General features: G+C 50.3%; 3 protein-coding genes across 7 annotated transcripts; all 3 read right to left on the reverse strand.

The window, feature by feature from the left end:
- Nucleotides 1-397: 397 nt before the first annotated feature.
- On the reverse strand, nucleotides 398-31,615 carry DAGLB (diacylglycerol lipase beta). Of its 2 annotated transcripts, XM_004774987.3 has the most exons (15): nucleotides 31,407-31,615; nucleotides 29,403-29,554; nucleotides 23,426-23,597; nucleotides 22,078-22,336; nucleotides 20,321-20,443; nucleotides 19,530-19,657; nucleotides 18,444-18,570; nucleotides 18,129-18,212; nucleotides 15,493-15,570; nucleotides 12,592-12,672; nucleotides 12,377-12,504; nucleotides 2,667-2,735; nucleotides 2,511-2,583; nucleotides 1,332-1,582; nucleotides 398-1,219 (listed from the first exon to the last, which is right to left on the reverse strand). In XM_004774987.3, exons 1-15 carry the CDS (start codon nucleotides 31,499-31,501, stop codon nucleotides 1,024-1,026), a joined length of 2,016 nt encoding a protein of 671 aa, XP_004775044.1. In that variant the 5' UTR covers nucleotides 31,502-31,615; the 3' UTR covers nucleotides 398-1,023. The 2 variants fall into 2 exon arrangements, with proteins under 2 accessions (XP_004775044.1, XP_012902527.1); XM_013047073.2 differs by lacking the exon at nucleotides 23,426-23,597.
- A 4,211-nt stretch (nucleotides 31,616-35,826) lies between these two features.
- KDELR2 (KDEL endoplasmic reticulum protein retention receptor 2) lies at nucleotides 35,827-54,362 on the reverse strand. Of its 2 annotated transcripts, XM_045075130.1 has the most exons (5): nucleotides 54,122-54,357; nucleotides 44,314-44,414; nucleotides 40,565-40,723; nucleotides 39,311-39,563; nucleotides 35,827-37,917 (listed from the first exon to the last, which is right to left on the reverse strand). In XM_045075130.1, exons 1-5 carry the CDS (start codon nucleotides 54,210-54,212, stop codon nucleotides 37,883-37,885), a joined length of 639 nt encoding a protein of 212 aa, XP_044931065.1. In that variant the 5' UTR covers nucleotides 54,213-54,357; the 3' UTR covers nucleotides 35,827-37,882. The 2 variants fall into 2 exon arrangements, with proteins under 2 accessions (XP_044931065.1, XP_044931066.1); XM_045075131.1 differs by lacking the exon at nucleotides 39,311-39,563 and having other exon boundaries at nucleotides 54,122-54,362.
- Nucleotides 54,363-64,289: 9,927 nt separating this feature from the next.
- LOC101694110 (Grid2 interacting protein) lies at nucleotides 64,290-100,055 on the reverse strand. 3 transcript variants are annotated; one of them, XM_045075134.1, is made up of 22 exons: nucleotides 99,642-100,055; nucleotides 91,524-91,678; nucleotides 83,480-83,728; nucleotides 83,155-83,240; nucleotides 80,540-80,609; nucleotides 79,807-79,901; nucleotides 79,351-79,534; nucleotides 76,272-76,426; nucleotides 75,253-75,399; nucleotides 74,895-74,992; nucleotides 74,615-74,732; nucleotides 73,511-73,866; nucleotides 72,713-73,129; nucleotides 72,081-72,168; nucleotides 71,205-71,282; nucleotides 70,451-70,647; nucleotides 69,973-70,128; nucleotides 69,741-69,827; nucleotides 68,708-68,837; nucleotides 68,511-68,629; nucleotides 67,701-67,865; nucleotides 64,290-67,458 (listed from the first exon to the last, which is right to left on the reverse strand). In XM_045075134.1, the coding sequence occupies exons 1-22, from the start codon at nucleotides 100,053-100,055 to the stop codon at nucleotides 67,387-67,389; spliced, it is 3,636 nt and encodes a 1,211-aa protein (XP_044931069.1). In that variant the 3' UTR covers nucleotides 64,290-67,386. The 3 variants fall into 3 exon arrangements, with proteins under 3 accessions (XP_044931069.1, XP_044931068.1, XP_044931067.1); XM_045075133.1 differs by lacking the exons at nucleotides 91,524-91,678; nucleotides 99,642-100,055 and adding an exon at nucleotides 86,311-86,439 and having other exon boundaries at nucleotides 74,895-74,950; XM_045075132.1 differs by lacking the exons at nucleotides 91,524-91,678; nucleotides 99,642-100,055 and adding an exon at nucleotides 86,311-86,439.
- Between the last annotated feature and the right edge of the window lie 20,487 nt (nucleotides 100,056-120,542).

The raw sequence follows: 120,542 nt of genomic DNA on the forward strand, positions 1-120,542 counted from the left end.
TATCCGGGCCCCTCCCCCAGAGCAAACCAAGGGCCGGACTTCCTGATTCCCTGCTGCGCTTTGGGTGGGGGGGGGCCAGAGTTGTAAGCCAGGGTAGCTGGGCCCTTAGTCTGTTTACCTCTAGTCAACCCACGTTCCTTTTCTTCTTTCCCCATCCTTACGGATTTTTGCTTTTTAAGAGATCCATTTAGTGTCATTTTCTGGCACTTCGGTAGGGTTAAATCAGACGCCTGTGTGATCTTCACCCTTTAGCCCAGAGCTCCAAGAAAGCTTAAGGCTTCATTTTTGTTGTTTACAGTAGACAAAACTTATAAACAGGATTGCTACACAACCAGCCAGTAAAACAGACCTTTTTGGAAACATCCAGTGGATGAGTACATAACTGTCCAGACACGAATGACACATGTAAGTGCTTTATTAACTCCCTCTGAATCCACTGGCTGACCTCCAAAAGCCAGTATATCCTGTGCAAATGAAGCAGTCAGCTTGATGTGGAGACTGGCGCGCTCAGGGGCAGGGGTCCTAATTCCCAGCCCGACCTCGGGGCCACCCGGGAGAAAGCCTGTGTGCGCCGTGACAATGGAGTACACAGGTGTGTGCAGCCAGGAAAATCCCGTCTGCAACGTAAACTGCACATCTGTATCCTTGGTTCAGACTCCTCTCAACAGTGCTAAGACCCTGAAGACCCCATCAGTGAAAAGGTGGCAGCAGAGGTGGGAACACATCTGAACCTCGTCTTGGATTCCCACCCTTTCCTGGGACAGTTCTCAGATCACTAAGGAAAAGCCCTGGAGGTTCCCGAAGCTTCCCGTGTGAGTCCCATCCTCTCCGTACTCTCCTGACAACTGGCTCTGCTAATACTGGGATCAGAACGACTTCCCAAATGAGCCCGTGGTTTAGAGGACCATCCAGTTCCTACCAGTGGACATCCGAGGTTCCGGCATCATGGGAATCTCTCTGATTTTGTCGGTCAAGAACAGAAGCGGGAGTCTGTCGTCATTCAGCAGCTTGCGTGAGGCCCGGTTACACCACATCCACGTTCGAGCCGCCTCCAGGGGGGCAGAAAGCGTAGCCGGCCTGGCCCGACACCACGCTGTCCAAGGCTTTCATCAGGATGTCCGGCATGTGGTCTGTCAGCATCTTGGGGCCGATGAGTATTTTGCTGAACTGTGATTCATGGGACCACCTCGCGCTATACCGAGCAGCGGAACGGCAAAACCTGGGAAAGACAGAGGTGAACGAGCCGGGCGGCCCTTTAGGCTGAAACCTGTGTGATTCCGACCTGCGTGGACCGAGCCCCGGCAGCTCCTGGCCGCGCTGCCCGCACTCACCTCCCTGCCGTGCCCTCCTCCTCCAGGTGGATGATTCTGCCGGGAGGGTAGAGAGGGGGGTACTTGGTGGGGGACTCCAAGGGGGAGTCGCTGGAGAAGCTGTAGGTCGGGGACCCGTGCGACAGGAGGCTCTGCTCCCCCAGAAGCGGCTGCGTCAGGTCTCCCTGGGTGCCCCCGTCCAGCTCCGTGGGAAAGTTCTCCGGGCTTCCTCCGAACAGCTCATACCAGCACCCGTGCAGCAGGATCTGGTACTGGCGGACAGACCCGAGAAGGCAGCCTGCTGGTCACTCGGACCTCGGCCCCTCAAGCTCGTGCTGGGGGACAGTGACCCTCAGAGCTCAGACCGGCCATCTCTAAATCGTGGATCTTACGGGCGGGAATGTCAGGGGCCTCAACTCCTGTGTCTCCTGGGCCGTGAAGCCACATCAGACAGGAAGCAGTACGAGAAACCAAACCCTGCCGACTCTGAGGAAAATCACCCTCATTCTTCTCAGACAGTCCTGCCAACCAGCTTTACTCTTTCCCTTAATGACACTCATTAATTTTTTTAAGAACTCTGAGCGGGGAACAGTTGGTAAGGAGAAGCTTATTTTAAATAAATTTTTTTGAGGAGCAACAACCAAAAATGTCAGAAAACCGGTTAAAAAGTGAAAATCCCTTCTAAAAACTTCATATCCACTGCCTTAGGGGATATATCCTCGCAGAATCATTTTTAAATCTGCCCTTTAAAAAACCTTTCACTACGCCATGGCTGTCTTTCTCTAGTGGTAAACACAACCTCCGGCCACCACTGTTAACGACTGCAACAGCCCCCGGTACACCTGTACTTGGATTTCTTAAACTGTTTGGCAGATCTGTTTTCTCAGCGTTGGGACCAAAAGCATCAAAATACTGTTGGTCACAAGACAGGCTAACAAAGTACGACAGATAGCAAGTCCCCTCGCTAGGACAGGGAAGGTTCTACTGGAGGCTTCTCACTGTGGCATCCCGTGACCGACCGAGCGCGTGCCGCCTTCGGCATCGCCTATGGGACGCCAGGCCCAAGTCCGCACAGAGGGCGAAGCGCTCCAGGCAACAGCATCCAAGGCCCTGGGCGAAGAGGCTCGGGAGCTGGAAGCACCTCCCCGTGGCCCGTCCAGCCTCAGACCCCCCAGATGCGCTCCCAGGCCCCCCACTTACCTTGGGCTTGTTGCAGTGAGCGATCACTCGCAAAATTCTCTTCTTCAGGTCTTCCAGGTTAGTCACACTTAACCTGTTCGGCAAAAGACCAGATGGAGGCTCAGTACTCGGTGTCTCGGCCGCCCCGAGCCCAGACAAAGCATCCAGCGGACTCACCGGGGAATGACATCCTTGCCGAGGACGAGTGACACGATGAAGGTCTTAGAGTATTCGTAAAGGGATTTGCTGAAATTTCAGAAAAATAGAAATTAGGGAGGTTTTAGGATTATACTGCCCCACAAAGAACTCCAAAGAGAAATCAAGTTACTCTGCCAGGTCAGTGAGGAAAGTTTCCAGAGAATAAAACTGTTCTCTTCCCTTTAAAAGGGATGAGAAGTAAAACAGACATACTCTGATCAGAGAAACTTATCTGCCAGATTCTAGGAAAGCCACAACCTCCACAGTCAGATCAAGACGGCAGATCACGCCTGTGCTCGTGTCCTGTGACCCAAAAGCCCCTCTCGGGGGACTCGCAGAGACGCGCTGGGCCGGCGGTAGAATGAGGCAAAAGGCTCTTCACCGCAGCTCTCACTGCTCGTCACAGCAGAGGCTGGGAGCGCGAAGGGCTGTTTGTGGAGAGCAGTTCAGGGCACAAACCACGGCCCGCCCGCAGAGCACCGAGTCCTTCACGGCTGCCCTGTGCCCTGTGGGGCGACCTCGGGATGTGTGGCCAAGTCAGAAGAGCCCAACACACACGGGGTCAGGCAGACGCTGCCTTTACCCAGGAGGCGGAGGGATGCACAGGTACAGACACACTTGCTCTCACATAGAACTAAGTGAGGATAATGGAAAGCTAAGTCAAAACCTAATGCCTGCTTGAGGGAAGGACAGAGAAAGGGAGATTACTTATTTATTTATTTTTTTTTAAGATTTATTTGTCAGAGAGGGAGAGGGAGAGAGAGTGAGCACAGGCAGACAGAATGGCAGGCAGAGGGGGAAGCAGGCTCCCTGCCGAGCAAGGAGCCCGAGGTGGGACTCGATCCCAGGACGCGGGGATCATGGCCTGAGCCCAAGGCGGCCGCTTAGCCATCTGAGCCACGCCCCGAGAAAGGGAGATTTCTGAGTGTACCTTGTTTAAAGAGTTGTCTGTGGAAACATGTCATTGTTTTACAGAACTGAAAATGAAAACAAAAGCAATTCCTAAAATCAAAAGCCAAATGAAACAAGCCCAACAGTGCTACTACCAGAAGAATTACGTCAAGTGACGACAGCAACAGAAACGTGGCTGCACGTCCCTAGCGGGGCTATCACATAAGAACTAAAGCAGCTCCAAAAAGACCCCGCACTGCCTGCAGCAGTCACCGTGAAACGGACCCCCAGTTCGTGCACACGTGTGCACACGCGTGGCTGGGTGGGCAGATTAAACACCAAGTATGTAATCATGTAATTTCAGTAAAAACCCTGATCTTTAAGTTGAAAGTGTCAACGTGAACTAAAGACACATTTTCTCTTTGAAGTAAGAACCGTTTCCGACCTCAACCCGCAGGAAAGGCCTAGAAACCGTGACCTGCCTGGTGGTGAGGAGACACCTGGTATCTGGCTTATGGTCTCTAAATACCACTTCCCACTTGGAACAGCCGACACCGTGTGGAGAAACGGTGGAGTCTGTGTACCGGCACAGCCGACCGTCAGACCCCCAGCCTTGTGTCAGGGTGAGAAGCCTAGTTGGAAGGGATTCCCGCAGGCCAAAGACAAGACAGTGTGAACACGAAAGCGAAACTGCAAGGGACTGAGATAGTTGAAAATTCCTGTCGCCTCTGGAAGCTGCTGGAACACCAATCCACTACTCAGAACGCAGCTAAAGAAAGGGAAAGACTCACGCATTCATGTGTCTCCAGCTTACGTGGTGAGAAATAACAGACCAGAGTGACCGACTACTTGGAAGAAAAGTACTTTCTGATCTTCAGCTACTGAATGCAGAAAGAATGACAGACTATCAGCATTTTGCAGCCTCTACTAGAACACGTATCTTTCAATTAGTACTGCCGACGACGTCACAGAGACCAGCAGACGTGCCTCCCTACACGGTGCGGCAGGAACCACACACCGTGGCCACCACATACTGTTGTCAAAAAATTGACCCTGAGGGGCGCCTGGGTGGCGGGTTGTTAAGCATCTGCCTCCGGCTCTGGTCATAATCCCAGGGTCCTGGGATCGAGCCCTGCATTAGGCTCCCTGCTTGGTGGGAAGCCTGCTTCTCCCTCTCCCACACCCCCTGCTTGTGTTCCCTCTCTCGCTGTCTCTCTGTCAGAGAAATAAAATCTTAAAAAAACAAACCAACCTGAATCGACCAAATCCCTAGACATGATTACCATTTTCTAGGACACCAGCCAACAGTACAGAGGAACATGTTAAATGACACAGTGACTATCCAATCCAGAATGTGGATTCTCCAGAACTAACCTGGTTTCAGAAATAAAGAGGGAACTGAACTATCTATACATTAGAGGAGAATTACAGAACTTCCATATCTATGGATCCCCTGTACACATGCCATTAAATTTGATTTAAAAACAAAAATACAGTTCCAAGACAAATGCACTATATCCAATCCGAGAACCCTGTCTGGAATTTAAAGAAATCTACTGTAAAACATAAGATATTTGGGAGAACATACTGGAATCAAATTTTAAGTGCTCTATGCTTTACACACATATTAGGATAGCTACAGATGAAATGACAGGTCTCATTTGCTTCAGAGCACTCCGGCCATGGGGATCTACGGGGTGGGTACAGTGGGGTACGTGAAGATTGGTCAAGTTAACAAAATGACTGAAGCTGATGAAATGGTGGCTTATTACACTATTCTCTTTACTTCGGTTCGAATTTCTAATTTTTGTATAGGAAAATTCCACCATAAGGCAACAGTTTTAACATCATCATAAGCACGAAGAATCAGTTAACTAGTAAACACATCTAAAGAACTATCCAAATTCTAGCACGAAAAGCAGAGACATAGAGGTATGAATGAGAGGTTGGAGATGCAAAATGAGAACAAGGGGGCCCGATGCTGACGGGAGGCTCTGAAAGTGGGAGCGCAGAGGCAGTCACATGTGACGAGGCCCTCACAGATCTGAGACTCTGAAGCTTGCTTGAGCAAGATATACCGACACTGAAGATCATACACTTACGAATGAAGCAAGCATCCTCGTAACCTGGATGCATCTTAGTGAGTAAAAGAAAATGCAACACAATCCTGTATATCGTAGGATTCCATGTATAGGACATTCTGAGAAAGGCAAAACTATAGTGACAAAAAAGGTCCTTGTGCACTTGGGGATGGGTGGAAGGGACCAACTGCAAAGGGACACAGGACATCTTTTCTTAAAAATTAATTAATTTGTCAGAGAGAGAGCGAGCACAAGCAGGCAGAGGCAGAGAAGCAGGCTCCCTGCTGAGCAAGGAGTCCAATGCGGGACTCGATCCCAGGACCCTGGGATCATGACCCAAGCTAATGTAGCGGCTTAACCGACTGAGCCACCCAGGTGTCCCTGGACACAGGACATCTTAATGGTGATCCTATCAGCCCCAAAAGGCCAAAGACAAAGCTGTGATACATGAAATTAGTTTACACAGTAAAGAAAAAAAAAAAATCACTGTGGATGAATTATAATAAACAAGTCTACAAGGCTATTGGCTATAAGATCAAAACACAAATTTCTAGGGGCGCCTGGGTGGCTCAGTGGGTTAAGCCGCTGACTTCGGCTCAGGTCATGATCTCAAGGTCCTGGGATTGAGTCCCGCATCGGGCTCTCTGCTCAGCAGGGAGCCTGCTTCCTCCTCTCTCTCTCTGCCTGCCTCTCTGCCTACTTGTAATCTCTCTCTGTCGAATAAATAAATAAAATCTTATTTAAAAAAAAAAAAAACACAAATTTCTATGAGATTGATATATGTCAGCAAAAGATGTGTAAGACTGGAGAAAATCATAAAACTTAAGTGAAAAGATACTAAAATTAAAGAGGCCCTGAATATCTGAAAACTGATTTCATGTTTAAAGGTGAAAAAAACAGCATCTGTCAGTTACCTCCAAACTGAACTAGGAAATAAAGGCAGCTGGAAGAATTCTAATCTGTTTATGGAACTTGCAAAATTGATTCTAAAATTGGCATGGAGGTGTGAAGGGCTAAGAGCCAACATGGTCTTTCAAAAGTAAAAGGCACAGGGATTTGCACTACTAGATGCCAATACTTCGCCTTAGCAGTAGGGAAAGGGCTAAGATAATGGGCGGTGTTGGGGGTGGGGGATGAAACTGGATCCCTGCCTCACACCACACAAAAACACAAAAGGATTACAGACCTACATAAAGTTGAAAGGGCAGACTAACAGCTGTTAGAATAAAGGAAACAAGCTCCATATCCTTAGAATATAGAAAGGTTTTTGTTTGTTTTAAAGTCAGCACAATCAGGGGAAGCAGCAGGCTCCCCAGTGAACAGGAAGGCTGGTGCAGGGCTCAGTCCCAGGACCCTGGGATCAGACCTGAGCTGAAGGCTGACGCTCAACTGACTGAGCCTCCCAGGTGCCGCATAGAAAGATTTCTTAAATAAGAAACAAAAATCCAGGGGCGCCTGGGTGGCTCAGTGGTTAAGCCGCTGCCTTCAGCTTGGGTCATGATCTCAGGGTTCTGGGATCGAGCCCCGCATCGGGCTCTCTGCTCAGCAGGGAGCCTGCTTCCTCCTCTCTCTCTGCCTGCCTCTCTGCCTACTTGTGATTTCTGTCAAATAAATAAATAAAATCTTAAAAAAAAAAAAAAAAAAAAAGAAACAAAAATCCAAAAATCATAAATGAGAAGACTGACAAATTAGTGTTAAAATTAAGAAATGGTGACCTGAAGACAGGACTCAAGGAAAATACAAAACGCATCAAGGAATGGGAGAGCATATTCGTGACACATCCTTGGAGCCACAAAAGACTCGATTACAGAACACACGTGTTCAGAAACCAGTGACCCAACAGAAAAATGGCCAAAAAGAACAAAAGCGGAAATACAGCCAATAATACGTGGAAAGAGGCCCGACTTCATTAGCAATCATGGACATGCAAATTAAACCACAATGAAACATCACCACACACCAGTCGGACCAGCAAAAATCTCTTATATCTGAGCAACTGTTGGTGAGAATGTGGAGCGTGGTGGACTCACATACACTGTGGGCGAGCATACACTCGCACAGCCGCTCTGGAGAGGGAGCACGTGCACACGCCGTGACCTACACCCGGAGAGGGTCCACACAACCGCCGTGATCGCCAGTGACGCAGACCATTTGTGATCGATACAGGACGGAATATAACCAGAATGGACAGAACCACGTCCTATAGGCATCGAACATAATGTGGACGAAAAAAGGGAAGTCACAAAATAACAATTAAGTACTATTCTAGCTCTATAAACTTCAAAAAAATAGAAATAAAATTTCAAAGCCATACAAATCCAAACTATTCTGTGGAGACCTGCGTATAGGAGGTACAACTACTTTTTAAAGCAAAGGAGGAGCCTGCACACCGATCAGGGCGGTGACAATCCGCGGACAGGAGAGGATGCGTGGGGAATTTCGCAGGCACTGACTCTCTCTCCACGTGGGTACAGAGCTGTGTGTGTATTTTCAAACGAGCCTCATTAGGTATACGTGGCAAAACCTCCCACTCTAAGTGGACGATGGGTTCTGACAAAGGCACAGAACTCCCAGCACCACCCCCAAGAAGAAGGGCATGTCTATCGCCCCCAGGAAGCTCCCTGTGTCCCGTGCCCATCAATCCCACTCCAAGCCCAGACCACCACTGGTATGCTTTGTCATCATATGCCTCTGTTTTCTGGAAGGACATATAAACGGAATCATACAATAGGTCTTTGGTGCAGGGCTTTTTTCAGACAGCAAAATGCATCCAAGCTGTATGGATGTTTGCTGGTTAGTCTCAAAAATACGTTCTATGTTAATTGTTCCACAATTTATAAATTCAGTTATTTTTTTAAGAGTTACTCATGTCTTTTCACATGTACAAGTATGTATTTTAATATAAAAAGAACTTAGTGGTGCCTGGGGGGCTCAGTCTGTTAAGTGTCTGCCTTTAGCTTAGGTCATGATCCTGGGGTACTAGGACTGAGCCCCACATAGGACTCCCAGCTTAGGGGGGAGCCTGCTTCTCCCTCCCCATGCCATACTCTCTCTTGAGCACATGTGCTCTAACAAATAAATCTTTAAAAAAAAAAAATCTTAAAATTTTAAAGGTACACCAGTATTTATATGTAACTGACTTGTGATAATGAGAAAAATTAATGTAAATATCCATCAGTAGACTAAAAATGCCAATCAGATGATAGAATACTAATAAGCAACTCTATAAAAACACGTTCTCAAACATATTTAAGGATATAATGTATACAGAATATTATGTTAATTTATAAAACACACACATGGGGGCGCCTGGGTGGCTCAGTCATTCAGCGCCTGCCTTCGGCTCAGGTCGTGATCCCAGGGTCCTAGGATGGAGCCCCACATCGGGCTCCCTGCTCAGTGGGAAGGAAGCCTGCGTCTCCCTCTCCAACTCCTCCTGCTTGTGTTCCCTCTCTCGCTGTCTCTGTCAAATAAAATCTTAAACACACACACATGCAGCAGGAAGTAAAAAAACCTAAATAGTTACACTGGTGAATTCCAGGTAGAAGAGTTTCGCTCTTTCCACTTTTCTATATTTTCCAAAATTTGTATGATGGATATGAATTTCTTTTTTCCTTTTTTAATTATAGCACAAAGTTCTTTTATAATCAGGGCAAAAGATTATATAGGATTGAGTAGGAAAAAAAATGTACCTTTCAAACTTAAAAAAAAATCAGTAAACAAATTCAGTAAATTTGTGTAGGGCACAACTCAAGAGACATCACTTGCAGGTTCAGTTTCAGACTGCTGCAGTCAAGCAAAGCGCACAGCGGGGAAACTGAACTGTTTGCTTTCCCAGTGTGTATAGGGTATGTTTACAACACAAGGCCGGCCGTCCACTAAGTGTGCAGTAACGTGTCTAAAAAGCCAATGTACAGCTTTCAGCAAGTCATGATCACGGATCCCAGATCAATATAATAAAATACGAAATAATGAAAAAATTTAAAATGTTGCCAAGAACTATTAAATGTGACAGAGACAAAAAGTGAGCAAATACTGTTGGAAAAATGGCCCCGAGAGACTTGCTTTTAAGGCAGAGATGCCACAAATCTTCAATTTACTTAAAAAAAAAAAAAAAAGCAAGCAAGCATTACCTGCAAAACACAATGAAACAAGGTATGCCTGTGCAGAAATCTGTTCCTTTTATAAACTAATAATGAGCTATCAGAAAGAAAAAGAAGAACGCAATCCCAGTTGCAACTGCCTTGAAAAAATACAACGGAAGAAATCTAACCAAGGAGGTAGAGACCTGTACCCTATGAACAGGAAACCATGATGAAAGAAACAGAAGACACAGATGAACGGGAAGATGTTCTGCGCTCACGGGTCGGCCGAATTGATACCGTCGCAGTGTCCACAACAGCCAGAGCCACCTGGAGTCCGGGCAAACCCTATCAAACTTCCAATGGCATTTTCTCAAGAAATAGACCAAATAATCCTAAAATTTCTGTGGAACCACAAAAAGCTCTAACTAGCCAAAGTCATCTCTCTTTTTTTAAAAGATTTTATTTATTTGGCAGAGAGAGAATGAGCAGGGGAGGGAGCAGAGGCAGAGGGAGAAGCAGACTCCCCACTGAGCAGGGAGCCTGCTGTGGGACTTGATCCTGGGACTCCGGGATCATGACCTGAGCTGAAGGCAGACGCTTCACCAAGTGAGCCACCCGGGCACCCCAGCAAAGACATCTTTAGGGGCAAAACAAGGCGGGCAGCCTCGTGCTCCCGGACTTTGAACTATGTTACAAAGCCACGGTAATCACAGCTGTATGGTCCTGGCATAAAGACAGACACGGAGCCCAGAAACACACCCAAGTCTCTAACAGAGGAGCCAAGAACCCGCGGAGGGGAAAGAACAGTCTCTTCGACTGACAGTGATGGGAAAACGGAAGCCCCGTGCAGCAGCATGAAGCCAGACCCCCCACCTCACATCACACGCGCAGAAAGAACTAATGACGGGTTAGAGACCTGAACCCAGAAAACTCCAAGAAGAAAACAAACAGGCAGTAGGCTCCTTGACACTGGTCCTGGTGACAGTTTTTTGGATTTGACCCCAAAAGCAAAGGTGACAAAAACAAACATAACCAAGAGGGGCTGCATCCAACTGAAAAGCTTCTGCACAGCAAAGGAAACCCCCAACGAAATGAACAGGAGGGAACGTGTGCCTACCCCGACACAGGGCTGATACCCAGAATACAGAGAGAACTCACACAAGCCAACAGCAAAAACCAGTAAGACTCAAAAACGGGCAGAGGATCGGACAGACATTTTCCGCACAAAGACCCGCACACGACCCACGGGCATGAAAAGGCACGTGACATCACTACTTGGCAGGCAATGCAAATGAAAACCACAGTAAGGGGCACCCGGGTGGCTCAGTTGGTTGGGCGTCTGCCTTCAGCTTGGGTCATGATTCCAGGGTCCTGGGATCGAGCCCCGCATCGGGCTCCCTGCTCAGCTGAGAGCCTGCTTCTCTCTCTCCCCCTCTCCCTGCCGCTCTGCTTACTTGTGCTCTCTCTCTAGCTCTCTGTCAAATAAACAAATAAAATATTTAAGAAAAAAAAACAACACACAGTAAGATCTCCCCCCCAACCCGTCAGCACAGGTAGTATCAAACACAAGAACAAAAAAGCCCCGCAAACCAAGAAACGTCCAGTGTGGGTGAGGACCTGGACAACAGGGAACCCTCGTGCGCTGCTGGGGGAAGGTAACTCGGCGCAGCCACTGGGAAACAGTACGGACGTTCCTCAAAAAGAGGGACGTACAACTACCGTATCATCTGGCGATTCCACTTCTGGACACGGATCCAAAGGGAACAACTCTCCTGACCTAAACAGCCGCCCGTACCCGGCGTTCACCGAAGCACCATCTCCAGTAGCCGGGACCGCAGCCCAAGTGTCAGCTGGCACTAAATGTGGATGTGCACATACATACACAACGGCCATCAAATCACGGAAACAGGCCAACGCAGAATAAAGCAAAGGAAATCCTGCCATCTGCAGCTACACAGATGGACCCAGAGGGCATTATGCTACGCAGAATAAGACAGACTTATCTTTACAAATACTGGAAGACCGCACTTACACGTGAAATCTTAAAAAAAAAACAAAAAACAAAAAACAAAAAACCCAAAACCAGAAAACGAAGCTCGCAGATCTAGAGAATGTGGGTTGGTGGTTGCAGAGGTAGGGCTTGTGGGACAGGAGAAGGGAGTCCAAGGGCACAAACTCCTGGTTATTAGTAAGTCACGGACACCGACAGGGACAGAACACACAGCACGGCAGCCACAGTTCACCTGCTGGGCTGCGCGCCTCGAAGTTGCTAAGAGAATAAATCTTCAAGGCTCTTACCACCAGAGGAAAAGAAACCTCCGTAACCAGATACAGTGGCAGATGTTCGCTTCTCGGTTTCTTGTAATCACTGCACAATCTGTACAAATACCAAATGACTGCCTGTGCCCCCGACACGAACACCAAGCGCATCTCCGTTTACAGAAAGATCTCAGCCCCGCACCGTCTAGGGAAGCAGAGCTCCGCTCAGGGACCTGCGAGGGCCTCTTCGGTCTGTCGCAAACCCAACCGCGCTGGAAACAAACGGAGGCTGTGGAGGAGAGAGCGCGACGGAAGCCCAGGGGCGAGCAGTGCGGGGACTGGCATTCGCCCGCGGTGCCCCGACGGCACGCACCTCAGCAGCCCCCTGGGCGGGGAGAAGGCGTAGCAGCGGACCTGCGGGTAGGAGCTCCGGAGCATGAGGGCCAGCAGCGCCGCGGCGCCCGCCCCCAGGCTGTGGCCCACCACCACCAGCCGGTACTCCTGCAGAGAGAGAGGAGCGGCAGCGTTAGCGGAACACAGCGACCCGCAGCTGGAAGACACACAATCAATGAAAAGTCAGAATCTCACGGGAGCGATGCTGAACGCTTGGCTCAAAATCCCATCATTGACGAGGCGCTGGTAAACGTATCTGGCGGCTTGAGAAATCCCCTAGAAACACAGATAAGAGAAGGCGGCCATTGGTCGTCGGACAGGACTAGGGCATGCGTGCTTCTGTGTGTCCCCAGAGCCGAGGTGAGCATCAGGGATCAGCAGCCGTGGGTACTGCGCCCCGCCGTGTTCCCGGTCCCCAGCGCAGGGCCGGGCATGGAGCGGGTGCTCCATGACTGGTTCCGGGGACGGAGGAAGGGATGACATCCACAACACCTTTCCCGGCCAGTGGATCTTTCTACGGCTTTTCTGTAGCTACACGGTATCCTGCCGTATGCGCTGACCACACTTCTGCCGAGTCCCGATGGCCGGTCCGACCTAGCTGATAGAGGATTGATCTTTCAACGTGATGTCAAAACAAAAAAGCTCTGAATTGGTAATAACTGATTAAGCGTCCAGTTCCCACAGACACAAAACTAAGACCATGGAAGCAGAGTTCTAGGAAGGCTAGGTTTTAGTTTAATTTCAAAAAATATATAAAACAGGGGACACCTGGGTAGCTCAATGGGTTAAGTCTCTGCCTTCAGCTCAGGTTATGGTCCCAGGGTCCTGGGATCAAGCCCCACATCCTGCTCAGCAGGAACCTGCTTCCCCCCTCTCTCCGTGCCTACTCATGATCTCTGTCAAATAAATAAATAAAATCTTAAAAACAAACAAACAAACATAAACCCTAATAAATACAGCCGTCCTAAGAGACAGGCTTCCTGAAAATGAAGCCATCTCCACGGACGAGAGCGCCCTCCGTGATGAGACAGGCCTGCCTTCTCTCCCGGCACAGACTGGGAGAGATCCTGTGCTGAGACAGGACACACGGGACTGCCTCGAAAGCTCCTGCAAATTCCCGAGTCGGTGACTACCGAGTTCGGTGTGAGAAGGCCGAGTCTGGCTGCATACAAGAGAAGCTAAGAGGAGGTTCGATGGGTTTCCATCTGCACGGAGCACCTCCTGACGGACCAGCAGGCTTCCCCAGCCTTCCCTCCGGCCAGCAGTGCAGCCGCCTCCCACCCCCACAGGGACCTACTCCGGGACAGGTGGAGCCAAAGGTGACCTGGATACAGCAGCGCCGGCAGGAGGCCCTGCGTGCGTCACACACGGGGAAGGCCAAGACTGCGTTCAGTGGCACCACTTTGAACTCACGCCCTCAGGCCTGACCGGGGCTGCAGAAGGCCAGGCCCAGAGCGCACAAAGCCTTGACCTGCGGGCGGATTCTAAGAACAAGGCCACAGCCCAGCCCACGGGATCCTGACGCGAACGTGCAGCCGGCTACTAACTGTGTCTGTGAGAAAGTAAGACATTTCTTTGTTTTTCTACACACATGCCCTGTAGTGACACAGGGCTATTCTGTGACGTGAGGCTCATCAACAGAGTTAAGGGTTGATGGGAAAGTTCACATGCCCGGGACCGTCCCGTGGCTAACCGGTGGCAGAAGGAACATACTGAAACTGCCCAGCGGGACACGGGGGCTCTATCGGCTACAGTCTGGTTCTGACACATACTTTTGCAAAGATTCGGCATTTTACTTAAAAAATGATCATCACACAAAACACACACTGTGTATAGAGCAGCAGCGCCCCCGCCTACACCCCAACATCCCTCCCTCTCCCCGGAAGGAGCTGCTGTAACTTCCAGGGCTGGTCCTTCCCTCGCACGTGCAAGCACTCTGCTCTGCCCGGCCACCGTGGGACACTGCCCGGTGCCCAGCAGGACAACCGGAAGCATCAAAAGCCAGCAAGGAAGCAGCGGCGAGCGCGCGGAGAACAAGGCCGGACTGTGCGACCACAGCCGGGGCCTCCGTGACTCGTCCCAGGCGCCACCAGCACACATGGGGACTCCGCTCCCGGGCAGCGTCCCCGGAGCATGGAGGCAGGGACCCAAACGGCTGTTCCCAGCCACAGCCCGGACATGGCCCCCGCGTCCATCTGCGTGGTCTTGGCACACGGTGGGGCGTCCAGCAGCCAGCAGGGGAAGGGGACTCTGACACATGCTACTGCCTTGGCTCGACCTCGAGGGAATGGCTGGTGAGAGGACAGGTGACACCTGACTCCGGTTCTGGGAGGGCCCAGAACAGGCACACTGGGGGGTACTGGAATGGCGGGTCCCAGGGGCTGGGGGGCGGGCGGGGAGGAGCGATCGAGGAGGCTCTGACTGCAGATGGTGGTCGTGGGGACACAGCTTTCTGCATGTCTCTGCTGTCACAGAGTCATATACTTAAAAAGGGTTATGATAATCAACATCATGTTATGTAATTAAAATCCTATTAAAAAACAACTCTGCCCCTGACTGGCCATTTCTGTCCCTGGAAGAGACTTGAACCCCGCGGCAGGCACAGGAAAAGCGAAAGGAGAACTTGCGTGCTGTGACACCGGCAGAGGGAACCCACCAGGCGACAGGGAAGTGCCTGGGGTGCCTGCCACTCTAGAGGCGGGAGGGTCTGGGGGGGTCTCCTGGGCGGGGGGGCCCCGTGCTAAGCTGCAGCTTCTCTTCTCCATGACCACAAACGACTCCCATCAAGGGGAGAAGAGCGTTCAACCCGGGTTCAAGTGCCAACGGACACATTCCAATTATCTGTGGCCTCTGGCAAGTCCCCTGATGGCTCTCAACCTGCTCCTTCCTCTTAAGAAACCAGAGCAACCTCGTGAGGCTGCCATGAGGATTTCTACGGAGAGAAGGAAAAGCCTTACTGTGCACAGCACCGGGCAGCTGGTCGCTACCTGCCGTGTGGTTAGCACCCCCGGGAGACCGTCAGACTTGGAAAAATCCTGACCCCCTTGAGGTTTTCCCTAATGGAACATTCCTGAACACACACCCCAGGGCTTGTACCTTGTGTGCCGAACAGTCTTGCACCCCACACTCTAAGTTGAGGGTCTCACTCTCCGCTGACAGGTCCGTGAGGATGTCCTACAAAGAGTGCATTGGAAGAGGCTGTTGGGACGAGCTGTGCACAGAGACCGGCGGGGCAGGTTCCTCTGAGGGACCATGGAGCACTACGGTCTCCTGGGTCAGACCACTGAGGACTGAACCAGACACCTGACCTCAGGAGGGAAACCCAGGCAGCCAGGAAACTCCTGAGGGACCCACCATAAGCAGCGGGTGTGTGACGCGGCTAAGGCACACCTTCTGCCTTTCCTCACTGCACACCTCTTCTGAGTACTCAAGAAGCACAGAGCCCTGTACCTGGGTTTTGAACAAAGTATGGTTCCTATCCTCGAGGGACTATCAAGAGCTCACAGAAACCTAAGGGAGGGTAAGAGATTCATGGGCGTGGGGGGGTGCACTACAGAGCTGGGGTGGGGGTAGACTTCCTGGAGGAGGTAGCATCTGAGCAGAAGATTTAAGGAAAATCTTGCTTTCAGGGAACAGGGACAGCAACCCCACCCAAGGGGCCAGGAAGACCCAAGGCAGAGAGCATCTGAGCACAGGAAGCAGACAGAAGGGCAGACACATGGGTGCTCAGAGGGGCCACTGGCAGAGCCCAAGAGGCAGGTGTCCCCCCAGGACCCAGAGCAGCTAACCCACTGGGGAGTGGACCCCATAACTATACCCTGCAAAGCTTGGGGGGACTCTGGCATACTGCAGAACCACTGGCAGGCTGAGCTCGGGGTAGAAACCAGAAAGGCAGGCTGGGGTGAGGTCACAAAGCACCAACAGAGCTGTGATAAGACACATGAATTTTCTATTAAAAAGTAATGGGGTGGGTGCCTCGGTTGCTCAGTTGCTTAAGCATCCGCCTCTTGATTTTGGCTCAGGTCATATCTCAGGGTCGTGAGAGTGAGCCCAGTGTCGAGCTCTGTGCTGAGTGCATAGCCTGCTTAAGATTCTCTCTCTCTTCTCCTTCTGCCCCGCCCTCCCCCACTCACAAGCTTGCTTTCTCTAAATCAATCAACCAACCAATCAATCTTGGGGCACCTGGGTTGCTTAGTTGTTAAATGTCTGCCTTAGGCTCAGCTTAGGGTCCTGGGATTGAGTCCTGCATTAGGCTCCTTGCTCCGCGGGAAGCCTGCTTCTCTCCCTCTCCCACTCCCCCTGCTTGTTTCCCTTCTGTCACTGTCTCTCCTCTCTGTAAAATAAATACAATCTTTAAAAAATATTAAAAAAAAAAAAGTAACAGGGTGGGGTGCGCCCAAGAGTGGTTTTTAAGAAGCAGTGGTAACATCTGACCCATGGTCTAGACAGAAAGACCCATCTGTGGACGGAACAAGGACTGACTGAGCAGATAAGAGACCAGAGACAGGGGGCGCCTGGGTGGCTCAGTGGGTTAAAGCCTCTACCTTCGGCTCAGGTCATGATCCCAGGGTCCTGGGATCGAGCCTCATGTCGGGCTCTCTGCTCTGCAGGGAGCCTGCTTCCTCCTCCTCTCTCTCTGCCTGCCTCTCTGCCTACTTGTGATCTCTGTCAAATAAATAAATAAAATCTTAAAAAAAAAAAAAAAAAAAAAAAGGGACGCCTGGGTGGCTCAGTTGGTTAAGCAGCTGCCTTCGGCTCAGGTCATGATCCCAGCGTCCTGGGATGGAGTCCCATATCGGGCTCCTTGCTCCGCAGGGAGCCTGCTTCTCCGTCTGACTCTGCCTTCCACTCTGTCTGCCTGTGCTCGCTCTTGCTCGCTCTCTCTGACAAATAAATAAAATCTTAAAAAAAAAAAAAAAAAGAGACCAGAGACAGGAACCAAGGCAGTAAACTGCTTCCCAGGCGTGTGGGGGTGGGGGAAGTGGTGCCGCAGGCGGGGCCACAATGAGGGCCACGGGGCTGCGAATGGGGAGACAGCCAGAGAGATCCGGGCAGGAAGCCAGGAGAAAAAGCAAGAATAAGTCCATGCTTCCTTCCGGGGCCAGCTGGGGGAGGCTGCAGAATCACGAGAAGTGGGGGCCGGGGGAGGTGAGGCATCTGCTTTCCTCGGTGCCTCTGGCAGAGCCCTGGGCAGGTGCGGGGTCCTGGCCAACACCCAGAGTGGTCACCAGGTGGCCACCTGGCCGCAGGAGGCCAAGAGCTCCTACTGTGGCGTCTCACTACACTTTCTGGGTCATCAGGGAAGTGAGGATCAGGAAACGAGACTGAGGAATGGCCAAGAACAGACCAGAGAGCACGACACAGGAAGAACGTAGCCGCCCACTCATCTGCGGGGGGCAGGGAAGGCGGGGGCGGGCAGGCGGGACATGGCTCGCTGGCGGGGCAACAGGGCTACACAGCGAGTTGGGGGGCGCCTCTGGAAGAAGTCCTCCATTGGGGAACCCAGGCCTGCCACTCTGTTTCTGACGCTTCTCAGTAAAAAGAACCGAATCCAATAATTTCTCCAAAGGCAGCATGTAACAGCCCCGGGTCGGCTTCTCCACTTTCTATCCTGGTCTTTTCTGCTACACCTGCTGCTCTAACTGATGAGGACTCTATCCCCTGTTCCAGCAAAGGCGGGTCTCCTGGCACCCCACCCCTCGTCCCGGGGCCTCGAGCACGGGGCTCCTTACCTGCAGAGACATGGTTCCTCTCACCGCTACCACGACAGATTCCTTCCTGTGGTCCAGAGCCACTAAAAAGGGAAGCTCGTAGACCTGAGGGTGAGGAAAGAAGCATGAGTTCTGGAGAGTGAGAGCACGCAGCTACGGGGCCGAGTTCGCGCCGCCCAGCGTCTCTAGCAGCTGGGCAGTGGTGCTGCTCTCCCACAGAAGGTGGGCCGCCTAGAACCCACGGCGGTATCTCTGGGGGAGGTAATTTATAACTTCCGCCACACTCCCAAAGGACCCCAGGACCCCAGAGCAGTGGTGAGGCACCGTTGTACCGACCTTGTCATGAAAGCTTATGTGAATGAAATCCCTGTACTGCAGGCCCGTCGTGTGCAGGATGGAGCCGAAGTGGCAGTGCAGCCGGTCGCCGCCGACCAGGTCGTAGTCCGTCGTCCTGCTTCTACAACTAAACACACGGCAGATGTGTCAGTTACGGTACTGAACAGGGAGCCTCACCCCCACTGTCCCGTCTCCCCTGCACACACAAGAACCAGAGTTCACTACGCTCAGCACTTACTCTGGCTCCCGAATAATGGCCTTTACCATTTCTGGGCACACCTGTTACTAGAGTTCTGAGTTCTAGAGTCGTGTTCGTGTTTTACATAATCAAAATATAAATTTTATATATATATATATATATATATATATATTTCTTTTTCCAAAAAATAAATTATATTAAGAACAAGAGACTCTCAAATCTCCAGGAATGGGGCAAACTGGCATCTTATTTGCTGATACGACGGAGCAAGAAGTGCGCAATGTTGCTTCTGGGGAATTCCTGCCAAAGATGTGTAACTTGACTCTAATCCGGAAGAAACCATCGAATACAAATTGAGGGCCATTCACAAAATACCTAGGTTAAAACGCAATGCAATATCAGCCTCACACAAGACGTAAAACACCGAGGAGCTGTGCCAGACAGACACCAAGTGTGATGCATAAGCGTCACGTGGAGGAAACCTTGCTCTGGAGGCCACTCCTGGGACAAGCGTGAAACCGTGACTCCAGAACCTAAGTGAGTTCTTGCTTAATGCTAGCTATGCTGGTGCAGAAGCGTCCTGAGCATGTGCAGAAGGTCCTCGTTCTCAGGAAACATGGCGGGAATGGCAGGGGGTAAGGGGTGCGCCCTCTGCCGCTGGAGTTTCAGCAAAGCAACGGTGACACAGCACATGTGACCACACTGAGTCACAACTGGTGGCTCCAGATAAAGGATCGATGGGTGTTCCTGGTACTGTGCTTGTGGTTTTGAAATATTTAAAACAGAACATTTTTGGAAAGGGGCAACGAGATTATTTTTAGAAAGTACAGCGAGGGCTCGGAGGGGCACTGAGCAGCATGACCGCGGGGCCGGGCGCGCCCACCCACCAGTCCCCGCCAATCTTGCAGAGTCCGGTGAAGGGGTTCCGGTAGACGTAGAGGGGCCATCCGTAGGCCGCGGCTGCAAACTGCATGTAATGGTGACAGTTGGCTAACTCGGTATCCAAATCAGCTTCCTGGAAGAGAAGAACAACAGAACCCATCACGGACGGGACCAACTCACGGAGATCATACCCTGAACTCCAACTCCTGATGACACCCCTTTCTTTCCTCGTTGAATAGACCTCAGGGGACTTCCACAGGGAAAACTCGTCCTGGAACACCGAACGAAGACAGACCCTGGTTTTATGGGACTGCAGCCAGGACGGTGGACGTGAACAGCAAGAACTCCTACTACAACTCCTGTGGCCCCTGTTGAAACAAGCCAGTGACGGAGCACGAGGCGCGTGAGGACAGCAGAGCACCAGGCCCCTGCACAACATCCACTCAGGTGCAACCTCCTTCGGAAGCATCAACACCTGCGGCAGGAAAACTCCTCCAGCAAAACCCAACTGTTTCTGCTCCCTCGGCCCAGAGAAGAGAGCAAACGCACCCGGGGAAATCAGGCCCATCCCAGAAAAAACTTTTGCTGTACAGATTTCAACAGTCAATTTCCTAAAAGAAAATGCTTTAAAAATACAATGGATGGTGAAGCGGCCAGGAAGCGACCACAGCCAGCACAAGCCACACATCACATTCCAAGCCAACGGTCCTGAATTCGCTGCGGCCAGTTTGTTTTTTGAAGATGTATGAATAGGAGTAAATGTCGAAACCTGATAACCCAACAGGAAGGGCCTTACCTGGGGGGGACCTGGGGAATGGCTGATCACCTCATCTGGCTCCTGGCTGTTCCTGATGTTGTCCTGTTGCTGATGGAGAAGGGTGAGGCCCGCCGCAATGTCGCTGGGCACCAGATCTGTGTCCTGGATGAAAACAGTGTCTTGTTTTCACTGGGATGGCCTGAGTTCCTTAAAAGTCAGTTTATTTTTTACAGTTCACACACATGCACACACAGTTACACGTAAAGATGTTCCTTAAGAGTATTTTCCTTTCAAGATTTCATCTGTCTATGAGATTGATTTTTACAATCCTGCCCTCAGACAAATCCACGGGAGAACAGAGAAGTGCTGCTGAGCTCTTATTTTCAAATTTCATTTCAAGTTACTGTAACTACTTAACTGACTTTACAGCTTTTGTAGAGTTGGGAGCAAATGGATAAGGAGTTCACCATCTTTGTACTAAATGGCCAATTTTAGCCCAAATTTAGACTCTTGCTCAAGATGCTGTGGTTTTGTCCCAAGAGTCCCTGTTAGAGATTTAAGAGACTGAACTTAGACTCTGTGGCTACAGCAAGCCTCCAAAAGAACCTCAGTCAATGAAAGCAGCAGGGGGAGGTCTCCTGTGCCCGCCTTCCCCTTGTCTTTCAGGCAGGATCTGGAGCAGCAGGAATCCTCGGCTGCCTCTAGCCACTTCCGGTCCGCAAGGAAGCACCAGGCACTGGCCACTCGGCCTGAGCCACCGGTTCTTCCAACCGTCTTAGGCCCAGACCAGAGCACTCCTTGAAGGTTAGTTTAGGTTAGTTTAGGAAGAAAACACTTCTCCAGTCCCTGGATGTAGGCGGCCGCCTGGGGCCAACCTACAGACCAGAGCACTCCTTGAAGGTTAGTTTAGGTTAGTTTAGGAAGAAAACACTTCTCCAGTCCCTGGATGTAGGCGGCCGCCTGGGGCCAACCTACAGGCCACCCTGGGCCACACAGACACAGACACCAGAGAGGCAAGGAGGGACCAGCAGTCATGCAGGACATCATGAGAACTCCTCTCCCTTCCCTGGTCTCAACACTGAACACAACAGTTTCCCAGAGAACAGTACTGTAAAACGCTGGATGTGAAAGAAAATGAGTGTTCCCGAGTCACTGAAGAAACCGCTCTGGAATGACGACGCCTGCCCATACGGTAGTAAGACACTCAGGAGTAGAGTCATCTATCACATCTACCACGCTATGAAGTAGCAGACGGGGCCTGACAGCTCCCTGGACACACGGCACCGCCCGCACCTGGCGCCTGCAGAGGGGACCAGCCGGCAAATCGGCCCCACAACATGCAAGTTCCATCGCAGAACTCCTTAAAAATGAACTAAGAGGGCACCTGGGTGGCTCAGTGGGTTAAGCCTCTGCCTTCGGCTCAGGTCATGATCTCAGGGTCCTGGGATCGAGCCCCGCATCGGGCTCTCTGCTCAGCGGGGAGCCTGCTTTCTCCTCTCTCTCTGCCTACCTCTCTGCCTACTTGTGATCTCTATTTGTCAAATAAATAAATAACATCTTAAAAAAAAAAAAAAATGAACTAAGAATCGCGACAGCATAACAAACAGGTGGCCACACCAGGACGCAGCGGCCAGGGAGATGGGTCCGCGAACGCAAGGCCCTGCGCTAACACCCCAACCCCGCCATGCCACAAAGCACACGTGTGCAAGACCGCTTCGGCATGAACAGAGAGTATTCATGTTAACATGAGACATTTACTGAGGAGAAAGAGACGAAAGCAGACCCCTTCAGCTTACTGAAAAGTAGGTTGAGAAAAGCTCTGCCGTACTCGAAAAAGCTACTCGAGTATGGTCGTCCTTCCCGATGCAACAGCACAGCAGCTTGATTCTGGTTTCCCACACGCTTGTAGCGGCTGTCTTGAGGCCATTAAGTAATTGGCTGGACTCACGACTATCCAGGTGGTTGGGGCCTGCGGAGGGATATGGAGCCATTTTCCCCCCGAGGGGGTCAAAGACGATGATGATGGTGACTACGGTGGAGACGATGATAACCCAGCTGCAAAACAGAGAGAGAAGGCGTGAGGACCCTGGGTCCCACGTTCAGATGCGGCTCTCCCAGAACCAGGTGGAGGTGAGCGACTTGTTTTTTCTAGAAAGTTCTTTATGGGCCTGTGGCTGACCCTGGTCCCACAGAAGTCAGAGCCTTAGAAGTGAAGACCACAAAAGAGAAAAGGGGGTGCCTGGTAGGCAGAGCTGCAGCCTGGACACGGAAGTAGCTGGAACCTGTTCTCCATGGTCCACTGGCCACGACCCAGGCCATGCTTGGTAAAACCCAAAGAACTTTGCCCCATCATGAGATACTCTGATGGGTTTTTCATTCATACCTTCAGGGCACAATGTGCCAGACATCATGGTTCACAAACACGTGCACCACAGGACAATGCACCTCTGTGCAGGGACTCTGCTGCCCCTGCACGTGCGGCGTGGGAAGGGCAGCGTCAGCACGAGTCTCCAGCAGGGGAAGTAACTAGATCCTTCCTACGACTGCGAGCCTGGAGACTGGGAAAACCCAATCCCACCCATTAGTCCCTCACAATTCCTGACACTTTGTTTCTTCTCATCCTGCCTTTAGTTTTTGCCCTTGATTTGGTCTTTGGGTTTTCTTCCTTCTAATAACAGAAAGAGTGGAACAGAGAAGAACAAGAACCAGCAAGAAAAAAAATGTGATCAATAAATGTATTAACGGGAGATAAATGATTCCTTACATATAAATACATGTCTCAATTTTTATGATTGACTCAAAAAGGTCCAGTTTCAGGGCACCTGGGTGGCTTAGTTGTTAAGCATCTGCCTTCGGCTCAGGTCATGATCCCGGGATTCTGGGATTGGGCCCCACACTGGGCTCCCTACTCAGCAGAGGGCCTGCTTCTTCCTCTCCGTCTGCTGAGAGGTCTGCTGCTCTACTTGTGCTCTCTGTGTCAAATAAATAAAATCTTAAAAAAAAAAAAAAAAGAAGTCCAATTTCTAACAATTTGAGGAAGCCCGCATGATATCGGGCTATCTGCAGTGATTCAGAAAAGTCTATTTCCTTACATCTCAAATGCATCTGAGACAAGAAACTGAAAGAGAAGACGGAAGACCTCACCTGATGACAACAGTGGCAATGATGCCATTCACCACTGTCTTGTCACACTGAACGTCGTCTGCTATCCAGGCAGCCCCCAGAGAAGCCCAGACCATCTCTGGCAGAAAGAGCGCTAGGCGGAGGTAAAGCAGCTTGGACATAGATTTCCGTGGTCCCGGATTACAGATGGTTCCTAAAACACAGAAGATACTCAAACTGGGCACCTGGCTTCCTCGGAGACTTCCTTTCCACAGAAACAGAGGGCGGAGAGCATCCGTTACTACTGTAGATGGTTTCTACTCTTCATTGGAAACCAGTGCCGAAGGCTGAGAGCAAGTGACCAAGTGAGGGGTGGAAATAGGGCAAAAGACTTATGACTTATGAGGGTTTCAAGAGACTCCAGGGTTCTAACTGGGATGGCCATACAATCATTGCCCAAGCTGGGACGCTTCTGAGAGAGGAAGGAGGGGCTGCGAATAATTATGCTGGGACATCGGGCAGAAAACAGAACTGTCCCGGGCCAGCAGAGATACAGAGATACACGGTCACCCGACTCTAGAAAATAACTCTGCCATCTGCTCAAGATGGATGGCGTTCAGGCACCACGTGAAACACTTAACACCCATTATTCTGTAATCCTCACAGCTCTGAAGATAGTTACCGCCCCATCTTACAAATGAGGAAACTGAGGCTAAGAGAGCTTAGTAACTATTTTCTAAAACATAACCCAAGAGGTGCCCGGGGGAGAGGGTTGATTAAGCCTCTGGTTCTTGGTTTTTGCTCAGGTCATGATCTCAGGGTCATGAGACGGAGCCCAACCTCGGGCTCTGCGCTCAGCGGGGGGTCTCCCTGAGATTCTCTCTCTCCCTCTCTCTGCCCCTTCCCCCACTCTGTCAAATAAATAAGCAAAATCTTAACAACAACAACAACGACAAAACCCCACAATCCAGGTCTGCATGGTCCCGGCTCTCCAGGTCACCAGGGTCCGCACTCTTGGAAAGTGAACAATTCTGACACGTGGGAACACGTGGAGAAACCCAAGACACAGACGCCACCTTTTCACCGTGTGTCTCCCACAAACCCAAGTGGCCTACTGAGGTCTGTGTGCTTTAATTCTCCATGTAAAACCTCAGCTCTCTCCCTCTGGGAAAAGGTGTGATAAATACTAACTGAAGTGACACAAAAATGCCAAATGATTAAAACAAAACAGTGAAAAAAACCCACAAAAACCCAAAACCATGAGTGAAGACAATCTTAAGATGTAAAGAATGATCTGGTGAGGAAATAGCTTTTTTTTTTTTTTAAAGATTTTATTTACTTATTTGACAGAGATCACAAGCAGGCAGAGAGGGAAGCAGAGAGAGAGAGAGAGAGAGAGAGAGAGAGAGAGAAGGAAGCAGGCTCCCTGCTGAACAGAGAGCCCAATGCGGGGCTAGATCCCAGGACCCCGGGATCACAACCTGAGCCAAAGGCAGAGGCTTTAACCCACTGAGCCTCCTAGGCGCCCGGAGGTAACAGCTTTTATGTTCCAAGAATCACCTTCCATTAGACTGGGTAACTAATTAGACTCATGTTCTAAAGTTTCTGTTTGGCACAAAGACAAAATATAAGGTAACCAAAACAATTCTCTCTCCCTGAGGGGCTAAGAGTGCGGGCCTAAAATCCCCGGGCCCCCCCCACAGCCTGCTGCGATCAGCCGACCACCCCCACCACCCCCACCCGCAGCAGGGAACCCCGGCTGGGCCGGCCCCCAGGGGCCCGCCCCCAGCAGCACCCACAGCGCCCGGCCCGGCACTCCAACACCCCGCGCGGGAAATACAGTTGTAAATAAGGAAGCGGAAAATGGAATTCTAAGATTCCAAAAAGAAATAAAGATACTGCAAAAAACCTCCTTTCTAGTCGAGCCCGCCGATGAAAACATGGTTATTTACTTAGATAAGAGCTCTTCCTCACAAGGCAAGGAGGGCCCGGCGAGGACCTGCTGCTCCCGGGGTGTGGGGACGCAGAGGCCCCATGACCGCCGAGCAGAACCTCCTCGCGGAACAGACTGCGGCGCCTCTGGGGCTTCACCACACAGAGCCACTCATGAGAAGACCACAGAAGGCAGGCCCGTGTCACAGCATCTGGGCTTTAACGGCTCTACACACTGCCCCAACCTTCCCTAGCGGGAGACGAGCACGGAGGTGACGCAAGGAAACGGCCCAGAATCCGCATCAAACACAGCAAACGGCACACCCTGGAAGCTGAGGGTGCTCCGCCATGAAAACGGGGTAGTCGTGAGGCTGGACCTTCCTTAACTAAGCCTCCCCCATGGTAGGAACAACAGGATTTCACCAGGGCGGTGAACACCAGGATTTCACCAGAAACCGCAGCATAGCTTCTCCCCAGCCGCGCCGCACCGATGACTGATGACCGGGAGAGAGAGCAGCGCATGCGCCTCAGTGTCCTGGATCAAGATGACCGAACCCACATGTGCCCCCTGCAGCTTGGGGTGTCTCTCCGAGAGAGTAAGACCAGCCCAAAGCTACGTAAACATGGCCCTCCAGCACGAGCGACAGGTTAATTACTGAGACGCCTCACAGAACAAAAGGGGCAACAGAAGTTACCCACGTATCAAGAATAAAATTAACAAGGACGCCTGGGTGGCTCAGGGAGTTAAGCACTGACTCTTGATTTTGGCTCAGATCATGATCTCAGGGCTGGCCCTTAAACTAACGTGATTCCTAAAATATTGCGTTTAGTTCAGTTGTGGCACCTCTTGCCACAAGTAAACAAAAGTTGAAAAACAGGAAGGACCCAGGACATGCCCTGACTCGGGGACTGAAGTGCAGCGCTGGGCCAGGCGTCCCGGCTCTCTGGCTTCTCACAACTCTGCCCTCCTGTCTGTCAGCTCATCCTGGCTGTGAGTGGAGATACACCAGGATTTCAGCAGCTCCTCCCTCCCCAGAATCACCAGGCTGAAAACACTGTATTACTTCTGCGTCTTTCCTTGAGGATCAAGACTCCCCAGAACCTTCCAGAAAATTCCTGAGTTTCACTGGCTCCAGCGGGGTCACATGTCCGTTCCGGAACCAGTCACTGACATGGGAGGATCATTCCTGAGCTGGGTGGGGAGCTGGCTTCTCTGACACCCTTACTTCATATGTGAGGGATGGGGAACGTCCCAAATAAAACTGGGTTGTTTGGAAGAGGCTGCTGGACGGGCAACCCACCCATAACACAAACTGCTGGCACATAACGCCTAACACGTACACCATCGGATGTTTTCTGAGCTCTGACCGTGAGTGGGAGACAGTGCAGGCCTTACACAAGAGCTTAAGGGGAGGAGCCTAAGCAAACACGGCCATGAATGTACGTGCTCCAACACCACCAAAAATATCTGAAGAAAAAATACTCAAGGAAAAAAACCTCACATTCCTGATTCAGATCTGAACACTGAGTCTCCTAACCAGAACAGGACATGAACAGAAAGGACCAAGAGATGAGACAATGCCACAGATGAAGTGACACCAACCCAAATACTTCCCCTTGCAGAAACTCAGACTTCACGAAAGGCTCCACAGCGCTGGGGCACCTGGCTGGCTCAGCTGGTTAAGCGACCGACTCTCGGTTTCAGCTCAGATCATAATCTCAGGGTCGTGAGATCAACCCCTGCACCGGGCTCCGCACTCAGTGCGGAGTTTGCTTGAGGTTCTCTCCTTCCCTCTGCGAACCCCCACACACACTCTAAGAAACAACAAAAACACAACATTAAAACCACAACTTCACAGTGCTAAAGCCACAGAATAGGGACTGACACGAACAGAACGGGGATCTTCTTTGCTCTAGACATTCATGCACACATTTTTGTTTTCACGGGCATGCTCAAACACACAGCGCTCTCTTTTCCATACATATCTCTTTAAGTGGGCACATGCCCCCACCTCTTAGACATTTTTAAAACCCCGTGGTCATTCTCATGAAATACTCGGCCACTAACATTTCTCCATCACGCCCCACAAGCTACCCCCACTTTTCAGTTTCAGTTGGTTATGCACTGCCGAGATCACGACTACTGCCCAGTGTTGTCAGCTCTTCCCAGTGCTTTCATCATCATCTGGAATGTGTGAGCCTGCCTCCCCCAGCCCCACTCAAGCAATGATGAAACGTGCTGGAGGGGAGTGTGCCTTTTAGCCCTGCCTTTGACTGCCGAGTTTTTAGTTTCTAATGCACCACAGTGCTCAGCTCCTCCTATGAACCTGAGCACTCACAGGGAAGGCTCCCAACATTTTCAGCAAAGTGACTGCGAAAATTGTAATACGGAGAAAAAATTATCATTAAGAAAAGATGAGGGGGGCGCCTGGGCGGCTCAGTGGGTTAAGCCTCTGCCTTTGGCTCAGGTCATGATCTCGGGGTCCTGGGATCGAGCCCCGCATCGGGCTCTCTGCTCAGCGGGGAGCCTGCTTCCATCTCTCTCTCTCTGCCTACTTGTGATCTCTCTGTCAAATAAATAAAATATTTAAAAAAAAAAGAAAAAAGAATAGATGGAGGGCGCCTGGGTGGTTCAGTCGTTAAGCATCTGCCTTCAGCTCAGGTCATGACCTCAGGGTCCTGGGATCGAGCCCCACATTGGATTCCTTGCTTGGTAGGAAGCCTGTTTCTCCCTCTTCTACCCCTCCCACTTGTGTTCCCTCTCTCGTTGTCTGTCAAATAAATAAATAAAATCTTAAAAAATAAAAATAGATGGAATTGTTACTGAACATTAATAACAAAGGACAAATAACTCAATTTAAAATGAGGCCAGGGGCGCCTGAGTGGCTCAGTGGGTTAAAGCCTCTGCCTTCGGCTCACATCATGATCCCAGGGTCCTGGGATGGAGCCCCACACAGGGCTCTCTGCTTGGTAGGGAGCCTGCTTCCCCCCACCCCCACCTACTTGTGATCTCCATCTGTCAAATAATAAAATCTTAAAAACAAACAAACAAACAAAAACGGGGAAAGGATCTGAGTAGACACATCGTAGATACACGAATGGCCAGTAAGCTACGAGAGGATGCTCACGAAGGAACTGCAAAATCACCACCTCAGAGAGATCCACCAGGAAGGACGGCTAGGATCGGGAAGTCAGACAATCGTAAGCGCTGCTCACGATGGGGAGAAACCGAAACTCTTTATAAACTGAAAGAGAAATGGTAGCTGCTTGGACTCCAGTCTGGCAGCTCCCCAGAAGGTTAAACATGGGGTCACCACATGATCTGGCCATTCCATGCCTAGGCACACATCCAAGAGAAATTAAAACCTCTGTCTGTATAAAAACACCTATGTGAACGTTCACAGCAGCTTTATTTGGAATAGCCCCAAAGTGTTAATAATCCAAATGTCCACCAACTGACAAATGGGTAAGTAAAATGTGGCAAACCAGTCAATGAAATTTTTTTTAAATTTTTATTTATTTGAGAGAGAGAGAGAGCGCGAGCATGAGTGCCCAGGAGCAGGGGTGGGCAGGGCACAGAGGGAGTGGGAGGCTCCCCGCTAGGCAGGGAGCCTGATGTGGAGCTGGATCCCAGGACCCTGGGATCATGACCTGAGCTGAAGGCGGATGCTTAGCCAACTGAGCCGATATTATTCAGTCATAAGAAGAATGAAGAGTTGACACACACTAAAAGATGAATGAACCCAGAAAACATGCTAAGTTTAAGAGGCCAGACCCAACAGCCACATAGTGGATGACTCCACCTGTATGACCCATAACAGGCAGATCTACAGACAAAGTAGGTCAGCAGATGGCGAGAGCTGAGGAAATTGGGGGGAAATGAGGAGTGATTGCTAACAGGCATAGGATTTCTTTTTGGGGGTGAGGAGAATGTACTAAAATTGTGTGAAGGCTGCAAAACTCTGGGAATATACTAAAAATCACGGTCTTGGATGCTTCCGATGGGTGAATTGTACAGTACACGAATTATATCTCAATAAAGCAATTAAAAAAGAACAGGTATCAAAGAAAAAAGGCTACCCTATACCTTTCATGCTGACACACGTGATGGCGGCCACTGTACATATAATAATTGCTAGGAGAACAAGAAGAACGATCAAGTAACTGCTGAGCAGGGCACCGCCTGTACAGTCCAGCTTCCCTCGGTGCATGAGGTACAAAGTCAAAATGCCAATCCACCTGCCGAGAGATAGGGAGGGTCAGAAATGGAAACCAAGGTACTACATTATAAAACATTACAGAGGGCGCCTGGGTGGTTCAGTCATTGGGAGGGGTCTGCCTTCGGCTCAGGTCGTGATCTCTGGGATGGAGCCCTGAGTCGGGCTCCCTGTTCAGCAGGAGGCCTGCTTTTCCCTCTCTCGCCATGTCTCTGTCAAATAAATAAATAAAATCTTCTAAAAAAATTATTTTTAATTACAGAAAGAAATAAAAGGAGTTAATATATTTTTTTAATTTTAATTAAAATTTTTAAAAAAGAGTTAATTTCCCAAGGCAAGGTGAAGTTTGCTTTGGAATACAATTTTCTCCAATAAAAGATGTACTAAGAAAAATAATAAAAGATCTACTAAGTCAATTAAAGAGTGTGACTTTTTTTTTAAAGCCAATTATTTATTTATTTATTTATTTATTTTTAAAAAGATTTTCTTTATTTGACAGAGAGAGAGAGCACAAGCAGACAGAGGCAGCCAGAGAGAGAGAGGGGAAAGCCGGCTCCCCGCCGAGCAGAGAACCCGACGTGGGGCTCGATCCCAGGACTCCGAGATCATGACCTGAGCTGAAGGCAGAGGCTTAACCCACTGAGCCACCCAGGTGCCCCTAAAGCCAATTTTTTAAAAAATGAGTTTTATACTTCCTGTGCTTCCACGATCGTTCCTAATTCTATGCCTGCTCTCATACCAAAGAGGCACTTAATGCCGTAAGCAGGCAACTATAATGCGGGCTGATGAAAAACAGCTGCCCTACCATGACTCAGAAATACACAAGTGTAAACCAACAAAATGCAGGCTTGCTAAAATATTAACAAGATATGTTTATTTCTGGGGATTAACAAGGAACTGACAATCACACACTGTCGTCAGCTGTGTGTAATGCAAAAAATGTAATGCAAAAAACCGGGAGGTGGTAAATCAAGATATGCCAAGATGTTCCACAGGGAACGCTGATAATCTTGCAAGGCCACGTACTGCAGACTTGCTATCTTTTGTAATTCAGTACAAAACAAGGAAAGACAGCACCAAAGGGCTGTATTTCAGGAAATGGCTGAGCAGCATGAAGGATTCAAGCCCAGGTGTGGAACTGGGACTAGAGAACATTTTATGCTTTTGTCAGTTTTGTGATATTAGGACTGTGGGTCTGGAAATAACAATGGGAAATAACCTCAGAGAGACCCCGCTATGAAAACTATGAACTACTGAGAAGCCGCTTCCAGGATTTCACGTTTTTATATTCCTTTCCCCTCAAGAATGCACTCTTCGATTACAGTGGTGCTGTATTTATTCCCTGCTCAGCCCTTCTGGGGGCAGACTTGAGGAGCCCAATTCCACTTCCCATCGGTTGCAGACTTTGTGCCAAGCCTGGCTGCTCCTCAGGGAATTCAGTTCTGGAGCGACAAGCAGGCTACTATTTCCCATTCTTTCCTCTGGTTGACCCTGCATGCCCTGAGTTTCCATGCCGAGCGCCGTAATAATGCCAAGTGGCTGCTCCTGGCTCCAGGAAGCTGATCCCGAAGGGCACGGCCTTTGGTCCGTCACCACGTCCCCGAGGCTCCCGGAGCCAGGCCTCCGCGCCGCACGCGACAGGGGCCGACCTGGGGGTCCCCAGACCCGGCCTCAGTGTGCCCTCCCAGAAGTGGGCAGAACGGCTGCACGCACGTCCTCGGAAGCTTCGCGCGGTGGAGAGGCCCAGACGAGGGAACGTGGGCTCCGCGTCCGCGCGCACAGACCCGGCGACACGGCCGCTCCTCGCGGGCGGCTGGAACCCGCTCCCTCCGAGCCCCGGCCGCCCGCCCGGCCGCCCAGCCCGCCGCCCTTACCACACCACTCGCAGGGACAGCTCGAAGAACCCCGGGAAGACCAGGTCGTCGCTGGCAATGGCCCAGCGCCGACCGAAAAGCACCATCCCGGGCATGGCGGAGGCCCTGCTGCCCGGCCTCGGGCCGGCCCTCCGCGCGCCGGTAGCCACTGGGTGCCCCGAACCCTCCCGGATCCAACGCCAAACTAACTGCGACTCAGCGCAGGCGCGTGCGAGGGTCATGAGGTCCAACGCACGCGCACTGAGCCCCGCGCCGCCGCTGGCCCCTCCGCGCCTGCGCAGAGACGCTGACCCGGATGGCGCTGATCAGCGCGGTGGTTGTTTTGCGTGTGTGCGAGGTCCTTTCTGATAATATTCCAGTTTTGTAGATAAGGACTCTTCGGGGCCCGGAGGAATGAACACCCCAGAGGTCCACGGGTGGTGATGGCCAATCTGTGGGCTCCTTCCAGGTCAGGAGTGCCGCGTTAGGACCCCTCTCGAGTTCAGGGTCTGAAACCACCGAGCAGCTGGGCTGGGGCGTGGGGAGGAGCCTTATCCTCTAAGCGTAAGGCACTGAGTACTTAGCACCTGCACTCTGCCCCAGCCCAGTCCGAGACCCCTTCGTGCCTGCGCGGGTCTCCCCACTGCGCTCCGTCATTCTGCCCTGCTTCCCGCCAGCACGCCCCCCCATCCACGCCCCCCCCCCCCCCAGTGCATTTCCTCTGCGGCAGCCGGAGCAACCTGGTTGAACCGTCAGAGCAGCCCCATCCTCCGCTTAGGATCTTGCAAGGCTGCACTTTTGTGCATGAGATTGACTGGGTTACCATTCTCTCTCCATCCCACTGCTTGCCTCCACCCCCCACCCCGCAAATACATCAAGCTCATTCTCACCCCAGGACTTTTACATTCTGTTTCCTTGGCCAGGGATGTTCCTCTCCAGTTATTTCCATGTCTCTGTCTCAGGTCATTCAGGGCTCAGCTCACGTTGCAAAGAGGCTTTCCTTGGCCACCTTATCTGAACAGCACACCCACCAGTTCCCATTCCCTCCCCCGGCTTCAGTTCTCCTCCTGATACTTAATCACTCCCTGACATTGTAGCATGTTTATTACCTCTTTCCTTCCACCTTAGAGTGTAAATTGCATGAGCAATTTACCTTGTCCATCTTGTTCACTGCTATGCACATAATAGAGCAAATTACAGGCACATATTAAATACTTGATGAATGAATAAACAAACTCATTGAATATCAAGGTTTTCTTTTTTTAAAGATTTTATTTATTTATTTGACAGACAGAGATTACAAGTAGGCAGAGAAGCACGCAGAGAGAGAGGAGGAAGGCTCCCTGCTGAGCAGAGAGCCCAATGAGGGACTTGATCCCAGGACCCTGGGATCATGACCTGAGTGGAAGGCAGAGTCTTTAACACACTGAGCCACCCAGGCGCCCCAATTATCAAGGTTTTCTAAGTCTGAAGTTCCTTCAGGGATCTGCTAAAGGGCAGGATTTCAGTGTTAAAAATAATATCGAAATTATATTGATGATTGTGGAAATCATACAGAGAATTGTAGATAGGGAAGTTACAAGGTTTCTACAGAAAAGAGAACCATTCATTATAAAATAAGTATTCATTGGGTACTTGGTTTGGCCAGAAGTGACTTACTCAGAAAGTCAGGGAAGGCTTCCCTGAAGAAGATACTAAAATGAGATCTGGAGGAAGAAAAGGAGTTCAGTGGAAGAGAGTAATTCAGATGCCACAGGACTGTGCCTATGATCTGAATATTCTCAAATGTAATAGTTCCCTTTTGCAGACAGAATTTGTAAGGCTTACCACTAAGTTAATTTTTCTACATAAGCTTATGTTAGTAAAGATAAAGATACTGATGACTTAATGTCACAAACAATAACAACCCACAAAACTATGACTTCAAACAGGCAGCATACACATTAAAAAGAAAAGAAAATGTATTTTGTATAGGTTTTTTTTTCCAGATTTATTTATTTGTGTATGGGGGTGAAGAAGCAGGGGAGAGGGCGAGAACCCAAGCAGACTGTGCTGAGGGCAGAAAGCAAACAGGGGACACAATCTCAGGAGCCTGAGCTCATGACCTGAGCCAAAACCGAGAGTCAAACGCTTAACCAACTGAGCCGCCCAGGTGCCCCTGTATTTTATGTATTTCTAATCTCTGCGAGTATGTTTTGCTATTTCCTTGTAACATTATTCCATTTGTTGAATTAGAGCTGTTTTAAAACATTATTCCATCATGTTGTTATCTCATACGAAACATATTATTTCCTTATTTTAGACAAGTTTTTCAATCTTCTATTAAAAATAGTTTCTAAAAAAAGATTTTATTTGTTTATTTGAGAGAGAGCACAAGCAGGATGAAGGGCAGAGGGAAAAGCAGTCTCCCCGCTGATGTGGGACTCCATCTTGGGATGCTGGGATCATGACCTGGGCGGAAGGCAGACGATAAACTGACTGAGCCACCCAGGTGCCCTTAAATTAACTTTAAAAAAAAAAAATAGGGGGTCTGCCCATATGGGGCTCAATCCCAGGACCCTGGGATCATGACCTGAGCGAAAATGCTTAACCGACTGAGCCAACCGGGAGCCGTTGTATACTGTATTGTTAGAATAAAGTAAGCTGGAGAAAAGAAAATCGTAAGGAAAATACATTTACAGTTCTGTATTGTATTTATTGAAAATAACCTGTGTATAAGTGGCCCCATGCAGTTCAAATCCATGTTGTTTAAGGTCAACTGCACTTCCAAAAGACCAAAGCACAGCTCTTGAAAAGGTAAACAGGCCATCATCACTTTTTTTTTAAATGAAGATTTTAAATACAGAGATGCCTGACACGTAAGGATCTACCAACCGGATGTAACAAGGGATAACATCCTACCATGGATGCTCCATCTTTTTGGAGAAAAGTTCTGTTTCGGTAACAGAGTCAAGTGTAGTGTAGCACTTGCCTAGAGACTCTCCCCTTTTCAGTGCCCACGAGGAAACTAGAGATGGAAACCTGGAGCATCCTAGTATGATACAAAAGTATCCCTGTCATGAAGACATTCGTGCTGTATTATGCGGCAACCTGCTTTTAAATGGCAGGGGTAAGAGGGAATGGTTTCAGAACCCCAGGAGAAATGCCCACAGCACCCACACAGGACCACAGGACATAGGCTCGGTCAGAGAGAGGGGTGAAGGAGGGCCGGCTGTGTGAGTGCGGGGTCCTTGCTATTTCCACATTCAGTCACTAGAGGGCGAGGCACACAGGAAAACCCCACCTGGAGCCCCAGTCCCATCAGCCCTCCTTAGAGGTCACTCAGGTGGTTTGGGGAGGTACTTAGCCATCAATGTCTACAGTTGTGGTACTTTCCCAAAGAGGGCAAACTCGATCAATATCATCAAGTAGGTCACAGTGTCTCCTGCCAGAAGTAGTTTCCAGCCAGCTTTGGAGGCAGCTGTCCCAAACTAAGCACAAAGGGAGGGGGAAAAGGGGTCATACTGATGCTGAGCACTTACTGTCTGTGCCTCAAGCTCTAATTTGAGCTTCAAGAAACTCCTGTGGTAGGAGTCTCTGAAGGGAACTGAGGGAGATGGAGACTCATGTTAAATCTAGGGTCACGGCGGCGCCTGGGTGGCTCAGTGGGTTAAGCCACTGCCTTCGGCTCAGGTCATGATCTCAGGGTCCTGGGATTGAGTCCCACATCGGGCTCTCTGCTCAGCAGGGAGCCTGCTTCCCTCTCTCTCTCTCTGCCTACCTCTCCATCTACTTGTGATCTCTGTCAAATAAATAAAAAAAATCTTAAAAAAAAAAAAATCTAAGGTCACGGAGCTAGGGTGTGAGGAGTGACCCCAAAGATTATGCCTTCCTTAATCAGGGTTCCCACCACTCACTCACGATTTCTAATTTTTTTTTTAAGAATTTATATATTTATTTGGCAGATAGAGACACAAAGAGGGAACACAAGCAAGGGAAGTGGGAGAGAGAGAAGCAGGCTTCCCACTGAGCAGAGAGCCAGATGTGGGGCTCGATCCCAGAACCCTGGGATCATGACTCAAGCCAAAGGCAGACACTTAACAACTGAGCCACCCAGGCACCCCTCACGATTTCTTTTGCAACAAAAATCTTTGCTTGACCTTTCCAGAAAGTCGTCCAACCTGGTGGCACCTCTGGAAAGGCTGGGCAGGATCTTCTCCCTTCCACCTACAACCTTTTCTCCCCAACCTCCCCCCGGCCCCCGTCACCTACTTCCCTACCTGCTCCTCTCCTGACCAGCTTGTAAGGAAACAGGAAACGTTATTCTGACACTGACTGAACCGGATGGGGGAGTGGATTGGTGTCTGTAAACCCCCAACTTAGCCCAGTTCATAGAACTTTCCTTCTCGTCATGCTTTCATCAAAAAAAATTCACACGAATAAAACAGCTGGATAAAAAATATTCATTACCTGACAACCTTTATTGGAGAAGTGAAAGGAACTTTGAAACAGTGCTTTGTAAGGCGCATCATACAAGGCCTTTGTTTTCTGTGTGAGGACGCTGCCCCAGTCCCGCACTCCCACTCGGCCACCCAGTTTATTAAGATGTCACCCTGGCTGGCCCCAGAATGGTGGTGACACCTTAGCCAGCTTCACTTTTACATGGGCAGAATGACTAGAGAAGACACTGGTACTTCCAAAGTCGGGCAGCCTGCTGAGGTCCCAGATCCTTGTCGTCCGCATTGTGCTCTTCTCCCACAATGACCCCAGCTCGTGTTTAATTTACATGCACAGAAACCTTGCGAGCCCCCACCCCACCCCCAGTGTGGGTCACAGACTGCTCCACTCTGCTGAGATTTCCTACCCTTCCGCCACCATCTCAGAATCTTTTAAGGAGGATGAAAACAGAAACTAAACCGAGACGAGAATGCTGGGAAGATACAGATCCACAAAAGGACAACCATGGCGGGGGGAGGGTGAGAGATCGAGACAAGAGGTTCAACTATGCAGCCACGCTGCCAATTTAGAAAGATGTTAAGAGACACACTAGATAAAAATAAAACCCATCTAGCTCCCTTCTTCCACAAGATATTTTAATGCAGCAAGCAAAAATACTACAGCCTTCTTGTAGTAAGCACTGTTAGTATTCAACACTTTAACATTTATGGTGCATCACATAAAAACAAAGTCATATGCTTTTGCACAAATCAAAAAAATGTAGCAAATCAATAAAATGGCAAAATCAGGAGGAAAAATTATAATTTTCCCTCAAAATACAGCAAGTTTTAGAAATTTGTGGACAATAAACGTTTGCGGCCCCATATAGAGCTTCTGTTGCCAATTGAAAAATGAAAAAAAATCATCCTGACATAGGATGTTCCAACAGCCTAATTCACAAAAAAAAAAAAAAAAAAAAAAAAAAAAAAAAAAAGACAATTTACTCTACATTTAATAAAATGTTTATTTAGGATGGTAACACAAGACAAATCATGCAAGAGCTCAGTAAAAACAAAACAAAAACAAAAAATAATCAGAGAGTATAAGGAATGGCAATTGGTGCTGCCAATTAAGAAAAAAATGTAAATCATTTTACTACCTGAAAGTGATACGAAAAACCTTTTGAATCTGAGCAGGGACATGGTTGTAGTAATCTTTTGGAACTGTTAATTCAAGTGATAGGTGACTAACTTGTGTTCCAGTCCTCAGAGGAGTAGAGTCCTTGATCCAACATAATCATTAATATCCCTCACACCCCACATTTAGATGGCAAGCAGCCCAGAACCCCTGCCCCCCAAGTTCTCTGACACCCCTGGCACAATCTCAAAGTCACTCGTCTTAGCAAGAGAGTGGGGCAGGCACCTTTGGTGACTCTTAAACGAGACTCCATCTACATTCAGAATCTGAAAATTTTGGTAATGAAAACCATAAGCTTGTGAGTCATCCTTACCGGCCTTACATGTAGTGTTGTGACGTCCAAGGAAGCATTTCCACATTCGGTGGGAAGAGATTTGAACGAAGATAGACCAGATTGAACATAGTGTCTCAGATTTCAAACAAATAGAACTCATCTTTTGGCAAAAAATAAATATAGTGGAATGCAAATTTGATAGATGGAAGAATATATAATCTACCAACTGTCAAGGAGTACAATTTCATTGCAGACACAAAGAATCAACAGTTTCAAAGAATTAAAAAAAAAAGTTTGCACTTATTCCTCACAAAATCTTCACTTTTGGAACTACCCCAATTGAAGCTACACACTGAATTTATTAATACAGCATTAAGTTTCTTTGTGTAAAAAAATCTTTGTACATAGTAATAAAAAAAGATAAGGCAAGATGCATTAAACAGAAACCTTCTGGTTCTTTTCCTCTGGGTTCTTACAGAGCCACTGATGACTATCTGCAACGAAAGAGTTAAGTTTCTGATTTTCCGTATCAAGCATCTTGTGCCTTTGCTGTGGTAAGAATTCTGTCCGAGCACCCTGAAGGACAGATGCTGGTGACGGTCTTTGGCACTTACGCTGGCAGACTGAGTTTCTTTCCCTTGAGTACTAGAATTTTAAAGAGAGGAAGAGAAAACAAAAGGTTACTGTCTTGACTAGCTGATCATTTCCTTCTTCCTGTTCCTAGAGGTCTGTCACACTCACGACACTACAGAATAAGGTACAAGGAAAGTCTTTGGCACCAAAAGTTATTGGATTTTGATGTCAATTAAAAAAAGCCCCCTGAACTATGAGTATGTCATGTACACATATACTGGAATTTTCTTCATGTGCCTTGATGTCACAGCAATTAAATTTAAGAAACACAAATTCGAATGAAACTGTCACTAAATTCACATTTTCTTCTCATTACTTTCTCCCCTAATCAACATATAGTAAAATATAACTGTTAATATGTACAGAGGTCTATGAAATTTGGGATGTTAAAAAAGAGAGAAAATATATATCCCCCTGTAGGTACCTAATTCTACCATTAGGAATTATACTGTATAGCAAAGGTTCTTAGCCTGAGTCTGTGGTTGGGTTACAGGGGCTCCTGAATCCCCTAAAACTATAGGCATACATTTGTGTGTACATGCATTAATATGCCTTTTTTTAAAAAATGAGGACCACAGTTTTCATCAAAATTTTGTGGCATCTGCATGTCCTATATTCATATAAACGTGAAAATATACATACACAAGGATACTCATCTAAGCACTGTTTTTGTTTTTTGAGAGAGAGTGAGTGTGCGCAAGCTGGGGGGTGGGGGCAGAGGGAGAGAGAGAATCTTAAGCAGGCTGCATGCTCAGCACAGAGCCCGACACGGGGCTCAATCTTATGGCCCTGAGGTCATGACCTGAGCTGAAATCAAGAGCTGGATGCTTAACCAACTGAGCCACCCAGGCGCTCCAAGTACTGGATTTTAATAGCAGCAAATCAGTAACAGCCTGTACCACAAACAAGGGGCTGAGTAAGTAAATGATGATATAATATACATAATGAAATATTCTATGGCTATTGAAAACTACGTAGATTTCTATCTACTGACTTGAAAAACTGTGAATGGGGGAAAACAGATTATAGAACAGCATGTGCAGTTGAGCTCCCGTGTCTGTGTATATGCACATCCACACACATATACCTATATGCATAGACCTATCTGGAATTATGTTTATCGGAACATTAACTACGATCATCTCTGAGCGGCAGGGCTTCAGGTGATTGTTTTCAGAATTATAAAAGCAGATAAAATTTCTTGTAATCAAAATGTGCTATTATAGAAAAACAATAAAGCTACAGAAAAGAAAAAAGGCTGAAAACCCTGAGTTCGTTTGGAAATGTTTTTCTGAAACCAGCTGTGCTTGATGACCTAGTGCCAGACTAGGACCATGCTGGGCCAGGGAGCTCCTAGAAACACAGGGCTGTGGGAACAAAGCAGGGAGAAGGCAGCCCGGGGTACCTTTTGTTATGTACAGGTAGAAGAAGTCGCAGTATAGAATAGTCTGGACAACTCCGGCCACCACAGCAATGAGGTCGAAGAAGCCCTCGAAGTAGAAGCGCCAGATCCAGTTGACGAGATAGAGGGCGCGGTAGAGGCCCAGGAAGAACAGGTAGTGGGTGGTGATGGTCTCCGCTTCCCCTGTCTTGCTGATCATGAACAGCTGAGGAAGGATAGCCACGGACTCCAGGTAGATGGAGAAGGTCCACAAAATCTGCGAGAGAGACCAGAGGCTTCAGTCGGCACCCAGCACCCGCCACGAGCTCACAGGAAATACTCCCGCTTTACTGTGGAGCAGCACGAAGAGCGAGGAGTCTGGGCAACGGAGTACGAAACGGAATAAATCTCGGAAACGGGAGTGACACTGAAGAGGCACATTCCCAATGACAAGCTGGGTGACCCGGACACCTCTGCCTCGGTGACTCTTCGTGACCCATCTCTCCAACATCTCCTTCCCGGTACAATTTTCTGTGAATCTACCTATGTGTCTCTCCAGGGTAAGCTTGTGCCACTCCGAATCCAGGGTGCTCTCTGCCGGGGGCACGAGGCTGTCAGAGCCTTCTACGCTCCCACTGCTGCTTTTCCTTATCAGCTGGTCTCCTTCACAGACTATCTCAATATTTCCACCATCTTTCTTAGTCTTTGGGCTTTCCTGGTGTGGTTAAATCAAAGGGACAAGTAACGCGAATTGTAATTATGCAAACATTCTGCCCAACGTGATTCACACGGACGACAGAAAGCTTTGCAGGTAGCCCTGGGAACATTCTGAATCCATAAGCAGCGGCTTCCCCAGGATGCTAAGGGAAGGGCAAGGCACCCAGGAGTGCAGGGCACCGCGCAAACCTTTTCCTCCACACCTGCCGTATGGCAACACTGCTTAGGGGATTGGCACACAGTTATCAATGTGCAACAGCCCTAGGTGAAGAAGAAACAAAGTTGGGTCCAACTGCAGAAAGACTATGTTCTTCAAGCACTGGGACAGGCAAGGCATTGGGTTTGCTACCACAGAAGTCGGTTTATTCTCTGGAGGAGAATCCTGCAATAATCTGTCAGCAGATACCCAAATAGCTGGGGGCTTAATGCCTGTCTGTGATTTATTTACACCAAATAGTGTATGCTGCACCAGAAGCTTGCCGAATCACGAAACCAAACAAACCAGAGCCACCCACATTACCTGCAAGCCCGAGTGTTTCCCTAAATAACCTCTCAACTAACCTCCAGAGGAGAGAAATCATGATTGACCAGGAAGGAGAGGCCTCCCACAGGGACCACCAGAAACTCCACTCGGAAGGTATCATGATTTCCGTCGTAGGTTGCCTTAAATTTCATGTAGATCAGGTACACTGTGGCATAGGAGCAGGCAATGTAGATGAGCTAAGGACAGAAGAAAAGCACAAGTCATCCCTACTTTACAACGGCTCCAATGGCCTTGGCTTTCTACAGCATCCAAAGCATCCACATGTTCACAAAAGCAAGATCTTTTTCCTTAGCTTCTTTATTTCAAAATTTAAATACAATAAAGTTCACTTCTGGGGGTACATAGTTCTACTAGTCATGTAACCATCACCACAATCGAGACACAGAATAGTCCTATCATGTGACCCCTCCCACCAGAAACCTCCCTCATGCTGCCCCTTTGCAGTCAAGCTGTTCCCCAAGGCCCGACCTCTGGAGATAACTGATTTTTTTTTTTTTCTTTTTGGATAACTGATATATTCCTGGTCCCTGCAGTTTTTGCCTTTTCCAGAATACCAAATAAATGGAATCATACAGTATGTCCCTGTAAGACCAGCTTCTTTCAACTACCATAAACGCATTCTCAATGCAACCATATCATTGCGTGTATTAATGACTGGTTCCTTTTTACTGCAGTAAAAGGACTGCACTGTGCAGGTGAACCACTAGCTTCGGGACAGGTGGTCTGGGATTCCTGTCAGCTTGGGGAACAGCGGGAAAAGCTGCTATGAGCCTTTATGCCCACACATTTGTATGAACTGAACTTTTCATTTCTCTTGGGTAAGTACCTGGGAATGGGATTGCTGGATCATATGTTAAAAGAGTACCTTTAACTTTATAAGAAACTGCCCAAGAATTTATTTTTAATCTCACTTTAAAAACAACAACAAAAAAACCCAACCAAACAAACAAAAAAACAACTATTAGATAGCAGGTTAGGAAAAAAAAAACCACACCACCAAGTTCAATGGAGTTCAAAACCAGTATACTTCCCTCCAGCATGAGGATATTTCTTAGCCAGTGCTTTTCTTTTCCTTTTTATTTGACAGAGGCAGACAGTGAGAGAGGGAACACAAGCAAGGGGAGTGGGAGAGGGAGAAGCAGAATTCCCTCACAGCAGTGAGCCCAATGGTGGGGCTCCATCTCGGGACCCTGGGATCATGACCTGATCCGAAGGTAGAAGCTTAAGGACAGAGCCACCCAGGCACCCCTTTTCTTTTCTAAGATGTATTTATTTATTTGAGAGAGAGGGAGGGAGAGCGAGAAAGAGTGAGGGGAGGGGCAGAGAGAGAGGATCTCCAGCAGACTCTTCAACAAGTGGGGAATAAATCTCACAACCTATGAGATTATGACCTGAGCTGAAACCAAAGGTTGGAGGCTTAACCGACTGAGCCATCCAGGCGCCATTAGCTCCAGCTTCTCTAAAGAAAAGACACAATGTAGCTCACGTTTAACTTTACAATGATCAGTTTTACCTACACTGTGTTACTTTAATACAGAACATTCAGATCATTCTATGAAAATTTTGTCTGGTAGCATACCAAAAGCAAAACCAAAAGGGATAACTTGTCTAACACTGCCACCTACAAGGGAGCTCACATAGCAGTGCAGTGTTCAAAGGCTTACAGTCAAGTTATGTTCTTTCATATTCAAAAGGTCAAACACCATATAGTCACGTGACCCAAAGGAAAAGTCTGTTATTCTGAAATTACAGCAATTTTCAGAATGCAGAATTTTAGGCCCAAGAGCCAAAGGGCAATTTGAGTCTCTGAATGGAAACAAGTGGGATATTAGTCAAGCTACCCGCTACTACTCCTTCGGAAAAGCACCTCATGAAACTTAATGAAGACACCTGGGCCAATGACGTATCAGGAAAATGAGAGCAATCATCAAGTCCTCCTATGCTTAAAAACAAAGTAAAGATACTAAACTATCCCTAGCACCTCATCATGGAGTTATATTTGCAAATAAATAGTTGGCAAGGTATTAAAGTTGTTGGTCATACCCAAACTACAAAAAAAAAAAAAAAAAATTGAGATTAACACCTTATATTTTAGAGTTCTCTCCACATACAAATATATGTATACATGGATATGAATAAAATAACATATAATCTACATGTATCAATAAAATACACATACATTTACACAGAGTCTCCTCCAGCACAACATCCAGCCAAGGCATGTGGTATAGCCAGGGGTCCCTCCCTAGCGCCCAGAACATGGCCGGCCAAGATTCTGTCCATAACGGCTTAGGCGACCACGGGAGTAAGCAGCTGCTTTCCCCTTCTCCCTGTGCTTGGCATTTAAAGTCAAAGCAATGAGACATAAAATTTGGCTCTCACTCCTCTAACTTTCAGGACATGCTTGGAAACCAGAACCAAGCAAGAAGGATTCTTCCGAAAAGCCAAGTATCCTGAGGGCCACGGAGGAGGTTCTTGCTCACACGCTTGTAATCCCGGCAGTTTTAACTGGCCTGGACACCAAGCAGGGACCTACCCGTGTTAAGGAGGCTAATTATTTCCTGGACACGAGGCTCTGGTCACTTAGTGACGAAGAATGAAATGATTCTGGGTAACTCAAGTTTGTTTCTCAGTAAAGACCACAGACCCAAATATGGCTTTGTCTACTCTGACCTGTGCTTATAAAAAATGCTTTGTAAGTACAACACCAAGAGGCCTCAGGTTAGACATGACATCCTCAGCTGGCCTACAATATTTAGTGCCTACGGCACAGCCCCGCACGCAGGTGCTCAGAAAGCTGTGCAGAAAGAATGAATGGAAAGAAAGGAGAGGCCTTTCTTTCATGCCCTGAGAGTGCCATACTTCTCCCTCCCGCACCCATCGCAAACTGCCGTCACCCACTGAGTACTGGGATGATCAGTCTACTCTCCCCAGCCAGACACTAAGTCTTCTGCTTGTTTGCGGCCCCGTCCTCAGCACTAGGGAAGTGTCCGGCGCTTTGGGTGCTCAGTATTAGTTCAAGGACCATGCGAAACTGAGGCCTTGGCGAGCGGGAAGCACGCGCCACCTCGGGTCCACAAGATGTGAGGTGGTCTGCCAACACACTGCGTTTTAGTAACTACAGGTTTTCATGTGGATTCAGAAAAAACAGGAGGACACCGAAGCCACGGATACTAAGGCTCAGGACAAGTTAAAAGGTTTTAGAGACACATTAAACAAGTTATGGTACAGCTGTTATTTAGGCATGGGAAGAGTAACAGAGATGGCACACAAAGAAGTTTACAGGACGTGGACTTCACAGGAAAAGAAAGAAAAGAAGTAGAAGCCTACACACGATCTCTCCCACAACAGCGAAACGAGGTACTGCAAGGAGCCCTGGTTTCAGTCCTCGTGCTGAGCCACCCTGCTGGGTTTCCCAGGGAGTCTGTAATTTCGCACGGCTTGAAAACATAATAGTTATCCCTCTTTCTTACAGGGTTATCAAGAGCTTTAGAAGTTTATCATACTCAAGGAACTTAAGGTTAAAAAATCTCTAACTGCAAAGCACTTTAATTAAACAGATACTCTCTGAAACTGAAAATGTGCTTAATGATAACGCTATTCCCACTTCTATGTACAAGGTGGTCTAAAAGTGCTTAGGTCGAGAACAGCATGTTTAGACATTATTCTAGAAGATGTCTAAGTACACAACTGACACAAACTTAATAGTTGCCACAGGCCCGTGAATTATGGATAAAATGCATTCTAATCGGATGCCATACCATACCTTCATAGATGTATTATATAATGAAATAAATGAAGTAAAAAGGTCCAGGTAACGAGTTGTGAAGACCAGTGCAAAGAGAAGCTGGCTTTTTCCAGAAATACCTAAGAAAACAAAAGGAAAGTATTAGAAAAGCCTCTCTTAGAGAAGCTGAACCCTTCCCGCAGAGAACACTACAGGAAGCGCAGATACGGAGAGTGGGTTCCAGGGTCAGAGACTGGTATCTGGGATGACTTCACGAAGTCACTTTACACTTTACATTCTTGAACATGCTCCTGGGGGGAGGCTCTAAGAACCCAGCAGTCTCATTCATCACGCTGGGTGACTTGCCTCGATCATGCTAACACCAGTATGCCAGGATGTACTGTTCAAATGAGTACTTTTCTTTCCTTTTTTTTTTTTTTTAAGATTTTATTTATTTATTTGAAAGAAAGAGAGAGTGCAAATGGGGGAGGAGCAGAGGGAGAGGGACCAATCAGACTCTGCCCCGACACGGGGCTCGATCTCACGACACCATCATGCTGTGAACCAAAATCAAGAATTTGGACGCTCACAGACTGAGCCCCCCAAGTGCCTCTGAATGCTGTATTTTCCAAATATATACTTTAGGTAAGAATAATTTCACTACTTCTGCTGATACTAACTTGCTTGCTAGCTTTAGCATCTTTCTTTCCACTTTATTTTTTTTTTTAATTTTATTTATTTATTTGACAGAGAGAAATCACAAGCAGATGGAGAGGCAGGCAGAGAGAGAGAGAGAGGGAAGCAGGCTCCCCGCCGAGCAGAGAGCCCGATGCGGGACTCGATCCCAGGACCCTGAGATCATGACCTGAGCCGAAGGCAGCGGCTTAACCCACTGAGCCACCCAGGCGCCCCTTTCTTTCCACTTTAAAACAATGTCTCTCAAGGTGACAAACCTTCACCGCCTGGGGGTCTAATCTGATTAAGGAGACAAGGAACCCAGTAAGGAACACTGCTGCCCTTCACGGTGAGCAGTAACGTCACTCCCTAAGGCAGAGGTATGGCCTCCCAAGGTAACTTGCTTTGTTAAGCACACATTTCTTGGACAGGGGAAAATTTTTAAAAACTCCATCTCTTAGATTCATCACAGCCATAAAAATGTTGCTCTGGATGCCACGGCAACAAGAGGGTGGGAACCTACTATGACAGTCCTCAGAAGCAGCAGTCTTTAAAAAAATAAAAACAAACAAAAAACAGAAAAACAACCACCACCACCAAAACCCCACCCCAACAACCACCACCTTAAATCTGCTCCCACCTCCAGCCACCAGCCCTCCTCCAGAGCACTGCTGCAGCACGTGGAGATCATCTACGGAAGTGTCGAAGGCCACTTAGTGTGTGTACTCAGCTTTTCTGACATCTATATTTGGCCAAATATTTATGTGACAAAGGATGTGAACTATGGGTTTCAGATGACAATTGAGCGAATTCATGAAGGAAACATGAATCCACCTACCCAGTCAGAATCCACCCACCTTCCTCTATGTTGCAAACTTCACACCACTAAACATTTCGGTAAGCATGTATTTTGCAGAAATGTTGCTGCAACAAATTATTAGCAACAGTCTCATGGAATGTGAAAATTACACTGTTTTTAAATGATATTTTACAACATAATTTTGTGGCTTGTTGAAACTAAAAGCTGGGATACAAGAACGTTACTTTCTTTTCTTTCTTTCTTTCTTTCTTTTTTTTAAAAGATTTTATTTATTTATTTGACAGAGAGAGATCATAAGCAGGCAGAGAGAGACAGGGGAAGCAGGCTCCCTGCTGAGCAGAGAGCCCAATGCAGGGCTCCGATGCCGGGACCCTGAGATCAATGATCTGAGCCGAAGGCAGAGGTTTAACCCACTGAGCCACCCAGGCACCCCAAGAATGTTACTTTCTACATATGAATAATTGCAATTCTCATCTATTCACAAAAATACCTAAACAAAACCTGAAGAAAAAGTTGACTCTCTCCTCCTGCGTCAATCAACAGTAACCAATTTCAAGGGTCAAAGGTGGAGATATAGACAGTTTGCTCCTTTCAGTTTTCCCCAGTAATGGAGAGCTTTTTTTCTTATCAGAGATCAGTGTTCCAAAGGAGAACAATGAGGCTGCCATTCACACAGAGACGTGGGAGGGAGAGAGAGGATGAGATGAAGGGAAAGGACAAGCAGCATGCAGTTCACCTCTAGGGTTTGTTGAAGCTTTGAGAGAAATTCCCAGTTCCTTTCCCATCTGGTTCTTTCCAATATTTTATTTTTATTATTATTATTTTTAAAAGATTTTATTTATTTATTTGACAGGGATCACAAGTAGGCAGAGAGGCAGGCAGAGAGAGGGAGAAGCAGAGAGCCCAATGCAGGGCTCAATTCCAGGACTCTGGGACCATGACCTGAGCCGAAGGCAGAGGCTTTAAGCCACTGAGCCACCCAGGCGCCCCTCTGGTATTTTAAATAAAAAAAATTATAGAATACATACAGGCAAATCTGTTATAAAGGCTTTATTCTAATGGAACTTTGGAAGCCAGACAGATTTGCAATTTTTCTTCATTTTCAGCATTCTTAGACTACAAACTCAGGACTATCATATCGCCTTTACTACTCCCTTTGAGACCCAACTCACATACCACTTTCTCGGGGAAGTCATCTTTGAAGACACCTCCCCCTTGGTGATGTTTATTCATCCAGCAAGTACATAATGGGAACTTCCCATCAGCTGCTGCCCTAGCTCCTAGTACGGTCTTATGAAATACACTGCGACTGTCTGGTTGCCTGTCTCCCCACTTTCCCAACAGACAATGAGATCTCCAAAGGTTAGGGTCATGTCTTACCCATTTTGTATTCTCTGTGCTCAGCTCTGGGCCTGACACACAGCAGGGCTAAGAAAATATCTGCCGAATGAATGAACAAATGGTCCAAAAAAAAAAAGAAAAAAAGAATTCATTTTCTTTTTATGTCATGGGGTAAATTCTCATTTTGTAGTATTTTGGGATAACATTTCCAAAGAGTATCTAAGTCATACTCTGTCCCTATGACCATAAATAGGCAATGGTCTTTGGGCTCTGCCCTAATTTACTGCCAACCAGAGGGTGGGAGAGTCCCCTGAGCAGGAGAGGAGCGAGAGACCGGAAGTATGTGGCCTGTAGCTTGTCTCATGGTGCAGAATCAAGGTAGGAACCGCCATGCTGGAAATCTAAGTGTGCTTATACAATTCTACCCTAGTCTTCCTGGTCTGGAATCCTGGAAGCAGCAACTTCTTCCTTTAAGACAGAAAAATTGTCCTATCTTCACAGATGGCAGAGATCCCAGCTGAAGCCAGAGAGGGCAGGGGCAGGAATCTCTTTCCCAGAGAGAACCTAGTCACTTTCTCCCTGTTTGGGACCAAAGCATGTGAAGGCTGGCAGTTAACAAGCTATCAAGAATATTCACTCTAGGGGCACCTGGATGGCTCAGTGGGTTGAGCCTCTGTCTATGGCTCAGGTCATGATCTCAGGGTCCTGGAATCGGGCCCCACATCGGGCCCTCTGTTCAGCAGGGAGCCTGCTTCCCCGACCCCTACCTCTCTCTGCCTGCCTCTCTGCCTACTTGTGATCTCTCTTTCTCTGTGTCAAATAAATAAATAAAATCTTAAAAAAAAAAAAAAAAGAATATTCATTCTAGGTCTCCTGGGTGGCTCAGTCGGTTAAGCAGCTGCCTTCGGCTCAGGTCATGATCCCAGGGTCCTGGGATCGAGTCCCACATCGGGCTCCCTGTTCTGCAGAGAGCCTGCTTCTTCCTCTCCTTCTGCCTACCACTCTGCCTCTGCCTACTTGTGCTCTCTCTCTGTGTGTCAAATAAATAAACAAAATCTTTAAAAAAAAAGAATACTCATTCTAAATGTTTCTGAAATGGCCATCCCAATACCAAATGCACCAAATATTCATATTAATGAGTATACCATTTTAAATGGAAATCAGTCTTTAAACCCAAGACCATTTCTGTCATTTCCTATTGGGCCAAGTTAGGTTTAATACCATCCTATAACTATACACTACAGTGTGTATTACTTTAAATCATGCCGCAGGTTGAAAGTTGCATTTCTTTTATTTCCAGTGGTTTACAGAACAGAACCCTCGACCAAAGAGAAAAGCCTTTCACGACTTATTTTTGTCCTGGTAACAGCTGAGCTACAAGCAAGTTCTCTAAGTCAGACCACCAGGACAGTCTGCGCTGTCAAACAGGCAGCACTCAACAAGGGTCCCAGGCACCATACTCCAACCCACTGTCCCTAAGGATGTGGGTACTCCCGTAAAGACCATTAACGGTGCCTGGAACCAGCAGCCTAAGAGTCAGGAGCTGACCTGTAACACAACTCTTGTGACTTAGGGAAAGAGAGGCTCTGGAGCCAGACAGACTGGGTTTAAGCTCAGCCCCTGAACACACACGGTAAGCCTGGGCCCATTACATACATTGTCCCCATCCACAACCTCACTTTCTGCATCTGTCTAATGGGAACAAATTATGACAACTTTATGGGACTGTTAAAGAAAAAGTGCTCTATACTATACCTGCCACAGTGGAAATGTTTGATAAATGACAGTTCTTACTAGGTACTGTTTCACTGTTTTTTCTTGTTTTCAAAGAAATACATGCTATTTAATTAAAAATTCCAACTGGGCTAAAATATACGGAAAAAAACCCAAAAGGGCCTTTCAACATCCCTCCCACCTCCATTTTAAATGAAACTTTCCAGGCTTTTCAAAAGCCAGGGTGGCTCAGTCAGTTAAGACCCTGATCCCAGGGTCCTGGAACAGAGCCCCACATCGAGCTCCCCGCTCAATGGAGAGCCTGCTTCTTCCTCTCCCCCTGTCTGCCACTCCCCCTACTCTCTCAAATAAATAAAATCTTAAAAAAAAAAAAAAAGCTCCTTTTATATATGTATTTGCATCTGTACCTGCATATACGTTTGCCCCTTAAAATGGGGTCATAGAATCTTTTGCTTTACAGTTTGCTTTTTAAAACAAAACAAAACAAAATAACAACAACAACAACAACAACAACAACAAAAACATTTTATTTGAAAGAGCAAGTGAGAACAAGCAAGGGGAGCAGCAGAGGGAGAGGGAGAAGCAGCCTCCCTGCTCCAGGGATTGATCCCAGGACCCTGGGATCATGTCCTGAGCCAAAGGCAGATGCTTAACCAGCTGAGCCACCCAGGTGCCCCTACAATTTGCTTTTTTTTTTAAATCTTAACCTCTCAGATTTATCTTCCCCTGTTAACACTTCCAGCTCCTTCGTGTTATAGCTGCACAGTATTCCCACAGTGCAACCATACCACATTTGTGCAACCACTCAATTAACGGACATTTGGGTTGTTTGCAATTTTGTTTTTATGAATACTACACAAATATCCTTTTATCTATAAAAAGTGTTCTGTAGTTATTTAGGTACAAGGAACATCTTTACACTTACAGATAGTTTACTTATAGATAGTTAACCTCTTACTTTTTTCACGTAGTAAGGAAACAATGGTATGCACTGCTGTTTTACCATCAAAGTTCCTAACTATAGTGAGCCTGGGCAGTCATTCACACTTAATGGGCCTTCTGCTGTTCTTCTGTGAACTGTCAACTTTGCCCATTTTTCTATCCTTTTTTAAAAAATGTGCAGGAGTATTTTATTATGTGTGTTATGTATATTATGTGTATTATGTATGTGAGCTTTTCGTTGCTTAGATATATTGCAGATTACTTCTCTCAGTTTACTCTCTTTTAATTTTGATGACATTCTGAATCAGTAAGTTAATTTGGGGAGATGAATCATCTTGCCTCCTTAACAGCCTATCTGGTCCTATTTAGAACCACGGTTATAAAGATACGTTCAGGTCATCTTCTATGTCCATTAACAAAGTTCCAGACTTTTCTTCACAGAGGTCTTACATACACCTTGCTGGGAAGTCATGGGAGCCTTCCGTGGGATCCTTCTAGCCACTTCACATCCACAGGATTTACTATCTACATTTAATACCCTTTATGATTATCTTTTTATATATGTCTTATTATTTCAAGTAAATTGCAACTTTCTTCAAACCAGAGACTTTGCTAGCTACAAGGTGCTTCTCTGAATTGCAATCCTAGTGCTTTGCACACAATGGGTGGCCAACAGATGTTTGAGAGCAATGATTAGCCAACAGACTGGCACTCAAAAGAACAGAGGAGACAGCTGCTACAAAGAGGGAGCTGGGAATGTGATACAATAGCTTCCCGAAGTACTCAGTGACCTCAATAAAAAGATGAGATTTTGTATTCAAAATTATATGCTGTCCAGTTATGAGAAATGGAGGGGACGCTGGATGTTCCTGTCATGTTTGGAAGGATAAAAAGTCTATGACAAAACCAACATAACAACACCTAACAACAATCAAAGCAAAGGAGGGGAGAGACTGGGAGAGGGCGCCTGGGAGTGACGGATCTCAAAAGGACTCCACTAGTAATTTAAACACAACCGATACAGCACTATTAATAACTATCAGCCAGCCTACAGAAAAATGATGCTAGGAAGTTCTTCATCTACATACCAAGGCTTGTTCTCCCAAGGCTATCCAGGTCGTGTTTAGGACAAGGACAAAGTGATAACTTGAGCGTGCTGTGGATCCAGCTGCAGCAACAGTTCAGGGATCTGAGAAAATCACACTTCAACTGCACCCTTTTGTAATGACAACAGCAGACAAAGACACAGAGAGCTAAACCAAGATCAGCTCTCCTGTCCTCACATTAAAACAGGCCCTTATAGGTAGCCATCTTCAAATCAGATGGTCAGGAAAACAGAATCTGCAGCTTCCATACTAATCTGCCTCATCCCTTACCCTAAGGGAAAAAAGCCCCATGGTTCCGGCTGCAGGGATGTTCACAACAGGTGCCCAAATCCTAAAATGAACCCCAATACCAGTATTGTCAAAGTGAGAAACATAACCTGAACGTACAAGTCTCTTATTCCAGTTATTTGAGAAACTCATATCGAATTCTTACTCTTTCAAAAGCCTCTAAACAACTTTCATAATTTAGAATGGAAAAACAAAGCAGCCAATCAAATTTAGCATTTAATTCTGAATAAATGATCTTGGTGATTCTGATTTCTAAAAGGCCAGGAAATCTCATGTATAAGAACGAAAATGATCCTAAATCTGACAAAGAGAATAGTTTAGTAAGTGCTTCAGGTTAACTGTTGGGATACTTGACAAACACACAACTCATCTTGACAAACATACCTATCTTCCTTCCTATTTTGGCTAAAGTATTTTCTATTTTCCTAAATGCTCCTAAATCTCTCAAATGAAGATAGTGAATACTAAAAAATAAACAAAACAGGGGAACCTGGGTGGCTCGGTGGGTTAAGCCTCTGCCTTCAGCTTGGGTCGTGATCCCAGGATGCTGGGATCGAGTCCTGCATCGGGCTCTCTGCTTGGCAGGGAGCCCGCTTCCTCCTCTCTCTCTCTCTCTCTCTCTCTCTCTGCCTACTTGTGATCTCTGTCAAATAAATAAAATAAATAAATAAAATCTTTAAAAAATAAAAAAAAAATAAACAAAACAGCAAACCCTCTCACTTTCTCCACATTACTCAAGGTTCCCTTAAGAATTTTATACGTGGAGGTATAGTAGCTTCTCCCCAAAATCTTAGTTTAGATACCCGTTTAAGACACAGCATGCTTCAATACTTAAGGACTTGACAGAGAACAGGATTCTGAGAAATACACAAAAGAAAATGAAGAGACTCATACAAAAATTTTGGAGCAAAAATCAAGATAAAAGTAACATTTTCTGAGTGAGGGTGGGTGAAATGGGTAAAAAAGGTACACACTTCCAGTTATATAATAAATTAAGTCCTGGGGATGTCATGTATAGCAGGATGACTATAGTCAGTAACACCATATTACATATTTGAAAGTTGGTTAGAGAATAGATCTTTAAAGTTCTCATCACAAGAAAAAAAATGGCTAACTACGTGTGGTGATGGATGTTAACTAAACTTACTGTGGTGATCACTTCACAATATATACATATATCAAATCATTATGTTGTACACCTAGAACTAATACAACATTATATGTCAATTATATCTCAATAAAGTCCACGGGGGGGGGGCACATTTCCTGAGTGTAATGAAAAAGATGACTTAAACTACTAGTCTGGCATCAGAGTTTAAACTAAAATTACTTTGGCCAAAATAGATACTGATTCAAAATCCTTAACTGTGATTAAATTGCCTGTGTTTCAATCCTGGCTCTACCACTAATTTCCCCATCTCCTTTCAGGCTCAGTTCCCTCCTCCACAGAATGGGGACAATAGCAGCTAGCTCTTAAGATCATTTTAAAGACTAGGTGGAAAAAGCTACGTAAAGCATTTAGTGCACTACCTAACACAGCAAGCACTTAGTCATCAGCTGTCACAGTTGCCACAATTACTTTTCTATAATTGGAAAACTTAAGGACTGAATCTCTCAGAATGTGTACAAAATGAGAGATCATCTCCAAACCAGACAACACTGGGTTCAGTACATGGACTTTGGAACATCCATTTTGACTGCTCAAAGGTCTCCTGTTTTTGCTTACTTCCTCGATCTCAGGTACGTTCTGGGGAGATAGGTGAGTCCTAAAGACAGCAGTCAGTGATGTGGGGTATTACTCTAGATGTGGAAATCTTTAGAAACTGATCAGGGAAATGGGATCTCTGCCACCTAGGTAGATCCATCTTTTACTGCCTCTGCAAAAATGAAGCTCTCGAACGTGGCATCAAAAAGAAGTTTAAAGAAGACACTGCATTTCAAGAAATCATCTAAAAAATTGCCCCTCTGAAACTTTTGCGGTTAATGAAATGTAAAACTTCACAGTTGTTATCTGGGAAAGATCTGTCCCACTGCCTCCCAGCAATGCATGCATGAAATGTGTACTCCAGAGGAGGGAGTCGCCAACTCACTGGTGACGTGGAGTGAGGAATTACAGGAGACCACAGGAGACCTCGGCGGCCCCCGGAGCCGCAGGTTTGAGAGAACCCGTTATTAGCTGGAGGCACTTAGGAGTTCGACAGACTAGTTCGTTTTTCAGAGCAGCACTGATGGTTCCCCAAGAAATTCACTTAGGAACCTCCTCACACCTCCTCCCGCGGCGGCCGTGATCATAAACCCCAGAGCTGGGGTGAAGGCCACAGAACTCTAGGGTCAGACCTGACGCGACACCCTAACCTAAAGGCCAGTCCTCAAAGAGGCAGGGTAGCGAGCGGGGTGACCTCCCGCTCCCGCTCCACCTCCCGGGCTGGCCCGGCTGCCACGTCAGGCCGAGCGGGCCGCGGTCCTGCCCATCCTCCTCCCTCCCGTCCCATTGATTCGCGGGCTCCCCGCACCTCCCGACCCGCCGCCCAGGCGCCCGGGCGCCCAGGCGCGCGGAGCTGCGCCCATCAGAGCCGAGGGCACCGGGGCGAGCCTGCCGGACTCCCCCGACCCCCGCCCCATCCAAACTTTTCAGACCGAATGGGGTCCCGCGTATTCCGGCTGGCGCCTCCCCCGCCCCGACAGCTCAAGTTCGGGAGCCCACCCAGCGCCCAGCGGGGCCCAGCGCCGCGACACCCCTCCCGGCCTGCGCGCCCACCCCGAGGGGCCGCAGGGCAGGGTCCCCCCCGCCCCACGCCCGGGCCGAACCCCCGCCGGGCCAGCCGAGGGGGGTGTGTCGGGCGCCGCGGGCCCGCGGGCCGTGGGGCGGCCGACGTCCGCGGCTCCGCGGGGCGACCCGGCCTGGCGCCCGAGCCTCTCCGGGACCTGGCCCGCCGCTCACCCGCGCAGGAGCGCGTCTTCCAGATCTTCAGCAGCAGGATGACGATGGCCGCCAGGTGGGACAGGTCCCCCGTCAGCCGGAAGATGTTCATGGCGGCGGCGGTCGGCGCGGCGGCCTGGGGCTCGGCAGCTCAGGCGGCGGCGGCGGCGGCGGCGGCGGCCCCAGAGAGGAAGCGGCGAAGATGGCGAGAGCGGGCGCGACGTGGCCAGGGACGTGGCCGAACTGCCGGCGCGCGCGGGGCAGTCTGGGAGAGGGGAGGCCGCTGCCAGGCCCCGCCCCCTGCCCCGCCCCTTAAAGGGGACGCGCCCAGCGTAGCCCCGGTTCGAAGGGCCGGCTCAGGAACTCCCTCTGCGGGACCCCGACCCCTCCCCAACTTCCCCCTGCCCGTTTCCGGCTTCCCTTCGGGTGCCAGCGATTTCCTTTAATTTTTGAAATGACACTCCCTTGTGAGAGATTTCCCCCCCGCACCCCATCTTAAAAGCTCTGTAGGCTTACTGGATGAAAAAGTGTAAGAGGAAAATGAATCATGTGTCCATAATTGTATAAGCTGGATAATTGCACCTATTCACGCAGGAGAGAATTTCCATTTTGACTCAGAGAACTCACTTACCCTTTCACACTTTTACTGGCTGCAAGGATTTTTTGCAGACCAGCTTCTGGCCCTCTATTCTGCACAACTTGTTTCTCTCTCACAGAGATGTGCGGTCCCCCACCCCCCCCCCACTCCCGCCACCACCCAGCATCCCAGATACACTTGTAAGAAAGAGCTTGCTACCCAGGTGTAGGAAGTGTGGTCAAGATCCTGCAATCAGTGTCTTCTGGGCTGGCCTCACCTATGGGGGGGGCCACCTCACCCAAGGTCACCCCTTCCATGGGGCAACCCATATCTGCTTCCGGTGACTGAGTGAGCTGGAGGTAAAGGTTTGGCCAGTTCACTTGGGACATTCTAGCAGACAACACTTAGTCCAGAACTCCCATCCTGTGGCCGGAGCTTTGCGGAGCCTGTGTGACCATTTGGCTTCTCCATGCCCTGTCCTGTTTCTCCTTCTTCCTTTCACAGGTATAGATTTCCTGTCATTCCTCGACCTGTCTCGGCAGTGGATGCTTCTGGAGAACCCATCCCGCGACAGTTGGAACAGGGAGGGGTGCAAGAAAGCAGGTGATTAGAATGCGGGATTTGGAGCTGGCTGGCTGTGGCTACGTTGGTGGGTGGAGCACAGACAGCCCCTAGCAGAAAGGAGATATTCAGTTATGAAAACTTTAACTTGCCCAACCAAAATGAGTCTGTTATGTCAAGGGTAGGGCCTTGGTTGAAAACACCTGGAATCCAGGTACATAGATATGTGGGCAGAGGCCTCGACCATGTCTAGCTCCCAGGGCTACCCTAAAACTTTTGAGCCTGCAGCAATGGCCCATTCCCCACCCTCCCCCAAGAGCTAGCTTCCCTGGAGCTGGAAGGCCATGCAAAGGCCTCTCCGCACCAGGCAACACGTGCTCCTCTCAGGACCAGCCCTGGCAGGTGGGAGGCTGGCAGCTGCAGGGCGGGGATTTCAGCAGATGGGGTCCGGAGCTGGGCAGAGCCTCCGCGCTGGCAAGATACCGGGGAGAGCGACCTCGTGTGGTAACGCTCAGTAACTACACCTCCTGGTAGCTGTGTGCTCAGGAGTCCTCCTCTGCCTGGTTCTGGGATGCGCCTGAGACTCAAGTTAATTCATAGAATGAAACAGAAGGGATGCTGTTCTGGCTCAGGACCTGGCTTTCAAGGGGACTGGCAGTTTCCCTATCCCCTCTCTTGGGAAATGTGTTTCTGGGATGCCTGGGCTGCTCTGCGAGGACTCCAGCTACCCTGCTAGGGAGGTCAGGATATGGGGAAAGACCTACACAACACAGCTGAGCTGGAAGAAAGGTAAAATATTGCAAAAATCAGAATGATAAAAGAGCGAGAATCCAAAGAAGAATAGAAGGCCTGGATCTAGAATCAGCCCTGGAGGCTTGTATTGATGGTTCTGGGCTCAGAAGGACACAAGAGAAAAAGTCTGTACAGTACGGGAGAGGGTTAGGGTTGGAGATCTGCATATAAAGTAGGGCCCTCAAGAGTTGGGACCCTCGGTGGGTACACCAGGGTGGAAATCACAGAGGGTGAAGGGCTTCTTTTAGCCTTGGGTCTGGGTGAAGGGAGCAAAACAAAACAAACAAACAAACAAAAAACAAGTCTCCCTGAGAATTTTTTTTTTAACATTTATTTATTTATCTGAGTTGGGGAGGAGGCACAGAGGGAGAGGGGGAGAGGGAGAGAGAATCCGGAAGCAGACTCCCCACTGAGCCCAGAGCCCCAGGAAGGCTTGATCCCAGGACCCTGAGATCATGACCTGAGCCGAAGGCAGAAGCCCACTGAGCCACCCAGGCATCACTCTTTTTTTTTTTTTTAAGATTTATTTATTGATTGATTTTTAGAACGAGAGAGTGAGCAGGGGGAGGGGCAAAAGGAGAGAGTGAGAGAGTCTTAAGGAGACTCCGTACTGAACATGGAGTCCTACATGGGGCTTGATCTCATGACCCTGAGATCATGACCCTAGCAGAAACCAAGAGCCCAATACCCAACTGGCTGAGCCACCCTGGCACTCCTTCCTTGCGAATTCCTTTTTTTTTAAAAATTTAATAAAATTTAGATTTTATTTACTTATTTGCCAAGAGAGACCGAGACAGCAAGAGCACAAGCAGGGGGAGCAACAGGCAGTGGGAGAAACAGACTCTGTTGAGCAGGGAGGCTGATGTGGAACTTGATCCCGGGACCCTGGGTTCATGACCTGAGCAGAAGGCAGCAGCTTAACCTACTGAACCATCCAGGCCCCCCTCCCTTGAGAATTGTTTTTTTTTTTTTTTTAAGATTTTATTTTTTACTTGGCAGACAGAGAGCACAAGTAGGGAGGCAGGCAGGCAAGGGGGGGAGGGAAGCAGGCTCCCTGCTGAGCAGAGGGCCGGACATGGGGCTTGACCTGAGCCAAAGGCAGAGGCTTAACCCACTGAGCATCCAGGCACTTCTCCCTTAAAAATTCCCAACACGACCCTACCCACCTATGAGTTTGAGGCTGGAATTCATAGTACCTATGTGACAAATAAAACAAAACAAAACAAAACCACCAAGAGACATGCACTTTATTTTGTTTTTTAAGATTTTATTTATTTAAGAGAGCTAGAAAGAGAGCATGAGCTGAAGGAGGGCCAGAGGGAGAAGCAGACTCCCTGCTGAGCTGGGAGCCCAACACAGGGCTCGATCCCAGGACCTAGAGATCATGACCTGAGCTGAAGGCAGGTGCTTAACTGAGTGAGCCACTCAGGTGCCCCAGAAATTCACTTTTTTTTTTTTTTTTAAGATTTTGTTTATTTGACAGACAGAGATCACAAGTCGGCAGAGAGGCAGGTGGAGAGGCAGGCAGAGAGAGAGGAGGAAGCAGGCTCCCTGCTGAGCAGAGGACTCTGGGATCATGACCTGAGGGGAAGGCAGAGGCTTTAACCCACTGAGCCATCCAGGCACCCCCAGAAATGCACTTTAAATTCAGACTCTAAAGAATTACCACAGGCAAGTTTCCAAGAATAAGAGATCTCAATACAACTGCAAAACAAGCAAAAAGCAAAAAAACCACACACAAGGAGAAAGCCGCTGTGAATTAGAAACGCAGAAATGAGACACTGCAATATTGGACTTGCAGAGACTTTAGTTATTAGAATTAGCAGACACAGGATAAAAAATTAAATGTGTTTAACATGTTTATGTAGATAAAAGGAGACAAATACGAATGAGAACCAAGAGAGTATAAAAAAATGATCTGGCGTAGTTGAAAAAGAACCAAATAGAACATTTCAAAAAAAGACTTTATTTTTAAGCCATCTACACCCAATGTGGGACTTGAAGTTGTGACCCCAAGATCAAGAGTCACATGCTCTGCTGACTGAGCCAACCAGGCACTCCCCAAATATAGCTGCTATAAATAAAAGCCATAATAATTGATATTAGAAATTCAGTAGGTGAATCAAGCAGATTAAACATGGCTAAAGAGAGAATTAATGAGTTAGGAGTTAGATATGAAGAAATTAAACAGAATTTATGGGGCAGATAGATGAAAAACATGAAAGAGAGAATAGAGTAAGAAACAAAATGTCTGATTGGGATATCAGAAGAAAGAAAAGATGGAAAGAATGAGAGAGAAACAATATTCAGAAAAATAATTACTAAGAACTTTCCAAAACAGATGAAATATCTAAATTCTCGGTTTCAGGAATCCCAGTGAATCCCAAGTGAGACAAAAAAAAAAGAAAATCCCAGCGTGCCTGGGTGGCTCAGTCCATTAAGCACCTGCCTTCAGCTCAGGTCATGATCCTTGGGTCCTGGGATTGAGTCCCACATCAGGCTCCTTGCTCAGTGGGGATCCTGCTTCTCCCTCTGCCTATCACTCTCCCTGCTTGTGCTCTCTCTCTCAAATGAATAAATAAAACTTTTTAAAAAAGAGATTTTCAGATACAAAAATGGAAAGAATTTACTACCACTGACAGGCTCTCACTACAAAAAATTCTGAAGTGGGGGTGCCTGGCTGGTTCAGTTGGAAGGCCATACCCCCCTTGATCTCGAGCCCCACATTGGATGTACAGATTAATTAAATTAATACATAACAACGTTTTTTAAAAAAAGTTCTAGTGTTGGGGTGCCTGGGTGGCTCAGTGGGTTAAGCCTCTGCCTTTGGCTTGGGTCATGGTCTCAGGGTCCTGGGATCGAGCCCCGCATCAGGCTCTCTGCTCAGGGGGGAGCCTGCTTCCCTCTCTCTCTGCCTGCCTCTCTGACTACTCATGATTTCTCTCTCTCTCTCTCTCTCTGTCAAATAAATAAGTAAAATCTTAAAAAAAAAAAAAAGTTCTAGTGTAAGGTAGGTACTTGAGAAGAGTGAAAATGATCCCAAGAAGGAAGAAGGGATGACAATTGAGAAGAATGTGACGATAAGAATTCTTCAGTGGTGGATACTGGGAGACCCAGAGTAAGACAAGAGGGGGCACCTGGGTGGCTCCGTTGGTTGGGTGACTGCCTTCGGCTCATGACCCAGGACTCTAGGGATCGAGTCCCACATCAGGCTCTGTCCTCAGTGGGGAGTCCGCTTCTCCCTCTGACCCTGCCCCCTCTCATGCTCTCTCTTTCACTCTCTCTCTCAAATTAATAAATAAATCTTAAAAAGAAGAAGAAGAAGAAGAAGATAAGAGCTCAGCAACCAGCTCTCCATCAGGGTAGAAGTTCTGCATCCAGGAGACAGTGGGCCCAATGGTTCCCCAAGATGGAATTTTCCACTATGCCTGAGAAAAAAACTGACAAAATTAAAAATATCTGCTAGAGCAGTGATCCCTTGAGACTCTGCAGTTCAGCTCACGAACCAACATTGTATTAATTAGTGTCCATTTAAACAGCCTCCTTCAGAGATATCCATTCGAATTTAGTATAAGGGAGGGCTAACCAAGGTTTTGGGATGACTTTCTTGAGCACGTGAGAAATGGTTCTTGACGCAGGTACAAATATTCTCATTTATTTCTGGGAACTTCAGATCATTTTTGGTAACTAAGTGGTGTGTTTTTGACAAGTAGTATGTATTTCAATGACTTTGACCAGCGCGTAAGTAAAAATCCGAGACCGGTCTTAACATTTTGGGTCACTCGTTGGCAAGCATCATTGTTTTTCACTGATCCCTATTTTGGGACATCCTGGTTGCTTCTGATCTGGCCTACACATTGAAAAGCATCATAAAACAAATCGATTTGTATAGCAAAATGCGGACAATTGTATAACTATTTACATACAACATACACCTGTGTATTTCATCAATGGGACTGGGGTCTTATCACCTATTCCCTTTTTGTTTGCTTGTTTGTTTTTGTTTGTTGGGGTTGGAGGTTTTTTTTAAAAGATTTTATTTATTTATTTGACAGAGAGAGAGATTACAAGTAGGCAGAGAGAGGGGGGAAGCAGACTCCCTGCAAAGCAGAGCCCAACGTGGGACTCGATCCCAGAACCCTGAGATCATGACCTGAGCCGAAGGCAGAGGCTTAACCCATTGAGCCACCCAGGCACCCCTGTTTTTTGCTTTTTATAAGTAAAAAAGTTTCAGAGCAAGCACACAACCACTCTTCATTCTTTGCCACAGACAGATAAAACAGCCTCAGGGCACCTGGGTGGCTTAGTGGGTTCAAGCCTCTGCCTTCGGCTCAGGTCATGGTCCCAGGGTCTTGGGATGGAGCCCCACATCGGGCTCTCTACTCAGTGGGGAGCCTGCTTCCTCCTCTCTGCTTGCCTCTCTGCCTACTTGTGATCTCTATCTGTCAAATAAATAGATGGAATCTTAAAAAACAAACAAACAATCAAACAAACAAACAAAAAAACCAGCCTCCTGTTCAGGGCAGTTCAAAGTTAAGCACTGAAAGTATCCAGATAGTTTGAAAAAGCCACCCTCTGTTCATCTCTCCTTCCATTGGGGGTACAGCGTGTGTGCCTTTTTTGGTATAGAGTCAGCTTTGTGAACTTTTTTGGGGGGGGGGTTAAAAATTATAGCACCTTGGCTCATATTGACCCAAGAGATTTATACTTTCTTTTGATGCTTCTCTAGAGCTTATGACATAAAGTTTCAGCCTTAAGCATCAGCAAAACCTTGTGCACACGTTTCAGTTTGCTACGTAATATAATGCTACAAAATGGTACGTTTTCTCTTCTCATTTCTCTTTTTGCACGCAAGTTTGCTGTGAAAATGCAGATCTCTGAATGTGAATGAGGTTATGTCTGAGATTTATTTCTGCATATTATGTCTCTGAGTCCATGATGTCCTCAGAGGAATGATGAAGTATTTTCTATGTGGATGTATATACATATACATTCATGTATGCCTCAACACACATACACATGCATGTACATACTTCTTTTGAATAATATGAAATTATTTGGAGACAGGAACTTTCTGCAGATTCGTTCACCAGTGAGGATCAAATTGACCGCTGGGTACCTGGGTGGTTCAGTCGGTTAAGCGTCTGCCTTCGGCTCAGGTCATGATCCTGGAGTCCTGGGATTAATGCCTGCATCAGGCTCCGTGCTTAGTGGGGAGTCTGCTTCTTTGCCCTCCCCTGGCTCATCTGCTCTTTCTCTCTCAAATAAAGAAATAAAATCTTTTTAAAAAATTAGTTAATGATTGCTTAAAGTTCTTTGACAATCTGAGGATAATTTCTCATGGATTAGATTAAGTGGCTGAGAACACTTAAAAATGGCAAAAGAGATTGGATGGCATGCACCTTGTTTTTCTCTTTTTCTGCAGACTGGTCTATGCTCCTCTGGCCCACGTGGCAAATCTACTCCTCTTCTGTTCCAGAGAGAGGCCATAATGAGCTTGAAATATCCAGGTATTTATTTCAGATCTTCTTGGGCGGGGTGCAGATTGGCTCAGCTTAGGCCAAGAGTTCACTCAAAATCCAACATCGTGGCCAAGTGGGCAAAGACATACTGTGGAAAATGGCCCCCAAGGGCCCACTGGGTTTATTGAGAGGAGGGGCATTGGGTGGGGTCTGCACAGACAACCAAGAGGACTGCTCAGCACACTCCATAGGTCAAGGGCAGGCTCTCTGGCTCCTGTGAAAATTCCATTCCGGGCCATCTTCTGGCTTCCAAAGTCAAGCTGGGAAGAATGGTCACCTTCAGCCCAGTCTAAAGCTTGACTTGATTCATTTCAGGCCCCAAGATTCACCTTTTCGAGGATGACCAATGGTACGATTTCTATTTCCAGGAGAAAACCCATCCCCGGGAAAGGCGAGCACATGGAAGTTAGCATTAGGGCAACCGCCTCCCCCCCACCAGCGTCCATAGTACTCAGTTCTGAGCGGCTATGCAGCGGTCATGGACAAGCCAATCCCACAGGTTGCCTTGGCCAGAACTGCTCCTTCTTCTCCTTCCTCACTTGGGGTTTAAAAAACTCATCTCAGCCAAGGTCATCTTGTTACATCCAATTTTGTATTTTTCTTTTTCATTTATTGTCATAAGCCGTCTCCCGTGACTTCACACCTCCATATTTTAATCACTAAGTTCCAGTCCAACATGCAACTGTCATGTATCCTTTCACAAATCCTTTGCCTGTTCTTGTTGTTTCAGATCAACTCCACAAGCAAATGGACAGCTGTGTGCCTCAATGACTATCTGCATTCCTGTTTCTGTGGGGTAAGTTTCCTAGTGATGGTTATCATCCATTTCACCAGACTAGGGGATAGGAGGCCATGGGGATTTTAACTGCTCAAATCACAATGCTTCTAAGATTGCTCTGGCTCAGACTTGTGGGAGTTCTGGTCTTTCTCCTGGGTTTTCCCTCCTCAAAGAGCTTCTGGAGAATTCTTGAGGGATGAGGCCATGTGCCACACATCTGTTGTGGTGGCCTCCTGAATCTTGGTCTGGGTCCTATGCTCTGAGCTGCCATTTTTGCCTGCCCTGCTTGCATCCCTGAACCAATTCCCTACTAACACATTTAAGTTCTGCCAATGCAACTAAACCCCCCTGCCCCAGGAGGTTTCTTCCCAGTACCCAGTGGGGGAGGCAGGGCCTCTGTCCCTGTAGCTCTCACGAGGCAGGGCCCAGATCACCTTTCGCTAAGGAGTCCCCAGCTCCACGCCAGCGGACTCTCCCCTTCTGCCCGTGGATGTGAGACAAACTGGACATCCATTTCCTTCTGTGGAAACCCCCCACACTGTCCCTACATGGTCCATGAACACACAATCACTGTGTTTATTCAATGCTGGTGACATCGAGAATCCAAACTCTCTTTAGAGAAAATAATTTCCCTTCCCTTTCAAGACACTGTCAAGGTAAAGATGTAGCTCATTTGCACAACTAAACAGACCCTTTACCTCTTGGTCTGTGGAACCAGCAGCTGGTTTCGTGGTAGCTCACGGTTTCCCCGACCCCAACCCCAGAACACTGTGCGGGTCCTGCCTTCCTGCCAATGACGGGCCCACTGGGTGAATTTCCTCAAACAAAGGACATCTTCAAAACAAGGTAATCAGCATCTTTTCATCTAGAAACTGAAACTGCCAACTAGCCTCAAACACAGTTCTCTTGTTAAAATTGAAAAGCTAATCACGTCCTTTGTTATGGGGTACCCCACTATTCCCTAAGGCGGTGTGAATGTGCCAAAGGGTGCGGACCCTCTATTTCAGGGGTTACGGACTCACAGCTGGGCCCCATTGGACTCACAGGCATGTTTTCTTTGGCTTATCACAGATACTCTCCCTTGCAGTTCTGCACTGACTGCCAACATTTCACCAGGACATTGTAAATAAAAAAATCTAGATTTCTAGCTTCTTTTGAGAAAGCCTGAAGATCAGGTATCACAAGGCGTGCCTCCCCACAGCGAAGTCCATGGGCTGGTTTTCCCTGCAGACAGGGGATCTGCTCCCCGGCACCCCCATGCTCTCTCCTGTCCCCCTGTGTCAACCATCCTCCATCCCTGGTCTTGCGTCGCTTTCTTGCACCTGCCCACTTCTTGTGTTTGCCTTGCTTGCTAAGGCTTCTGTGGGCTTTTACTTTGCAAATCTTGTCCTAGTGCTTCGAATGCACGCGGCCAAACCATCTGACAGGAGGGAGGCAGTCATTTTCCTGAGTAGCTTGGGAGCCCTGTATCTGGATGTGATTTCAGTTTGATCTAATGGGCAATGATTGAGCGATTGCTGTGTGTAAAGGCTAGAAGCAGCGGGGCCAGTGGGAAATCAAGCTGTTGAGAGAGTTATCGGGTACACCTTGACCCCTGGTCGCCCGAGCCTGGGTGTGTGAGAATTTGCCAAGGGAGGACAAACAGTGCCCGGTGTTGCTTCAATAAAGGTCAGTTACGATAAGAATAAGGGTGCCCTGTGGCTTCCTGTCAGGGAGATAGCAGGTCGAGGGGGATGATGGGAGAGAAAGCCAGGTGGATGAACACTGAGAGGTGAGCACATGGTGGGGATACAGAGGCAGGGAGAGAGGGTCACAATGCAGAAAGACTGGATAAGACCCTGGGACCCACAGAGATTTGTAAAATTTTGTTGAGCAACACAAAGGAGACATTTCCACACAGAGGATGGGCTTTCATGGAGACAGGGCTGAGTTTTTGATCCAAAAAGTCACAAACCTTCCTGAGTTTCACTTTTTATTTGTAAAAACGAGAGGACAAAAAACCCATCTCAGAGGGTCACTGTGAACATGAAACGAGCCAAAATATGTAAAATGTTGGGCACACTACCTAGTAAACATGTGTGATCAGGAAAGGTGGCATGTAATTAGGCTATGTTATTGGGGTAGTATTATTGAGAAATTGGTAAATTCCTGGGGCATAAATGCTTGCCTTCACAGCTTGTCACTTGGTAAGGAGTTGCTGGGGGGACAGGGTACATGTATGGCTCACATATAGGGCCTTGTGCTGACTCAGGTATAGAAACACCGTGATGCAGGGCTCTAGAAAACCAAACTCAGGGAGGCTGACCCATAGGTGTTTGCACTCGCTATGGTGCCTGGCACATAGTGGGCAGTGAAGAAGTATCGGCCAATGCATTTATGAATGAAGAGCGCTCACTGGAAATGTGAAAAGTGAACATCCATAACCATCTGTGGATGGGTGCTCTTAGCCAACCCTCTTAGTGCTGCAAGCGACAGAAACCCATTCAAACCAGCCTAACCCAAAAAACTAAAATAAATTTGGAAAGTTTACAAATAGAGGCGAAATGTATTGGCTTAGAGACTGACGAGTCCAGATATCTGCTTCAGGCATGGTTGGATCCAGGAACAAAGGGGTGTGTGGAGGGGGCTTCTCTCCTCTTCTTCCCTGTGTCAGCTTTACACCCAGGCGGGTGTTCTCCACATGGTGGTCCTGGCAGCCCCATCCGGGGTTCCACCCTCTAGACATCCAACAATTCATCTAGAAGAGAGGGAGCCTCCCTTTCCAAACAGTGCTAACTTGAGGCTAACTGAATGCTGAGCCGCCCAGCCGGAGTCATGAGACCACCCTTGTCCAATCAGCCCTGCTCAGGGCCTATGAATAGGGGAGGCACAATTTCCCAAATGAAAACTGGGGTGCTTTCCCCCACAGAAAGGAGACTAATTGGTCTAGGCAGGTGCAGGGCACTACTGTCCACCGGAAGGAGTAGAGTCAGGGGACTAGGCAATGGGTGACTAGGTAAGAGAGAAGGAGAAGCATGCTACCAGGACGACACGCAGAGATGGCTAACCAGAGCTGGGCTGGCCACTGAGGAGTTCAGGAGGCTGTGATCTGTACCGGCATGTCTGGCCAAGCGGGCAGGCAGTTGACTGATTGTAAAAATGGCTCTGATTCTCTACCCCTCCCTGAATCCACGCCCCGTGCCATGTGACTTGGCATCACCTCTCATCAAGAGTGGAACCCATTAGCCCTCCCCTGGAACCTGGGCTGGCCCTGTCACTTGCCAGGAGACTGTGGTGGCAGGGTGGTATGCCAGCTCTGAGGTCTGAGCTTAGACATCAAGAGGGCATCTATGATTTTGCTTCTGTGACTTTGGTTCTCTTGGACCCCTGCCTCCACCATGGGAACCATCCTGGCTATTTGGCTGGAGGATGAGAGGCCACATGAAGCCGTCCCATCTGTCCCAGCCGAGGCCCCAGCTGTGGGAGAGAGGGTGGGGAAGGGCGGAGGGAGAGGAAGACAGAATCTTAAGCAGGCTCCACACCCAGCATGGAGCCTGACATGGGATTCGATCTCACGACCCTGAGATCATGACCTGAGCTGAAATCAAGAGTCAGATGCTTAACCAGACTGAGCCACCGGGCACCGGTTTATAGGATGGCTGTGAGTGGGGAACAAAGAAAGAACATACATGGCCTCGAAGAGCAGTTGTGGGAGACTGGCAAGAACTGAACAGGTCCCAAATACTGTCCAAAAGCAACATTAGCCATTTGACTGTAGGGAAAGAAGAAGAATCCAAGAGACAAGTTCAAAGCCCAGTGCAGACTTTTGTGGAAGAAAGTTAAGGAAAGAGGCAATGGGAATCTACTGATGCTGGAAACTGTCAGCGGGAGCATGGGAAGGATGGAGGAAATTAACACATCATCCCTGTCCACAGCAGCCCTGCTCCCTGTCTCCTCCAGCCACTGACCTCACCAGGGCCTCCAGACACACATGGGAAAGAGCCTCTGGGATCCCAGCTACCTCCCACTGTGTCATCCAGCCCAACGACTGCTCTGCGCAGGGGACCCATTCCAGGGTTCCCTGGCAGGACCCATTCCAGCCAATCAGCCCCCGAGTCCTGCCAAGTCCTGCTGACCCAGCACCGGAACATCTTTCTGTTCTCTCTGCCCATACCTTGACCACACTATCCCACTTTAAGGCTCCCCAAACTGAACTAAAACTTGTCTGCTGGATAACGCCCCCAATTCTCCAGTCTGACATGGCGTGTCTTCCTAATCCTCACCTCCTCCGGATCCCTGCCCAGCATCTGTCCTGCCTGTTCTGCTTCTAGGCTGCAGCCAGCTGCAGTTTCTTCCAGCTTCCAAGTCCTAGACTAGGTGCCCAGGCCCCCAGATCCCTGTACCCAGCGATGTCCTTTCTCCTGCTTTCTTCTGAGCTGCCCCAGGAGGCTGGGGCTGGGAAAGGAACCTGAAGGCCAATTGTGCCCACTGGCTGGGCATGTTCAAGGGCATCTGTCACCTTCTCCAGGCTCCAGAGTGAATGTTCTGCAAGGGCGTCCCTCCAGTTCACTGGGAGAAGGCCCCAAAAGGAGATTCCGATGTCCTCGTTTGGGGCAGAGTATGCTCTGGCCAAGCTTGGAGGGGCAGACACCCACTTATAGCCCCAGGGTGGGGGCCACCCCATAGTCCATTTGCGGGTCGCAGCACTGTCACCCCTCCCTGGGACCAGCCAGAGTCCTGAGGGAGTGCACAGCCAGCACCTGCTCCAAGGCCCAGAGCGAGGCGGGGCAAAGCCAGGCCTCCCAGGGTGAGCACACTTGTGGGCAGCCAAGGTTCACACTCCCTGGGGAGTTGGCACCTCCTCTCTGCCTCAAGCCCCCAGTGCTCCATTGGAGCCAGAGTCAGGGCCAAGGCCCACAGAGGGGCAGCCGGCACGGACCCTGCACCTTCCCGGTGCCCAGAGCCTGACGGTTGAGGTAGCTGGAGCCACGGGGAGGCTGGGCCCCGTCTCCCATCAGGCTGCTCTGGGCTGCTCCAGGCCACTGGGACAGGCCTTAGGTAGGACAAGCTCCGCAGGTCACCAGGCGAGGGGTGAAACCATCCCCGAGCTGCGTGGGCCATCCCCAGCCTCCAGGTCACTGAGTGCTCGCTGGGGAGGAAGGGACACGTGGGGAGGGTCTGGTCAGTAGTCCCAGGAGCCCCTGACCCCATATGGCCTCATCTCCTCCCGCCCGCCCCTGCCCCAGAAAGCCAGAGAAGAGACCTGTCGACCCATGTGGGTCACGTCACACTTGCTGGAGGTCGCTTCCTGATCTGGGCTTCTTGGAGGCCCCGCATTTGACCTCTGGAGGGACTTCTCAGGGGCCCCTTGGGCCTCCCATCATGGCTCACCTCGAACTTGCTCATGAACTCTGCGAAGATGCCAAAGAAGGCCTCAGAGGTGGTGGCTTTGGAGTCCTCGCCGAAGAAGGCCAGCGCCCTGCCCAGCTCCTCCATGGCCTCGCGCTGCAGCCCGTCCAGAGCCCGCAACACCGGCTGGGCCGTCTCTAGGAAGGACTGAGTGGCCTCTGTTAAGGAAACTGCTAGGCGCCCTCAGGTTCTCTAGCTGCCCAGCTCCCACCTGCCCCGTGCCCAGTGCTTGCCGTGTTCAGGGGCTCCAGTGCTTTGGCATGAGGCCCTCTCAGCTGCTCCCAAAGCCCGCCACATCCAGCGCAGCCCCAAGGCCATCCACTTGCCTTCTCTGTGGGGTAGTCCCCTCCCCACTCTGGGCTCTTTTCAGATGCCATGACCCCCTCCTCCTCTAACACCCACTTATAGTAGCCCCCTGGCACTCTCGGCTTTGAGCTCCCCCCTTTTATTTCCTGTAGCATTTGTCCCTAACTGTGCTCAGTGGCAACATGTTCCTCTCCTGACTGCCTCTGGATGGCCAACACCTGTATCTTGTGACCCAAACCTGGGCTCTACTGCCCACGAGGACAGATGGGGCAAGGCAGCAGGTTTTGGACAGTCAAGAAAGCTCCTCTTGAGTAAAAGACTTGGTGCAAGTGCTTGGGTTCTAAATCACTAGGACAGACGCACTCCCAGGACACATAGAAGCCTTGCTGGGACCCAGGGTCTGTGGTGGCTGCTGGAGCGACAGCCAGCTCTCCCTGGCTTCCCCAGGGTCCACCGTGGTGCGGGGACAGGCTGCTCACTGGATACCGTCATGACCACAGCAAACTTGTCCTCACTGGAGGGGCACATGCTCTGGCAAGCAGCCTGTATCTCACTGATGGTGCCATGGAGGTCAGCCAGGTCACTGGTCAGGGCCCGTTGGTTCACTGCAGAGAAGGGAACGGAACCTCATGAGCGCTGACCTCCTAGCCCTTCCGCGCCCACTGCCCAACCACTCGGCCTACCTTTGGCAGCCAGGGGCACAGTGGGCAGGTCCTGAGCAAAGCCCAGGAGTTCTGGAAAGTGCTGGCTCAGTGATTTGGCAAGGATGTGCAGGAAGGTGGACTTCCCGTCCACAGTCTTGGTGGAGTTCAGCTGCAAGTGATGCCCAACACACATCCTCCTCAAGGACCCCATCAGATTCCTGGTCGCGTGGGTCTGGGTACTCTTGGCCCCACATCTCCTGGACTGTGGCACTAATTCCTGGCCCTTGACACTCATCAACTCCGAAGTTTATAGTACTCCTCATTGTGAAGCTCTGCCGGGATGCCCACAGGCCTCCCCAAGGTGTTCGGAGGTTCCCTGGCCCAGATCTTTGAAATGCTGCCCCCCGCCCCCACCCAGGAACCAGGTCCACTGCCAACAGCTAGAGGAGGCCACCAGGTGTCCCGTCCCTGGGAGCATGCCCTGGTTGGCAGATATAGTCCAAGATTTTTTAACTTCTGGGTGTGTGGGGGGGCACCACTCACATATCTTCCCCCTTGTGGCTTTCTAGAACCTTATGTGGCCCTTCTGTGCCTCAGACATCTTAAAACATTCATACCTACAAATGGAGTTTTTCTTCCTCCTTTTTAAAACAACTAACGGTACCCTGGGGAAAGGTCCCAGAAACAACGGGAAGGCTGGATATTCGAGCTGTCCTTGTTCAGATCCTAGGGGTTTTTTTTTGGGGGGGGGGTAGGACACCTTGGCAGTGGTGGTGGTATTAAGGGGCAGAACCTACCAGGCGGGATTCCCTCCTTCTTCCTGGAGTCTCCCCTCCTTGCCCCCCATACTCCCTTTTTCCAGACCCTGAGGCTTGGCTTGGAAAAGCCTCGACCCCCAACCTTTACTGCAGTTACATCCTGGCCTGCCAGCAGCCAAATCTTCCTCCTGGGGAGGGGCCCTCTAGGTTCCTGATGTTCTCTCCTTTCCTCTGCCACAACTTGGGGTGGCCCTGCCCTCCCTGGCTGTGACAGTAGGACAAGCGCATGGATTACTGCCAACTGGTCCCCTCACCTCTGTCAGGAAGTTGATCTTGAAGCCGGTGGTCTTGTTGGTTTTGGGCTGTCCGTCGTTGAGATAGTTGCCCATGGCCAACACAAACTGTGGAAGGGAAGATGGGCAGGCTCTGCCCAGGTCCTCACCCCACCGCCCTGGAACCACTATCAGGATGGGTCTCCAGACTGGGAGCCCCAGGAGGCAGACAGTTAGGTGGGGTGGCCAGAGTGGGGGGGGGCTGCGGCCTGACCTCCAGGATCTTGGCGAGCTTCCGGCTGTTCCTGAGCTCAAGGGAGGCCTGGCGCAAGCACTCCAGGCTGCCCCGGATCTCCTCCGTCTTCTCTTGCAGGGTGGCTTGGAAGTGCAGGCTTCGCAAGCGGGTTTTGTATTCGGGAACCGAGAGCATCTGTCACGAGGCAAGGCCAGGACTCACCCGCCCCACCAGGACACTCACCGCCCCACCGCAGCCTGGGGTGGGGGTCAGCTGGCTGCCCGGCATTCCCTCAAGAAAAATAAGCACAACCCCAATATAAGCACAAAAAAAGCAGCACAGTCCCATCTACCTTGGGCCCCAGGTGGGAACGGGAACTCAGAAGCGCCAGCGCGGTGGCGGTAGGGGAGCGGGACTCACGCAGCCCCGGTAACGAGAGAGCCCTGACTGGAGGCGGCCGAGGCCACCGGGCAGCACCCCCTGCCCCGCCCCCCGGCGGCCGTCGCGGCCGCAGCACCTGCAGGACGAACTGGTCGGGCTCGCTGAGGCGGCCGGGCGCCTCGCGGAAGGCCTGGTAGCGCTGCTCCTCGTCGGCGTCGGGCGCGAAGAGCAGCAGCTGCGCCAGGTGCGCGCGCTCCAGGCGCCGGGGCTCCATGCTCATGAGCACCTGCCGCAGCTCCGCCGGGCTCAGCTTCAGGTGAGCCAGCAGGATGGCTGTGGGCGGGGCCGCGAGCGTGAGCCGGGGGCGGGGCCATGCGGGCCGGGGGCGGGGCCATGCGGGCCGGGGGCGGGGCCCAGAAGTTCCCCGGGGATGACTGGGCGGAGCCTGGGAGGGGCAAGGAACCTGGGCGGGGCAGGAGCCTGCCCAGAGATGGAGAGGGTCCTTCCTCCGGCCGAATGAAAGTGAGGACCAGGTTCTCGAAGGGACAGACCTAGATACGGGTGGGGCTTGTGGGGATGGAGCCGGAAACGAGGGAGGAGACCGCGAGAGGGAGAGCAAGGGACGTCTGGAGGCGTGGCCAGGACCCGGGAGCCGCTCACACCTGGGGGCGGGGGCAACTAGGGGGCGTGGCCAGGGAGGGCGGAGCCCAGGCCGACACCAGCACCCAGGTGGGATCTAGGACCCGAGAAAGGGCCTTCACCCAGCCGGTATCGTCGGGGGGGGGGGTGCCCCCGGGGCCCAATCCACACACGTGGATTCAAAGCTCTGCGGCCCAGAGAGAGGGCCGCCTGCTGTCCCCCACAACCCCTGGGACTCCTCAACCCCTCACAGGTGTTGTAGGCCTTCTTGTGAGACAGGATCTCCACCACCTCTTTCTTCCTGAAGGGCTCAGGCCCAGGCACTGGCTCTAGAACGGAATATGGTTTAATGAGAGGAGAACAGGCTGGTGGGAGGGCCCCGGAGGGGTGTTGCCACACCCAATAACCCAGACATCTCCTGACGTGGCCTTTAATGACGAATCAGGTCCAGGTGTCCCCAGTCCCCTCATTTCTCAGTCTCCCACCCAGGACTCTCTGGCCCGCATACTCCGCATGCATGGTGCGTGCCTCTCCCCCATCCTCTTTCCCCTTGGCCCTTGGGGTTGAGCTGCTCAAGGAAGCTGAACCAACCACCTCTCCACCTTGCAGGTGCTTCCTGGATGGACAAAGGCCTTTCTCTTCCATCCTGCAACCACCTTCCACAAACAATATCCCAGCTGCCCGTAGCCCCACCCAACAGCTATAGGGAGATACCCAGAGAAGGGCAGGGGGGGGGGAAGGGACATCTAGTTGGTTAGATATGGATGCCTCCTGACCCCTTATTCTGACTGTGTGACTTTGAGTAAATTACCTAGCCTCTCTGTAGCTCTTCATCAGGAAGTTAGCGTGATCACAGTCCCTACCTCATAGAATGGTCACAGCATTAATTTAGAAACGGGGGTGTCTGGCATTCTGTGAGCATGCGATAAATGCCAGCGACTCTGACTATCTCCAGTTTCAGATGGGAGAAATGCTCTGAGAGGCTAAATAACTTGGGGACACAGGAACGAAATGGCAGGTAGGGCAGACCTCTGGGACTCTAAGCCCTGGGACGTCACAGAAGGCCGCAGGTGGGCTTACGCAGATGGCCTGGTGTGAGGGTTCCCCAGGGCCCTCAGACCACTCACTAGCAGGTTTCTGGGTGCCAAAATGGAGCTCCAAATCAAGATATTTCACCATGTCGCTCAGCTTGTCATAGTCGGAATCTTCCCCGAGCTGCAAAGTGGTAGAGTAGGGGGGGAGGTTCAGGGGGAGGAGGAACTCGGGCAGCTGGACTGCCATTTCCCCCTGCCCCATCCTCTAAGAGCTGACCCTGGAGCGACAGAGGGAGATTCCTTCATCAGGCCCTGGGAGAACCCTGAGGCCCAGGAGACACTGCAGGAAAGGCTAAGTCACCCAAGTGATGAAGCAGTGCACCGCCTGCTCGTGAGGTCAGTCACACACACACCCGGAAGACTCTCCATGCGGGAGGCAGCAAGCTGCACTGGGGTTGGGGGGGTGTTTGCTGTTAAGGGACAGCAAAGGGGCTGCAGCCAACCAAGGGGGCTTAAGGAGGTGGCTGAGAGGTCTAGCCCTGTCTTGAGGGGTCCTTTGCCAGGGGTGAGTTCACCAGAGCTGCCCTGGGCTTCCGATGCTGGGGGAACGGCAGGCAGTAGGGGAAGTGCCAGGGGCTAGACACTGGACAGGGTTTTGTCTTCAGTGCTGTGGCCAAGGTCAGTCTCCCCTGGTGGAGGGCACCCCCAAGCCCCAGGTCACCTACCTGACCCCAGATGGTGCCTTCCGAGTTCTCCACCTGCTCCCACCGCAGGCGCTTGACGCTCATGTGACTGGTCTCACTTCGGCGGTGGCCCAGGCCCCGGGACAGCATGGGGGGTGCACAGGGCACCGGTGGGGGCAGGGGTGGCGGGGGCGGTGGAGGGACAGGGTGGCTGAGTTGAGTGAGGGGCTTGGCCAGTGTCTGAGGAGGGCCCCGGGGACCATCAGGGGTGCGGGAGCTGGGCTTCGGGTCATGGAAGGGCAGAGGTGGTGGAGGCGGGGGGCTGAGTGGGGGTGGGGGGATGTGGTCGGAGATGGAGGAGTAGGTCAGGGAGCTGCCCTCCTCACTGCTGCTGATGCACTCACTAGCGCTGCTCCGCTCATTGGTCACAAAGCTTCCCTGGTCATCGTGGAAGCTCATCTGCCCGGGCAGAGCAAGGTGAGGGAGGGTGGGCTAGCCTGGGGCACAGGGTGGGTTAGCCTGGGGATAAGACAGGCTAGTCTAGTGGGTTAGACTGAGGCTGTGGGTAGGATGGCCTGGGAGAAGGAATGGGGTAACCTGAGGCAAGGAATATGGAGGAGACTTGAGTGAGGGGTTTATAGCTGAGTCAAAGCGGGGGATAGCTCAGCCAGTGAGTGGGGTAGCCTGGGACAGATTCTAGGCTGGACTGGGGCAGGGAGAGGAGTAGCCTGGGGGCGATCCCAATGGCAAGAGGTCTCTTGCGGGAGCCCTGTCCCCTTTACAGGCCCCCCATGTCACAGCTGGGTCCCCGTCTCTCCACATGGGCTGACAAGTGCTTACCTCCTCATAATCATTCTCAGGGCTCAGGAAGTCATCCACGACAGTGACCCGGGAGCCCAGCTGCTCACTCAGCACATCCAGGAAGCGGTCAGTGTCCCGGCTTTGCACAGGGCGGGAGAAGGTGAAGAGCTTCCTGCGGCTGGGCGGGCGGGCAGGGTCCGGGCTTGGGGGGCTGTCGGAGCGGATGGGCCCAGGGTCTGGCTGTGGGGAGGGTGCCCTGCTGCTGTCCAGGCTGGCGTAGGGGTGGGACTCAGAGCTGCTGGGGGAGGCCAAGCCCCCTGAACACAGTGGGTAGTAGCAGGGGGAGGGCAGGAGTCGCTCGCTGGGCCACGAGATGCTGGACAGGGTCCTGGGCCCTGGGGTGGGGAATCAAGTGTGAGGACCCCTCTCCAGTCAGTACCTGCATTCCAGGTGCAGGTTGGAGGGGAGGGTCCTGGGGCAGGCTGGCTCTGTGTCCCTGGGCACAGCACAAGAAGACCCTAGATGATCCTGCCCACCCCCAGGCCCTTCCCTGAGGGAAATCAAAGGCCAGAGTATGTGAGGGGGAACACTACTTAGCCCCAGGACAGGCCAGACTCCCTGCTCATCTTGGAAGGGACCTCAAGGATTCCCCCCGGGACCAACTAAACACAACTGAAAGGGCAGAAGGGCCTTCTCCAGGCCCCAGATCAAGGATCACGAGGCCCCTCCCACACCCAACAGGCCCGTGGCTGACAGGAACATCACCCAGGGGTCCTGCCTTCTGAACGGCAGAGAAACCGTCTTCCCAGTTGTGCCATTCACGGAGCAATGCATGCACTCAACAGTTTATCCAACAGCCACAAGATCTTTTGTGGCTCCTTTGGGGAGGATCTCCGCTTTTCTAAATCGACAGTAGGGGTAAGGATCCACAGAGGGTGTGGGAAAGCGTGTGATGACCTCGACCTCGATAGAGCTTTGCCATGGAGGGCTGCTGAGGTGCCCCAGGCCTCAGTCATGTGTTCATGGACCAAAGGGGAGGCTCCAAGGATATGCCCCAGATGGGGGCAACACCCAGACAGACAGCCCAGACAGAGGCCAGAGGTCAGTGCTGCTCCCAGGAGCCAGAGCTGGCTGAGCCCCTACCTGCTGGGCCTACCGGGCTGGGCACTGGTGGGGAGGCACGGGATCTGGACGTGGTCCCCACCTTCCCTTTGAAGCTGCTGTTCAGCCGGGACTCGAGCTCTGCATAGACGGCTGACATCTTCAGGGAGAGGAGGCCAGGGTGAGTCCAGCCCACTGTTGCCTCCCCCATGAGGCCCTCCCGTGGCTTCGGAGGCCAGGCCTGGGTGATCTGGGAGGCAGGGATCTTCCCCAGCCTCAGGAGCCACATGAACCCCCAGGAGGGCAGGCAGTGGGGTCTCACCATCTTAGGGTTGGGAGTCTCAGGGAGGGACGTGCCGTCGCCCGCCTGGCGCTCGCCTGGAATTAGAGGAAGAGGCATCTCGGGGCAGTCGCCGGGACCTGCCAGGGGAATCAGGGAGGGTGGAGTCCACCATGGAGAGGTCGAGTGATCCCTCTGAGCGCTAAGGTTTGGGTTCCAGCCCAGGCCCTGTGGGCAGCCATCAAGAAAGGACCAGCCAGCCCTGGCGCCCCGGGAGGGCCATCCCTCAGCCCTCCTCAACCTGTTCTCGGGCATCTCTCATCTCACCCACCCCATTCTGCAGATGGGAAAACCGAGCACACCCTCACACCCAGTCCCGCCTTTCGGTCCAGAGCCTCACCGCAACTGAGGCTGGCCTCCAGGCCCTGGGACCGGAGGCTGCGGCGGCACATGGACGAAGCCCTCAGTGAGCTGCGCCGCTGCAGCTCAGGCACTGGCTCGGGCTCCGGCTCTAGCTCCGGCTCCAGGTCCAGCTCGGGCTCTGGCTCTGCAGGGCGACATGAACAGGAGACGGGCCCTTTGTCCTCTCAGCCAGCCAAAGTGCCTCCAAACACAGGAGGTGGAGGCAGTCACTGTCTGTACCAATCAGTGGCCCCAGGCCCTGCTTGGCACGAGGGCTGAGATGGAAGATTCCAGGTCTAGGCAGATGTATGGAATAGCTTTGCCCAGTCCATACTCTGAGGCTTTTGCTAAAATCCTCGAGCCTCCCCTAGCAAACCGTGGGTGTCCAGGACCAGGGACAGGGGGCAGCCGAGAGCCAGCATGCAGGACATCTGTACGCTGTGACGTCACTGTGTGACACAGAGCGCCTAGAATAAGGGCTGGCTGGGTTCGGCACGCTTCCAATTCCTGTAGCCTCAGTGGTGAAATGAATGGTTTTATGGGCACATGGTAAAAGGTGCACGGCAGCGGGAAGCAGAGGCCTCACGTGGCCCCGCAGACCTTAGTGTGCATCTATGTGCACCAAAGCTCACCAGCCAGGTGCGACCTGGCTGTGTCCTTGTTCTCCAGTTCAATAAATGGCAACCATGTGAATTTCTCGATCTGCGACATGTTTTGTGGCAATGCAGTGCACAGCCACTGAGGTCACTCCCATTTCGTGGGTGCGAAGCCTGGGATTCCGGGCAGCGAGGTGGGGTGTCTAAAGTCTGAGGTAATGTGGCAGATAGATGCTGCTTGAGCATCAGTCAGGGAAGGTACGGCTGTGGGGCCAAACGTGTGACTGGCCTGGGTGCACCCGGCATGTGTCTGCGGCCTCAGGGCGTGTCTGGCCATGGGAGAGGCCTGGGTCATCTGTCATCTGAGAATGGGTGCCTGACCCTTCAGAGGGTGGGCTGGGCAGGGCGGGAGGCTGCTTACCTGTCATGGCCGTGTAGCCCAGGAAGCACGCGATTTTCTCCTGGCAGAGTTCCTGCTCCTCGTAAGTCAGCAGCTGGTAGATGAACTGCCAGAGAACTTGCTTGGCCGGCGTGTCCAGCACCGGGTAGACGTCCACGATGAGGGTGTCAATGTTCCTGGGGGAGGGTGCAGGAGCAAGGGGTTCATGACTCAGGTGCTTGCCATGAGGGCAGGGAGAGATGGACAAGGGGGCACTTTGAGGTGCCAGCACCCACCGTGCAGAGACAGAGAAGTGGGGAAGGTAGGAAGGCAGGCCCTGGAGACGGGCTCCCCCCGCACCAGATTCAAATCCTGGCTCTGCCACTTACCGACCAAGTGACCTTTCTCAAGTTACTTAATTCCCCCATGCCTCAGTTTCCTCTTCTGTAAAATGTGGGTAAAAATAGAATCTACCTCACACAGATGCTGTACGATGAAAACACACAGAGTGTATTGGGTAAACCCACTCACTCTGGCAGGGACCGGCAAATGATCCCCAAATCTGGCCCACCTTCTGTTTTTGTAAAAAAAAAAAAAAAAAGAAAGAAAGAAAATAAAGTTTTATTGGAACAGCTACAACTGTGTGTTTACATATGTCGATGGCTGTTTTCGATCTACAACAGCAGGGTTGAATCGTTTCTATGGAGACTATCTGGGCCACAGAGCCATTTACTATGTGGTCCTTCATAGAAATAGTTTGCTGATCCTTGCATTATATGGGAAAATAAAACTGAGTCCGCGCATAACACCCCACATAAGGATGAACTCTAGGTGGATATAAAAACAAAGTATGAAAAATACAATTGTAGGGGCGCCTGGGTGGCTCAGTGGGTTAAGCCTCTGCTTTCGGCTCGGGTCATGGTCTTAGGGTCCTGGGATCGAGCCCCACATCAGGCTCTCTGCTTGGCAGGGAGCCTGCTTCCCCCTCTCTCTCTGCCTGCCTCTCTGTCTACTTGTGATCTTTCTCTCTGTCAAATAAATAAAATAAAAAAGAAAAGAAAAATACAATTGTAAAATTAAGAGGAGACAGTATAAGGAGAATGTCTTTCGGCCTAGGGGTAGGGAAGGGGTTCTTAAAATTTTAAGAGTCAAAGCCACAAGGCCTGAAATGTATTGAATTTGATTTTACAAAAGCAAGAATATCTGTTCAAAAAACCCCAACTTGGATACATGGATATTAGATGTAACAGAAGTAATAAGAAGTAACAAATGGGAGAAGATGTTTACAGTGTTTGAAATCAAAAAGGACTCGGTCTCTAAAATATGCAAATCAACAACAAGAAAAAGGCCAGTAAAATAAAAATGGGCAAAGGGTCTAAACAGGTAATTTATAATAAAGAAACAAGAAAGGCTGAAAGGGACATTCAAAGATGTTTAAAACAGTCATTTCAAAACTGCAAATAAAATAAATGTCACTTTATGCCTAAAAGACTAGCATGAGTAGAAACCTGGATGGTGTCAAATGTTGGTGAGGACATGGGGATGGGGTCCCCAGGAGCACTGCAGGTGAGAGACAGCAGTGCTCTGGGAAGCAGTCTGGGACGACCTGGTCACATTAGGTAAACAAATACCGTACTAGCCAGCAAAGCTGCTCTTAGATATAAATTCTAAATGATTTGTATACAGCCTCATGTGGAAATGCGTGCAATGATGTTCACCATTGTTATCAAGATGGAAGAGAGTGGTGACAAACTGGTGTCTGTCACTGGCAGATAAGCAGATCAGACCTGGACCCTTGAGCCACAGAAATGTGGCTGCAGTTATAATCAATGTATTACATGTACACAGAGCAACACGGCCAGATCTGAACACAGAGGGCTTGGTGAAAAAAAAAAAAAAAAAACAAAAAACCACACCCAAGAATGCACACAGGATAACCACAAAGGCAATGTAGACCAAAAATACAGCCCATGGCGGGGCGCCTGGCTGGCTCTGTTGGAAGAGCATCCGACTCTCAGTCTTGGGGTTGTGAGTTTGAGCCCCACGCTGGGGACAGAGATAACTTAAATAAGTAAAACTTAAAAGAATACAGCCTACAAAACATCAGTGCCCACACTTCAAGAACACATCAGACAAAAGGATGCCCGTTAAACTCATCAGACTGGGTGGCCGTGGGAAGGGACAGACGCAGAAGAGGGAGTGGAGCTAAAAGGGAACAAAAGGTGGAAACAAGGCAAGTGTCCACCACGGATAAATGGACAGGCAACATGTGGTCTAGCCACACAATGGAATGTTATTTGGCCGTGAAAAATGGAATAAGTAGATGCTAGAACTTGGACAAACATCGAAAATATGATGTTGGGGGAAAGAAGCCAGACATAAAAGCCCACATACTGCAGGATCCTATTTATGTGAAAGCCCAGAATAGGGAAAGCCACCTAGACTCTAAAGTAGATTCGTGGTTGTTCGGGGGGTAGGGTGGCGTGCGGAGGGGGAGGAGGGGCGGAAAGGAGGGGGTGACATTGAAGAGGTGCAGGGGTTTTCTTTTTGAGTGAAAATGTTCTAAAACCGAATGTGGTGGTGGGTACACAGATTTGTCCATTCAAATCCAGTGCATTGTACAGTTGAATGAGTGAATTGTAGGGTGTGTGACTTATACCTCAATAAAGCTGTTTAAACAAAAAAAGAAAAGGGTGCGGACGGGTGAGGTGTTTGCACGGACCATGACAATGACCCTATGGATGGAAAAGTGCGACAGACACAGGCTGCTGGCGCTCAGGTACAAAAGGAAGACACCTAACCAGTCCCAACAGGCCTGGCTGGCTGGTGGCAAACGCCCACAGGCGAGTCCTGTGACCTTTCCACAAACGTTTCGAAGGTCACTGCTTCACTTGACTGAGGCTGGGTCACGTGGCTGGGAGGTTTCAGAGTCAGGGTTTGTGGAAGGGCCCTTTGATTACCCACCACCCAGGGGCCCCTGGTACCAACGTCTGCTTTCTTTGGGTCTCTCCCAGGAGAAGGGGGCTCAGGAGACACAGGCAGGGAGACCCGGATGGTGAGTCTGGGCAGGATTTGGGGTCCACCCAGGGCAGCTCCCCCACCACCACCCCGGCCCAGCCACCTGTGCTGGAAGAAGCTCTCGAGGGCCCGGCAGATCCCATAGCGCTCGGGAGGCGTGAGGAGGTGCTCCAGCTGCTGGCTGAAAGTCCTCCCCTGCACCCGGATGCTGGAGGGCAGGATCTCTGCTACCCACTGCAAGGAGGTGAGCGCCGAGGACGGGTTGGGGGAATCCAAGGAATCGGAGTCTGTTGGGGCCACAGGCAGGAGAGGTGTGGGTGACCCAGCGTCCCCGGACCAGAGGCGGTTTCTCTCCCAGTGGGAGCTGGGGGCGGGGACAGAGGGACAGCCCCAGGCAGGGCCCTGAGGCTGCCCCATTGGAATCTACAGAACCACCTGGGGAGGGAAGCTGCAGGTTTGGGGGGAAAGCAGAATCCTCTGCAGACTTGTAAGTCCCACACGTAGAGGCCCTGGCAGGGTCTCTGTGGGCCATGAAGCCAAGTGGCCATGGGTGTCTCACCGCTGGCAAATGGGACGAGCCCCTCCTCCACCACCAGTGTGGGCATCGCGCCGCTGCCTTGAAGCATGGACACCACCTTGTCATGGGAGCAGTTCCTGCCAAGAAGAGATGGGCCCGGGAGGGCTTGACCAGGATGAACAAGGGCCATGGCCACCCACCAGAACTCCCTGCCCTGCCCGTAGAGGCCACTCAACAGTGCACAGCTGGGCCAGGACCGGAAGCCATTCTCCTGCTCATTTATCTCCTCTGCAGGAGACCCTCCAGACCCAGGACAACCTGGACACTTCTGGATGCACAAGGACTGTGATCATGTCACCCTAGGCAGGGCTCCCTTTTGGGCAAGACACCCATGGTCCATTTAATTCTGTGTCCCCTGGGCACTGGGCTGGCTCAGCCAGCAGAGCCTGTGACTCTGGTTCTCGGGGTTGTAAGTCCAAGCCCCACACTGGGTGTAGAGATTACTTAAAATCTCTAAAAACAGAAATGAAACAGCAACAAGGAACAACCCCTCTGTGTCCCTTGCATGGAGCTGGGGTATTTTCCGGTTGGAAAGACAAACTGACATCCTATCTAGTCTGAAGGGAAAGAGTCAAGAGCTCCCAAAGGAAGAGGGGCAGACCCTGGAGACAAACTGGTCACAGGCGATCAGGACCATGGCCTCAGTGTCCCAAGAGCCAGGGGTTCTCAGAGGATAGTGTCTCACCAAGCTTTGACATCCCCAATAGCCTCTGACCTCATGTCCAGTCCATTGAGGAAGAGGATCCGGTCTCCTGACTTGAGGGATGCATTGTCAGCCGGGCTCCCTGGGAGCAAGAAGAGAGAGTGTGCTGGTCAGCTGGGCGGGGCTGTGCTCTGTGAACCCATTTTACAGGTGCCAAATGGGACGAGTGGCAAAGGAGAGCCAAATGCGGCCCAGCAGACCCCACATTAAAACCAGCACCCCTCTGCTCTCAGCTGCTCGGAGCAGGGAATGAGCCCCTGGGTGGGGGTAGGAGACTTTGGGGCTCAGCATGGACCGCAGGTCAGCCTTGAGCTATTGGAAAGGGGGAAAAATAAAGAAGATCCTGTAGCATCCATCCCCTGCTGAGAAGCCCCCTCTGTACTGTTCTCTGCCCCGCACAGAACGGTTACCATCATAGATTCTCTGTGCCTTTGTCATTGGCCAAAATGCACCTGCCGACAGGAAGGGAGCTTCCTCCCCCAGGCTGGGAAACATGGTGTATGAATCGTGCTTGTTTGTTTCTGTGTTTCCTAAGGCTTTGGCATCTCGGGTTGCTGCTGACCCTGGAAACACTGCCCTTCCGTGGCTGGCCAGTCCCTACCTGGTAAATTACTGGCTCAGAAGAGAGCCTCTTGTATGCAAACTGATCAGTCCGGAGCCCACAGCCAGGGCCCTTCCCTAATGGGCTCTCAGACCTCAGGCCACGACTGACTGCGCCCTGCCCTAATCTTCCAGGGCCAGGCACCTGCTGACTCCCTGGGCACAGTTATGCCTCAGAGCCTGCTCTGGCTAGGCCTGTTCCTGCTTTCGCCTGCCTGGCCTCATCCTTCCCTTCCCCCGCGTGGTCCTGCATGGCGTGGCCGTGCTTGGTGTGGCCATGTCCCCTCCTCTTGGGAGCTGTGAGGGACAAACTGTTTTTCCATTGGCCATCACTTCCTGATCTGTTGACCTCACCATACTTGAATAATAGTAAGACCTGTGTTTTTATACGTGGTTTTTTTTTTCTTTTTGCCTCTTTTATCAGCTGTTTGGAAATCAGTGGGGGAATTGGAAATTTGATTGGAATTGATTGGAAATCAAGTGGGGGAATTGACAAATGCCTAAAGAAAAGGTACTCTCAGATTGTGAAGAGCTCTCTCAGGAGGCTCTGGGGACTGTCGGGGTGGGGGGATGCGGAGTGGGAGGGATGCTCAGGGAAGACCTGCTGGGGAAGTGGAGTCCTTCCCCCGGGACTGAAGAGTCAGGGAGGGGGAGAGGTGATGGGGATGGATCCAACCTGACCTGTGTGGAAGCTTGGGCCAGCCTGGGGTGGGAGGACCAGAGGGGTTGTAGCTGGGGATTCAAGATTACTGGGTCAGGAGTCAGGAGACCCCAGGTTCTGGTCCTTGCTTTGCCAGAGCCTCTAAAGGCCTCAGTTTCCCCATCTGTAAAAGCTCTCACAGAAGCGTCCTATGGTTTCCTATGACAAGGAAGGCATGGGCTTACCAGCCTGGAGGTTGGGTTGGGGAGAACAGCACCCCAGGTCTTAAACATGGCCCCTGGCAAAGTATGCCTGGCTGCACCCCACATGGGGGTGGGGGGGAGGTGGGTGGTGCTGGTGGTGGGCACAGTTGGAAGAGACAAAGGGGAGAGATGACGTATTTTAGAGGACCAGCCATGTGCCTCTTCCCTGCAACACTGTGTCAACGATTTAGTAACACTAAATCTGAGAACTGTGACATGTCAGTCATCAGGATTGGGTGTCAAAATGATCTGATGGTTGGACAACGATGCAAAGGCACTAAGGCACTTTCCTGGGGATCCGAAGTTGTCCAACCCACAAATCCCTGCACTATAGGTGTGAGATGAGGAAAGGTAGAAAGGACTTAGGGTCAGACGGACACAGATGGGGGATGTATCACTAGGAGCATCATTCCCAGGTGCTGGGAGCATATGGATACAGGACAGAGAGAGCAGGTGACCTGGCCCTGTGGCGTGATAACTGGGAGGGAGAGTTCAGCTTAGCACCAGGAGGCATTTCTGCCCCACAGAGTCCTTCCACAATGGGATGTGCTGTCTCGGGAAGAAAGGAGTTTCTTCTCCCCACTCTCCCCCGACCTGCCCTGGAGAGGCAGGAAGGAAGAATTCCTGCATCAAGAAGGCTCTGCTTTCTTCAAGATGTCACCATTCCAGGAGGAAAAGGAGGCAGGCTCGGTGGGAGCAGGAGCAAGGTCCAGACTGGGGGTAGGGGACCAGATAGTAGGCAGAGGCCCTGAGGGCCTAATGGGTCTCTGAGTCTGGCCTGCCCAGAAAGGACCAAGTTGACAGAGGGCACTCCAAACCAGGCAGGCTGACTCGGTGCAGACTGGGCAGGCGTCAGATGTGTGCTGGTTACCCCAGTGTCTGGGGCAGTGGCACCCAGCCCTCCCCGCTGGACATAGAATAAGTCCGGATGGAGAACTTGGCTTTCTTGGCTCAAAGGTGACCCTGAACTTGGAGGGAGTTTGCCCCAACTGGGATGGCCCCTCTGGGATACTTAAAGGACATGAGCTACATGAGGTTAGAACTTGGAGGTAGAAGCGGGGGCTACTTAGTATGGGCCTAAGAGGGTCCTTCAACCCGTCCTGGACAACTCGCGAACCCCTCACCAGGCAGGACAGACTCGATCCAGACAGGCCCGTGACCGCGCAGCGTGAAGCCGAAGCTCTTGTTGCCCTTGTAGACTCGTACTGTCCTGGGGAGAAAGAAGGGGCGGGGTGGGGGGCTGGCAGGGTGCGCTGTCCTGGGGAGAGGGAGGCTGGGGATGGGGCGTAGCGGATAGAGAAGTCCCGTGCCCTGCTCCCCTTAATCTCTCCTCACCCCCATCCCCACGCCCAAGTGTCCCACGCCCCAACCTCGCGCCCTCTGCCCAGATGTGCATCCCAGCCCACCGACTAGGAGGCATCCGCGGCCCGTGCCCGCGCGCCCCGGTACCTGCGCGTGCCTCCTGGGCCCGCACGGCCGCCCAGCAGAGAGGCAGCCTTGCGCGGTGGCGGCTCGTCGGGGCGGCGCGGGGCCGCGCTGGCGCGAGTGGACACCAGGAGGCGCTCCGGCCGCTCCTCGCTGCGGCTCCGGCGCAGCCCCTGCGCGCCTTGCGCCCGCCGAGCGCGGCACAACTTGCCCAGCAGACCCTGTGACACCACTTCGTCGAAGCGCGCCCGGTGCTTCTTGGGGATGAAGATCCTGCCAGCGAGAACCGCAGAGTCGGGGCGCGGTCTGGGGGCGCGTGCCAAACCGCTGCCTAAAGTCTCCTTCTCGTGGGCGCCGCCCTAGACTCTCCCGCCCCTACACGGGGGTTACAGGGGAATCAGCAGCCGGCACCCCAGTCTCCCTCTCGGTGCTGGGACTTGCACCCCAACCGGCCTGGGCCACACCAGGACCTCGCGCCCAGCTCTCCATCTCGGGAAACTCACAATGGGACCGTCTCCATTACTGTGGCCTTGAGGGACCTCGGTGTCCCCTAAAGCCCTTTCGTGGACCTGTTCCTCCTCCTGCCTCCGTCTTCCCATTTCTGGCCTCTCCCCTGCGCTCTCATTTCATGCCCTTGCACCTGCCAGGCCAGACCCCAGCCAGGTATCCGCCACCACCTGTCTTCTTACCCGATTCCATGCAGCTCTGCTGGAGGAAACCAAAGCCACGCTCTGGCCGGGGTCAGACTTCCCCCAGACTCCCATCACACTCCTGGCCCTCCTGCTTGCCTCTCTGGCCAGCCTTTCTACAGCTGCCGCCTCAGAATTTGCCAGGAATTTGCCAAGAATTTGCCTCTTACACTATTGCCGGGCACACTCTCTCTGCTTCCTAGCTACACGGAGATGGACCTTCAACACCCTACACTGGCCTTCCTTCTGTTCAATCCCGCACGCTCCAGGAAGGCCCTGCTGTCCGTGCCAGCCAGGCACTTGGGTTCAAAGCTGAAGGAACTGCGGTTCCTACTCTCAGGAACCTGGAAGTGGTGAGAGGCCGTGGGGAGGCTTGGGTGGATGCTGTATGGGGTCTACACCCTGGCACGAGTCCCTGGAATCTGTGAGTGTCTCCTGCGAGGAGGGAAGCTCTCTGAGGGCTAGGGATGTAGCCTGGCTGGAAGCCACAGTGACGGCTCAGGATTTGGCACAGGGAAGTGACTCAGTGACTCAGGAAACAGGAGACCCACCAGCAGCACAGCCATAGCTCCCAGGAATGGCAGCAGTTAACAACCGGGTGGAACCCCCATCCATGGCAAAGGATCTGGGGGGCTCAGAGAAGACCTGTAACTTTCCAGGCTGACACAGCTGGCCCTTGGCACAGCTTGAACAGAAGGCCAGTCTCTGACCCTTGGCATCGTGGCAGGACTCTGCCAAGGGCCTCTGAAGCTCTGGTGGCTAGTGAGGCCTCCCTGGTCACATGCCAACATTCCCGTCCCTGTCCTTTGTATGAGAAGGCACTGCCAAGGCCATGGTGGGGAAGAGGGAGGAAGATGGGAACAGTGGTCTGTAGCCAGCTGAAATACAACCCCTCTGCGGTCATCCAGTGGCCCCCAGTCAGTTTCCTTGACCTCTATGGTAAGATTAATAAGACCAGGCAGGCAGAATAAGCTGCCTGGTGGGAAGGAAGGGAAGTGGGTCCTCCAGGAGGAGGGGGCATCAGGGTTGACCCCGCTGAGCTCTGCTCCAGGTACGAATGTTCCAGGCGACCAGGAGACCAAAACAAGAGGCCTGCTCAACTTTTTCAGGACATTCTGGCCCGATGCTTATCCCCGCCCACCCACAGAGATTGCCGAAAATCTAGAACCTCGGTCTCATTGCCCAGATGGTCACTCAAGGTCTCTGGAGCCCGACACCTCCTTCTGCCTGACCTGCACATTCCCCACACTGTCCCAGACCCACCACCCATGCCTCTTGCCCCAGCAAAGGAGGGATGACAAGCCGGAAATTGGCCACCTCACAATCTGGGCTCCAGCCCCAGGCTCCAGAAGGCCCTATGTCCAGCCTGGGCAGGGGCCTGGTGACCATCCCAGCTCCACCCTCCAGCAGCAATTAGAAAAGGTCTGCCCCTCCCCACTCCTTCTGCCCGGGATGGTAACCATGGTGAGTCACCAGCTGCCCAGGTGGGAGAACATTGGTGGCCTTTTCTCTGCTTGGTGTCCTTGGGACTGTGCCAGATGCCCTTCCTGGCTTGCACTGGCCCTCCGTGCAGCTCAGTCTGGCCAGGCACCCCAGGCCTGGGTCTCCCCTCAATCCACTGACCCAGTAGAGCCAGGCGCAATGGGGCCTCACGGACCACTGTGGCAGAGCACTAGTCCTCTGACCATGACAGCATGCTTGCCCAGGACTCCCAGGTCCCTGCGATGCCAACAGGCTTCTCTGAGACCACAGGACTCTTCCCTGGCCACCCAGCCACGGTTCAGTCAGTCAGTTCGGTTCCCTCTGCCTTGGGGGGGGGGGTCAGGAGTAAATCCGTGTCCAGATTGTCCTAGGGGTGGCCCTAGTGTCCTCTCTCTCTACCACATTCCCTGCCTAGGCTCTCTGGCCAGGTCCCCGGACCTGCCCAGTAGTAGGAAGCAGAGGAGGGCTTTTCAGTCCCAGCCTTTGGTTCCCTCTCCGCCTCCCATCCCGACCCCCAGGGGCGCGTGCAGGTTCCAGGCATCCAACGGGGGGACTCGCCCCCTTGTGCCGGGTGGGCGTCCATCTCAGTGCCCCAGCCCCACCCCTTCTCAGGCCGCCCAAGACCGGTCCGCCGCGCCTAGGGTGCACAGTTCCCGGGGGCGCGGGGCGCGGTGGGGAAACTACCGAAAGTGCCGAGAGAAGCCCTGGTCCTTCCCCATCTGGAGCCGGCGACGGCGGCGTGGCAGGTGCCGACAGGTAGGGGTGGCCGAGCCCGCGAGCAGAGCGAGGGCGCCGCGACTCCAGGAGCCTCTGCCGGGCAAGCGCGCTCGGCCCCTCCCGAGCCAGCCCGGCCCGCGGCCCCGCGCCCGCCCCCTCCGGGTGGCCCCGCCCCGCCCCGCCCCCAAGGGGGATCCCGCAGCTTGCTCCGGGGGCGGGGGTGTGGGGGGGAACGGGGGTTTGGGAGGGGCGGTTCAGGGCTGTCAACGCTGCTTCCTCTTGGGTCCCTCCATCAGTCCCTCCCCAAGTGTCTCGACTGCAACCTTTTCGAGGCCGGGGCTCCCGGGTCCCAGGTCACCTGCACCGTGGCGGGTCCCCGGCCCCTGGCTGCTGCGAGGCTGAACCCCAAGGGTTCGGAAGAAGCACCGAATTTCTTTTGTAGAGCGTGGGAAGGCTTTCCGGAGGGCGTGGCCTTTGTGCTAGGTTTCAGGGAGTGGGTCAGGGAGGGGAAGCCCCCCTCCCCTACCCAGGGGGAAGCGCTAATCAAGAAGCCTGTGGAAAGGGAGGCCTTGAATGACATTGCCAGATGCTGAGTGTGTGTGTGTGGGGGGGGGACGGTCCTAAGGATTGAAGGAGAGGAGGAGGTACCCCCGGTCTAAGGATTGAAGGAGAGGAGGAGGTACCCCAGAGATTTTAGTGCACCGGGGGAGTGGGTGAGGCTGGGGGTGAGCATATGGAGTGGGATAGAAACACAGAGGAAGATGTATGAGATTTGGTGAGTGAGTGGAAATGAGGAGCGACAGCCAGGCTGGGGCAATTCCCAAGTGTGTGTGTGCTGAGGGGACAAAGGACTCCTACTGGGAGAGAGGGAGCTAGGAGGAGAAGAGGGGGATGACAAGCCAAGACCCTCTGGCTCTGGGTCTGCTACTCCTAGAAGTCAGGGCGGGAGCAGACCGCAGGGAACCCGCCGCCTTGTCATTTTCCCCGCTACTCCAGTCCTGCTTGCCTGCGGGGGAGCTGGCCCAGGACATCCTGAGCAGGGGGTCCTTTGGGGACATCAACACCAGGCTCTCTCCTCTCCAGGAGTTGGCCGGGACCCAGACAGACAGGACCTGCAGAGGCAGAAAATCCTGGGACGCTCCCTCTGTCTCAGTCACTGGCAGAAAGGGACATCTGACATGGTTCTGCCTCCAGGTTCCTGAAGTCAGTCCGACCACGCTGCCCAGCACACCTCAGCCCTGGTTCCTGGCCCCAGCGAGGCCACCACCCTTCCCCTGATCAGCCTGGGCTGCTTTTGTCTCCAGCGGCAGCAGCAGCAGCAGCAGCAAGCCGAAGCCAGAACTCACCGCCTCAGCCCCGCCAGGGAGAGAAATGCCTGAAAACCACTACAGTGACTACAGCTCCCTGATATCCACAGGGCCACAGCCAACCCATCATGACCGAGCCATCTCTGGAAGTTGGGTTCTGGGTGCAATGGCCCGGCATCCAGAACCAGGCCAGCCCAAAGGTTATGAAGACTGTCCGCCTCACTGGGGGCAGAGGAGGTGTGAGCAGGGAGGAAACGCTCATGGCTGAATCCGGACAGAGGCAGAAGTGCACACACTGCCTTGGGGCTCCATGTCCTTGTCATCCCCTATCCCTGTCCCTGTCTGTCCACAGCGTACCTGGACCCCTTGGCCCCAGCATCCCAACACGCAGGGAAGGCATCAGAAGGGGAGAGCAGCTGGTGCATCTGGCAGAAAGCCCAAGACAGCATTGGGGGGGGTAGGGGTCAAGAGAGAGCTGGAGTTTGCTCAAGTGCCCGCCCCTGCTAGAGGGGGCTACTAAAGGCCGGTCACTCTGGGCCACAAGCTCTCATTTGGGGACTTTGCACACACCCCCCCCTCAGGGCACATTTGGCATCATCTGGAGGCAGTTTCTCGGTGGTCACAAAATGACAATGATAGGGAATGTGCTACCGGGATCTAGTGCTGCTGAATATCCTACAAGACACAGGGCAGCCCCCAACCACAGAGGGTTATTGGGCCCCAAATGTCAAAAGTACGAAATTGAGCTCTAGGGAGAAAGAGACCTTCCCTAGGGGAAGCCCCCATAAACTGAGAACATACCACGTCCCATCATTTCATAGATTTCTCCCGATCTGTTTGTAGTACAGTGTCCCCGACACTGGTCCCCAAAGCAGAGGAGGATGGAGGGGGGGTACAGGTCTTCCCTCGCACCCTCCCCCCAGATTATCAGCTAATCTCTTTTCTGCTTCCAGTTGGCAAGGTCCATTTCGGAGATTTCCTCCCAAGAACCCTGCTGGGAACACATAACCATGACCAACCCCATTTTACAGATAGACTGTAGAGGTCAATGAACCTGCTCAAGGTTGCACAGTCCATGAGTGGACCTGGGGGTCCAAGGGAGGTCTGTGGGGATTCCACACCCCAGCTCCCTCCAGCACTGTCCCTGCATTTCCTTCTCCCACCTGCCGGCCCCTCCCCTCCCTCTCCTCCCCACCCCCCCCAACCTCCTGAACCACCCCCCACTCCCCCTGCAGACCACACAGCTGCCTTTGCTTTCCTGCTCCCTCCTAACCACGTCACACTTCCCAAGCTGCCTGGACTGGCCTGTCCTAATTAGAAAGTCATTTTATCACTTCATCAAACTGGGATCCCTTCGGGGATAGACCCAAATTAAGCTCTGAGCTTCAGGGTAAACTGCCGTCATGGGGAAAGATGAGACCCTTTGCTTCCATTCTCACCACTGACCCAAATCTTACGCTCACGGCAGCACCATCCAGGAGAACCTTTTTGATGATGGGCATATTCTAAACGTGCACTGTCCTTGTATGGTGGCCACGAGTTACACGTGGCTAGCAAGACTGAGAAGCTGAATTTCCAATTTTATTTAGGATTCATCAAATTTCATTTTAAAAAGCCACACACGAGGCTACTATGCTTCATGATCTCACTGCTCCTTCTCCTTCCTCCGCAAGCTTTCTGATTTGGCCACTGGGACCACCTCTCAGAGATCACACAGTGACTTGGGTGGGTTCCAGCCGCGGCCAATCTCTCTCTCTCTCTCTCTCTCTCTCTCTCACACACACACACACACACACACACACACACACACACACACTGCTTCACCTACTGTTTGCGCTCAAGGTGTAACGTAAACCCTGTCTCTCCTCAATGGGCCATTCTAAGACCACAACTGTCACTCTTTGTGGCCACCCATCCTAGGCAAGGTGGTTTACAGCCCAGTATCGTTGAATACTCAGTGTTGGGTACTGAGTGGCCCCACTCTTATTGTGGCATCGTCCACTTCTGTGGCTAGATGTCTGGCTCTAATGAACTCTTCTTAGCGTATGTCTTTCCACCCCCATCGGACACATTGCCAGACTCTTAGATTCACTGAGCCACAGCGGTGGCATCTGCTGCCTCCTCCAGGGAGTCCACCCTGATTGCCGCCCCCGCCCCCGCTGAGTTGGCCCTGGGCAGCTGGCACTCTGGTCTCAGAATCACAGATGGCTGTATCTGTGACTCCTCCCTGCCCCCCGAGAGCTCTCCAATAGAAGGTTCTGCATGGGGATAGCTATTGCAACCCTGGAGCCCAGCATGTGGGCCGCCAGACCCTGGGGGTGGGGTGGGGGTGGGGAGATGGAGTGGAAGGAAGTGGGGGTTGGGGTGGCTGAAGCCCCACTGCCAAGGTACCCCTCTCCCTGCAGAGCCCAGCTGGGCACCGCCCCCTCCTCCAGCCTCCGCCCCACTTGTCCAGTCGTACTGACATGCACTGACAATAGAGGTTGCTGTTTCATCCTCCCCAGCAGTGCCCCGGAGATGCTGCGGGGACCGGCAGCCCGGGCAGCCCGGGCAGCCCGGGCAGCCTGAGATGGCCAGGATTCCCGCTTCCCAGGCTCCAAATCCAGCACGCCAAAGGGGACACCTCCCCCACCCTGGCTCTTCCTGACTCGCTGCCGGTGGTCGCGTGGGGACAAACTGCAGACAGGAAAGCAGGCGTGGGGAGGCAGATAAGCTATCTGGAGAGGCAGAGGCGACACAGACGGAAGCCAGGGCAGCTCCGAAGGGAGATGAGGAGGACGGAGAGGACCTCCAGCTGAGACTGGCTGCTAGCAGCCTTGCGACACGCACGTGCCAACTTCCCAGGGGACGGTCAGCTGCCGCCGGTATCCCTGGCCCAGCCCTGGTAGAGATGGGTGGAGTGGGGGGCTGCCCACCCATCACCTCCCCAGGGAGCCATCATGGCCAGTGCATCATCTCCACTGCAAATTAGGCTGGAGAAATAACTTTTTTTTTTCTCTCTCTCTGGATTTTCCTAGCAAGGGGCAGGCCCCTAACTCACCCCAGGCAGCTCATGGTAGCCTCTTTCCGTGGCCTTCTGTGCTCGATGGCAGAGCCGAGCCGCTATGCCCGGGCTTTGGGGGGGGGGTGGCCAGCCCCATCCCTGACATTGGCCAGGCCCAGAGGGAGGGGCAGGCTGCAGGGTGAATGGCAGCAAGGGGAGGGGGCGGGCTGAGCCCCGGAAGTAGGGGGGGTAGAAGTCGCAGGCCCTGGAGACTGGGTGAGAAGAGAAGGGCGCCCCCCCCCCCGTACCCTCCACAGGATCCCCGATAGGGAAGGCATCACTCAGGCCCAGTGGGGGGGCTCATCAAAGCTGCGCTGTGCCAGGCAGTGATGCCCCGGCCGGAAAGTGGGTGGGTGTGGGGGCTCCAGCTGTCAACCTACCCGCAATTTTTCTTCCTAAAGGATAAACTTACAGGGTCCAAGGCCGAGCAGAACAGAAAGTGCAGAGCTGATGGGTTCGCAGTCCTGTGCCAGCCACTCATTTGCTGTGTGACTTTTGGGCCAGCCTCTTAACCTCTCTGAGCCTGTTTGCCTCCGAGAAATGGGGATAATAATAGCGCTGGGATGATTCAGCTGGAGAGGGTCCCCCTAGGCCCCTGGCAAGGTCCTGGGCATACAGCTGACATCATCAAAAGGCAGAGAGCACACACTGTGTCTAGCATGGGGATGTCCTTTGTGCAGGAGGTGGGTCCTGTGTGCAACCTGACCCAGCCCGGCATCCGGCAGCACTTCCGTTCTCACTCACAGCAATACCCTGGGAGTGGGTCGTCGTTGGACCCCTCTGAGCGAGCCACACCCTGCCTGCCCCTTCCTCTCCCCAAACCGAGGTACCTGAGGTTGTCCAAGAGGGGCGTGCGGGCGTCGCGGGGCAGCTCCAGGGTCAGCGTCCACACCAGGTCGTCCACCCGCGGCTCGGCTGCAAACTGCTTCAGGGCGGCGAACACTCGTTCCTTGGCAGTCGGCTGGTCCCCCAGGATCTCATCCACCTGCGAGGACAGGCCTGGTGAATGACCACTGGGACCAGAGCAGAACACTGCTCACCTCCTTCCCTTGCTTCCTCAGTTTACCTCCATGACACGGGAGCCCTGCAGGGGCTCTGTGGTGACCTCTCCACCCAAATCACACTTCCCAGCCTTATAGCAGACAGACAAGGTGACATGGGTAGTATCTTCATGTACATCTAAGCACACGGAGGCTGGTGTAGGTGGAGTGACCTGTCCAAGGCCACGGGGGTGACGACTCAAACTTAGAAACAGCCCTTCTACCGAGTCTTATAAGGATCAAAGGAATCAATACAAGGATTTTACCATGTGCCAGGCACTCAGTAATTGCTAGTCACTATTATTATAACGCTATAGTTCTTTCCGCCACACTGTTCGCTGAGAGATCCCACAGAGAACATTCTGGCTCCACAGAGAAGCCCTGGAGTGTGTGCCTAGCCCTGAACTTGGACTCCCTCCGTGTTCCCTCGGGATTTCTGCTTTCTTCTGCTCTGTGTACAAACCAGCTGACACCAATTAAGGTACATCTAATCAGAGGAGCCCACGCAGCTGCTGGAAAGGGGCGTGCAAATAGGCACCATGTTTCTGGAGGCAAGCTTTGGTAAGCATGTCCAGGGTCTAAAAATGCACCCGTCCTCTTACCCAATGATCTAGGGACGTATCCTAGAGATGTCCTGAAAGACAGGGTGGTGCACAACATTTGAGTGAAGAGGCTCACCTCTACGTTGTTGTAATACGGAGACGTTGGAAGCAATATCGATATCTAATAATATGCGATAAATAATGTCAGCACATCCATCTGGGGGATATTTGCAGTCTCGGCTATTCAGCTAAGAAAGGAAGAAACCCCAGACTCTTAGGGAGGTGGGACCCTGGCAGTTAGTGTTGTAGCCTTGGGCATTTGGAGGCTCTGGTCCCGGGTTTTGGCTCTTGAAAAAAATGATGTGGAGACTCGGGGACAGCAGAGCTTGCTGAGGGTGGTGGCCGAGCCCCGCAGTGCACCCAGAATGGACTTGTCCTGACCGGGTGAGGCAGGACAGATGGACTTCTCGTTGCTGAACCTGTCCTGCTTCTAAGGCTGGATCTTCGGCGCGGATTCTGCAAACTGTTCCTCCCACAGACTCTCCTGCCTAAGTGAGCAGAGTCAATGTCTGTTGCTTGAGAGCCAAGTTCATTTGACACACTGTAGTACCGAATATTGTTGATTCTGGGGTGAGCATTTTTTTCATATTCTAACATCTCCCAAATCAGTATGTGTCCTCCGGTAGTTGTCGTTCCTGTGAGTGTATAAGGATGTGATGGTTAGTTGTTCCTGTTGTTACTTACACTGACTTATGTGCACTGCTGGTGCTGAATATGTTCGTGTAAGTCTAAAGTCCTCTTCTAATAACTGCTAAATTAAGTGACAAGTAGGTGATAAGGGAGCATGTGCCATTGGTTTATTGCCAAGGGCATTCCTCTTTTTGTGATTAAAAAATTGGGATGTCGCGGCGCCTGGGTGGCTCAGTGGGTTAAGCCTCTACCTTCAGCTCAGGTCATGATCTCAGGGTCCTGGGGTCGAGCCCCACATCGAACTCTTTGCTCAGCAAGGAGCCTGCTTCCTCCTCTCTCTCTGCCTGCGTCTCTGCCTACTTGTGATCTCTGTCTGTCAAATAAATAAATAAAATCTTAAAAAAAAAATTGGGATGTCTCGCAACTGACAGTTTTCAGTTTGATGCAATGCGGTACTTTATGGCCAGGAAGAACGATGCTATAGATATTTATTGAAAACCAGGAGGCACTGAGGCACCTGGGTGGTTCAGTCAATTAAGTGTCTGCCTTCAGCTCAGGTCATGGCCCCAGGGTCCTAGGATTGAGTCCCAAATCAGGTCCCTTGCTCAATGGGGAGTCTGCTTCTCCCTCTGCCTGTCCCCAACCCTCCTGCTGCTTGTTCTCTCTCGCTCGCTCACTCACTCTCTCTCACTTAAATAAATAAATAAATAAATAAATAATAAAACAACCCATGAGGGGCACCTGAGTGGCTCAGTCGGTTGAGTGTCCAACTCTTGATTTCAGCTCAGGTCATGATCTCAAGGTCCTGGGATCGAGCCCTGTGCTGGGCTCCATGCTCAGTGAGGAGTCTGCTCAAGGATTTGCTCCCTCTGCCCCTCCCCCGACCCTGCTCACTCTCTCTCTCTAGAATAAATGAATCTTAAATAAAAAATGAAACCGTGAAACGGAGAGTGATGGCTAAGGGTGTGGAGATACTTTTTGGTGTGAGGAGCATGTTCTGAAATTGATCATGGTGATGGCTCCACAAATCTGTGGATTCACCCAAAACCACTGGATTGTACACTTTAAATGAGTAGATGGTATGATACGCGAATCTATCTCAAAGCCTGATGTGGGACTTGATCCCAGGACGCTGGGATCATGACCTGAGCCTAAGGCAGCCGCTTAACCGACTGAGCCACCCAGGCATCCCTAAAGCTGTTATCAAGTATGGAAAAATTGTGATAAACAGGTGAGAAAAATGGTTTACAAATGAAATACACGGTGTTCTATTTTTAGACACATATGATTACACATGTGTCTATGAATTGGAAATATGAACTAAGTTTTATAGTAATTTGTTTTTTTTTTAAATAAGTCGGTGGTTTCCATCTTTTCTATAGTGAGCTTATAGGACTTACACAGTCAGGAAAAAGAAGGCATATTATCACTGTTCCTTTTTTTCCCTTTATTTTTTACTGTTGAAAAAATGCACATAACCTATAACTACCGTTGTAACCATTTTAACGTGTACAATGGCATTAAGTTACGTTCCACAGTGTGCTGTAATCATCACCACCATCCAGTTCCAGAATATTTTCATACTCTCCCAAATGAAAACTCTGTACCCACGAAGTAATCACTCCCTCCCCGCCCCCCAGCTTCCCCAGCCGTGGCAACCACTAATCTGTTTTTTGTCTCCATGGATTTGCTAATACTGGATACTTCCTGTGAATGGAATCATACAATATGCAGCTTTGGGGTCTGAAACGGTTACGTTTTGTTTAAGCAGCAGTTAAGCATCGTCTGTCTAGTCTGTCCGTACTCCACGAGAGCCCTCCCTTGATAGTCAGTCAGTGGTCTGCGGTGTGTCTGGTCACTGATGCCCTGAGCTGACCCAGAAGCAGAGGTGGGGGGCTGGGCGGTGGAGTGTGTGGGTTTGCTGTGCCTCTCTCTGGGGGGAGGGTGGGCGCAACCTCAGCCAGAGGTTGGACGTTGGACCCGAACGTCCGCACACAGCATCCTTCCCCACCACCCTCTACTGGCAGAGGATGAAGACCTCCCCCCCACTTCTTGGCCAAGGTCAACCCTCCGGTCCATAGACACCCCACTGCCCCACCCGTCCCTGCTTTCTCTTCCTCTACCTACTTGTCACTTGGCTCAGCTCAAAGTCACCTCCTCAGGAGCCTTCCTGACCACCCTGGCCAAACAGCCCCCACCTCTCTCTCTCTCATCTCCCTGTTTAATTCTCCACATCCTTTGATCATGAGCCCTAGATAGCTTGTTTGTACGTTTGTCCACTTCCTCGCTGGCTTCTCCCCCACAGGGACACCCGCTGCGTGGTAGCAGGTCCCCTGCTTGTCCTCATCACGGCCGTCTCCCGGGGCCCTGAAGCACCACAGGTCCACCATCAGTAATGGCGAAATACGTCCATTTCAGTGTCTCTACTGCCTCCTTCGCTTCAGCTTACATAAATGTCCGAGTGTCTCCCTACCTATAAACATGCGAATTCATAAAGTCCTTCTTACCCTGCAACCCGCGCGCCCTGTTCATTTTCCTGGCCCAGAGCTGTCTCCACTTGCTATTTCTCTAGGACTGCCCTGAGCCATTGCAGGGCGCCCCCTACTGGCGGCACTCCGTGGCCATTCTCTGGGCAAGGACCCCAAATGGTGACTTCTGGACCTTGATCCTCCCCCCACAGCATGCTCCAGAGTTTCAGATCTGCATGGTCAACTCCTCCCTACACACTTGCACAAGGGGACTGAGGCCGGCTTTCCAGAGGTGGTGAAAGAAGCCAGGGGCTTTGGGGGCCTCATGCCTGAGTCCTAGCACTTGCACCCCACAAAGCCTGTGTTGCTGTCTCTACCTGACATGATCTGATAGGACGACCTGAGACCCAGACCTGAGGTCTTGCTCCCGCCCAGCCCCAAGCATGGCCCAAGCAAGCCCCAAGCATGGCTTGGCCCATAGTAGGTCCTCAGTGAATATTTATGGAGCTCAACCCAAGAGCCACAGCAGGCCGGCTGTCCTCTCGCTGCATTTCCTTCAGCTCCCCGCCGGCCTCAGTTTCCCTGGCGGTGAGGAGGGCAGCCCACAGCACCAGCACCCCCTCCTCGTGCACCCACTGTGCCGAGGAAGGTTAGTGGTTTTGTAGTCAAAGTCAGCGGCAGCCTCAATTCAAAGGAGAACATGGCTGGCTGGAAAGACGTTTTATGTAAGAAAGAGGAAAAAATAGTTCCTCCCCCATGGGGCCTGTGCCACAGCGCGGATTTGGTGTCAGTTCTTACCCAAATGCTCTCAACCTACATCTAGGCGCGAGGCGCCATCACGGGACGCTAATGGATTTTCTATTAACTATCAGAATCCTCAAGGAGGAAAAACTGGGGCAGGGAGAGTGCCGGAGCTCACTGTCAGAAAGCCCTTGCTTGTCCGGAGGCAGTGTCTGCTGGGGATTTGCTCCCAGTTTTTGGAGGTGAGCTCGGTGAGCTTGAACCAGAACCCACCACTCCCACTCCCCCTAGCCAGCACACACACCTTGGCTGGCCTGGACAGCCAGTCACACCCCAGCCCCCCAGCCCTGCCTTGTGGCCAGGTCTGCGGTCCACCTTGCCCTTCTGGTGGCTCTGACCGTGCCCCCGTCCAACTCTCCGTGGGTCGGATGGAGTCTGGGACAGGGCTTGGGTTCTGCAGCAGGTCATCTGGAATTATAGACTTTACTCAGCTCAAAGTTTACTAGTTTATAGTAACTAGTAAGAATCTATAATAAGAATTATAGACTTTACTCAGCTCAAAGTTTACTAGTTGCTGCGGTCTGAATGGTGGTACCCCACGCCTTCCATTCCTATGTTGCAAACCTGCTGTCCAAGTTGATGGTGTTAGAAGGTAGGACCTTTGGGAGAGGATGAGGTCATGAGGATGGGGCCCTTGTGAACGGGGTCAGTGCCCTGATGGAAGAGAGCCCAGAGAGCTCCCAGCTCCTTCCCTCCTGTGAGGACACAGGAGGTCTGCTACCCAGAAGAGAGCCCTCTCTCCACCATGTTGGCATCCTGATCTTGGGTATCTGGCTTCCAGAGTGGTGGGAAATACATTCCTGTGGTTTCTAAGCCACCCAGTTTGGTATCCTGTTACAGCAGCTAGGAAGGAATGAGCCACTCATGCTCTACAGTATTGCTAACTCCCCTCTGCTCCCTGGGCGCACAGAAGAACAGCATTTCCCGGCACCCTTTGGGAGCAGAAGGGTGCCTAGTTCTGGCCAAGGAGCACTGGCTATAGGTGCAGCACTTCGCTCCCTCTCTGAAGTCCTTAAGAGCTGATATGCACGTTTCTGCACGCTGTTCCTCCCCTACAGAAACTCCTGAAGGTGCCCATTGAGATGGGGGTGCCTGACACGTTGAGGCCTCATGCAGAAGTCAGCCAGCCTGGAGAGTGCCTGCACTTTTAGAGGATTTCATGCAGATGGGGAATAAACCTGTGAGGTGTGCAAAGGCACCAAGATGTTTGATGTTTGTTATAACAGCAGAGCCTGCTCTGGGGATAGAAAGAAAGCCGCATCTTCGGGGAGCTGGACAGTTGTGACCTAGGGAGTCCAGAGCTGAAAGGTTCAAGCTGGGGTCCTACCCAGACAAGGGGTCGTGCCAGCGTATGTGGGGGAGGTGCGGTTCCTGAGAGGGTTCAGTTTAGAAGAGGGGAGGAGTGAACAAAGCTTGGGCACTGGAGAAGGCCAGGTGAATGGAGATCTGATACCTGGGCAGTGGGCTGGGGGTCAGTTCTCTAAAAGCAGGGCTCCCCATCTGCCCCCTAAAACTTCATGGTCATGCTCTGCCAAGAGGACGAATGAGCAGTGCCCTTTCCAGAGAGGATGAGGGAGGGTGTCTGTGAACTCAAGCGTCCCAGTCATCGAACTGAGTTTCTAAGATGTTGGGCTGGACTCCCTACATCTAAAGGCCTGGAGGACATTACATGAGGGCGGAGGGCCTGAGGAAGTTGCTGCGGTGACACCTTTCAGGGGTCCCCAGTAGGTAGGACCCTACTGGTCAGCCTCCTCCCTGAATGTGTTACCTCCAGGTTTCTTGGATTTCCCTGGATTTGTCCAGAAAAGGGCCAGGTTTCTGCAAATCAGGCATTGCTCAGGATTCTGGCCCGAGAACAACTTCATTCTCAGATGTTCTTTTCCAGCTCTGGGTCTCTACCTCTCCTGATGGCCACCCCTTGCTTCCTGAAGGTGACTCAGATCTTGGACTCCTCTTGTGGCTAAGGATGTTGGCCATTCCAGGATCTAACTCTCAGTCCTCAGGGAAGCCCTTAATTTCCACCTTCCAGGAAATGCCTCTGGAAGGTCGGGAGACTTGAACCAGGGCCTCCCGTTGCCAACCAGCCAGCCAGCCAGACTACTGTGCGAGGCAGGGCCAGATCCCAGTTTTGTGGGGGCTTGAAACAAGTGTGGTCTTTTGAAAAACAAGCAAACAAACAAACAAAAACAAAACAAAACAAAAAAAACCCCCACAACCACACACACTATGGTGCTATTGTCTGAATGTCTGTGTTCCTCCCAAATTCTCTTAAAATCCAAAGTCCCAACAATGATGGTCTTAGGAGGTGGGACCTCTGGGAGGTACTTAGGTCATGAGGGTAGAACCCTTCTGAATGGGATTAGTGCCCTTAGAAAAGAGACCCCAGGGGCACCTGAGTGGCCTTCGGCTCAGGTCATGATCCCAGGGTCCTGGGATCGAGCCCCACATCGGGCTCTCTGCTCAGTGGGGAGCCTGCTTCCTCCTCTCCCTCTGTCTGCCTCTCTGCCTACTTGTGACCTCTCTCTCTCTCTCTCTCTCTCTGTCAAGTAGATAAATTAAAAAAAGAGAGAGAGAGACCCCAGAGAGCTTCCTTGCTCCTTCCACCAAGTGAGGACACAGTGAGAAGCCACCAGCTATGGACCGGAAAGTGACTCTCCCCAGACACTGAATCTGCAGGCTCTGAGATCCTGGACTTCTGGCCTCCAGAAATGTGAGAAATACACTGAAATAAATTCCTGTTGCTTTTAAGCCTCCCGGTCTCTGGTCTGTAATTGTTACAGCAGCCGCAACAGACTAAGACGCTCAGTTCGCAATACAGACAATAGGAGGAACGGCCCACGGCCACAGCCGTGGATGAAAGTCACAGCAAAATGTTGAGTACAGGAAGCTCAACACCAGAGAGAACGCGCGGTGTATCCAGTAATATAAAGTTCACAAATGGGCAAAAGTAAACTATAAGGACGCAAGTGAAAATAGCAACTACTTCTTGTTGCGGTGGACAGAGAAAGGGGCATGCGGAAACTTTCTGGGGTGAAGGAATCATTCTATTTTCTACGCTCTACCATTATCTATATTCTGTCGATCCGCGTTTTGACCTGGGGGTTATCACGAGGGTGAGTTCATCTGTAAAACCCAGTGAGCGGTCCACTTAATGTACTTTCCTGTACCTGTACCTGTACCTGTGTACCTCAGTAAAAGAGAAGAGCCACCCCGACAAAACCACCACACAGAACCACAAACTTAGGTATAGGGCCTTGAAGCTCGCAAGGTTATATTTCTGGTAAATATGTCTCTAGAAGTCTCTTCAGCTCCAAGCCGGCTCCAGGCCCCGGAAGGACCTACCCCGCCACTGCAGGGAGACTCAGCCAACCGCGTTCCCCAGGGTCCCCCCTCGCCGGGAGTCCTACCTTGCGGCTGAACTCCTGGGCCTTGCGCCTGCGCTCCCGGTGCACGGCCTCCGGGCGCCTCCGGCGGGCTAGGCGCAGCAGCTCGCGGCCCAGGGAGAGGCCTCGGCCGGGGCGCGGGGGCCGCAGGGCTGGGGTCGGGGACGCGCGGCCGGATCCGGCGCCTGGGTCCGCATCGGGACCCGGGAGCACGCCGAGGCTGGGCGGCACTCGCGGGCAGCGCCGGGCCAGGCGCACGAGGCGCTCGCGGCTCAGGCCACCCACGGCCAGCCCCTCCACCTCCAGGATCTGGTCCCCGGGCCGCAGACCCCCGGCGTGTGCGCTGCTCCCTTCTGTCACCTCCAGGACGAAGCAGGGGCCCGAGCCGCCCAGGCGGAAGCCGAAGTCTTCGGGCCAGCCCTGGTTGGTGGCTGGCATGGTGGCGCTGGAGGTGTGGCTGGAGAGGGAGAGAGCCCCAAGGGCGGATTCAGGGCAGCCCTGTCCGACGTGCCTCAGGCTGCTTAGAGACCCAGGAGATGCTCCAGGCTGGGCCAATGCTTCTCTCCGCCTCTGAGTGGAGGATTAGTTCTTAAGATAATGTCTCAGCTCCTGGATCCAGCTGTGCCTGAAATTCACCAACTTCCACCTGACAAAACGACTTCCCAGTGACAGGAGCTCACAAATTCCCACTGACTTTGGCAAATATTTGCCCTTTGAATTGTATGACTCTCCTTTTTTACTTCTTTGGGGGAAGCATGGTAGGGCTGACTTGGAGGTCTCTGGATTCCTGGGTCTAGGGGAGGCGGTGCCTCTGGCCTCCAAAAGAAGCCAGAGTGTGTGTGGGTTGGTGAACAAACGTGAACATTAATAAAGGGAGACCTCGCTAAAACAGAGTCAGGAGGCCAGAAGGGGGAGCCATACCACTCCTCAATTATAGGAAGGATTATCTATTACAAAGCCCAACAGAAGAATGATGAAACAGAAACGGATCTTCGATTTCAAGGCCAACAGGAAAAGACGTGCATTGTCTCTCCTACAGAAAAGGAGCATCCCTGCAACTCGGCCAATGAGCAACAGTGATCACCGCCATCTCTTGCTTCTCTCCAGTGGACTTCTGTTCAAAATCACCCCTCCCAACTTCCTTGTTCTTCTCTGTGAAGTTCCTCTCCTTTGTTTGTTGGACTCGCCTATGGTTTTTGCCATAGCTTGCTTGTCCTGGATTGCTATTCCCTGCCATTCCTGAGTTAACCCATTTTTGTGGGGAAAATAACTTTTATTTTTGAGGTTAACAAACACAGCCCAGGGAGTCTAGGGTAACTGTCCTAGATGGAGCAATCTATGTGTGTTTCTGTAGGTCTGTTTAGAGCAGGGAATGCCCACAGCCCACCGACAGCCTCTGAAATTGTAGGCAGTATGAGTGTAAAGGCTCTGTTTTCTGAGCTCCCCCTCCCAAGACAACTGGATCCCTCTTAGCGGCTGGGGAGTTGGGGTGAGGAGGAGACCTGGGGTTCCAGCAGCATTGTCAACTAGGAACAAGTGGTCTTAAGGGACAACCAGGGAGAATCGATATCACCTGACCACCAGAGGGCAGTGTGGGCACCGTCACCTGGGTGTGGTGGAGGGAGGCTGGCTGGCTCCCAAGCCCATCCCAGGGGACCTGGTCCTCCTCCGCCAGGTGGCCATGCTGCCACGGGGCCTCAGGGACACTTACTCTTTCGCTTGGTGACTTCGCTGGAGTCCTGGGTGCACTGGACCCAGATGGGGTGGGGGCATGACCACGTGTTAGAGGCCCCGAGGTCAATTCTTATACCATGTGGTTAGCTCCCCCACAATCAAAGAGGGGCTGGTTGGCAATTCTGAATTTGGGGCTGGGGCCCATGTTTCCCCTCCATGGGCACAGCTGTGGCAAGGCTGCCTCTCAGAGGCCAGAGCAGCCAGTGCCCAGCACCTATACCAACCTGTGGTGCCCACATGGCCAAAGGGGCTGCCAGCACTTGGACCCCACTGGGCTTCTGCACCATGGCAGGTCCTCCTGTGTGTCCCCAGCCCTGCAAAGTGACTCAAGCCCTCTCCCACCCACCCCGAACTCCCGGTGTGGGCCACTCTCTGCTCTCTCACCTTCACCTGGAAATAGGAATCCAGGCTCCTGGCAGGGCTGATGGACTCTTTCAGGGACTTCGAGGGAGGCATCCCAGGGCCGCCCATCCCAGAACACTGCGGCCGACCCCCGCGCTCCCAGGTTTGCTCACCTTCCTCCCTGGCGATTTCAGTGGTTGCAGGGACAGAGCACAGGGCTTGTGGAATGCCTGACACTAGCTTGTTGCCAGCCCTCTGCTGCTCAGGGCCTTAGCGTCAGTTACTGATGCGCCCGAAGGGACAGCTGGAGTTTCTAAGGCAAAGTGATCCTGCGAGTAACCTGAGAAGGCCTCAGTTACCAGGCAGACCAGCAGGATGGCTGGACAGCTTGGCCAGGGCCCAGAGTGGCCGGCGCCTGCTGCGTGGTCCTGGGGGGCGAGTGACGATGCTCAGACAGGAGTGAAGGCTGGGGCTGGGCCATGGGCTGGGTCCACCCGTGAGGTCATGGAGCTTGGCAGGTGGGTCGAGAGGGTTCATCCAGGCTGTTTTGAGGTGAGGGGGTGTCCCTCAGTCCAACGATGGCAGAGGGGACTGCGGAGATTCAGTGGGGCATGGGGACCCAGTCTCCACGGAGACTATCACTGCAGGAGCCCCGACGGTCAGATTTATCGTCAGAAGAAGGGGAGATCCAACCCAGGAACAAAGGTTTGGACGGGCAAAAAGATGCTCACCTAAGTACCTTTGGAAGTGAGTGCCGTCTGGAACTAAAGGCGCGTGAAAGCGCACACGGCACCATCCTCTAGCAGAAGCTGCTTCCCACAGGGGTACAGGTTAACGATTCTGAAATCACATACGTGCATATTGGGATTGAATAATTAAGTAAATGGCCTGTGGGGGCCAGCTTTCTCTCTGACTGAGTAGGAAGTTACAGACAAGCAAAGGGGGAAGCTAGAATCATCCATGCGGTACTGGATTAGACTTGGGGATGTCAGAATGAGCTCCTGGTTAGCTCACTATAGCTGCAGATGGACACACAGAATTATTTCTGGATCTGTGTATATACATAGGTTAGTCTACGAACATACGTCTGCTTAGCCTGTCAGCAAGAAGGCGTGGAAGCCAGGTACCCTGGCGGCAATGAACACATCTAGTGCCAGATCTTGGCTTCTAATATCATTCTCCAATAACAGGAGCCCGGGATCCTTAGAGAAATGACTGATTCTAGGGCTGGAGCAAGAAGCACACAAGCTGAGCCTAGAGCATCTTCTAGGGCCAGAGAGTACACAAGTGCTAAACACACACACACACACACTCGCATGCATGCACCCACGTACAACGGTGCTTGTCAAAGGGACACAGGAGCAAATTGAGAGAGATTTCGTTGGTCAAAGATGGGACAATTTGAGCAAAAAATAAGTAACGTCATACTGCATTATAACCCAAGGTATAAAATAAATATCCGTGAGTCTGTACTGAGTAAACTAATGGTTGACTAAATAGGGAAGAAGAGACATATGTCCCATGCAGTAGAATTCCACATAATTTATAGCTTTCCCCACTTTAAGTGTGGGCTGCCCATAGTGACATCCTTCCAACAAGGACAGCACAAAGGGGCGGGGGTCACGGTACTTTGTGTTGGAGAAACTGACAAACACGACGTCACGCAGGTGATCAAGGTTAAGGGCAACGGGGAGAAATCAGGTTGATGGCACGTGCCCTTTATCTGCTGTGATGAGAATGGCACTTGCTTTTGTGAATTTCCTCTCCTAAGCCCATAATCAGTCTGACTATGAGGAGGGAAAACATCAGACAGATTTAAATAGAGCGACATCCTAAGAATATGGGGTTTGTCAAAGGGACACAGGACCCAGCTGAAAGGGCTCCCCGGGGCCAGTGCTGGAACAATTTGAGGAACAAAGTCAATAACAGAGTGTTGGATTATAACCCAAACAAAATGAATATCCATTGGTCCCTACTGATAGAGACAAAACAGACTTGACTCTTCAAAATGGCCAAGGTCGTCAAAAACAAGGAAACTCTGAGAGGCTGTCCCAAACTGGAGGGGCCTAAGGAGACCTGATGACTAGCTGTCATGTGGGATCCTGGGGCAGAGAGGGGACATTAGGTAAGAACTGAAGAATCAGAACTAATGACAATGGATCAACATTAGTTCATTAGTTGGGACAAAGACACCATTGTAACGTCAGACGCCAGCAACAGGGGACATCGGGTGTGGGGCAACAGAGAGCTACTGTCCCAGCTTTTCTGCGCATGCAACACTATTCTAAAATTAAATTTTTATTATTAAATCCCAGGATGTGGGAGCTGGGGATCAGATGGATGGGACAATACTTTTTTTTTTTTTTTTGAGAGAGAGAGAGAGAAAGAGAGTGGGGGTAGGCAAGAGGGAGAGAGAGAATCTTAAGTAGGCTCCACGCACAGCACAGAGCCCAACTGGGGCTTGAACTCAAGACCCTGAGGTCAGGACCTGAGCCGAGATCAAGAGTCAGATGCTTAACTGGCGGAGCCACCCGGGCGCCCCTGGGCAATACTCTTAGTAGGTCATGACTATTGAGCTGGATGTTTTCCAGAGTTTACTTACCCAAAGAGGCTCCAGGTTACTGTGTGTGTATGTGAGAGAGAGAGAGAGAGAAAGATGTCTGTTTATATACTCTAGTCTGATTTACATTATAAACTCCACTAGGGAGACTATAGTATATCCTCTTTGGGGGAAAAAAAACCCCAAAACTGAGTGAACCAGTGTCCCTAGAGCATGGTCCAAGACTGATAGAACAGCTTAACTGACTGAGCCATCCAGGCACTCCTCTTTTGTTTTCTTCATTTACAAACTGATGTTTCTCTAGATGGCAAAAAATGGCGTCACCTGACCCTACTGATGGGAGTGTAAATGGTAAGATCATTATGGAGTACTGCTTGATGGTCTGGCTGGCATACTTGGTTGAGCACTTGGCTCTTAGTCTCAGAGTCGTGAGTTCGAGCCCCATGTTGGGCATGGAGCCTACTTAAAAAAAAAAAAAAGCTAAATGTACACTTATCATGTAACCCACCCATCCTAGGGACTTATGTCCCCCAGAGAAATGACAGTGTATGTCCATGTGCAGACTTGAACACGAATGTGTATAGCAGCACTATTCACAATATCCCCACACTGGAAACAGTTTATATACTGATCTATGGGCAAATGGACTGGGGTATATCTCCGCAATGGAATGCTACCCTATAATAATGAGAAATGAATTACTGATATACATAAGTAAGCCTGAAAAACATTATGTTAAGTGAAATAAGCTGGCATCAAGAGGCTCTATGATTCCATTTATATTAAATTCTATAATATGCAAATTGATCTATAACATCAGAAAGCAGATCAGCGACTCCTGGGTCCAAGGTAGAGGCAAGGGTGAGCTGCAAAGGACCTTGAGAAAACTTGTAGACTTCATATGTATACAGCTTGTTGTATATACCTTAATAAGGTTGATTTTTATTTTATTTTTTTGAAGATTTTATTTATTTGAGAGAGAGAGAGGGAGAGAAAGCGCGAGCATGGGGGTGGGGGAGGGGCAGAGGTCTACGTTCAGCACAGAGCCAACACAGGGCTTGATCCCAGGACCCTGGATCATGGCCTGAGCTGAAACCAAGCATCAGATATTTAACCAACTGTGCCACCCAGGCGCCCCTAAAGTTGATTTATAAAAAAAAAAAGATTTTATTTATTTATTTGGCAGACAGAGATCACAAGTAGGTAGAGAGGCAGGCAGAGAGAGAGAGAGAGAGAGAGAGAGGAGGAATCAGGCTCCCTGCTGAGCAGAGAGCCTGATACAGGGCTCGATCCCAGGACCCTGAGACCATGACCTGAGCCGAAGGCAGAGGCTTAATCTACTGAGCCACCCAGGTGCCCTCCTAAAGTTGATTTTTAAAACTTGAATTACTTGAGGGGTATACTCCTAAATCCTGTAACTTAAAGGAGATGGGGAAAATGTCACACTGAGCCAGACCCTGGTAATTTTCATACATAGATAGATAGATAGATAGATGTATATGTATATGTATATACATACATATACCCATATATATATATATATTTATATTTATTTATTTATCTCTCTCATTTGCTTGTCATGCTCTCCTAACAAAGTCAGAATTATTACCTCTAGTTCTGAATGGAGAAGATAGAATTTCAGAGAAATGAAGGGACCTGACCAAGTCATACCGGCTTCTGGTTGGCTGAGGTAGGCTTTGACCCTCCCCACCCTCTCTCAGACCTTGGGAAGACACAGAGGTCCAAGACCCTGGCATTGACCACAGAAGGACGATGCAGCCCAGCCTGGATCCTTGCTTCGTGCTCCACATTCTGCTTTCTCTAAGGCTTTGCCCAGGATGACCCAAAAGGCTCAAAATGTGCCCTGGTATTTCCAGAAGGTTGAGCCAAGCTGTGGGTTTCCTGGGGCATCCACATGTTTGGAGATGCTTGGGTAGGCACTGCTGAGAAGGACTGGTGACCCTGATTCCCCACTTTATTGTACAAGCCAAACTCAAACACCAGCCAGTTCTAAGGAGGCTACCTTCTACCTTCAAATTATAATCAGAGCACACCTGCTTCTCTCTGCTGCCACTGCCACCACCTTGGTCCAAGCCACCATCATCCCTCTTCTGGACTGGTCTCCCAGCTTCCTAACTGGTCTTCCCTTGGCCTCTGCAGTCTACATGGAATCCAGAATGATCTGGTCAATCCAAAGTCAGATCCTGTCACTCCTCCGCTCAAAACCCAACCCATCGCTTAAGTCCTCATCATTCCCTGTGGGACTCTACCCATTCAGGCCTTTTGAACCTCTCTTGCACAGACCTCAGGGCCTTTGCACTAGCTCTTCCCTCCCCCTAGAATCTGTCCCCACCTCCTGAATTTGTTCAGATGTCTCCTGTTCCATCCTATTTCTCTTTCCTTCTCTGCTATCTGCTTCTTCCTAGCACTTCTTACCACCCACATGCCATGTTCCTTGCTGATTGATCTTGTTTCATGTCTGCCCCCACGCATTAGAATACAAGCTTCAGGAGGGCAGAGATTTCTGTTTTGATCATTGTTGTACCTATTGTACATAGAATAGTAGTTGGCGCATAGTGGGTGTTCAATATTTGTAAAAGGAGTGAGTACATGAATAAACCTTACCCTCAGGTCCCAGCCCTCTAACAGAAGAAAGTGCCTTCTGCTCCCAAGGCTGCCCTAAGTGGTCTTTTTTTTTTTTTTTAGATTTATTTATTTTTCTGGGGGGTAGAGGGAGAAGGAGAGGAGAAGCACACTCCCCACTCAGTGGGGAGCCCAATGCTGGGCATGAACTCACAACCCTGAGATCATGACCTGAGCCAAAACCAAACCCTTAATTGGTCGACCCACCCAGGTGCCCCTGCCCTAAGTGATCTTATGGGAATCTCAAGGAAGGCCTCCAGTGTGACACATGGTATGTATTATGTGATGATGATGATTATTATAGTCAATATTATTTCCTTCTGACAATTCAATTGTGTTTCCCAAAGCTACAGACCATCTTTTAAAACACAAGCTTTTATTTTAGAGTAGTTTTAGATTTACAGAAAGAACCCCACATCCAGTGTCCCTTACTGCTGACATCTTATGTTAAGATGGTTCTTCTGTCACGATTAATGAACTAACATTGATCCATTATCATGAACTAATTCAAAGTTTCTCAGTTTTTACCTAATGTCCTTTCTTCCAATTTTTTTCTTCTAGAAAATTCTAGAAAACATCCAGCCCAACCCTGGTGCCCTGTTAAGACTGTATTGTGGTTGATCTGACTTTTCCAGAACAGATTTTCCCCCCTCTTAAATAATCCACAGAAATATGACTGAACACCACAGAAAGGATCCTGTTGGGGGCTAAATTTTCCCCTTTGAGTCCATTGGTTGAATTCCTAACCTCCAGAACCTCAAAATGGGACTGTGTCTCCTTTCAAGAGGTGATGAAGTCAAAATGAGACTGTTGGGGGGGGGGGGCGCTAATCCAACATGGCTGCTTTCCCTATAAGAAGAGGAAATTTGGATACAAAGAGACACCAAGGGATATGCATTCACTCAGGAAAGACTATATGAGGACACACCGAGAAGGTTGCCAACTACAAGCCTCAGGAGAACCCAGCCCAACCCTGCCACCATCTTGATCCCAGACTTCCCACCTCCAGAATGGAGAGAGAATACATTTCTGTTGTTTAAGCTACCCAGCTACCCAGATATTTTATTTTGGTACTCCAAGCAAATGAACGCACTGCTATCGTGAAATTTTATCAGAGCACGGCTGAAAGATTCTTTCATTCAGGATGTGTTGAGAGCTGAGTAAGTGGCCTTGGCCAAGGACAGCCAGAGAGGGCAGAAAGGGATTGATTGAGAAACCCCAGACGTAAGGTTAAAACTGACTGGTGTTCTTTCTCTGTGCCAAGTCCTCCTGACACATCCAGTCACTCTGGACGGAGTAGAGAGAGTCCAAACTGGGCATCCATATCTTGAAGTCATGTCATGCCAGACTACCCAAAGCCTCTGAGAATATCTGCACGGTGTCCTCAGATGACGAAGGCAGGGGGCAGGTGACCTCCTTCTGGAGGGTTGGAGATGATTGCCCATACCCATGAAGGGAGAACTGAAGTTGACCAATGACATAATGGTATTTTAGGGCATTTTGATGACTGCCATGGGGCCAGGCTCTAGCTTTCATCAACAACTTGGATAGCCTATTAATGAAGGTGATTAATGCTAGCTGCTGTAACAAATACCCTCCAATCTCAGTGGCTTAACACAATAAAATTTCATTTATCACCTACATGACAGTACAGCATGGGTTGGATGGCTCTCCTGGATTGGGCTGAGGGTTTCCTCTGGGAAAAGAGGCGGGGTTCTCGATCCTTCTGTCGGGCACTGACATTTTAGACACGTGGTCGCTTCTCCAGAGGTCACTGCAGAAGGGAGGGAGATTGCCAGAGGGTTGTGCAAGGGTATTTTAAAGGCCCGGTCTAGTAGTGACCTGCATTTCTTCTGCTCACTTTAATACCCGGAATGAACTTCGAAGGAGCCTGAGATGTAGCCCAGGAAAAGGAGGTTCTGTGGCAAACAGCTGATGTTGTCTCTATCACAGATAAGGACAGGAATCTTCCTAACTGGCCTGCAAATGTTGGGGTGCTGGGAAAGACAGTGGGCAGAGACTCAGCCCCCATAGTCAGGGATGTTGGTTGTGGCAGTTCTTTCAATCTAACGGGACAGAAGGACAGCTGGCTTAGCAATAAACAGGGCAAGAGTTGGGGGCTTTCTGGACCATGGGTCTGGTATGAATTAAGGACGGGGCTTGCTGGGAGTAGTCTTTGAAGAGGAGGGTGGCAATGATGATCAACATTTGGGACAGTAAATCCCACGGCCATGCCCTGGGAAGTGTTAGTATATTCTATATACTAATTGTTAGTATATACTATATACTAAGTGTTAGTATATAATACGACGGTGACAGTGAAACAGCTGCCATGTCCAGATCCAGACGGATCCAGGCCTGACTCTCTGCTCAGCCCTCGTCACAGGTCTTGGGCCTGAAGTTGCAAAGTCAGGCTGGTCTGTGAGCCCCGTGCTAGCGGGAGCCCCTCCCAGCACCCGGCTTCCACAAGAGAAGGGAGATCAGCCCTGGAGCATCTCATCTTTCTTGTGTTCACTTCACTTTTGTCCTGTCTTCCCTATTTGGTCCTGTTTTCTATTCACATCAAAGTTATTTTGTCTTGTTTTTTGTGTAAACCATCTCCAGTCCTGCCTGGAAGACAATAGGGAGATGTAAATTAAGGGAGTGGAGAAAAGTTTGTGATACTGAAAAGTTGGCTCTTCTCATTCCTTTGATCTACTGCTCATCAAGGTCCTTGCGGGGGGGGGGGGGAGAGAATCGTGGAAGGACAGGTTGGGGACAGGGGGGAATTGAGCCCTGAAAGAGCCACCTTTCAACCTCCTATGTAGACTTCAGTCTGTCTTTTCGAAAGACTAATGCCCGAAAGTCAAACTAGTTTTCTGGTGCCAAGTTGGGCATTTGGGAAAGGAAAAAGATATTGCGAAAGCTTATGGTCTGTCCTATATACCAGAGAGTGGGAGCACTTGCACTGGGACTAAGAGCCTCTTGCACACCTGAAGAAGAGTCTGAGTGGTGGGCAAGGAGGGGAGACTCATGAGGGAAGCTTGGAGGAGCAGACTCATTGCTCCCCTGGAACCTGGTTCATGGGAGCCATGCTAAGTTCAGTTATGGGAAAACAGAAAAGGTTACATTCGGCACAGTGTGAACTCTCTCAGCTGCACAAGCTCCCCCTGGGGGCCCCAACGCACTCTCGGGAGCACCATCAGAATCAGGGAGAGTTAACGCTGGCTGCTGTAACAAACCACCTCCCTGTTCGATGTGCGACAAATTGGGTATCCTAGACGCCTCTCCCTCGGGTCCGCTGCTTCATAACAATGTTCAGAACTGCTTCAGGGGCTCCCCTGCCCCAGCCCGCAGACTTTGTAAGCTGTTAATCCTGGTGATTCTGGGAGCTCCTGGATGGTGATGCACCATCTGTATCAAGAGGAGGTGCCCTGCTGGCTGGTTGACCCAGAGGAACCCACAGGACCCGGTGGACTGGTTCACTGTTATTACTGATGGTAGGATGAGGCGTTCTCTGGGGACATTTCACGGAGCCTGTGCCATGCTCATTCCAGACACCTCCTTGAGCCTCCTCGAAGAGATTAATAAATACTTCTATTTGGCTTCCATGGCAGCCCTCTTCCTTCATTCCTCAAGTTGGGTTGACCACCCGGACTTGGCTGTCTTTGCCAGCTCCTCCTTTGCTTCTGGCCCAGGATATTGGAGAGCCTCTGCCTCTTCTCTCTTTACACGTTTTTGCTCACCCTAAGGAATTGCATCCGTTCTGGCTGACCTTGCAGCACTAGTGACTGCAGCTTTGTGGCTAAAATTTCCTCCCCCTTCCTTTGAATATACATTTCCTTGAATCTGCACCAGGAGAAGGCGGCCAGGAAGGAATTTTATTAATAGATTTGCCTTTGCGTCTGGAAACAAAGGACACCCACCACACACTCCGGCTGTGTACTAAGCACCTCACGTTTTCTTGGTGGCACTTCTCGTTCATTCTGGGCTTTATCTAGTTTGGGGGATGCTTTTGACAGCTTCCTATCATTCCAGATACAATGACTTATTAGATGCCCACTTACTGAGTGCCTACCCAATATCCATGCCCCTTTCTAGTATTACCAGGTCTGCATCTGGAATTTTCTTCTCCCCTGAGCAGGAGCTCCTGATTTGGGAGAAACTGATCTCCCTAGAAGCTTTGGCAAGAGGTCCTTCATTTAACTCCTTAAATGGCGCATTCCATTCTCCTGGTCACATCACTGGTTCGGAAGGGAGCCCATGACTCAAGTCAGGCAGAGTGAATTTCAGCACTCCACTGCGAATGCCAGGGTAAACTTCCCCCTTCTCCTCTCACTGGAAGAGAATGTGGAAGCATGAAGCCCCAGGGGTGGCTGGCAGCCATCCCACCACCAGGAGGAAAGCTGTCCTGGGGAATGAGGCTGATACTTGGGTGACAGAGCGAGGAACACAAAGAACTTCTGTCTTTGATGATGCCATTGAGCCGCTGATTCAAACCATTTCTGAAGCCTGCCCCATCTCTGAACATGACAGTGGCAGAGGCCAGGAAGTCTCCTTTGTCGTTTGATCCCGTCTGAGGGGTGGCTTGCTATCACTCGCAACATAAAGAACTTCGATACCTCGAACCTCTGGTGTCAGAAATACTTCCCCTTTTGTTCTTCTGTATGGATTCTATTTGCTAACCGTAATACTAGTGGCCAGAATTGATCGAATGGGTTTTACATGCCTACATCATCTCATTTAATCTTCACGACAACCCTTGGAGGTAGATTCTGTTTGTGACGAAGAAATTGAGACTCAGAGAGGTTAAGTAACCGGCCTAAAACCACACAGCCAGAAGAGATGGATCCTGGACTGGAATTCCTGAGCTCATTCTCTTAACCCTTACATGACTTCCCATCCAATGTTCTCATTCTGGAATTTCCTCCTGGACTGACATTGATGTCTGTGCTGCCCAGAGTCCTGTCGGTCCCAATTCACTTGGTGTCCAGAGTGAGCCTGGGAACTAACTGATGTAGGCAGGCTGGATCCGAGGACCGAGAGTGGGGCCCGCAGGACGAACCAAGAGGGTCCTTGATATCGTGTACGATAGAAATAAAATGCAAGCCAGGAGGAAGTGAGAGCAAAGTTTATTGAGGATATAGAGAGAAGATAGAGCGTTTGGGACACTTGGAATGGAAAAGGAGCGAGTCTCATCTTTACTTGTGGCCTAGGACGACCCCGCCCGGTCACTCCATAGGGGTTATCTATGGGGCTGGGAGACTCCAGAGAAATAATGGACTCCTTGACTTTCGTAAGAAGGACATACATTATCGGTACGATAAGCCGTGTATGGGGCAGGAGTGCAGATCCTAGCAAGAGTAGAAGCAGGAGGGGCACCTGGGGGTTCAGTGGGTTAAAGCCTCTGCTCAGGTCATGATCTCAGGGTCCTGGGATCAAGCCCCACATAGGGCTCTCTGCTCAGCAGGGAGCCTGCTTCCCCCTCTCTCACTGCCTGCCTCTCTGCCTACTTGTGATCTCTGTCTGTCAAATAAATAAATTTTAAAAATCACACACACACACACACACACACACACACACAATAGAAGCAGGAAAAGGAGCAAAAAAGAGGTTTTCTTGTTTTCCTGTCTTATTACCACGAAGTGCCATTTATGTCTTCCTGCCACTCTGAGACGACATTCACAACATTGTCCCTTGTCCTTCTCTACCCTCTTTCTGTGTAACTTACAAATAAACCAAGTGGAGTACAAATTGAATACTTTATACGGAAGGCTCACCCTCCCTCAGCCCACCTGTAATTTCCGGCTTGTCTGCCTTTTCTCCAGGTTGACAGGTGGCTTTGCTTTCCTGAAAATGTCTCAGTGGTTGTCCTGAGGCCGTTCAGCCCCGACTCAAATGTCCAGGGCTGCATGCTCCTTTTGCCCAGCACTGCTAGCCGAGGGATGGCCAGATTCCAACTGTGAGACTCATTCTTCGTCTCAACCAAGACAGAAAACTAGAACCTCTATAGAGAGGCATTCACATGGTGGCTGGAGATGGGGTCTCCAGATTAGGCAAATGAAAATACAGGACACTCTGTTAAATTAGAATTTTAGAGGAACAAGAGGTACTTTCTGAGGATAAGTATGCTCACACCCTTGTTTGAGGGAGACCACAGGTGATGGTGGACTGAACTACTGTCGACCAGGGTAACAGAGCATTTGGAGGAGAAGAGCTGAGCAGTGCACCAGATCAAGACCGGCTCAGGTTTTGACCTGACAGTCGCATTTGACCAGGTAGCTTTAAGGGGCAGCAATCAAGGCAGCAGAGGCCAAGTAGAAATTCCAAAGTATTAGCTACACTGTGCTCCCACCTGGCCAATGGTGCAACACACCACCCCAGGGGCTGATCAGACTTTGTGTCTTAGTGATGTCCAGGATATCGACGTCTCCTGGGTAGCTTTCATTTTTTCTCTTGCATTCATGCAACACACTTTTATTGAGCATCTATTATGAGCCAGCTACTCAAAGAGTTGCTACCAAGAGAACAGGACGCAAATACAGACCCAATCCTTGGCTTCCAACAAAAATGCCTGTGTTGTGTCCCTTTAAAAGTTGTTGTTCTTTTTTCCTCCATTGTAAAACTCCTCCAGACCAATACTATGAAGTCCTGTATCCCATTTCCAAAGTATAGCCTCAGTCATTCCCTTGGGGAAGGGAGATCATGGTATAAAAGGTGGCTGATCTGTCAACCGATCTTGCAGCGGGTAAAAAACTGATAGCACAGGTCCAGTTTCAGGGGCTGACAGGAGGGTTTAGGGATGCTCCAAGGAGAAATTCTTTGCCACGAGTTTCACAGGCGATACCATCCTTCCTATCACGTTTGAATTCCATGTTGAATCTTAGGCTTAAGCAGTGTTTTCTTCTATGCTATTTATAAGATGTAAGTGTCAAGGTTCGCGCTTGGAGGTTTTGAAGTACAGAGGGAAAGAGTAAAATGCCAGCAACACATGAGTTTCACGAACTGAAAAACCACCGAGTGATTTATCCTGAGAAAGTAAGTCAACTGAAAAAAAAAAAAAAGCTATGAATATGTTAGTTGCAAAACTATTTATAGTATTAAAAAGTAGGAAATCATACAAATTCCAAACAATAATATTGAGTTCATTATATTGTATCCCTGGATAATAATTAAAACTGTCTGGATGGGGCGCCTGGGTGGCTCAGTGGGTTAAGCCTCTGCCTTCAGCTCAGGTCATGGTCCCGGGGTCCCGAGATTGAGCCCCACATCGGGCTCTCTGCTCCGCAGGAAGGCTGCTTCTCCCTCTCCCTCTGCCTGCCTCTCTGCCTACTTGTGATCTCTCTGTCAAATAAAAAAAATAAAATAAAAACTTATCTGGGTAGAAGAAAAGCACTTATGATAAACTGAATGGAGCAAAACACAAAAACTGTTTAGATGCTCTGATTGTATCTATGTAAATCATTTAAATGGAGATATAAAATTCGTGTTTTTATGTTTATAGAAATGCACAAAAATTAAGTAGCACTTAAGAGAATAAAATTGAGCCTTTTCCTTGGCTGTTATTTATATATTTCTATAAGGTATAAAAGGAGTTTAAAAAGAAAAATATATGGTGGGGAAAGAAGAGCTGAGTGACTGCATATTTCGGTCAGGATTAAGCCTAACATTTTAAGTTGCAAGTTACAGAAGATGTAGCTCCACATGGTTTTAAAAAATAAAGGGGACTGGGACGCCTGGTGACTCAGTCAGTTAAGCATCTGACTTGATTTCTGTTCAGGTCATGATCTCAGGGTCCTGGGAATGAGCCCTCAGGCTCTTTGTTAGGGGCAGTGAGCTTGGGATTCTCTCCTCCCCCCTCACTCTGCCCCACCCCTGCATGTGCATGTGCACTCTCCCTCTCTCTCTCTCAAATAAATAAATATAGTCTTGAAAAAAATAAAGGGGACTTTTGGATCACCTAACTGTGTAGTCCAGAGGTGGTATAAGCTTCAGGTACAGTTTGCTCAGGGCTCTGACTTCATTTCTCTGTGCTTCTCTCTGGTGAAACGTCTCCAGTGCATAGGCTTCATTCTTGGACTGGCTTTTCTCCTAGTCCCAAGATAAGAGAAGTGAAGCTACAGGGTTTCTCTTTAATATCTTTATTTAATCTAGAGGAGAGGAGACACCACTGAACAGGAATCCTAGCTTCATTCTAACTGGGTCCCTCGCATTCCAGAGGCTGGTTTTGTTTTGAAAATTATTGTGGTGGGGCGCCTGGGTGGCTCAAAGGTCAAGCGTCTGCCTTCAGTTCAGGTCATAATCCTAGGGTCCTGGGATCAAGCCCCACGTTGGGCTTCCTGCTTGGAGGGAAGCCTGCTTCTCCTTCTCCCACTCTCCCGGCTTGTGTTCTCTCTCTCAGCGTGTCTCTCTCTGTCAAATAAATAAATAAAATCTTAAAAAAAGAAAAATTATTGTGATAAAGGAGAGGATTATCCTGATTGGCTGATACCAATTAAGTCCCACCCCTAGAGCTGGGGGTAGTTCAATCCTACCCTAAGAGCAGGTAGGGAGGTATGTGGCTTACATGTTGAGTCTTAGTGTCCCTTGAACCATGTATATGCATAAGAGTGTCACAGAAGCTGGGATGTGAGTTAGAAGGCAGTTGAGAATTTGAAAAACACACTGTGCCTTGGCTACATACTTTACGTGTTCCCCTTCCCTTCTGAAATGACCTCAGCCATCACAGGGAGAAATTCCAGGTGAATGAAAGATAAGAGTTTAAAGCAACTAGAAGAAAATACTGGAGAACATACTCGTGAATTGTGTGTGTGTGTGTGTGTGTGTGTGTGTAATTTTGGAGTAAAAAATACCTTTTTAAATAAGATTTTTTTTTAAAGCCACAAAAGAAAAGGCCGATAAATATATTTCAGAATTTAAAATCTCTGTATGACCAAGTCACCATGAGCCAAGCTAACAGATATGGGACACATAGAAGAAAATATCTGGAATTCCAGTCAGAGACAAAAGATTAATATTCAGAATATTAGTCTTATTAATATTTCGTCCTTGTTATAACAACCTACCAGTGGTAGCTCAACACAGCGAGAGGCTATATTTCCCGGCTCCCCTTCAGTCACGTGACCAAGTTCCCGCAGGTGGAACTTGAGCAGGAAAAGCTAAGGGCAGCCTACAAGTTCCATTTTCAAGGGTCAACAGCTGTTCTTTCCTTTCCGTCTTTTCCCTTTTTCAGGGACGCAAAGGTGGTGACCTTAGGGCAAGGACACCACCCTAGTGCTGTGGCTCCGAACTGTGCACGGAGGCCTCTGGGGAGCCACAGCAAACTGAGGGGTGCCGTGGGCTCTCTTAGCAGTTTGAGGAAATAAAGCTGCATCTGTGTCGCACGTGGCATGAAAGCTTGAACTAGTTCACGTTTTCAACGTGAGAACACTAAATTCTTGATAGCGCATCTTTTTTTTTTTTTTTTAAGATTTTATTTATTTGTTTGACAGAGAAAGAGAGCACAAGTAGGTAGAGAGACAGGCAGAGAGAGAGGAGGAAACAGGCTCCCCGCTGAGCAGAGAGCCCGATGCAGGGCTCCATCCCAGGACACTGAGATCAGGACCCGAGCCGAAAGCAGAGGCCCAACCCACTGAGCCACCCAGGCACCCCGTGATAGCACATCTTTGAGAAGAGGGATTTTGGAAGCAATTGCCCCAGGAATATCTAGGTTGAGCAAGAAATGAGAATGGTGGTTTCCCATCTGATTTTAAAGTTTGGTAAATTGTGCCAGGGGTGCTACGTTGTTAGGGCATAAATATTTATGAAGTTGTTTAGAGCTCATTATGTAATAGATGGGATTGTTATTCTTTTGGCCAAGGAGCTCTGCGAAAAAATTTCTAAGACATGTAAGGGTGCTGGTGCAGAGAAGGTTTGGGGATGTGTGTCTCGTGGTGGAGAACAAGAGTGGAAGAGTCTGGGTCCTCATGTGATCTCATGTGATCTTGTGGATGTCCTTGAACAGAAATGCCTAATGTTGCTGAACTGCCACCTACCTCTGGACTCTAGACTTGTTTCCTATCAAAGTCACTGTGTTTGGGAGTCTGTTTCGACAGCATACAGACAATGTTGCTGGCCTGCCTATAGACCCACAGCCCACCATAGAGGTCACCTTCAGACGGTTCCTGTACATGCTGATTTCCTGAGTTTCTGCCTGAGAGGGTTCTCTGCTTGGGGCTGGGCTGGCCTCTGTGTGGGCAGACAAGAAAGACTAGGGAGTTACTGCCCCAGGAGTGGTTGGGTGAAGACCCTGGTGCTTTGTCCCTCAGTGGAACAATTCTGAGGCATAGTCTATGGAGCCTCTTAGAGGAACCCAGGAGGGGCTGTACCCTAGATGCCCACCTCTACTCATCAACCTCTGCTTTCTTGGCTTTCTACTCTTCTCTCACTTTCCCAATCCCCCGCCATGTTTCCTGGGACTATCTCCAAAAACAAGCTACTTATGCCAGATCCTTGTCTTGGAGTTTGCTTATTTTGGGGTGGGGGTTGGTTACCTAACTGAGAGAAGCACTAGCCCATCCCCTAGCAAATACATAAAATATGTAAATAAGCACTGCAAAGCAACAAGAGAATGGTAAACAGCTCAAATAAAAATGGCAAAGGATTGGGGTACCTGGTGGTTCAGTGGGTTAAAGCCACTGCCTTCGGCTCAGGTCATGATCCCATGATCAAGCCCCGCGTCGGGCTCTCTGCTTAGCAAGGAGCCTGCTTCTCTCTCTCTCTCTCTCTCTCTCTCTCTGCCTGCCTCTCTGCCTACTTGTTATCTCTGTCTGTAAAATAAATAAATAAATAAAAATCTTAAAAAAAAAAAAAAACCTTTAAAAAAATGGCAAAGGATAATTGTAAGCAACTCACAATAGAGGAACGATAATTGGCTAGTAAACACATAAGATGTCCACCAGGAACTGGCCAGTGGTAATTGAGATAGCCCAGCCCAGTAATTGAGAACACCAAATGATTCTTGGTCCAATGGTCTGAGTTTGAATTGTGGCTTTAATACTTTCTGGCTCTATGTCCCTAGGAAAAATATTTAACTTCTTTGTGCCTCTATTTTCTCATCTATAAAAGTGGTATAATAGGTCGTCTGGGTGGCTCAGTTGGTTAAGCGTCTGCCTTCAGCTCAGGTCATGATCTCGGGGTCCTGGGACTGACTCCCACAGTGGTCTCCCTGATCAGCCGGGAGCCTGCTTTTCCCTCTACTGCCCACTTGTGCTCTCTGTCACTATCTCTGTCTCTCTCAAACAAATAAATACTTTTAAAAAGTGGTAATAATAATAATTCTCTTACTGAGTTCCTATAAAGATTAAATGATAAATAATTAAAAATATTTTAAGTGCTTAGAACAGTACCTCAACACAGGTATCACTATGTAAATGTCTGTTAAACAAATAAATAAAATGCCATTTCACCCATCAGAATGGTAAATATTAAAGGAACCAATCTATTAAATGTTGGAAAGGATTTGGAGCAACAGACTCAGACATTTGTGGCTGAAGAGCAACTTAATGGTATTTATTAAAATTAAAATGCCTACATGTTCTTGGGGCACTTGAGTGGCTCAGTGGGTTAAGCTTCTGCCTTCAGCTCAGGTCATGATCTCGGGGTCCTGGGATCAAGCCCTGCATCGGGTTCCCTGCTCAGCAGGGAGCCTGCTTCCTCCTCTCTCTCTGCCTACCTCTCTGCCTACTTGTGATCTCTGTCAAGTAAATAAATAAATAAATAAAATCTTTTTAAAAATCCCCATACGTTCTTTGTCCCGGGAATTTTACTTCACTTGGCTGCCATAGAAAATACACCTACTTGTGTGTAATAGACCTCATTCAGGTATTTCCACCACAGCATTGTTTGCAATACAAACCGAAATGAACCTAAATGTTGAGTAATAGGACAGTTAAACTGCAAACCGGTGGCCGTCGGGTTAAATATGTCCTGCAGGGATGTTCTGCTTAACCTGAACAGTGTTTTAAAGTCCTGGATTGGTTGCCAACATTACAAAAATTAGATTTACATTACAAAAAAACCCAGATTTTCACATACTCTTAAAACACTGGAATCAAAGGGTGCCTGGTTGAGTGCTCCCACTCTTGGTTTCAGGTCAGGTCATGATCTTGGGGTCCTGGGATTGGCCCCGCGTCAGGCTTTGTCCCCAGCTCAAAGTGTGCTTGAGATTTTCTCTCTCTCTTCTCACTCATTCACTCGCTCATTCTGTCTCTAAAATAAACAAATAAAATCTTAAAAAACAAACAAACAAACAAACCACTAGGGGGTGCGTGGGTGGCTCAGTGGGTTAAAACCTCTGCCTTCGGCTCAGGTCATGATCCCAGGGTCCTGGGATCAAACCCCGCATTGGGCTCTCTACTCAGCAGGGAGCCTGCTTCCTCCTCTCCGCCTGCCTCTCTGCCTACTTGTGATCTCTGTCAAATAAACAAATAAAATATTTTTTAAAAAAACACTGGAATTCAAGTTAACAATCTTCAGGTCTGTGTAAATAGCATTTCTGCTCACAGGATACACCTGCTTCATATTGTCACTTTACTACCTGAGTCCCTTGTAGGCAGTGGAAAGTGGGATCTTGGCAGATGAGTTAAGGCTCAGCTATGTAATGAGATGTCTATAATGAGGTAAATACAATATAGTAGGATAGATACATGGAAAGATCACCAAGACTGAAAAAAAAAAAAAAAAAAGGAAGATAGAGGGCCATTATGATGCCGTTTTTGCAAACAGCAATGAATTATGTATTTGTATATATATACACTAGAATGTAAACTATAAAGTTCAGGAATCTTTGTTTTTTTGCTGTACTCTGTGCTGAGAATAGTACTTGGCATACACTGGGTACTCAACATATATTTGTTTAATAAATATTTCTAAATAAATGCACAAAGGAATTTGGGGAGGACACATACTAAATAAGTGATTTTGTCAAGGGACTGGCATTTGGGGGTGGCGTTTGAGGAACTGCTTTGTATAGTCTGATTTTTTTTTTTTTTAAACAAGCACATAGTGTTGTATTACTTGTGTACATTTTAAAAAATTAAAGACGACCCGGCACAAACTCCCTAAGTGATCAAACCCAGATTCAAAGTTAAGTCTCCACTGAAACCATCCCGAGAAAAATGAATGGGGATAAAAATAAAGTTCTGCATTTATGAGTCAAAAAAAAAAAGTAACCCAAAATACTTAACCACTGGCTCAGAATTAATCAGCAGGGTGATGAGTCAGCTGGAGACATTGATGTGATCTAGCCCACTCTGGATGTGGGATGAGGTTCCATCCATAACCACAGTTTTCCCTGGTGGCCTCACAGCTTCTGATCTGCAGCTTTTGTTTTTTTTCAATTCTGTGTCCACGAGTTTATGAAGGCTTTGCACACCATGTACCAAGGCACCCAGCTTGTAAGTTTCTTAAAAAGGAAAAAGAAAAGGAATCAAGAAGCTGGGGTAGGTCGCAAAGACAGAAAAAGAGAAGAGCTTGAAAGCCAGTGTTTGGAGATCAGACGGTTCCCCTCAAAGGGAGGACAGGCCTGACAGATTTTCAGAGGCATCAAGAATAGACTGGTCTTCGCGGATGCAGAGGCGTTCGGAGCAAAGGGACACCCCATAGGGGGCTTCTCGGTGCTATGTTTG

This window comes from Mustela putorius, unplaced genomic scaffold, assembly GCF_011764305.1.
Source record: "Mustela putorius furo isolate JIRA1106 unplaced genomic scaffold, ASM1176430v1.1 tig00000139_pilon_pilon_pilon, whole genome shotgun sequence".
NCBI lineage: Eukaryota > Metazoa > Chordata > Mammalia > Carnivora > Mustelidae > Mustela > Mustela putorius.

Excerpts from the sequence above, each read along its gene's own strand:
- KDELR2 (XM_045075130.1), bottom strand. The coding sequence starts at position 54,212 with ATGAACATCTTCCGGCTGACGGGGGACCTGTCCCACCTGGCGGCCATC. Across the intron at positions 44,415-54,121 it reads GAAGACGCGCTCCTGCGCGG|GTATTTCTGGAAAAAGCCAG; the intron begins GTGAGCGGCGGG and ends TTGTTTTCTTAG. Across the intron at positions 37,918-39,310 it reads CTACCTGTACATAACAAAAG|TACTCAAGGGAAAGAAACTC; the intron begins GTACCCCGGGCT and ends TTAAAATTCTAG.
- LOC101694110 (XM_045075134.1), bottom strand. The coding sequence starts at position 100,055 with ATGCCAGCCACCAACCAGGGCTGGCCCGAAGACTTCGGCTTCCGCCTG. Across the intron at positions 74,993-75,252 it reads GGAGGCCAGCCTCAGTTGCG|GTCCCGGCGACTGCCCCGAG; the intron begins GTGAGGCTCTGG and ends TTCCCCTGGCAG. Across the intron at positions 68,630-68,707 it reads TGTGCCCCTGGCTGCCAAAG|TGAACCAACGGGCCCTGACC; the intron begins GTAGGCCGAGTG and ends CCTTCTCTGCAG.
- DAGLB (XM_004774987.3), bottom strand. The coding sequence starts at position 31,501 with ATGCCCGGGATGGTGCTTTTCGGTCGGCGCTGGGCCATTGCCAGCGAC. Across the intron at positions 18,213-18,443 it reads ACATAAGCTTTCATGACAAG|GTCTACGAGCTTCCCTTTTT; the intron begins GTCGGTACAACG and ends CCTCACCCTCAG. Across the intron at positions 12,505-12,591 it reads AAGCGTTCAGCATCGCTCCC|GAGTACCGGCTGGTGGTGGT; the intron begins GTGAGATTCTGA and ends CTCTCTCTGCAG.